Consider the following 132,500-nt stretch of genomic DNA (forward strand, 5'->3'; position numbering starts at 1 on the left):
TTTCAAAGGTTTCTAATGCTTTTTGTATTTTTTTTTTTATTCATACGGACAGTTTGACTATTCGACAAATCTTGCTTGCTATAACCTCAGCGATGACATCATTTTTTAACTCACGGGTCTTAATGACATATATTACGAAGGTCGTGCTTCATGTCTTGTCTAGAGCGATTTCCATAAAAAGAGATTTTTAAAAGTTTATTTTATACTAATGGATTACCACTTATCAAGGCCAAATGTCACTCGAGGATAAAGATTAATAAGATATTCTGTTTGATGTGAGAACATTACTATGAATGGGTTGAGAATTGATTAATTCACAGGACGATTCGACAGATATTTGTTGATATTGGACCTGGAAATGACTATGTTGTAGTCTGCAGAGAAACATTCCTGCTGTAGCGTGTTACATAGGTGGGAAGTTCTGGGAAAGACCGTGTTTATGAAGTTAGTTTAACATTGGAGAATTTTTTTTTTTACATAGGCATCACCACTTATCAATGCCCAGAGGCCACTCCAGTATAAGGGTTGAAGAGTGTACAGTAGTCAATTGGACAATATAGTAATCGTTAGTAATGGAAATTCGGTCAATTTGTTAATTTAAGTGGAACGGCTCATCAAGAACTTGTTTACGTTAGACTTGAAGACAGCCATATTGTTGAATTCATATCAATATAAAAGCGAAAATGTGTGTGTGTGTGTGTGTGTGCATTTTTTGTATGTCCGCCAAAGGCTTTTTTCGGTGGTGGGAGGCGCTGGGAGGTCACTAATTCTTTTTATATACTTTCTAGATTATAATATCTCCGATTTACGAAACGAAGTGACAACTATCTTTTATTTGAGCGACTTTTATGTTTCAAAATTCGCGCTGTGATTTCATTTTCCCTACTACTATTGCATGATGTTTGCCCTAGAAAACCACACGTTGACATTCGTTTAACCACCTGCGTTTTTAATTGTTTCATTTAAAGCCTTATCACTTATCTTCCCTCTTAGCGCTGTGGTAAGTTACCAGGCTTTCTTTTCCGACTTTGCCTCAAGGCTTCGGGTTCGAGCCTACCTCTTTACCAAAACTTTCTTATTTTACACCTACAAACACCCGGGCAACGCCTGGCACCCCCGCTAGTTAAAAAGAAAAAAAAGAAAACACTCTTACTCTCATCGCCCTAGGCATTCCCATATACCACCTGTAATGTTGCCAACCTGCTCTTACTGACCGCTGAGGAAGGGGTCGCTCTTGACACTTAGCACAGGGGTTGGGGTGAAGCACCGTTTGATAAATAACGCCGTAACAACACGTTCTGTCGAGACGGAGAAACGAACGCGAAATTCGTAAAGCGACCTCGACGACGCCGACCGGTGTGACCTTTTGCGTCCGTTCGCCGCGTCGTTTTTTTTTTTTTTTTTTTTTTTTTTTTTACTCTTTCGTCTCTCCCCGTGACATTCAACACGCACGTAGAGCGGAATGCTTTTCCCAGGTTTTTCGTACATGTGTCAATTCCTATCTAACCCACCCACCCTCTGTCTTTCTCTCCCCTGTCAAATTCATTCGCACGTGCCAACGAATCCAAAAGTCTGACATCTAACCAAAAAAGGTTTTACAAAAATTTAAAAGAAAAACAAAATAAAGACAGAAGCAAATAAAAAAAAAAAAAAAAAAAAAAAAAAAGAACAAAAAAACGTGGTTCAATTGTAGCATAGGGACCTTTAGAATATCTCACTTAGTTCGTTTGTTGTTTTTTTTTTGGGGGGGGGTTCTAAGAAGTTTTATCGTCGATCCCAACAGTAACATAGATTAATCCTGTATTGATCTGATCCCTATTGATTGCGGTGGGACGTTAGTTCTATGCAGTTCTAGGCGGTCCACCCTCTAAGGTTCTGTTTTCTCTCTTTGAGACGGGGGTTAGGTTATTGCTAAAGTTTTACAAAAATTTTAAAGAAAAAAAAAATAAATAAATAATAATAATAATAATAATAATAATAAAAACAGAAGCAAAAAACAAAATAAAAGAAAAATGTGGTTCAATTGCAGCATAGGGACCTTTAGAATATCTCACTTAGTTCGTTTTTTAAAGCTAATTATAATGCACTAGGATGCGTAATCACCATTCATGAATTGGCGTATTATAGGGTCTAAAAGACAATGAAAAAGAAGCCTGGGAGTAGCTGTTTATTTTTTTTTTTTTATTTTACCTAATTATGATATGGTAGAGGTATGCAAGTTATCTGCCCCTGACAATAGAAGGCAACTAGAGTGATCTCCCCGGGGCAAGAAGGGGACAGATTTCTATAAATACCGTAAACACAGGCGCAGACATTTGTATTTTGTATTGAGTTTACCACGACCCGGAAGGTACAATAAGCCAAGAACAAAAACAGTTAAATCTGCTAAAAAGTAGACATTTGTATTGAATTATGGAAAAAGTGGGGATGAATACTGTGGAATAATAATAATAATAATAATAATAATAATAATAATAATAATAATAATAATAATAATAATAATAATCGTTATTTTCATGGCAAGTGCTCATCTGAGCTCCAATCTCTTGTCTCCCCTCGCCAATCTTTCACGAAAAACACCCGACTAGCTGAAACCACTGTCAATAATTTTCCCCATTCTTTATCTGTGCCTAAATCAAAACGTAGATTCCATGAACAAAGCTTCTTTCTTAGAAGTGCACGCCTGTGGAACTCTCTTCCGTTTGCCTGTTTCCCACCTGACTACAACTTGGATGTCTTCAAGTCCAACATAAACAAATTCCTGATAACCCGCCCCCTTAAGTAAGACGCATTATCAAATCTCCTTTACTAACGATTATTACGATATTATCTCATTGATTACTGTACACGCAATAACCCTTATCCCCGAGTGGCTTCCGGACCTTGGTAAGTGGTGACTACCATGTAAAAAGAAAATAACAATAAACAATTGGAAAAATCCAAACAGCAAGATACGTATTTTTTTTTCAGAGTTCATCAATGATAATGAGAAGTACAAACCTGCTTTTATATAGTATGCTGCGTTCGCGTCAGACAAGAGGAATAAAGAAAAAAGTGTCCGTTGTGTTTACTTATAGACTGGCAATCTCATCAGATAACTGGAAAATGATAATTTAAACCCTCAAAAAGAATGATGAATAAAATTTTATCGGGGAAAATTAAGACAGTAAATTAAAAATTAGGTACAATAAGACAAAAGAAGAAAAATGGACAGAGAACCCCACTGCATCGACGATTCGTAAGAATGACAATAGATGAGATTCACAGCAAACACCTAAACATGGCTTAGCAAAAAAATCACCTAAACAGAAGGACTGAAGCACTACTAATAGCTGTACAAGATAACGCGATTATAACAAACTATATTAAGGCTAAGATCGACAAGACACAAGAAAACAGCTAATGCAGACTATGTGGACAAAGATACCAAACAATTAATCATATAAGAATTGAATACAACAAACTAGCCCCAAAATAATGTAAGAATAAACAACTCTTATCTTTTACATTTTACATTCAGCTTATGGTCAGCATTGCATGTGAATTTTCGTTTTACGTTTATATTTTAATCATTCCCAGAAACAAAGTATATATATATATATATATATATATATATATATATATATATATATATATATATATATATATATATATATATTATGTTTTCACCCCAAACAAGGCACATTGCCACTTTGATGTAGGGGGCTACTATCAGGGACCTAAGCTACAGGGTTACTATGTAGGGAGTTGGGCCGCAAGATGTCAGTTCATGTTACACGTGAACTTCTGCATGTCAGTACAGTTGGGAGAACCAGGGACTCGGAAGGGAATTCCAAAGTCTAGCAGTTCTGGGGAAGAAACTACTGGAGTAGAAAGCTCTTTTACATTTAGGGATCTCTACTGTGAAGGTTTGGGATTTAGCTGCTTGTCGGATTTGTTAGGGTATTTATATCGAGGTGCTTGCAGTTCGTCGGAGCATTCACCATTAAAATACTTGTAGAACAGGCAGAGAGATGCAATATTTTGTCAATGCGACAGAGGCTGAAGCTTAGATGACAGTTCAGGACCTATCAGGTTGGTGACACTGTTTTGAACCTTGTCCAGAGTGAAAAACTAGTAGCAGATGCACCAGCCCAAATACGACAACAATACTCCATACATGGACGAATGGTGGCCTTATAGAGGTACAGGATACTTTCAGGCGTTAGTAGCTTTCTAGTACGGTAGAGAGAGCCTTCTTTGCGAGGGTCCTAGTATTTATTTGGTGTTATTACAGTTTACACGGAAGATAAACTTAGAAAACAAATACTGATTAGCTCAGATTTAATATAATAATAGTATTGTGGTTAGCATCTGTAATGCATGGATGAGAATTCCAGCTAAATCCATATCGGTGAATATGCTTGAGACGAGAATCTCAGAAAGATAGTTCCTATTTACAATGCCTCCCCACGGGACAGAGAACCAAAGAAAGAAAGCGATATAAATATGAGAGAGAGAGAGAGAGAGAGAGAGAGAGGAGGAGGAGGAAAGAAAGGAAGACAAAGAAAGAGAGAGAAAGAGTATGAAACACAAAGACGGATAGAGAGAGAGAGGGAGGGAGGGAGGGAGGGAGGGGAGGGAATGAAACACCCCCCCCGTCCATTAACTCTTTATGACCTAAATTATGATGTACCTATTTACAATGCCTCCCTACGGGACAGAGTTAGACACCAGGGTCGTTTTTTAACGTGGAGAAAAGGAACAAAAATAAAAATTGTCTCAGTCGTGAAGAATTTCTCCCCCACTGACAGAGAACAAGAAATTGAAGTGCAGCATCCGAAGAACAGATACTACACTGTGATCTTGTCCTGTACTGACATGCAGAAGTTCAAGTGTAACATGAATCTCAGAAAGATAGTTAATGGTTGAATAGAAGACGATGCGTAAAAGGAAACGAGGGAAGCGTGAAGAGGTAGGCAAGAACTGCCATTCTTATTTCATTCGCAGATATATTTGCGGTAATTCCATTAACAGTTAAATAGCAAACATTTATTATAAATAAACCAGCTGACTTCGAAAATCCTAATGATATAAACTTCTGCTGTTCAAATGAGGCATAATTATCCAAAGATCGGCAACCATGATGCATCCTGCAATTTCTTAAACTTGTAGCAGTCACATGACTAAGATCTACTTCCTTTTGTATTTATGCATGGTGGAACGATAAAGTTGTCGCCCTAAAGAAAACAACACTACAGTTTTATTTTAAAACGTGGATTCCATGAACAAAGCTTCTTTCTTAGAACTGCACGCCTGTGGAACTCTGTTCCGTCTGCCTGCTTCCCACCTGACTACAACTTGCATGTCTTCAAGTCCAACGTTAACAAATTCCTAATGAATCGCCCCCCCCTTAAGTAAACACTTCATCAAATCTCAACACTAACGTACTGTACTTGCAATAACCCTTATCCCTGAGTGGCTTCCGGGCCTTGATATGTGGTGACCACCGTGTAAAAAAAAAAAAAAAAAAAAAAACTTTTATTGAAAAAATCAATTCAGGTGACTTGATTATGTAGTAAAGCTGACATCTATTCAATGTAGCCGCCTTCAGCCTCAATCACTGTCTCAATACATGTCCGGAACTGGGAGCATGCCTTTTCCACAAGCGCTGGTGCGAGCTCGGCGAATACTCGGCGGATGGCAGTGATCAGGCTGGTTTTGGTGTTATGGGAGGTCATGTTGGTGATGTTCTCGATGTACGACCAAATGAAGTAGTCCAGCGGGTTTAGGTCGGGGAGGAAGGGGGCTAGTGAGAGAAGGGTGCAAAGTCGTTGCACTCCTTCTGAAGCCAAGTCTGGGTCTCTTTGGACTTGTGGGCCAGTGCCGAGTCCTGCTGCCACCCCCAGATCTGTCAGCGGCCACTTGATTGCACCAGACGGGTGTTGACTTTCAAGCAGACTTTAAAGATGTGAAATTGCATGATGTGGCCCTCACTTGAAACCACACCAAAGACCATAACAGTTGCTGGGAACTTTTCTTTCGTCACTCTGTGCGGTACATCCCTGTTATTCGTGGCAGTCCAGTGATCATTTTAAGGGTGCTGGCAATGGTCCTGTAGTCATAACTTGGATCGGTAGAGAGCAACAGCGCATCTCCGATCTCGCTCGTTGAACATTGTGTCACTTTCGGACATGATGGAAGACTTCTATCGCTCTTGAGATTTGTACACAACTGGCCAACTAGTTGATGGTCTGTAATAAAAAATGAAAACCGGTTTTCATCAAACGGAAATGGAATCATGTTGTCTTTTCTAGGGCGACAGTTTTATCGTTCCAACCTGTACACAGTCTCTTGCATAGTGATTAGTATGTGGTTCAGTTAGCTAAAGAAGACATTTCCAAACTTTTTTTATTTTGTACAGGGTAGTCACCATTTATGTAGGCTTAAAGGCCACTCGAGGATAAGGATTAATGCATGTACGGTGATAGAAATTGGGTAGAAGTTCAAAAGTATAACTCTTCAAAATGCAGGGTTTTTTTTTATATAAATAAACTTTGTCAACTAAGCTCCAACCTCTGTCCCATCATCACAATCTTGCATCTCTGTGTTTTATTAATATTTTTATGGAATGTGCCCTGATGAGCTTATTGCACTTGTGCCCCCTTCACATACATATTCCCAACAACCCTGCTTAGCAACAAAATCTCACCCCTTCACTGTTGCGGTCCCTAAATGCCAGAAAGCTTTCTACTCTAATAGCTTCTTCCCTGGAACAGCTAGATTTGGGATTTCCTTCCTGCTGCCCGTTTCCCTGACTGTACTGATATGCAGAAGTTCAAATGTAACGTAAATTCACATCTTGTTAATCTTTCCTAGGCATGGTCCCAAATAGTAGCCCCTTACGTCCAAAAGCTTCGAAACGATACCGATCTCGTAAGGATCCGTTGCATGTGTTAAAAGTTTTTGGCAGACACACAAACACACACACGTTTTGCCTTGTATATTATTGAAGATGAGGACCCTTATTTACCCTCTCTCCACGCACACACACATGCGCACGCGCACACACACACGCGCGCGCACACACACGCGCGCGCACACACACTCACACACACACAAACACACACACACACACACACACACACACAGACATGGACACACACACACACACACACACACACACACATACTCTCCCTAATCTTTATTGGGTCATGTTCTTGGGATCCTAACTGGATCACAATAATGTGGAGAAAAAAAAAGGTGATTGAGATCAGTTTTGCATGACTTTTAATTTTGATGTTGAAAATGTAAAAAGAAACACCATACCACACAGGTACACATTATCCCATCTTTGACATAATCATGTTATATCACCAAAGCTAAGCCTAGTCAGTACTTTTTTTTTTTTTTTTACATTTTCACCCCAAACAAGGCAAATTGCCACTTTGGTGTAGGTGGCTACTATCAGGGGCAACAACTACTGGGTGAGCTTAACCTTCGGGATAAGATCAAAGTGTGGTATCTGTTCTTAAGATGCTGCACCTCAATTTCTTGTTCTCTGTTAGTGGAGGAGAAATCCTTCACGACTGAGACAATTTTTATTTTTGTTCCTTTTCTCCACGTTAAAAAACGACCCTGGTGTCTAACTCTGTCCCCGTAGGGAGGCATTGTAAATAGGAACAACTACTGGGGTACTATGTAGGGATTTGGGTAGCAAGATGTCGGTTCACGTTACACTTGAACTTCTGCATATCAGTATAGTTGGGGAAGCAGGGACCCGGAAGAGAATTCCAAAGTCTAGCGGTTCTGGGGAAGAAACTACTGAAGTAGAAAGCTGTTTTACATCTATGGATCTCAACTGTGAAGGGGTGGGACTTAACTGCCTGTCAGGTTTGTTGAGGGTGTTTACGTAGTGGGGGCACAAGTGCCTCCAGTTAGTCAGAGCATTCACCACTAAAATACTTGTAGAACAGGCAGAGGGATGCAACATTTCGTCGATGGGATAGAGGCTGAAGCTTAGATGCCAGTTCAGGGCCTATCAGGTTTGCGACTCTCTTTTGAACCTTGTCAAGGAGCGAGAGACTAGTAGCAGATGCACCAGCCCAAATGTGACAACAGTACTCCATACATGGGCGAATGGTGGCCTTATAGGGGTACAGGATACTTTCGGGTGTTAGTAGTTGTCTAGCATGGTAGAGAGAGCCCACCTTTCTTGCAGTGGCCCTGGCAATGCCTTCAATGTAATTGTTCCAACTTATGTTTCCTGTGAACGTTAGGCCATTTTTTTTTCTCTCTCTATCCTACTGTTTTTCCTACTCTCTCCTCTCTCTTTCTAATTGTTTCTCTTTGTTTCTTTGCCTCACTGTTACTCTCTTTCTATCTTTACATATATGGGAACCAATAACAATGTCCGAGATAAACATATTCACTCATCCCTTACATCTTCCGACAAAAACTAGCTCGATCATTTAAATGACCAAGCCAAGACACGTACACATATTGACGACTCACATGCTGAGTCAATGCTGCGTTAGTATTTAAGCTGTGAGCGTGACATGAAAAAATGAAATGCATATATAAGTATAAGGATGGAGGGAAAAAGAAAAAAGAGAAGGAAAAGAAAAAAGAAAAAAAATGTGTGGAACTTTTGAAGGTATGCTTGAACAGTACACGAGTCTCCTTCTATCCTTTTGAAAGTGAGCCAACCAAGCTGTGGCTTGCAATTTTGAATTTTGACTGCAACCCAACAAAAAGGTTGTAGCTAAAAACAAAGAACTACTATCTGACCAGGAAAGGGAAAGAAAGAGAGAACATATTGTGTCGTGTTGTAAATAGGTGTCGGCAACTTTTATGTGAACCTGAATGAAATAAATAAGTTTTTATTAAGAAAAGTTTGTCAACGTTTTTTTTTCTTCGCGAGTCTCTACATACAATGTTTGATCCATTTTAAAAGTAAAGCAATATTTCAAGGAGAATTTGGTTGCATCCAAAGACATAAGATTAGAGGTTGAAAGATGCCAAATTCCTAGCTCATCTCTTGTCTTGGTTTAGACAGGAGGCGATCAGTTCTAAGGAGATGCCAACCTGAAAGAGATGTCAAATTTCTGGCTCATCTCTTGTCTTGGTTTAGACAGGAGGCGATCAGTTCTAAGGAGATGCCAACCTGAAAGAGATGTCAAATTTCTGGCTCATCTCTTGTCTTGGTTTAGACAGGGGGCGATCAGTTCTAAGGAGATGCCAACCTGAAAGAGATGTCAAATTTCTGGCACATCTTTTGTCTTGGTTTAGACATGAGGCGATCAGTTCTAAGGAGATGCCAACCCGAAAGAGATGTCAAATTTCTGGCTCATCTCTTGTCTTGGTTTAGACAGGAGGCGATCAGTTCTAAGGAGATGCCAACCTGAAAGAGATGTCAAATTTCTGGCTCATCTCTTGTCTTGGTTTAGACAGGAGGCGATCAGTTCTAAGGAGATGCCAACTTGACAAGATGTAAAATTCCACGCTCATCTCTAGTCTTGGTTTATCTCCTTAACCCATACTAACAGATATACACTTAATTACAATTACATAATATGTGCTGGCCAAAGCAATCGAGTTTATTTTCTTGTGTTTCTAGTCTGTTAAACAAAGATGCTGGTATTCTCATGCAGAACCCTGCTGATCTTATCTTCTTCATCATCTCAATCAAGCCGGGTTAGAAAAATAGAGATGTACAACAAAATGACGATGGCCAATCACGACCTTCAATTCACACCAACTGTCATTCTACAAACTGTTTGGTCGTCTGCAGTTTGACATCTCTTTTTACTTATTGCACGTACATTTCAGTGTGACATGTGTGGAGTTATTACTATATGAGGGAATTATCTTGTTTTTAACTTATTTTTTGGTTGACCTTTGGCATATCTGTTGCTGACCTTGTCATCTGTAATTGGACTGCTGAAAAATTATACAGTTTTATTTTATTTATAAAAACAAGAAGAATATGACATCCTAATGATGCATTTTTTTAATACTAGCAGAAGTACCCGTTATTGACTGGGTTCAAAAACAGCTTACAGAAAATGGACTGTGATTGATGAAAGTATGATAGGTTATGAAAAGGAAGGGGTTGTAAAGAGATAGGTTTTGATACTCAAAGATTTTACCCTAAGCAAAATATGATGGAAGTAAAGATAATTTTTGTGAAAATATATTTTTTATATCAACTTTGTTTCCATTCGTAGCCAAGAGTGACCAACAAAATGATGTTTCCTTACAAAAAGAAAATGTTATATATATAATAATATACATATACAAGAAATAAATGTTACCATAGTCAATAAAAGTTACTTTTATGGTAGAAAAGTTCGTTGGTTTGTATTTTTAAGTAGTTTGTAAAAAGATTTTTTTTTTATTCACGAACCGGTTTAAAAAAATATCAAAATGGCAGCGACTTTGAAATGGAGAGCCCCGTTTTCAATTTGAAGGAGGGGCACCTGATCATTCTGTGTTAACACTTTAAGAGAGTTCTGTCAACGTAAGGAATATTTATAAACATATTTTAATGTTTTCCGTTATTTTGTGCTTGAGGAATATTCGATTATGGCATGTGTAGTTTATATAAAAATTCATTTAAGTAGTTATCGCCTTAAATTTCGTTTTAATTTCGGTTCGCTGAAATTATTTCAAGTAAAGAGCATTACAAACTATTTCCAAACAAAAAAAAACATGAACTAAACTTTTATTGACTATGGTAACATTTATTTCTTGTATATTTATTTTTTCGGGTAGTCATTTGTTGGCTTTTCTGCTAAACACTCTTACTAAATAATATCGATGAAATATCGAAAAACAAAGAAACAAAAACAGTTTTGAAAAATAATGAAGCTTTACTTACTTTAGTAAAATAATCCAAAACATCAAAATGGGATATTAAAAAAGTAAACACGTAATTACTTTAGTTTTTTAAAGCAAAGAATCGATATAAATATGAATAAGAAGAAAATGGCGCCCTTTTCAAGCAGAACAGCTTCGTTTCAGTTTTACAGTATTGAATGGTGTAGTATTGCGCCGTCGGATTCAGGGTTGTACTATTGTAATGTAAAGAACACGCAGAAAGGGTTGTAATCAACTGAATTCCTTCTCGTACACTGACAAAAAAAAGCTTACACAGATATATAAATAAAAATAAAAAGGTTATGTAAATGTTTTTAAAAAGACGCATAATCACGTGAGCAGGATTTTTCCTTCTTTTAACACGATAACAAGTAACATTCTTATTTTTTATTATTTATCTATTTATCTATTTTTGAAAGAGTGCCACATGCAAGTGGAGAAGGAAAAAAACCAGAGTTATGCAAAATTTGTGTCGGGAATTGTCTAAAGTTCTGCTTTTTTGTTTTGACTTTCACTTTAATAAGAATGTGAATTTATGACGTAAATTTATTCGATGCAATATGATTCAACTCAAAAAAATAAACAAAAGCTAACGTGAATTAAGATTAAAGTTAAGGTGTTATTGTGGACCCTCAACCCTTTTAAAAAACCTTGTTAAACTTTGTGACATATTTACATTCTATGGAGGTCAGACGCGAATGAACACCCCATAATTTTATTATACCATGTTTCTTCAAACTGAAACATAATTATCAAAGTATAATTACGCAAATAGATATGACAAGTCTTTGTTAAAGTTTGTGCCATATTTCCATGGAGTACAAGCGCGAACGAAGACCCCACAATTTTATTATACCATCTCTATTTAAGTTGAAACATACTTATCAAAGTATTCTTATATACATCTATATCAAAAACCCTTGTAAACGTTTTTTTTTTCATTTTTTTATTTCCATACTTTGGGGGCCAGGTGCGAACGCAGACCCCCAAATTTTTATGTACCCCCGTTCTGCCTGATCAACCATACCCATTCCTGATCCTCGATACATCTGTAGCAGAAACAAATAGAACTCTTTTTCTTGTGCGTCAGTGCTTCCCTTGATTGTGCGATATGGCACATACTGACCAATTAGAGGCATAGCGCAGGGACCTTCCTTACCCCCCTAAGGAACTCTAACTGCTTCCGTTCCGGACGAGAAAAACTCCTTCTTTTCCAGCCAGACGCCAAAGAGAGCGGACCTGTTTCCTCACTCTCCCTCTCTGCCTACACCGGTATCAACGATTCCCACTTGGGAATAACTACCAGGCAAAGGCAGACAAGTTTTATCCGAGTTATATCTTTTGGGCATCTTACCCTGACTCACTTCAATAAACCTTTTCCTTGTTAAGTTTTACGAAGTTGTTTGTTCGTTTATTCAGTAGTTTGTGTCGAATTATTTTATTAGGGAGTGCCCGAAAAGCACTAACTCAACTCCCTAAACATCTTCTATCATTATATGTAATCAGTTTTTTTAAAATAGTCAACCATATAGGAGCCTATTCGTGACCACACACACACACACACACACACACACACACACACACACACACACACACACACACAGACGTTCAACTTTATATTATAGATATCGTTTAAAGACAAATATTATCTGATTAATCACATTTCACAGTCTAAAGTTACAACAAATTACTATTTCTTCAGTTTAGCATTAGTATTTACTTTACTATTGAAATTTGGTCATTTTAGGTTTGAAAGAAGTTTGTTCTTTTTTGTTTTCATTTTTTAAGAATTCCAAGGGGAGACAATTCAAAGATTTGTTAACGTATTGGTAAATGCAAAACAAATTCTAAATTGACAATAACACAAAATAAAATATTGTCTGCATATTTATTGAATTAAAATAACTTTTTCTAAGCTTTATAAAATAATTAGAATTTTGAAATAAATCGCACTCAGGCTTTTTTGTATTTATATGAAAATGTACGACAACGAAAAAATCTTTTTGAAAATGTATGAATTTTTGGGTTTGTATTACTGTACACATAGATTCGAAAAAGTTGTCAAAAAAAAATATATAACAAATAAATGTTATCAAAGGCAAGATAAGTTACTTTTCTACCTAACTGGATAAAAAATATATAACAAATAAATGTTATAAGTTGCTTTTCTACCAAACTGAATATAATTTTCGTGTTTTTATTCAATGTAACATGTTTATTCAGCTCAAAAAGCATACAGTGTTTACCGATGTATTGGAAAATTCAAAATGGCGCTCGACTCTCTCTTTAACACAGTAAGTTCGGGAAAAGGTGTTATAAATAATAAACTAGACAAAATACTGTTAGAAATTTGCTCAATATATGTTATCGTGACATAAGTTGACATATATCCGGTGTTTTTTAAATAGTATTTTGTCTAGTTTATTATTTATAACACGTTTTCCCAAACTTACCGTGTTAAAGAGAGAGTTGGGCGCCATTTTGAATTTTCCAATACATCGGTAAACACTGCATGTTTTTCGAGCTAAATAAACGTGTTACATTAAATAAAAACACAAAAAAATATATCCAGTTTGGTAGAAAAGTAACTTATCTTGCCTTTGATAACATTTATTTGTTATATATTTGTTATTTTTGACAACTTTTTCGAATCTATATGTACAGTAATACAAACCCGAATTTTTTAAACAATCTTTTTAATGAATAGTCTAAAACAATTCTCAGATAAATGAAAATACTCATTATATGAAAATGAGTATTTGAAGAAAAAAAAAACACGAAATAAAAAAAAATTAAACTTCCATAATAAAATCAAAATAATCATTAAAAGTTATAAATTTTAAGACCTTCTTGAATTGTCTCACCTTAGAATTCTTCAAGAATGAAAACAAACAAGTGATGAAATTTATGTCAAATTTTTTTTTTTTTTACATAGGCATCACCACATTATCAAGGCCAAGAGGCCACTCAAGGATAAGGGTTAAAGAGTGTACAGTAGAAATTGGACAATATAGTAATCATTAGTAATGAAAATTTGGTAAATTTGATAACTTATATGGAACGGTTCATCAAGAACTTATTTACGTTAGACTTGAAGACAACCATATTGTAGTCAGCCGGAAAGCAGGAAAACGGAAGACAATTCCACAGGCGTGCAGTTCTAAGAAAGAAGCTTTGTTCGTGGAATCTACGTTTAGGTTTAATTAACAAAATCTACCTTTATAGGCTCTTTCATCAGAATAATGAACGGTAAAAATGCCACGGGTAAAATGGCATAAGTAAATAAATAGGAAAAAATGACACAAAGCAAGAACTATTCTGTAACTCAGAATGATGACGGTAAAAATGCCACATGTAAAAATAGCACAATAGGAAAAGATGGCACAAAACAAGGACTATTTAGTAACTCAGAACGATGCACGGTAAAAATGGCACAAGTGAATTGTTAAGAGAAACATTTTCACACCCTTCATATATATCAATTAAGCAGACACCCCTTCCCACACCCAATCCTTAGCAGACGGAGTCAAAATGAGGCTGGCCGAGCGACCTAGATTTCTACACCCACGCAATGACCTTCAACTGTCGCCAACAAGAAAAACGCGGGAGAATCAAGGCAGTTCGACGAAGGCAGGCGGTGGACACGGAAACATGTGTGGGGGCATTCTGCTCGAAAAATGGAAACACCGCGGTTGATTCGCATGGTGAAAAAAAAAAAAAGAAAAACATCTCGTCGACTCGTATCATGCCACAGAGGAACAATATATACCCACCTTGGCACTAATCGATTGGAATTCACGCCGTGCTGATAAGGAATAACATATATCCACCTTAGCATAAATGGAATGGAATTTACGAGAATCGATCCTTCAAACCAGCACCTCATAAAAGGGAAAGAAGCTTCGGATGAATTGAACGTCGACTCAACAAAAGAAGTTAAGTACTCTTTCTAAATTGTTTTTGCTCGATCAATTATGTGAACTGTTGAATGCCCCATGAAAAAAAAGGAAAAAGAAAAAGAAAAAAATGGGGAAAAGAAAAGCAACCCTCGAATAAGTTTTTTTTCCTAAATGCTGAATCCCCCCCCCTGTTGATCGGCCCATAAGTAACATATCATTGACTATAAAAAAAAAGAAAAAAAAAGGAAGAAGAAAAAAAAAGGAGGGAAAGAAAAGAAAATAAAAAAATAGAGGAAAGAGGGAAAAACTATTTCTATATCTTGAGACTTTCAGTGTGACCCCCCCTCTCTGAGTATCACTCATATCTCGTTGATTCTCATCGAAGAGAACAAAAAGAACCTTCCTAAGACAATCGAAATATCACTCACCCCCCCCCCTCTCCTTGTCCCAAATCATTGTCTGCATGTATATATTCTTTTATTCTTTTTTTTTCATGTTATTTCAGTTATGATTTCAGTTGCATGTTCTGTTTTCGTAGTTACATTTTACCCGGTTCAATTTGTTTAAATAAATTGTTGATTTAATAACTCTCATACCCGTGTCGACTTGTGTCTCTTTTGTTTGCCTTACATTGCCGCCCATGAATGCCTCGAGTATATTCCACGACGATTCTGGTCTGAACCTGGACACTGTACCATAGAGACCGCATAATTTGCAGTCGGTACCCGTCAAACTTTTCTTTTTCTTAAAACGCGTGCCCGGCCTTTGGATTTTCTCTGAGAACTCCAACCTTGGTACCGTACAGGGAGGTTCTTGTCAAGAAACAGGCTCGTGGTACCGTCACATGGGGGCTCGTCCGGGATCAGTTATACACCAAGCAAGTGTAATTTCCTTGCTTGAATAAAAAAAAAAAATCCTCGTGAACGTACTTGTGCATTATACACGGACGGTAAGGCAAAATGACGGACACCAACGAATTCCTTAAAAATCCATCCCCAGATAAATTATATAGATTAAAAAAAGATGATCTAATAGTAATAGGAAAGAAATTAGACCTAGAGGTTAGGGGAGCTATGAGGAAAAGCCAGTTAATGAGAATAATAGCTGAGCACATGGTAGACAATGACCGCTTCGATGAAGAAGTGCTGGAAGATTTACCGGCGGAGAAAACGACCATGACTCCTGATCAGGTCAAACTAGAGAAAGCCAGAATAATGGCGAAAGCCGAGGTAGAAAAAGCTCGAATCGAGCAAGAGATTAGGATGAGCGAATTAAGTATAGCTCACCAGCCACACAAGTCAGACAAAACAGATTCGACATAACTAAACAAGTGCGATTGGTCCCAAAATTTGTAGAAAAGGAGGCGGACGATTACTTTGCGCACTTCGAGAGAACCGCCCTAAATATGGGCTGGCCACAAGAGTGTTGGGCAATGCTGTTACAAACGGCATTAAGCGGTAAGGCCCAAAAGACATATGCGGCACTTCCAGCGGAAGACTGTGCCGATTACGAGGTAGTAAAAGAAGCAATTCTTAAAAGTTATGAACTCGTCCCACAAGCTTATCAACAGAAGTTCAGAAACTCAAAGAAAAGCGAGGGACAAACCTACGTAGAGTTCGTTAAACTCAAAGAGAATTATTTTGATCGGTGGTGCAATGCCAAAAACATAGAGGGTAACTTCAACAAATTGAAACAACTCATGTTAATTGAGGAATTTCAAAACTGCATACCCGATGACATGAGGATACACCTGACCGACAAAAAGGCTGAAACAGCAATCGATATAGCCACGGCAGCCGACGAATACATATTGACTCACAAGAGAAGCAGGGCAAAACTACAGGGACCCATGCAATCACAGGTCAGGGAACATTGTGCAGTAAAGACACTGTACGAAAATCCACGAGTACCCATCAAAAATCCCCTCAACACAACCAACCGACCAGTACTGGGACGGGAAGCGAGACCTATAGTATGCTTCAACTGTGGGAAGCCAGGTCATGTAGCTGCGAAGTGTCAGGCGAAACGATTCACGGAGATGAATCGGAATACCCCAGCCAAACCACAAGGGGCGATATCTCAGGGAATAGATGAAACGTACGAACCCTTCATATCGAAAGGATATATCGCGCGAGATAAGGAAGGTCAAGGGGAACCCATTAACATTCTCAGGGACACGGGAGCATCCCAATCCCTAGTGAAAAGAGGATGCATGCCTAAAGAAGCGACAAGAGCCGCAGGTAGAGCGACCACGATAAGGGGCATAGGAAACAGACCCATAACGATTCCACTATTTAAAGTCCACTTAGTGTCGGATTGGGGCTCAGGAGAAATAACTGTAGGCGTAATTGACGAATTACCAATGACAGGGGTAGCCATGATACTAGGAAATGACATCGCGAAATATCAAGATGGGAAACCCATAGGGGTGACCACAAGAAGTAGAGCGATAGAGAGGGGAAATGTAGAAGACAAGCCGTCAGGGGAAAAGCAACCGAGACCGGTGGTAACACCGCAACCTTGTTTACCCGTGCCACGACAAGTGCTGATCAAGAAGCAACAGAATGATGGCGACCTAAAACCCTTATTCTGTCGGGTTGGAGAAGAATATCCTAACAAATCAAAAAGTCAATATTTCCTCAATAGGGGCGTACTAATGAGGAAATGGAATGCCCCCAAGACAAAGGGAGAGTCGGGAGATACTGTGCGGGAACAAGTAATGGTACCCGACATGTATCGAGAGGATATCATGAAAGTGGCACATGAGATACCACTGGCGGGCCACCTAGGTGTCAACAAGACCCTAGAAAAGTTGACCAGACATTTCTACTGGCCAGGAATCGTGGGAGATGTCAAAACGTTCTGTAGAACTTGTGGGACGTGCCAAAAGACTGGAAAACCCAACCAGAATATTCCCCCGGCCCCACTCCAACCTATACCGGCAGTGGAAGAACCGTTTAGTAAGGTAATAGTGGACTGTGTAGGACCGCTACCCAAAACCAAAACAGGACACAAATTTATATTAACTATAATGTGCGCGTCCATAAGGTTTCCAGAGGCGATCCCACTGCGCAACATATCAACGAAAAAGGTGGTAGATGCCCTGATAAACTTTTTCATTAAAATGGGGCTACCCAGAACCATACAGACAGACCAATGATCTAATTTTACGTCGAGGCTATTCGAGCAGGCTACGGAGCAACTGGGAATCACCCACATAAAATCCAACGCTTATCACCCTCAATCGCAGGGGGCTCTGGAACGCTTCCACGCCACCCTGAAAACCATGCTCAGGGGCTATTGTATGGAACACGATGCCGAATGGGATCAGGGGATCCCATTTGTGCTTTTCGCAGCTCGAGAAGCCATCCAAGACTCGTTGGGGTTCAGTCCCTTCGATCTAGTCTTCGGTCATCAGGTACGAGGACCATTAAAAATGATAAAAGAGAAATGGGTCAGTGATGAACCCTTGCCAAATAACATGACGGATTACGTCACTAAAATGTGACAAACCTTAGCCGAAACACGGAAGTTAGCTAAGACCCACCTAGAAAGTAGTCAGAGGGTCATGAAGACCACATACGATAAAAAGGCAGTAGATAGAAAGTTCGAAGAAGAAGAGGAAGTGTTAGTACTCATACCCCTGAATGGTCAACCATTCAAGTCGAAATATCAGGGACCGTACACAATTACTGAAAAGATAAGCCCACTAAAGTATAAGATATCTACCCCCAAGCGTAGAAACAAAACTCAAGTATGTCATGTGAACATGATGAAAAAATATTTCAGGAGGGCGGGAGAAAAATCAATATTGACAGCACAGTGTCACCATGAAGCTGTAAGTGATGAGTACCCCGAAAGAGATCTTCCTGTAGAAAAGGACCCACCCATTAAGTTAAAGAATTCGGAGATAATGAGTAACCTAGGGTGCAAACTTGCACACTTACCGCCGAAAGAAGGGCAAAAGTTACAAGGAATGGTAACAGAATATAGCGACCTATTTGCTGACGCACCTACGCGCACAAGAGCAATAGTGCACGACGTTGAGCTAAAGGAGAGCGAACCAATTAAACAACATCCGTATCGCATAAGTCCGAAGAAATTAGAGATAATGAAAACGGAGATAGACTACATGCTCGAACACAAGATAATAGAGCCCAGTCAAAGTGAATGGGCATCACCGTGCGTGCTGGTCGATAAACCGGACGGAACAGTGAGATTCTGTACAGATTATCGCAGAGTGAGCGCGATAACCAAGGCAGACGCATACCCTATGCCACGAATAGACGACTGTATAGATAAGATAGGACATGCCAAATACATCACCAAATGCGACTTTCTTAAGGGATACTGGGCAGTGCCTCTAACCGAGAGAGCCAAGCAAATATCGGCGTTTGTAACCCCAGAAGGAGCATACCAATATCGCGTAATGCCATTTGGGATGAAGAATTCCCAAGCAACATTTGTAAGACTGATGAACACATGCCTTGCTGGGATTAAAAACGTAGATACATATGTCGATGACATAGTCATTTACAATGACACATGGGCAGAACATATCGAAACAATTGAAAAAGTATTTAAGAGGTTAAGAACGGCCAAATTAACCATAAACTTAGCTAAAACAGAGTTCTGCCAGGCCGAGGTCAAATATCTAGGGCATGTGGTTGGCCATGGGAAGATCACCCCAGCAAAGGCCAAAGTAGAAGAGATAAAGAATTATCCCATACCAAAAAATGTTAGGAGTTTAAGGAGATTCCTGGGCATGGCAGGGTATTACCGCCGGTTCTGCAGGAATTTTGCATGTCTCACTGCGCCACTGACAGAGCTGTTGAAAAAGCACAAGCGATTTCAATGGACACCCGAATGTCAAGAAGCAGCTGAGAAGATCAAGCTAATGTTAAGCAGCGAGCCAGTGTTAAAGGCTCCATCATTTGACAAACCCTTCAGTGTGGCGGTAGATGCCAGCAATAGCGGGATAGGAGCAGTACTGTTACAAATGGGGGAGGATGATCAACTACACCCAGTCAGTTACTACTCAAAGAAACTGAGCAAGTTTCAAAAATCCTACTCCACAATAGAGAAGGAAGCTTTGGCGTTAGTGATGAGTTTATCTCATTTTGAAGTCTATGTATCCTCGGTGCATGGCCCGACTATCATATACACAGACCACAACCCATTGATATACGTCAATAGAATGAAAAATAAAAACCGGCGAGTACTCTCCTGGAGTCTCATATTGCAGGAATTCGACCAAGACATCAGACACGTAAGGGGTCGGGATAACGTAATCGCGGACGCCTTATCACGTAGATTCGAAACAGAAAGGGAAGAAAAGAGGCGGGGGGAAAATTCATAAAATAGCTGTAGGAAAAAGTGATGGAAACTCCACGAACATCATTTCTTTAGAGTGACACAAGTTGGTGTCCTTAATCTCAAATATTATTTTCTTGTCTCATACGAGTAATTTTATTTTAAATACATATAAATATAAAAAAAAGAGGAACAATTCTCTTTTTTTTTTCTCTTATGGAGGAAGGTGTTAAGAGAAACATTTTCAACCCTTCATATATATCAATTAAGCAGACACCCCTTCCCACACCCAATCCTTAGCAGACGGAGTCAAAATGAGGCTGGCCGAGCGACCTAGATTTCTACACCCACGCAATGACCTTCAACTGTCGCCAACAAGAAAAACGCGGGAGAATCAAGGCAGTTCGACGAAGGCAGGCGGTGGACACGGAAACATGTGTGGGGGCATTCTGCTCGAAAAATGGAAACACCGCGGTTGATTCGCATGGTGAAAAAAAAAGAAAGAAAAACATCTCGTCGATTGACTCGTATCGTGCCACAGAGGAACAATATATACCCACCTTGGCACTAATCGATTGGAATTCACGCCGTGCTGATAAGGAATAACATATATCCACCTTAGCATAAATGGAATGGAATTTACGAGAATCGATCCTTCAAACCAGCACCTCATAAAAGGGAAAGAAGCTTCGGGTGAATTGAACGTCGACTCAACAAAAGAAGTTAAGTACTCTTTCTAAATTATTTTTGCTCGATCAATTATGTGAACTGTTGAATGCCCCATGAAAAAAAAGGAAAAAGAAAAAGAAAAAAAATGGGGAAAAGAAAAGCAACCCTCGAATAAGTTTTTTTTCCTAAATGCTGAATTCCCCCCCCCTGTTGATCGGCCCATAAGTAACATATCATTGACTATAAAAAAAAGAAAAAAAAAGGAAGAAGAAAAAAAAGGGGGGAAAGAAAAGAAAATAAAAAAATAGAGGAAAGAGGGAAAAACTATTTTTATATCTTGAGACTTTCAGTGTGACCCCCCCTCTCTGAGTATCACTCATATCTCGTTGATTCTCATCGAAGAGAACAAAAAGAACCTTCCTAAGACAATCGAAATATCACTCACCCCCCCTCTCCTTGTCCCAAATCATTGTCTGCATGTATATATTCTTTTATTCTTTTTTTTTTCATGTTATTTCAGTTACGATTTCAGTTGCATGTTCTGTTTTCGTAGTTACATTTTACCCGGTTCAATTTGTTTAAATAAATTGTTGATTTAATAACTCTCATACCCGTGTCGACTTGTGTCTCTTTTGTTTGCCTTACATTGCCGCCCGTGAATGCCTCGAGTATATTCCACAACGATTCTGGTCTGAACCTGGACACTGTACCATAGAGACCGCATAATTTGCAGTCGGTACCCGTCAAACTTTTCTTTTTCTTAAAACGCGTGCCCGGCCTTGGGATTTTCTCTGAGAACTCCAACCTTGGTACCGTACAGGGAGGTTCTCGTCAAGAAACAGGCTCGTGGTACCGTCACAGAATAAATAGAAAAAATGGCACAAAGCAAGAATTATTCTGTAACTCAGAATGATGCAGGGTAAAAATGCCACATGTAAAAATGGCACAATAGGAAAAGATGGCACAAAACAATAACTATTCAGAAACTCATAATGATGCACGGTAAAAATGCCACAGGTAGAAATGGCACAAAATAGGAAAATGGCACAAACAATAACTATTCAGTAACTCAGAATGATGCACAGTAAAAATGGCACAAGTGAATAAATAGGAAAAAATGACACAAAATAAGAACTATTCAGTAATTCAGAATGATGCATGATAAAAGTGGTACAAGTGAATGATATGAAAAAATGGCACAAACCAAGAAATATTCGGTAACAAAAAATTAGTTCAGTGGTGCCAGACTAAGTCTCCTATTCTCTAGTTTTTAATAGGAGCTAAGCGACCCCATCTTCATTTGAAAATCTATTTTTATATAAGTATTTACTCTGCTATTTTCAAGCTAATAAAATCAACTATTCTAAGTGTTTTTTTATGGTGTGTGTGTGTGGGAGGGAGGAGGAGTCTAGATGCTCGCACCTCGAGGATAAAAGTTAATGAATGTAAGATGGTAGTGTAGTAATCGTTAAGGACGTAGGTTGGGTAAAATTTGATTATTTATGGGGATGGCTCAAGAAGAACTTGTTTATATTGGATTTGAAGGCTACGATGTTGTATTCAATCGGGAAGTAGGCCAGCGGAACAGTGTGTAATACTCACCAGAGTAGCAAGCGTCCGCATATTTGTACATTTTGTGGATGTGCGTGTGAGCGGTGGCGTGACGGAGAAGGGGTGGACTTGCCGCAGGGAAGTGTTGGGTGGGAAAAGAGAAAAAAAGATGGCGCCTGGTGTTTTATAAACTGTGGTCTCGCGAGATCGCGAGATCACGAGAAAACAGAGGGCACACATGCAAATGAGATAGGGTAAAAAACTGCATAAAAAGCAAGCTTGGGTGAAAGGAGGGGACAGTGTCGTTTACAGTCACGAGGTTATTGTGTTACTACTGCAAGCTTTAGTGATAATTGAAGTTGAATTCGATACACAGTGCTCCACAGGTGGACAGTTCTGGCGAAGAAACTTTGTTCATGGAATCTGCATTAGATTTAGGCACAGCTAGAGAGTTGGGGAAATCTTATGTAGTGGTTGTAGCTAGTCGAGTCTTTTTTTGTGAAAGTTTGGCGAGGGGACACCATTGGCTGGAGTTCAGTAGAGCACTTTCCATGAAAATAATGATGTTGGACTTTCATTTCGGCTAATTTGGATTTTTGTTGCCTTCTCTTACCAATGTTAAATTTATTTTGAATCCCATCATTAACTTTTTCTGAACACTCATTTTTAGGTACTTGTACAGTTTAATCAAGGCATTAAAAAATGAAAATATCAAAAAAAGTTTAAATTGTACGTATCTGTTATGGAACGAAGTTCTCCGAAAAAAAATTTCACTTAATTTCATCAAGTAGTTTTTTTTTTACAGCGAAAAAACAATTTGTTATGATACCGAGCAAAAGGTTCGATTTTTAGGAAGAAAAGCTAGTATTAAAGATAGGGAGGGAGTGTCAGCGCTTTAACTGCAGTTATCTCCCTTTGATGTTTCTAAACTCCAAACAAAAATTAAGAAAAAAATCCAAGATGTCTACCTTCAACGTGCTGTCATAAAAACATGTTTTTCCGCTGTAAAAAAAAAACAAACAAAAAAAAACTACTTGATCAAATTAAGTGAAATTTTTTTTCAGAGACCTTCAGTTCAAAACGGATACGTACAATATAACCTTTTTTTTTTTTTTCGATATTTTCATTTTTTAATGCCTTGATTAAACTGTACAAGTACCCATTTTTACTAAATATTTTAAATTCTTTCATAGCCGATATTACTTTTTTTTTAATTCATTATTCCTATTTATTTAAGTTTTTATTTAAAAAAATATTTTTGATATAAATTTACGAAAACGGAACGGAAAATTATTCAAATTTAATTAAAATATTTTTGCTGTTTGTTGTTTTGTGAGATTTCTCTCTTTGCCCCCACATTTCAGTATGGTCACTGAAATGAGGGGAAAAAGAAATTTAACAAATAAATGTTCTGGAGAATGTTTTTTGTTATGTGTTTTAACTTGTTTGAAAACGTTTATTTACGTTGAAACACAAGAAGTGTCGAGAACAAGTAAAAATTGCTGACATAAAATAGTCATCTCTATAATCGCTCAAAAGTTAGAAATTAAACCGTACTAGTGCAGAGAGTGATCCGGACGTAAATAATAACGTTATTATTTAAAAAGCCATTCTTAACATGGGGAGGGTAGGGTGTTTTGTACCTATTCTATACTTGACCCTTACAAATGAATTAAAAAAACATATCGTAAAACTTTAATAAAACTTGGAAATACGATTTTAAAAATAGCGCAGATCAATCTCTGCACTAGCACGAATTAAAGAAAATACTGATAGATACTCACAAAATGAATATCACGAGAGGATTGTGCAGTCAAGCCAACAAACGGCGGTGTCTTACATAAGCAAATACGATCGTTTTCTTCAAATTCTATTTTCTTTAATAAATAATTTTCTACCTTATCTGGCAGAATGGAAGAAAACCAAACAGAAATTACAACAAGCTCACTTTAAAACTTCAATGTAAATTTTATTGAAATAAAAAAGGTCCATGGTTGCAAAAGATGTGCCATCTTCAGCTATCTGCCACTATGGGCTGGTAATGTTCCCGAAGGGAATAATAGTTCGTCTTCAATAAAGGCTGGGTTGAAATTCTTGCTGACGAAGAAATGCGCAGGTTAGAGATGTTGAGGTGTCTTCCTAGATGGATGCTGCTAGCTGGGCATACACGAGGAGTCCTTTGCTGTTTGTCCAATGGCGGACAAGGCAGGTCAAACTTTAGACCTTAATTTCGTCTTGACAAACATTAAATTGTAGCACAAGCGTGCAAATATAAATCCCCCCTACTTAAGGGCATTGGTAATTGCAATGATAATGTTCTGCTCCATGTTTATTTTTTTTATTTTTTTTTTACAAGGTGGTCACCACTTATCAAGGCCCGGAAGCCACTCATGGATAAGGGTTATTGTAAGTACAGTACATTAGTGTGGATATTTTAGAGTGTCTACTTAAGGGGGCTGTTCATCAGGAATTTGTTTATGTTGGACTTGAAGACATCCAAGTTGTAGTCAGGAGGGAAGCAGGCAGACGGAACAGAGTTCTACAGGCGTGCAGTTCTAAGAAAGAAGCCCTGTTCATGGAATCTACGTTTTGATTTAGGCATAGATAAAGAGTGGGGGAAGTTTTTGACAGTGGATTCAGCTAGACGGGTGTTTTTTGTAAAAGATTGGCGAGGGGGAGGGACCAGAGATTGGAGGTCAGAGGAGCACCTGCCATGGAAATAATGATAAAACAAAGATAAGCTTGCAACGTTTCTTCTGTGGGAGAGAGGTTGCAGGGAAGAGAAAAGGGCATCCCCCCACTAAGCCATGAAGTCTATTTTGTACTCTGTCAAGGCAGGATAGGTTGTTTTTAGCAGCTCCTGCCCAGATATGGCAACAGTATTCTATCCTTGGACGTACTTGGCTTTTATATAGATATTTAAAACGTCTCGAAGCAACAAAGAATTTTTGCTGCCTAAATTCGAGTGAGAAATCCACGTGTTTCCAACGCTACGTTTTCTCGGCTTCTGGTCTGAAAAGGGAATTTGGCACCGAGAACATTCTCAGGAGTTAGTTATAACATGCAATTTTATTGGTTAAAATAAATCCATAGGCGGAGAAACCGTCCAATAAAAAGCTTGTTTATTTCTGCAGAATTTCTTACAGTTTAACTAAATCGGTACGTATGCACTTATTGTACCGTGCTGAAATAATACCGTTACTATTTAGAAAACCATTCTTAACATGGGGAGGGGAGAGTGTTTTGTAACTATTCTGCACTTACAATAAAAAAAATATCGTGAGAAGTTGAGTTTAACTTAACAATACTATTCTAAAAATAGCCCGACACAATAAGTACCTAAGAATCACTAAATGAATATTTTAGGTAAATTTTTACTTGCTTTCGTTGATTTAAAATGATGACATTTAAAGGTTTTTAGGTATGCTAAAAAGTTTATCGCACTTTAATTTACCTCAAATAAGTAGTTTTTCGGATATTAAGCAATGTAATTCCTTATGTTATAAGTAGTGGCCATTTTGTACGCGCAAGCGCGCATATTTTTGACACGTATACGCGTTTTTTTTTTTTTTTTTTTTTTTAGTTATTTTTAGTTATAATTGTGGAAAATATTTTTAAGTTAAATCAAAGTTTCACGATTTATCTCCCTTGTTTGATCTGTCGCCTTTCTTTGTACAAGCATCAAAATTTGAAAAAAATAAATAAAAATGGAACCCATTACTATTTTTAAATAATTTTAAACATTTTTCGTTTCGTATTTTCCATTTTTTATTTTATTTGTGGTGCAATTTAAAAAAAAAAAAAAAAATTTAACTCCGAAACTAATTTCTCGATTAGTTGCGTCTTCTCCAAAACACCGCAACAAAAATGGCGTCGATGTCGGGTGTCGTACTGTAAGTAGCATATAAAAAAAATGATTTTATTCTATTTTTCATGTCGAGATCGCAAAAATTACTGACTTTATTTTAAAGGGAAATGAATATTCAATATTAATAAAGAGGATTTGTATTAATGTTAACTATTATTAATCGTGTTTAGCCTCGATTAAAAAAAAAACAAAAATACAAACCGTCTTCGGACACACGTGTCCTATACAACCTTTTTTTATTTATTTCATCTTTTCGTTTTGGTCTAAAAAAAAATAAAAATAAATAAAACAATTATTTTTGGAGAATTACAAGCGTTTATTTATTTGAAGTCTGAACATATTTATTCTGTGGCTTTAGTATTTGCAAGAATTAAGAGAACCATTTGCGAATCGTCCATAAATGTCAGACTTTTTCAAGGACAAAATACTGTTTACTATTTTATAATACAAGCAACGGTTAAATTTTACCCTTTGCCCCCACATTTCAGTATGAAATGAAGGAAAAAAGAAATTTAACAAATAAATGTTCTGGATAAAGTTTTTTGTTATGTGTTTTAACTTGTTTTAAAACGTTTATTTACGTTGAAACACAAGTGTCGAGAACCAGTAAAAATTGCTGACAGTAAATAATCATTTCTATAATCGCTCAAAAGTTAGAAATTAAACGGTACTAGTGCAGAGTCAGAGAGTGATCCGGACGTAAATAATAACGTTATTACTTAAAAAGCCATTCTTAACATGGGGAGGGTAGGGTGTTTTGTACCTATTCTATACTTGACCCTTACAAATGAATGAAAAAAAAAAAACATATCGTAAAACGGGTTTGTTTTACTGTACACATGGATTCGAAAAAGTTGTCAAAAAACAAATATATAACAAATAAATGTTATCAAAGGCAAGATAAGTTACTTTTCTACCAAACTGGATATATTTTTCGTGTTTTTATTCAATGTAACATGTTTATTCAGCTTGAAAAACATACAGTGTTTACCGATGTATTGGAAAATTCAAAATGGCGTCTGACTTCCTCTTTAACACGGTAAGTTTGGGAAAAGGTGTTATAAATAAAAAACTGGATAAAATACTGTTAAAAACTCGCTCAATATATGTTACCGTGACATAGGTTGACATATATTCGGCGGGTTTTTAATAGTATTTTGTCTAGTTTTTTATTTATAACACCTTTTCCCAAACTTACCGTGTTAAAGAGGGAGTGAGGCGCCATCTTGAATTTTCCAATACATCGGTAAACACTGTATGTTTTTCGAGCTGAATAAACATCTTACATTGAATAAAAACACAAAAAATATATCCAGTTACGTAGAAAAGTAACTTATCTTGCCTTTGATAACATTTATTTGTTATATATTTGTTTTTTGACAACTTTTTCGAATCTATGTGTACAGTAATACAAACCCGCAAATACGATCGTTTTCTTCAAATTCTATTTCTTTAATAAATAATTTTCTACCTTATCGATTTTCGTAAATAAGGACTGCCAAAATTCACCACAGAATTAGTAATTCTGTGATGAATTTTGGCAGTCCTTATATATATCCAAAAATTACGAAAATCTGAGAATTACCCCACCCTAATACGATGTAACTTTATTATAAATTAATATTATCAGTATAACGTTTGTACCATTTAAAAGAAGGGCAGAACAAACCAGTAATAATTAAAAAAAAACTTCATCGAACGAAAATAATGAAATTGTGAGACGAAAATCGTGTTTTTTGGTCAAGATCAAAGTGTAGTATCTGTTCTTCAGATGCTGCACTTCTATTTCTTGTTCTCTTTCGGTGGAGGAGAAATCCTTCACGACTGAGACAATTTTTATTTTTGTACCTTTTCTCCAGGTTAAAAAACGGCCCTGGTGTCTAACTCTGTCCCGTGGGGAGGCATAGTAAATAGGTACATAATTGGCGCTTTAAAATAACGTTCCCATGTAGTAGACATTCCGAACGTGAAAACATACCCGTGTTTAATAAATCTAGCAAAAATAAACTAATAGTCAGATTTTCATGAAATTTTCAATACTTATCCATTTTAAAAAGTAATCTTTACATATTAAATGCAGTTTCCGTAAAATATATGAGGGGAAATATTTTTGCTAGTGCTTGTCCCCCCCCCTTTATTTTTTCGAAATTCGAACAAAATATATTTAAATTTATGGAAATTTCTATTTATTATGAAACATAATTAAATAAGTAAAAAATATTTATTTTTAAAAAATTTAAATACACATATTGAAAAAAAAAATACCTTGAAGTTGCAATTAAAAAATTGATATAAACTTAATAGTTTTTTTTTAAATAGTTTTTTCGAATTAATATATACTATAATCAGTTGAATTGCCAAGAAAAAGAAACTTCGTAAACATTAATTAATTTTTAAAAGATCAAAACGATTAAAATTCCATTATTTCAAAATGTTCCGTTACAACATAGATTTTTAATTGTGTTTAATTTTTTTTTTAATTAAGTTTTGATATAAACATGACTCTTGTCAGCTATTTTATCGCCAGATTAAAACCAATTTGAAAATATTATTGCACAATAGGGACTACTAAACGATTGTGAAGATTGGACCGCATGTTTCCGTGACGTCAGATTTGTGTGTACTATACGAACTATGGAAAAGCAGAAGCGACTTAATGATTTTTTAAAACTTTTGTTTATTTTCTTCAAACTGCAATTAATAATTAATCTTTGTTATAATATGGTTAGGTTTTAAGATTTACAGTTTAATGATATTATAAACATTTGTATATTAAATATGAAATACGTTTTTACTGAATGTTCTTTTGGTTACCTACGGACTTCCATATTTTATTGGGTAAAAAGAGACAAACAAAATATGAGGGGGTCTATAAAATGCTTAATATTTGTGCAATAATATTTTCAAATTGGTTTTAATCTGGCGATGAAATAGCTGACAAGAGTCATGTTTATATTAAAACTTAATATTTAAAAAAACAATTAAAAATCTATGTTGTAACGGAACATTTTGAAATAATGGAATTTTAATCGTTTTAATCTTTTAAAAATTAATGTTTACGAAGTTTCTTTTTCTTGGCAATTCAACTGATTATAGTATATATTAATTCGAAAAAACACTATTTAAAAAAAAAACAACATAATATTAAGTTTATATCAATTTTTTAATTGCAACTGCAAGGTAATTTTTTGTCCAGTTTGTGTATTTAAATTTTTAAAAAATAAATATTTTTTACTTATTTGAACTCTTATGTTTCATAATAAATACAGTTACATATAGGGTGGGGTAATTCTCTGGTGACTTTAGGTAGTCCCTATTGCACAAATATTAAGCATTTTGTAGGACCCCCACCTCATATTCTGTTTCTTTCTTTTTACCCAACAAAATATGGAAGCCCGTAGGTAACCAAATGAACATTCTGTAAAACCGTATTTCATATTTAATATACAAATGTTTATAATATTATTAATCATTAAAACTGCGTAAATCTTAAAACCTAACAAAATTATAACAAAGATTAATTATTATTTGCAGTTTGAAGAAGATAAACAAAGGTTTTAAAAAAAATCATTAAGTCGCTTCTGCTTTTCCATAGTTTGTATAGTTAACACAAATCTGACGTCACGGAAACATGCGGTCCATTTTTCACAATCGTTTGGCAGACCCTATGGATATAATCATCTTAAAAATATGAGGAATACGTAGATACCATTGTTTTCATGTAAAATTCAGTTTTACGATTTCAGAAATTTTGTTCTGATAGTGTAGAAGCGTCCCAAAACCTAGGGTGAACCTGTGTAATTCACACTCCCTCCTTGTATTTTGTATCTTTTTGTCTTTTTTCAATTTTTTACAACGGGTTTTAGTGATGGGACACTAATTAACATAATAATAATAATAATAATAATAATAATAATAATTAAATATTTGTAAGGGGATACTCGGTTTCTAGTGTGAGAAATTTATTTCTCATATCTCAATTTCCTCCCTGCAGAAGTAAAAGAATCCACAAATACAAAAGCCATAACCTTTCAAACTCAAAATTTATTAAAATGTAGCAGCAAGGAAAGTTTATTGGTTCTGGTATTGGCCATTTGCAAAACGGTGGCTCGATTTTCCCCCCATACGCATGGAGCCTTTAGTTCGAATTCTATTGTCGGAATGTTAGTTCGTTGTTCCTCGAAAGGATCCATGAATGTTCATGGTAAACTCGGCAGGAGTGATGGCGCTTATAATTAAGCATAATGTGAGCCCCTTGGGACTCAAGATGAATTGAGATAAGATCCAATATTTGGTAAATAAACATGCAGAACAGTTCTTGAATGTCATCCTCAATTAGGATAAATTCAGCAGCATAAGTAGTCCTGATGTGGTTCTTCGTTCACCAACTGTTTGGTGTTCATGAAGGAATTGTCTTAGCTCCCTCTGCTGAGTTCTGTGTAGACTGAAAAAGAAAGCATGATACAAAAGCGCGCCAAGTCAATCACCTGACACATTCAAATTTAAACCAATGACAGCCGACCACTAATGCGTGGGCGAACAAACAAGAAAAGATGGCTGCCGTATATGGAATTTCTCACGCTAGTAAATCGATTTCCCCCATATTGAAATCACTCAACGAGAACACACACACCCTTAGGAATTTTCATTTATTAATCTAAGAGCAATGATATCATCCAGTTAATTCGGTATTGTTTTCACTGGTTGCCATGTTTGTTTTCGTGTGCGCATTCAGTTTTTACACACCTGCGCGAAAACAAACATGCAACCTCTTTCTCACAAATGAGACGTTGCCAGCCTGCCTCTGCTTTATGGGTATTTTAATGCCGACTGCTCGTCTAAGCTTCAATTTATGCCCCCAAACTTTCGAAAGGAGCATTTGTCTGTCTACAACCCCTATCAACAATTTCCCTCACTTTCTATATATACTCGTATAAATTTGTTTTTTGTTTTGTGTGTATTGATATTCCTATTAAAACCCTTTTTTTTGTATTTATTTTAAAAGAAAATACAACTTTTTTACATATGGGTCATGGAATTGCATCAAAAAATCTAGCTAATTTGCATATTCTTTTAAACATTCATTTTAATTGATTCTATTAGTTTTTTCGGTTTTTATATGGGATGATCATCTTTAGTTAACTATTACGTGTAATTATTTTCATGCAGATATTCTATATGATTTATACTTGCATTATATTTGCGTAAAAAGCTTACAGTAAACACAAACCTTTTTCTATATATATTTATGTATGTAATTATATTCATGCATATATTCAACATGATTTATGCTTGCGTAATATTTGCGTAAAAAGATTATAGTAAACACAAATCTCTTGCTATATATATACTTATGTATGCGTATATGTTTATTTAAAAAGTTCTGCCTACCAAACTCCTCTGTCAGTTTTTGGTCTACAGACATGAAACTTCATATACAGGGTGTTCAAACCGATGTGAAACTTTATATTTGGGTTTTGGCTGGGGAAAGTCGGTGCAAAAGTGTGAAAATTAGAGAAATGGAATTTGCCAGGTGAAGGTCGAACGACGGCATTACGAATATGCATGCGTAACGTAACAGGTATTGGTTCATGTTTTGATTTTTAGCTTTGCAGCAAACATGCCTTCGTAGTTCAGTCGTTGACATCAAAGGAAAAATAAATCGTAAGCTAAATGTTTTGGTTTCGATTCTCGGTGGTGGTGCACCAGTCATTTTATTTTCTTCTTTTTTTTAACTTTTTAAATCAATACTATATATTGGATCCAATGTAATCTCTATATACATAAAATGAACTCATTTTTTCCCGTTGGATTTTGACATTAATAGGATTAAAAATCAAGATATTTCATGCAAATATAATATGCACAAACGGCAGAACAATATCTGAGGTGTGTTATAGGCTTATTATTTCTCAAATTCCTCGATAATCTTAGATTTCTATACTTTTTCTGCTGAGAAGTCACGGCCAAAATCGGTTAAGATCAATGGAAGTGGTAAAATATTTTCTCTCTAATAAATTCCTCCTCCCCCTGCCACCACTTAATACCGTTTGGGGATCGTTCACAAGGAACAGTTGAGAAGAGAACACCGGTTTGGCTTCGTAGTTCTTTCATGTGAAGTTATTTAAAATCACTAAACTAAGCTGCAGTGCTCTGTGGCGTAGTGGTTAGCGTGCTGGACAATTCACATTATATTTTCACGTTCGCGCCGACCTACCGTAGTCGTTTTTTTTTTGTTTTTTTTCCTAAACAACTGGAATGGACTTTTCTTGGTGGCCGAACTGTTAACGTTGCAGATGTTTTTTTTTTTTTTTGTGTTTTTTCACACTTTATTTTCCTACTTTTACTCATGACTCCGGGTTTGATCCTTCCTACTTACCTACCATAACATTTTTTAAAACTCCCCCCCCCCTTCCTGGAAACAAACACTCGGGCAACGCCGGGTACCCCCGCTAGTATAATAATAAATATGAAATCTGCATTAATCAAAATATCATATTTAAGATTATTTTATGACCGGGCAATGTTGGGCGGCTTGCTAGTTTGTGTCTAAATCTAAATGCGATTTCCATGAACAAAGTTTCTTGCCTAGAACTGCCCGAATGTAGAACTATTCAGCTAGTCTGCTTTTTAGCTGACTACAACAGGGTCATCTTCAAGTCCAATGTAAACAAGTTTTTGTTGAGCCATCCTCTTAAAAATAGTCAATTGTTACTCAATTTCCGTCACTTTACACTCATTAACCCTTATCCTCAAGTGGCCTTTAGGCCTTGATCAATAATAGAGACAAATTTCTTTCAGTATATTATAAAAAGAGAATCTAAGATTTTCTTCTATAAGCAAAATGTTTGTAATTTATAAAGTGCAATTATGATTAAGATTTTGTACTAATAATTAATCGGAAGGGACTATATCTTGATTGTCACTGTGTAGTTAAAAAGAACAGACAGTCCTGACTATAAGTAGTAAGTTTTACATAACCAAGCCAGTCCACTTTCCAACATAACCAACAATTTTGGGAGGACTTGGTCGTGATTTCAGGCTTAAAAAAATACTATTTAAAAGTTGACGGTAATCTGATGGCAACCACCCTCAGACTTGGGCTTATGGTTCCATCAACTTCCCTTTTTTTATTTATTTTTCCAAGAACTTCCTATCCGTGGAACACATTACAACACTACTTCCCTGCAGGTTACAACATGGTCATCTTCAAATCTGATGTCAACAAATACTTGTCAAGGCGACTTCTTAGGTTATCAAAGTTTGTTATTTTTTAAACTAAAAACTTAAAGAAAAAAAACAAAACTTTTTCACCCCAAACGAGCCATAGTATAAGAGTTACTATTTGCGATCGTGTCTAAAAGGTGACTGTGGGGAGTTGAACAGCAAGATGTCTGTTTTCATTAGATTTTAACTTCTGCAGGGTAGTATAGTCAGGGAAGCAAGAAATCTGGAGGGAATTCCAAAGTCTATTAGTCTGCGGAGAGAAACTGTTAGACGGCTTTCTGGCATCTATGGAATTCAACAGTGAAGGGGTAGAATTTTGCTTTTTGTCAGGTCAAGAGGGCACATGTCCTATGGACCCTTATTTTCTAGTGGCTTTTTTGCTTTAATAAGTGATGATTCATTAGCATAAAAATAAATTAAATTTTGTTCACCAAGAATGACAACATTGATAATACATAAGATTTGGAAACAATTGATTTTAAAATCCTAATTTTTGCCACAGCAACACCATATCTGTATTTATCTTATCTTTAATTATTGGACGTTCTTATTTTTGAAAATAGGGTTGGAAGGTAGTAAAAATCTTATTATATAGGTTGTCTAGTATGTTTTAAAACTTTTTCCTTTTTTTCTTTTCTTTCTTTTTTTTCCTTTTTCTTCTTTTTTTCCCTTCCTTTTTTCTTTTTTCCTTTCTTTTTTTCCTTTTTCTTTTTCCTTTTTCTTTTTTCCTTTTTCTTTTTTCCTTTTTCTTTTTTCCTTTTTCTTTTTTCCTTTTTCCTTTTTTCCTTTTTTCTTGTTTCCTTTTTTATTTTTTTATTTTTTCTTGTTTCCTTTTTCCTTTTTTCTTGTTTCCTTTTTTCTTGTTTCCTTTTTTATTATTTTTTCCTTTTTCTTTTTTTCTTCCTTTTTCTTTTTTTCTTTTTCCTTTCTCTTTTTCCTTTTTCTTTTCTCTTTTTCCTTTTTCTTTTCTCTTTTTTCCTTTTCTCTTTTTTCTTTTTTCCTTTTCTCCTTTTTTTTTCTTTTTTCTTTTCTCCTTTGTTTTCTTTTTTCCTTTTCTCCTTTTTCTTTTCTCCTTTTTCTTTCTTTTTTTCCTTTTTCTTTTTTCCTTTTCTCCTTTTTCTTTTTTCCTTTTCTCCTTTTTCTTTTTTCCTTTTTCTTTTTTCCTTTTCTCCTTTTTCTTTTTTCCTTTTTCTTTTTTCCTTTTCTCCTTTTTCTTTTTTCCTTTTCTCCTTTTTTCTTTTTTCCTTTTCTCCTTTTCTTTTTTTTCCTTTTCTCCTTTTTCTTTTTTTCCTTTTCTCCTTTTTCTTTTTTCCTTTTCTCCTTTTCTTTTTTCCTTTTCTCCTTTTCTTTTTTCCTTTTCTCCTTTTCTTTTTTTTCCTTTTCTCCTTTTTCTTTTTTCCTTTTCTCCTTTTTTCTTTTTTCCTTTTCTCCTTTTCTTTTTTTTCCTTTTCTCCTTTTTCTTTTTTTCCTTTTCTCCTTTTTCTTTTTTTCCTTTTCTCCCTTTTCTTTTTTATTTCCTTTTCTCCTTTTTCTCTTTCTTTTTTTTCCTTTTTCTTTTTTTCCTTTTCTCCTTTTTCTTTTTTTTCCTTTTCTCCTTTTCTTTTTTTTCCTTTTCTCCTTTTTCTTTTTTTTCCTTTTCTCCTTTTTCTTTTTTTTCCTTTTCTCCTTTTTCTTTTTTTTCCTTTTCTCCTTTTTCTTTTTTTTCCTTTTCTCCTTTTTCTTTTTTTTCCTTTTCTCCTTTTTCTTTTTTTCCTTTTCTCCTTTTTCTTTTTTTTCCTTTTCTCCTTTTCTTTTTTTTCCTTTTCTCCTTTTTCTTTTTTTTCCTTTTCTCCTTTTTCTTTTTTTTCCTTTTCTCCTTTTTCTTTTTTTCCTTTTCTCCTTTTTCTTTTTTCCTTTTCTCCTTTTCTTTTTTCCTTTTCTCCTTTTCTTTTTTCCTTTTCTCCTTTTCTTTTTTTTCCTTTTCTCCTTTTTCTTTTTTCCTTTTCTCCTTTTTTCTTTTTTCCTTTTCTCCTTTTCTTTTTTTTCCTTTTCTCCTTTTTCTTTTTTTCCTTTTCTCCTTTTTCTTTTTTTCCTTTTCTCCCTTTTCTTTTTTATTTCCTTTTCTCCTTTTTCTCTTTCTTTTTTTTCCTTTTTCTTTTTTTCCTTTTCTCCTTTTTCTTTTTTTTCCTTTTCTCCTTTTCTTTTTTTTCCTTTTCTCCTTTTTCTTTTTTTTCCTTTTCTCCTTTTTCTTTTTTTTCCTTTTCTCCTTTTTCTTTTTTTTCCTTTTCTCCTTTTTCTTTTTTTTCCTTTTCTCCTTTTTCTTTTTTTCCTTTTCTCCTTTTTCTTTTTTTTCCTTTTCTCCTTTTTCTTTTTTTTCCTTTTCTCCTTTTTCCTTTTTTCCTTTCCTTTTTCTTTTTTTTTGTATAAAAGATGTTTGGTACTGATACAGTTTTTAAACCAGATTAAACCGACTTTTCGTTTGGCTTTTTCTGACTGTTTACATAAAAAAATCCCAGAAGATGTTGAAGCGCTTATCCAATCAGAAGGCAAGAAAAGCAGACAATAATGTAATTCATAAATTGATTAGTTGAAAGAAAAAAATGGCTTTTGATTATTTGGATTACTCTTATTTCGAATCTTATACATGACAACTATAAACAATAAAAAAACGCTTATCTTTTGCCAATTGTGTTTTTTTTTTTCACTGACAATTTTCCAAAGTTCATTACCGAGTGAAAAAACGTCTTTTCAACCTTGTTTTTAAGACGAGCAAAGTCAAGTTATTCAAACAACAAAAAAATGCTTTAAATGGAGGTCGTTTAAAAAAACATTTGAGAAATTTAAAGTTTTCAAATTTCAACATAAAATTTAGTGCATATTTAGGGATTAAACTTATTTAAAACAAAAATACAGAAAAATCTTTGTATGTACTGTTCACGAAACAAAGATGTCATATTCCAAAAATCACGTGTATTTGGCTAATAAACGAAGATATTTAGTTGTCAAAGGTCAACAAAAGATAAATTTGTCCATAGGACCCTAAAAATCTTAATTTTTGGCGCAGCAACACTATCATCTGTAGTTATCTTATCTTTGTTGGACAATCTTATTTTTGAAAATAGGGGTGAAAGATAGTGAACACATCATCATTATATAGATTTTCTTGCATGTTTTAAAACTTTTTTTTATTTTGTATAAAAATTGTTTGATACTGATACAGCTTTTGAACTAGACAAAACCGATTTTTCATCTGGCTGTTTGTTTGTGTAAACAACCTGAAGATGTTGAAGCGCTTATCCAATCGGAAGGCAAGAAAAGCTGACAAGTTAACTTATAACTTGATTAGTTGAAAGACAGAAAAGGTTTGGATTATTCTTTTTTGTCTCTTGTTTACTTGCCTTCCCACGAATGCAGAGTTAGACACAAGGTCGGCCCCCCCCCTTAAAAATTTTGATTACTCCTGAGTCTTATTCTTGTAATATTTTGGCTTAACCCCTAAGTCAACAATCAGTATAAAATCTCTGAACTTGCTTTCACCTGATCTTTTGTACAGATGAATGTAGTGATGTCTAAAAATTAAAGGTATACTCAAACCTTTACGTTGCAACTGAAACAGTCGCATTTGTGAGTGATTTTTTTCTCCAAATGACGACTAGAAATAATAAAACGCTTATCGTTTGCCAATTGTGTTTCCTTTACCGATAATCTTCCAAAGTTCATTACTGAGTGAAAAATATCTTTTCCAACTTTATTTTTTTTTTTTTTTAAAACAAAGTCAAATATAGAACAATATATTCTTTTTTATTTATTTATTTTTTTTTAATGAAGGCTGTTTTTAAAAACATCTGAAAAATTCCAATTTTTATACCGTCAAGTTTCAACATAAAATTTGGTCCATATTTAAAATTACACGTATTTAAAAAAAAAAAAAATACTGAAAAATTTTTGTGATGTATGTACTCATCATGTAACAAAGATATCATATTCCAAAAATCATGTGTGTTTGGCTACTAACTTTTCTATTTGGCTTATCTGGAGTGTTATCGCACAACATTTTGGCCAATGTCACCTCCAAACTATATCATGTGTATCCTGTTGAGCTTTGGAATCTTTACATCAAACCCATAAATCTGCACAATATATATATATATACTAGCAGGTTGCCCAGCATTGCCTAGTCGTAAAATACACTTAAATATGATATTTTGATTAATACAGATTTCGTATTTATTATTATATCATATTGGACCAAATGTATAGTAATGATTTAAAAGGTTAAAAAAAAAAAAATGACTTGTGCACCACCAACAAGAATCGAAATTGAAACATTTAGCTTACGATTTACTTTTTCGGTAATAGTGCACTTATTGATCCGTGCTGAAATAATGTTATTATTTGAAAAGCCATTCTTAACATGGGGAAGGGAGGGTGTTTTGTACCTATTCTATACTTTAACCTTACAGTTGAATAAAAAACATATAAAACTTTAATTAAACTTGGAAATACGATTTAAAAAATAGTGCGGATCAGTAAGTGCACTAGCACCCCTTTTTCCTTTGATATTAATGCCTGAGCTACGAAGACATGTTTGCTGCAAGGCTAAAAATTAAAACATGAACCAATTACGTTATGCATGCTTATTCATAATGCCGTCGTTCGACCTTCACCAAATAAATTTCATTTTTGTAATTTTCACACTTTTGCACTGATTTTCCCTGGTTTAAACCCAAATATAAAGTTTTGCATGGGTTCGAATACTCTATATCTGAAGTTTTATGTCTGTAATTGTCTGTATTTTTGAGATGAGGTGTTTTCATTTATTGAAATTGTTGGACTGACTTCCTCATCTTGGTTGTTATAGTCACAACGTTTCGGCCGTTTTGCCCTTCGGCCTTCATCAGGTGTTTTGTATCGCCCCCTATGGAATGAAATAGAAATAATAAACAGAGAGACCCACTGGAAAGTGAGAAAACTTAAAGAAACAGCTCACATGCTCGGACATAACAACCTACTGAGCAAACCAAGCGTAGAGCTGAATGCAATTTGGACACCTCTAATAAAGAGAGAGAGAAAACCTTGAATAACAACATAGGTTTAACATTAACAAAAACCAACTAAGAATTGTCCTAGTGACATATGGCCGAGTGGTCCTAGATGTATCAAAGTTTACAGTTACTCAAAGGTACTGAGTTCAATCCTGAACGAAGGCAATGAAAAGTAAAATTCAAAACGGAGAATCAGCAACTATGTCCCAGAGCCTAGCTGCAGTCCGAACACGGTACCCCCGTAATAATAAGGGTTGGGTTCGAGACTCCTAACAAACGGTTCCCCAGTTCGATACAAAACACCTGATGAAGGCTGGAGGGCAAAATGGCCGAAACGTTGTGACTATAACAACCAAGATGAGGAAGTCAGTCCGACAATCTCAATAAATTTTATGTCTGTAGATCAAAAACTGATAGAGGAGTTTGGTAGACAAAATTTTTTAAACAAAAATATATATGTATACATAAATATATATAGGAACAAATATACGTATACATAAATATATATAGAAAGAGGTTTATGTTTACTATAAGCTTTTTACGCAAATATTACGCAAGTATAAATCATGTAGAATATCTGCATGAATATAATTACACGTAATAGTTAACTAAAGATGATTATCCCATAAGAAAACTGAAAAAACTAACTTAAATCTCTCAAAATTCATACTAGAAGGACCGTGACATAATGGATAAAGTACTAAGTCAGATTCAGTTGTAAATGACACTTTTCTGGGGGTTGAAGGTTCAATCCTCAGTGCAGGTGATACTAAGAATACCATTACAAATTATTCAAAACTTCTACCTGGTCATGACTGACTGAGCGAGTGCATTGAATAAAATGTTCCATTCTAAATATTTGCAGATTCCCAAGTTTGGCCGAGATGAAAACAATAATCCAAATTATTTAAATTATTAATCCGCATCTGAAAAATTTAGAACCAGAGAAAAAAAAATATGAAAATAAAACAAAAATTTTAATTAACAAATAACTGTTGCCAAAGGCAATGGAAGTGGATTAGGGTAAAAACAAAAAAAATGGTAGCGTAAAAAAAAATAAATTTCTTAAACAGGGCTCTACATTGCGAGTGAAACAGTCGCATTTGCGAGTGATTTTTCAAAATGGCGACTAGAAATAATGAAATGTTTATCTTTTGGCGATTGTGTTTTTTTCACTAATAATCTTGCAAAGCTCATTACTGAGTGAAAAACATCTTTTCAACTTTTTTTTTTTTTTAATAAAACGAGCAAAGTCAAATTATTTAAACAAAAGGTTTAACAAAACAATATACATTTTTTTTTTTTAACAAAGGCTGTTGAAAAACTTCTGAACAAATGTTTATACGTTCAAGTATCAACATAAAATTTATTGTATATTTAGAATTACACTTGTTAAAAAGAAAATCCAAAAAAATCTTCATGATGTACATACTCGTCATAGACCGAACATGTCATATTCTAAAACCAGGGGCTTCCTTAAGGAAGGGCCATTCATTCCGACGGGGAGGCGGGAGGGGGGGGGGAAACAAGTATCTGAACATTAGTGGTGAAAGGACGGAAGTTTGATATTTAGATATATTAAAAGTAATGAGCCACCTTTCACCCCCATTAAACCAGATAAAAATGGCCGAATGAGCCGAGAAATGGTGGGAGGAGGGGAAGGACACACACCTGCTACCTTTTATAATTATGCATTTTTTGTTTGCCCTCTCTGCCATGTAGAAAAGAAAACAGCTGCAAGCTTTTAACGGCTTCCCCCTGTCGGCTAACCCCCTTTCACTTGTGGAAAGTATTGACATGTTTCTCATCCAAAATTCCACCTCTTCATACTTGCTTTATTAAATTTGATAAAACGATTTTCAGGTTTCGTTCTTTCTTTTCCTTAACTTTTCAGGGAGTTTTTTTTTTTTTTGTCTTTATATATATATATATATATATATATATATATATATATAAAAGTGAACGTGTCTGTCTGTCTGTGTACATTTCCCTACGCAATAACTCTGTCAATTTTTAGTCTATAGACTCGAAATTTGAAATACCGGGTACTGAGATTTGGGAAAATCGATGTGACGGGTGTCAGCCAGAAATTTGGCTGTTAAGGGGTCAAATTTCAACGATTTGACCTTTAAGAACTCTACCAAACTCCTCCGACAATTTTGGGTCTAGACACTTGAAATTTTAGATATAGGTTCCTTGAACCTGGATCTAACTTAATAAAGTGATTTGAGCCCGAAACTATAAATTTTAAGGGGTCATAATAGGGGTCAAATTTTAAAAAATTAACCATTTCTTTTGTTTTTTTGCTTTTTTTGGACAGCATACACCTCCAAACACCCGAGCAACGCCGGGCACCCCTGCTAGTATATATATATATTTCTCATAAAGGTTGCATGGAGGAGGGTGATGTACATCATATCCACCCACCTAGTGTTGTATTGTAAGTCTCTCAAATAACAGAAACATTTTTTTTTTTTTTTTTTTTTTTTTTTAATGTTTGGGCAAACTAAATGTATACAGCCACCCCAACACACTGACACACACATATGCACATACAAATCTATCTTTTATTTATTTTTATTTTATTTTTCTGGAAAGAAAAAAAGATATATCTTCTTTTTTTTTTAACAAGTTTGAAAAAAAAAATAAAATAAAGCATTATTTATTAGAAAAGCGTTTCCCAAACTTAATATACTTGTGGATCTCTGAGTTTGGGTGTTTTGTTTTACAAATTAAAATTTTTATACCTTCAAGTTTCAACATAAAATTTAGTGCATATTTAAAATTATACTTATTTAAAAAAAAAAAAAAAAAATACTGAAAAATTTTGTGATGTATATACTCATAACGGAATGAAGATATCATATTCCAAAAATCATGTGTGTTTGGCTAGTAACTTTTCTGGCTTATCTTGAGTGTTATCGCACAACATTCTGGCCAATGTAACCTCCGACCTTCTTCAGGTGTATCTTGTCAAACTTTGGAATCTCTGTCAAACCCATAAAGCTGCACAATATATATGTGTGTGGTGATAATATTAATCGGTTATAGTCAACTAATATACTTTCTAACTTCTGGTATGGCTGCTACCGGAAGTGGTGACAAGGAAAACCAGTTCCTTCACTTTTATTGTTCTTCAGTATTTCTATTGTGAAGTGATTTATTGAAATAAAAAAAAGGACATTATTGAAAAGTATGCAATAAAAATTAACAAAATTATGAAAAGACTAGCTGTACCCTACCACACGTTGCTGTGGCTCAATTTGGTGTAATGGAAAATTCTAATAAAAAGAGAAAATGCATGTTTCTTATATTCTTAGTACAGCAATCCACTCCAAAAAGTAAAAAAAAAAAAAAAAAGGGCGAAAATGAAAAAAAAAAATGGTACTCTTGCAGAATTGGATCCTGATCCTCAGGATTACCGTCAATCATGGCTTGGGCTCGACCAACAATCAGTGGATAAAGCTGAACGTAGCAAAAATGTTGAAACGCTAAATTTTTTTTTTTTTTTTTTTCTGTATACAAAAATGTGAGTTAGTAATTAATATTTAAGTGATGGGGGGGGGGGGTTTACTATACACAGATTCGAAAAAGTTGTCCAAAAACAAATAAATGAAAGCAAAGGTAAGGTAAGTTACGTTTCTACCTAACTGGATAATTGTTTAGTGTTTTTATGTAATGTAAAATGTTTAAGCAGATGGAAAAACAGAAATGGTTGCAGACTCTGTTGAATACGTTAAGTTTGGGAAAGTAAGTTGAAAACTAAAAACCATACAATACAGTGTCAAAAACCCACCGAATATGTTACCATGACATAGGCTGACATAATCGGTGGGTTTGTGACAGTATTTTGTATAGGTTTTTAGTTTTAACTCACTTTCTCAAACTTAACATAATCAACAGTGTCCTCCACCATTTGTATCTTTCAAATACACCGATAAACACTGTTTTTTGAGCCGACTAAACATTACATTAAATGAAAAGGGTTCATATTACTAAACACAGATACAAAGAAGTTGTCAAAAAATAAATATATAACGAATAAATGTTATCAAAGGCAAGAAAAGTAAATATTTTACCTAACTGGATAAGATTGTAGTGTTTTTATGTAATGTATAATGTTTAATCGGTTCAAAAACATGCAGTGTTTATCGGTATATTTGAAAAATACAAATGGCGGCAGACTGTATCGAACACGTTAAGTTTGGGGAAATTTTTGGAAAATGAGTTTAAACTAAAAAACTATACAAAATACTGTTAGGAACTCACTCAATATATGTTACTGTGACGTAGGCTGACATATAATCAGTGATTTTAAACTTTTGCTCGACACAGGTGACGGCTTTTAAGAGTCCCTTTTAGTGATTACCTGGTTTGAGGATATTAGACAACTAAACGGCAAATTTGCTCCAAAAATCCGGTATTATTTTGCTTTAAGGCCCGTCTCATGTTCGTATATAACGAAATATTTTATTGTAGATTTCAGTGTACTAAAAACGAATCTGCAAATCGTTTCCGTCGTAAAAAGAAAGTTTTCATGATATGAAGAAATTACTTTTTCGAAAAGTGGGTGATCACTTTTCAATGTAAATTTAGCTTAGAATGAACACCCACTTTCTGGCCACTTGAGAGAGGGGCATTTTTCTGTGTGTTTCTTGGCTAAAAAGTTTTTTGTTTGATTTCTTTTGCATGGTAATAATCCCTGAACTCTGGGACTATTTTCCATTTCACAGCCGTAGTCTTCGTTTATGCTACACGCATAAACGAAAGCTGTTTAGCCAATAAACATGGGAAAAAATCCCCCCCCCCCCTCTCTCAGGTGGCTAGAAAGTGGGTGGTTATTTTAAGTTAAATTTACATGGAAAAGTGATCGCCTACTTTTTGAAAAAGTAATGTCTTCATATCATAAAAACTACTTTTTCGCGACGAAAACGGTTTGCAGATTCGTTTTCAGCACACCGAAATCTACAAAAAAAATTTTTTTGTTATATATACGAACGTGAGACGCATGCCCCTTTATGGAAAATTTAAAAAAAAATCTGGGAGAAAATAGTTTTCAATAAAAACAGCAAATGAATTCGATAGAAAAAAATGGATGCTATTTTTTTTAAATTTTTGTGTGTTTCTTGGCTAAAAAGATAATAATAAAGATACATATACAGGGGGAGATACAGGTGTGAGACAAAAAGCGAAGGAACTGATTTGCTTTGTCACCATTTCCGGTAGTGCTACACCGGAAGTTAGGAAGTATGTTAGCTGACTATAACCCCAGTTTTTGTGCAAGAAATGTAAGACATTGGAGATGAGAATTTGGACGGTGAAGCTAGCGAGGTTGTGTGAGAAGTTGATGATACCATTGGAGCACTAGGTGGAGCAGGTGCTAATACGATGGCAAGAGTTATGAGTGGACAGAAATAAGTTCAAGGAACTTTTGCCATTACTAACTAGCATAGCGTTACCACTTTACATTCCCATCCTATCAGCAGTAATCCTGCAATATTGATGAATTTGTAGCTTAATTTGTTCAACTCTCAGCTTTTCACTTATTTCTGCGCCAGTTACACAGGGTGGTGTAGAGAAGCTTGCTTGTTTGGAATATCAATTAAATTTAAATAAGCAAGTTACTCTGCCCCACCCTGTACATGTATATATATATTTTATTTCCTTTTTATGGATTGATTGTTGCTATTTCTTCCGATGAGTTAAGGGCAAAATAGACTCACTGATTGATATAATAATTAAGTGAATGATTTTGTGCTACAAAACAGATGCTGTCAAGAAGTGTGTCAACTGAATTTTTATTACATTTTCACCCCAAACAAGGCACATTGCCACTTTGGTGTAGGGGGCTATTATCAGGGACAACAGCTACTGAGGTACTATGTAGGGAGTTGGGCAGCAAGATGTCGGTTCACATTACACTTGAACTTCTGCATGTCAGTACAGTTGGGGAAGCAGGGACCCGGAAGGGAATTCCAAAGTCTAGCGGTTCTGGGGAAGAAACTACTGGAGTAGAAAGCTCTTTTACATCTAGGGATCTCTACTGTGTGGGGATGGGATTTAGCTGCCTGTCGGGTTTGTCGAGGGTGTTTACATCGTGGGGGCACAAGTGCTTGCAGTTCGTCAGAGCATTCACCGTTAAAGTACTTGTAGAACAGGCAGAGGGATGCAACATTTCGTCGATAGTACTGAGGCTGGAGCTTAGATGACAGTTCAGGACCTATCAGATTGGCAACTCTCTTTTGAACCTGGTCTAAGGAATTCCTTGTTAAAGGAATAAATTGTAAGATGGTCAACATCATGAATTTGGAATAAAGACTTTTGTCATTTATTCATTATATATATATGATTGGAAAGAGAAGAAAATATTTCTGAATATTTGATTTCTATGGTCTTTTATCCATTGACTTCTCTAATGTTTTGTCTTGTCTTGTTCCCCCTCCCTTTCTTCCCCCCTCTCCTCTCCCCCCCTCTCTCTCTGAAAATGTTAATTTTGCCATATTTCAAACGATTCACACATAACTCTAGCCGTAATAGCAAACAATTCATGGATAGGATAGGTATGAGAGGCATTCCAAAAGTAATTCCTCCTATTTTTTATTCCACCCGAATGGTTAAGACGAGATTGCAAATTGCTTTGTTATGACTGAATTTATGCATTCATGACCTGAAAGTTTCATCTCTCTGTGGCAGATATTGACAGTGTGAGACCTTAAAAAAGCAATCCCTGTCATGGACATGTGTCAGAAGCAGAGATGCGTCATTGAATTCCTGTCAAATGTGCATTGAGAATGGTAGTGACTATGTAGACAAATAAAATTTGTTGCACAAAAGGTTGCTTGTTTTAATGGTACCACTCCCGTCTTCATAGCGCTTCAACTTTCTGAGTTAAAAACAAAAAAATAGGGGGTTTTACTTTTGAAATGACCCTCGTATGACAAGGCATGCTCGGGATGCCCATGCACAGCCATTATTCCTAAGCAAATAAAAATTTAATGACTCCCACGTACCAGTTTTTCAATTTTTATCCCTTAGCAGCCCTTTTTTCCGGATGAAAACGGATTAAAAAAGTTTTCCACACGTCTGAATATCTTATATACCAAATTTCAGATTTTAAAAATATGTTGAGTATATAGGTTGAGAAGTGTCTTCACACACACATTCTCACTTTGTTAGATGTATAGATTAGGTGATTAAAAATAATCAGACCCCCCCCCCCCCCATGTTGAGAAATTTGATTTTGTTTTTTCGTATGATCTGCCACTCACATTCCTGTGGTATGGAGAAAGGAGATCGAAATTCAGCTTGTCGAAGTCGACAGCCACTCTACACCTGGGTGTTGTAGGAGGGTGGGAGTCTTTTGATTAGATAGATTGACTGGTCTCTCCGCCTCCTAAGGCACGTTTCAACTTGTATGAAACAATGGTGTTGCCTAGTTAATATTCAGAGTTAATGACTTTTAAATTTGTTTCCTATAATCATTATATTCTGTTTGATGTCCATTTTACAGGCTGCCATTTGTTGGACGGCTTTAAGAGATTGACTACCAAAGTAACCTATTTCTGGCCAGGTCTTTATTTATCCCTCTTTCTCTCAAGTTTATTTTTATCACTTTCGCCAATGTTTTCCTTGGCTTTTTCCTGTGAACTGGACCTGCTACTTCAACTATTCTACACCTAACCCAAGAACTCTCATTCATCCTTTCAGTGTGACCATTAGTGTTGGGATGATTAATCGGAATTGGGAATCAGAAAAATCAGAGTTTTTTTAGGGTATCGGTATTGGAATCGGAAAAATTTGAGCCTATTTTCCGATGCCAAAACCGATACCATTTAATTATCTTTTTTTATTTGATTTTGGTTTAAAAACAAAAAAAACATCTTCCACTGGCTGTAGTAATAATAAAACAATAAATATCCGTTGATTTAAAACCTCGAGTAAGACTGAAATCTTTAGATCACCTCACCACACAAGTGTGTTTTTACATCTAAGAAAATATCGGCGCATTTATGATGCGTTTGTACAGTAATTGAGACAAAATAACATTTTTTCTCGTTAAATATTTAGGGAAAAATATTGGAATCGTCCCACCACTACTGATCATACCATCTAAGTCTACTCTTTTGCACGCGTCTCCCTATACTGTCCAGATTTAATCTTCCTCTGAGGTCATCAGAACCAATCATTCTCATATTTTACTTCATGCAACACATATCCTCAACCCTCACCGGCCAGGTTTCACTTCCTTACATTATCACACTGTGGACATGTGTAACAAAGCCACTGACATGTATGTAATAACCATGGCATCTTGACATATGCAAATAATTAAGTCGTGGTGCAAGATGACGTCATAGTGGAGGAAGAGGGGTAAAAAAAAAAAAGAATGTGTCAACATAGTAGTTTTTTTAACAATGTGCCGGCAACAGACTTTTAAGCATGTAGCGGTGTGACAGGAACTTTTAAACAAGATGCAGAAACTTGTTAGTTCTTCAAACTTTAAGTAAAAAATGGTATGGCTGGACGATCGTGTTCCAATGGGGTGAGCTGCAGACATAGCAGCTGGTTGTAGCCATGAACTGGGAAACTGTTAATTGAACCCCAAATGAAAACGAGGAATGCAACCATATTGTTGCTGGCTTGGAAAATACTATATATACTTATGTATAAGTTGAATTTCTAGGAGACAGTTTTAAGTTTATTTATTAGGGGTCGACTTATACATAGGTAATGTTTTTGGAAATGTTGTTAAAGAGCTACGCTGCGCTTAATCATAACATAGAAAACGTCATTTTGTTTGCGCACTCGGTATGTATCGGTAATCCTTCTAATTAATCGCACTCCTTCCAAACCCCACTGCAGTGTATTTGTCAGCATGTAAACACGTGGGTTTTTCAGTGGGAGGCTTAATAATAATTGGAATAGCTTTCACAATGTTCACTCTAGACGTGGCTATAGGCCTAAGTTTGATATGAAGAATTTTATTTTTTTTTTTTTCTTTACATTGTGGGGACCACTTATCAAGGCCCAGAAGCTACTCAGGGATAAGGGTTATTGCGTGTACAGTAATCAATGGGATAGTATCGTTGTAATTGTTAGTTATTGGAGATTTGATAAAGTGCCTTACTTAAGGAGGCGGTTCATCAGGAATTTGTTTATGTTGGACTTGAAGACATCCAAGTTGTAGTCAGGTGGGAAACAGGCAAACGGAAGAGTTCCATAGGCGTGCACTTCTAAGAAAGAAGCTTTGTTCATGGAATCTACGTTTTGATTTAGGCACAGATAACGAGTGGGGAAAATTATTGACAGTGATTTCAGCTAGACGGGTGTTTTTCGTGAAAGATTGGCGAGGGGAGGACCAGAGATTGAAGCTCAGACGAGCACTTGCCATGGAAATAACGATAAAGACAGGCTCGCAATGTCTCTTCTGTGGGAGAGAGGTTGCAGGAAAGAGAAAAGGGCATCCCCCACTAAGCCACAAAGTCTATTTTGTACTCTGTCAAGGCAGGATAGGCTGTTTTTAGCAGCTCCTGCCCAGATATGGCAGCAGTACTCCATCCTTAGACGTACTTGGCTTTTATATAGATAGTGAATTGCATCAGCAGTGAGATATCTTCTGGAGTGGTAGAAGGATCCTACCATTTTTCCAGCGACCTTAGCAACAGACTTGATGTACGTGTTCCATTTCGGTGATGATATAACGTTTTTTATAGTAGGTTAGGAAACGTAGTATTTATGATATGTCATTCTCCCCTAAGTTCAACAAGTTTTAACAATTTAATGACAACTATTTAATGAAACCGTTTAATGGCACTCAACACATGCGTTCACATTATTACGGTATATTACGGCTCGTGCAATGTATGCGTTTACGTTATTATGATACATGACATAAATTATGTCTAAAAAGCAGCAACTGCGCGTGGAATTTACAGCATGTCATTGATGAGAATGTCTGATTAGCAACGTGCGTTCGTCGCATGTAAGTGTGCAGCGGGTTGGTTCTATATATGAAAATCGAATAGACTACATTTGTGTAAATGCACATATTATCGCTCGTGGATGCTGAGAAACAATTTATAATATGTCTTACAAAAAAAAAAAAACACCAAAAAGGAAATTATCTGTGCAAGAAAGAACCATGAGACGGATCATATAACTTGTCTAGAATCTACAGTCGACTTATACGCAGGTAATACCTAAAATGACGCAATTTTTGGTCTTAAAATGAACATCGACAATTATACACAATTATATACCGTACATGTTTTTGGTTGTTACTTGGAAAAAAATCACTTGTAAATGCGACTGTTTCACTTGCATCGTTAAGCCTTCGTCCAGGACACGTGCAGCATGAGGACAGCTGCCGGGTTTGGATCTTCTCTAACTTGTTCCTACTCGTTATAATCATCACTTGACCTTTTTTATTTTTATTTTTTAAGCCTGATTCCATGACCCCACCAGAACTATCTACTCTACAGTTATTAGAATCTACTCATGGTATCTTAATTTCGTATTTGGGAGTCTAGAATTAATTTTCGTTCTTTCTTGATGTACATACCAGTTGAAGATCCATTCTTTGACAGTGTTTGTTTTGGTTTTTGTGGTTGTTGTTGTTGTTGTGGTGGTTGTGGACCGCGGCAACTGTCTGTCTCGGCACACACACACACACACATACACACACACACACACACAAGTGTACACAGTCTGGGCAGAGTGATATGGGAGGATAGCTGTTTCCCATCCAACAGTCCCCCTCCCTCCGTCTCCACAAAGCCAGAGGATCCAAAGGAACAACGGAGTCAATACAGCTTGGTTCTAACTACGCTGCAGGAGTTGCCGGTGATGACAATATGAAGTCAGGACACCTTAGGGACTCTGTTCACTGATTTTCTGTTGTGGTTTACTCCCTTATCCTTTCCTCTGATAGAGTAATCCCGCAAGGCAGCAGAGGTTTTGAATCCGTTTTCTCCTAAGTGAACTACCATCTAAAGTTGACGAGCCCCACCTGCCCAAAGTGACTGGTTTTAAGGCACCAGTGGACCACCTTTGGCCTTTCTTCCAGTTAGTATAAAGTTTTGCTGGGTTTAGTAGCTAATGAGAAAGTTAGGAGCTGGACTTTGTTGTCAGAGGCTATTTGAGATGCACACCATGAGGGTATTTTTTTTAAAGAGAAAGAGAGAGCTTATCCCCACTACCACCCTTGGTAAATAATCTGCTGGGTTGAGGCATTCATTCTGGATAGTCCTAGGAGGTCCACACTTCCAGGCCTTACCTCTTTTGGGGATGGAGTAAGTTTATTACTTATTACTTGAGGCACCCAAATCAGGGAATGTTGACTGGGCTGCCCAGGTAATTTTTAATATGCCAGAGTGCACTTTCTTTAGGGCTACTCTCCCCACCTTCCGACCTTGTGTCACATCTTTTTGTGGTGGGAAGTTATTAGAATTGAATGATCCAACTCTAACTTGAGAAGAAATCACCTGAAACCATCCCTAGCCAGGTCGTTTAATATAAACTTACCTTTAATTATTTTCCTTTGAGGGACAAGGTAAGGGTTTGAACTATTTATTCATTTTAGTTCCATTTCTGTCCCCCACCTCACCAAAGTTATGGGGAGGTGACCAGGCGGGGCCCCCACCTACATGGTTATCATATCTGATTATAAATGTCAACCAATTCATAAAATACACTGAATATTCATTTGAAGGGAATAAAGCACCTGAACCCTCCCACTTTTTGTAAAGATTACACCTCCCACCCATACCCACAAGTTAGTGATTCTTAAGAACTCACCCCCCCCCTCATGTAGTGAAAATAGTTACTTGTTAGGAGTGAAGTACATCTCTCTCTCTCTCTCTCTCTCTCTCTATCTCTATCTCTATCTCTATCTATATATATATATATATATATATATGTGTGTGTGTGTGTGTGCATATATATATTTTATTAATTTTCTTCCTTTCAAGATTGTAACGCTGGGTATGGATGGGGCAGCCAAACTAGCTTCGAACATTGCCCTGCTGTGTGTGTACTTGTGTATGCTTATATATATGTGTGTGTGCGCTTATGTATGTATACGTGTGTGTGTATAATATGAGGGGATGGCATGCTTAAGTGCTTTTAAACGATTTTAATCAACTTTTTCAATAAATACATTAAACACAATTTTTTTAATTCATCACTCACCTGAAGACAACTCATAAAAGTCAAAAACATTTGTGACTTTGGCATTTTTTTTTTTTTACACCTGAAAAAAATATTGGTCCAAAAAAACAAACTGCAAGAAAACAGGAATTATCCTTGCTGTTCAATGAAGCATATATATATTGTCATACAGTACTGTTTTGCAGCTCATCAGTGCGTCTAGACAAGCAACTACCTCAACCAGGATTGAAACCCAACCGCCCAACAGTCTGAGCTTCTAACCATTGCGCTATTCGGTTGCTGCTATGCGGGCAGTGAATTAACAATGTTTTGACATTGTCCAAATATCTAAGCTCAATTTGCTTACATCTGGCACCCATTTGTGTCTGAGGATCGGGTGCATCATCTGCCTCCTATCTTCTAGGCTGCCTATATTTTACATGGCTTGCAAGGCCCAACCAGTGGTAGAAAAGGTGCAGACAGCATTTGCAAGGGAGTGTAGGCGGGGAACGGGGCTATTCTTCTCGCTCTCCCCTTCTTATTCTCCTAGCCTTTTCATATTGTCTTTTCACCTCAAAGTTGATGGCACCTTTGCGTGCCAGGCTCCTCCATTTTGTCCAATCTCTGGCAGCCTGTTCCCATGAGGAAGGGTCGATGTTAGTCATTGCCAGGGTGCGCTTTAATTGGTCTTTATAGCGCCATTTAGGTGCTCCTCAGCCTGGAAGGACCCATCCTGCTGATTTGGCCTGCCCAACGGAGGCGATGGTGAGATATATATATATATATATATATATATATATATATACTAGCGAGGGGTACCCGGCATTGCCCGGGTGTTTTTCGGGGTATGTGAAAAAACCCCGAAAATGTGAAAAAAAAAAAAAAAACGAAGCCTTCATGACACGCAGTTGGAAAATAGTAAAGTGTTTAAAAAAAACAGGTGCGCATTTTTGATTGACATGACGGCGATAGGTATTCAGCAGTTACGATTTTGTGCGGGACAGTTTTGAATGAGGTGAATAAATCGGTTTGTTTGTTTTTAAAAACCCGCTCCCTGTTTATTAGGAGGAGCGAAATGAAAGCTACAGTCTGATATGACGAAGTCGACATTGAACGAAAAAACGTTAGTTAGCTCTCTTGAGACAACTGGCTTTCGGCCTGTTATTAGTCGAGTTTTGCTTTTTTTTATACCGAAAACCGAATGTAACGCGTGTCGATGCGGGAAATGTCGAATAATTAATGTTTAAAAGTCGATAAAATTAAATAGACAGGCGAGCTCCGTGGATAACTCTGAGATATTACAATTTATAGATGATATAAAAAGTTTTAAAAAGTTGTGAAGCGAGCGAGCGCTTCTCTGAAAGAAGCCTTTTGTGGACATTGAGGAAAAGCGTACATACATACACACATACATTTTCGCTTTTATATATATAGATGTCTTTCTCTCATCCTCTCTCTTGCTCTCTTTTTTTCTTTTTGTCTTTCTCTTTATTTCTTGCCATTTCTTTTTTTCTCACTTGCTTTCTCTTTTATCCTCTCTTTATTTCCGTTCCTTTCTTTTCTGTCTTCCTTTTCTTTCTTTTCTTTTTTTCTTTCTTTCTTTTTCTTCTCTTTCCTTTTTCTTCTCTTTCTTCTTCTTTTTCTCTTTCTTTCTTCCCTTTCTTTCTTCCCTTTCTTTCTTCTCTTTCTTTCTTTCTTTCTTCTCTTTCTTTCTTTCTTTCTTCTCTTTCTTTCTTTCTTCTCTTTTCGTCCTTTCTTCTCTTTTCTTCCTTTCTTCTCTTTTCTTTCTTCCTTTCTTCTCTTTTCTTTCTTCCTTTCTTCTCTTTTCTTTCTTCCTTTCTTTTTTCTTTCTTCCTTTCTTCTCTTTTCTTTCTTCCTTTCTTCTCTTTTCTTTCTTCCTTTCTTCTCTTTTCTTTCTTCCTTTCTTCTCTTTTCTTTCTTCCTTTCTTCTCTTTTCTTTCTTCCTTTCTTCTCTTTTCTTTCTTCCTTTCTTCTCTTTTCTTTCTTCCTTTCTTCTCTTTTCTTTCTTCCTTTCTTCTCTTTTCTTTCTTCCTTTCTTCTCTTTTCTTTCTTCCTTTCTTCTCTTTTCTTTCTTCCTTTCTTCTCTTTTCTTTCTTCCTTTCTTCTCTTTTCTTCCTTCCTTTCTTTTTCTCTCCATTTTCCTTTACCTTTTCCCTTTCATTCTCTTCCTCTTTTATTTCCTCTCCTTTTTTTTTTTTTTTTGTCACCCTGTATGGTCATTTTTAAGACCAATGTCAGGAAATACTTGTCAGGCGGTCATCATAATTAATCAAATTTTGTCCATTCATCCAATCCTCTTACAGTATTGTTCATCATTCAACTAAAAATCCGCTAAAAAAGGCGTACCCGGCATTTAAATTCCTTTAAAAAAAGAAGTTAAATAAAAAAAAAAAGAAAAAAAGGAAATAAACCGAGACATGTGCATGTGAGTATTGTTTTTCTAAACAGTTCATTTCGTTGTAAGAAAAAAAAATACTCTAGTTGAGATCGAAACCAAAACCTAAAGACAGTGAGTCAAGAATGATAACCACTAGAGCAGTTTGATGCGATCTTTAAAAAGTGTTTTCAAACTTACTTATTTTTAACATAATGAACCATTCACACATGCACATTCGTGAAACAGCAAACAGATAAAAATCCAATGAACCCACATTTCAATTTTGACTCCTTAGCAGCCCTTTTTTCCTGGATGAGAACCGATAAAAATTTGTTGAGTATACAGGTTGAGTAGTGTCCTCACACACACACACACACACATACACATTCTGAACTTTATAGATATATAGACTAGATGTGTTTTAGGACTTTCACTCCGTATTTAATTGCTTCTCATGATGGCAGAGTTAGACGCACAAAAGTTAGTTTTTAATTTTTTTTTTTTTTTTTTTTTTTTTACAAAGGCGTTGACAGAGGCCACTCGAGGATAATGGTTGATGAGTTCAATGAGAAAATGTAATCGTTAGTAGTGGAAATTTGGTAAAATGGATTACTTAATGACTCCTCAAGAACTTGTTTACATTGGACTTGAAGACAACCGTATCGTAGTCAGCTGGAAAGCAGGCAAACAGAATAGAGTTCCACGGGCATACAGTTCTAAGAAAGAAGTGTTATTCATGGAATCCACGTTTTAGATTTAGGCACAGATAAAGGAGTACAGGAAATTATTGATAGTGGTTGCAACTAAACGAGTGTTTTTGGAACTCAGATGAGCACTTGCCATGAAAACAGAGATAAAGCAGACTCTGGCTCGCAATGTCTCTTCTGTGAGGAAGAGAAACGGACATCCTCCACTAGGCTACAAAATTCATTTTGAACTTCGTCAAGACAGGATAAGATGTTTCTAGCAGTTCCTGCCCGGATGTGGTGAAAGTACTCCATCCTTGGACGTACTTGGCTCTTATACAGGTAGAGAATTGCATCACTAGTGAGATATCTACTTGAGTAGTAAAACAATCCCACCATTTTTCCAGCAGCCTTGGCAATGGATTTGATGTAATTGTTCTATCTCCGATCAGGAGTAAAGGTCAGACCTAGAAGCTTGTCAAAAGAGCCATTCATTTCAATTGATGTCAGACAGGGATCAGAGCATTGAAGATGGAAAGATAGAAGCTTGGTTTAATGTAGGGGAAAAAATGAAGTTCTCCAAAAAAAAGGTATTATTTTAGCCTAAAAATTTTGTTAGTTAAAATATGTTTTGGAATAATCAAAATATGTAGAATAAATATTTATTTACATTAATTTAAGAATGTAACTTAAAAATGTTATCATAAAAATTTAGTTGACGACTTAGAAATAATGATACGTAAAAATATCAGGTGATTATCTTAGTAACGTATACCAATGACGTCATTTAGAGGAGGAGATGGCCATTTTGAGATACGTGGAAATTAGTTAGAGAAACAGTCTGAGTCGGTAGAGAAAGAGAAACGGTTGACAGATCATGACGGCTCCAAGTATCGGGTCAAAAATGATGTAAATAGCCTGCAACTTTCCAAAAGGGGGAAAAACACCGAAATAAAAAATGTCTGAAAATAAAACCTGAAGCTCTGTCGTTCTTGGGGAGAATTTTCATTACAGCTTTCCGTCAAGACAAAATCCAAGACGGACCAAATATGTTTCCCACTTGGCCAGATGTTGAAACCCCAAATAAATGTTTCAATTCACTTGCCTCCCCATGAGGGCAGAGTTGGATATACGGTCGGTTTTTTTATGTGAGGGAAAACCCAGCTTCCCCAAAAAAGGGCATTCTGGATAGGAACAAAAATAAAAATTGTCTCAGTCATGAAGAATTTCTCCTCCACTGACTGCGGACAGAAAAGGTGAAATGTAGCATCAGAACAGATGCTACACTGTGATCTTGGCCTGAAGGCCTCGTCCTCATGTTGTAAGGGTATTTATGTATATTCTTGTCCTGTCATGAACTCTGTATTTAAATCTGCACACACACACAGCAAACTTTAGATAGACGTTCACACATATATAGACATGTATATACACTCACATACATCACAAGACGATAATAGAAACTGATTAATATATACAACCCCCACTACCGTACACTACACTTTGCTTCTAGCCAAAAGTCATTACATAACTCCCTGTGGGTCGGGTTACATAATCAGAACATGTCATTCACCTCAAACGAGGTATTGTTGCCACTGAGGTATACTTTAGAAGAGGCTAGATTTATAAGTCAGAGTGGGGAGTTGAGCAGCAAGATGTTTGTTTACATTACATTTAATTTTCTGTGTATTGGTACTATTGGGGAAACAAGCAGCCCAAAGAAAAAAGTTATCGGATTAGAAAATCTTTCGCTATCTAGAGACCTTTACGCTACGGCAGCAACCTGGGTGGGTCCGGGGGTGGGGATGATTTCTGTTAAGAGATACAAGTGCAGTATGTAATGGTGTTTTTTTTTTTTGTTTTTTGTTTTTTTTATTAAAGTATAAAACTATTTAATGGTTTTATGGTGAGCTGATTCATTTTTACTTGGACATAAAAAAAAAATAAATGTTTTCTCCCATCATGCACCTGTCGTTAAAGAGTTGCCCATTTTTTTTTTTTTTTTTCATTTTTATTAAAGTATAAACTATTTAATGGTTTTATGGTGAGCTGATTCATTTTTACTTGAACATAAAAAAAAATAAATGTTTTCTCCCATCATGCACCTGTCGTTAAAGAGTTGCCCATTTTTTTTTTTTTTTTTTTTCATTTTTATTAAAGTATAAAACTATTTAATGGTTTTATGGTGAGCTGATTCATTTTTACTTGGACATAAAAAAAAATAAATGTTTTCTCCCATCATGCACCTGTCGTTAAAGAGTTGCCCATTTTTTTTTCCCCCCATTTTTAAAGAAAAATGTCATCATTGTAAACCAGCTCTGAGAAAAGATTCGTAAAAATGTATGTTTCTATTTTTATGATCATATCTTTTGTACTTTTATTGCCATTTTTCTTTCTTGTTAAATATCAACTATTTCTTTAGATTCATTAAGGTGAAAGAAATTTTTTGGGCATCAACTTGCGTGTGACTCTTTACGATAAACTCGGTCGTAAAAGCAAAACCACGCCTTACTATTTTCATAAAAAAATAGTTTTGGATTGAATACTCGAATATTCGTGCATTTTTATAATTTTGTTTATTTGGACGACTGTTCTCGCCTTGCAGTTATTTATTTTTTTTACTTTTCACACCAAACAAAGCATATTTCCGCTTGGAATGTAAGGAGCTATTATTTAGGATCGTGTTTAACAGGGACTGTGGGGAGTTGAACTAACATGTTTGTTCACATTACATTTAAACTTCTGCAGGTTAGTATAACCAGGGAAGCATGAGGGACAAAACTATTAGAGTAGAAAACTTTCCAGCATCTATGGACTTCAAGAATAAAAAGGTGGGGCCTTGTGCTTGTTGGGTTTGTAAGAAGTATGTATGTTGAGGGGGCACAAGTGTTACGAGGTCATCAGAATGCATTCCGTTAAAGTATTTGTAAAACAGTCACAGGGATGCAACACTGTAGTGATGTGACAGAAGTTGGAGCTTTGTCGATAATGTGGGACCTATTAGATTTTAGTTTTTTATTTTTTTTTACCCTGTGCAAGAGGGAGAGACTAATGGTAGATGAACCAGCCCAGATGTGGTAACAATATTCCATGCATAGGTGAATGATGGCTTTGTAAAAGATATAGGATATTGTCAGATGTGAATAGTTTTTTAGCACGGTAGAGGGATCCCACCTTCTTAGCAACAAGATTTGGCAATGACTTCAGTGTATTTGTTCCAGTTCAGGTAGAGTGTTACTTGAGCAAAAAAAAAAGTAGTAGGAAGGCAGGCTCGAACCTGTACCGCAAAGGAGAAAAAGAATGGGGAAAATACCTTACATCTTTGCTGTTACAACCACCGCCAAACCGGAAGTGACGTAGGTTTTAATTAAGGCTAGACAATCGAAAAGAAGGGATGACTTTCCAAAATATCGGCAAAAAAGCGACCCCCCACCTGTAGAAAAGTGCCCAGTTTAAGGTGAAGATATTAATGTTTTTAGCCAATTTTTTGATATTTGTCATCTGAAAGGTCGAACTTCAAAACGATACTTATCTTGTAAAAATCCGTCGCCTCTGTCGAAAGTTTTAGGCAGACATACATACATACATACATACATTCATACATTTATATATTAGTAACTAAAAATTTTTGACCCAAACCGATTAAAAAGCTTGCCCTATCTCTGAATATCCTTTAGTTAAAATTTCAAATGTTTAAACCAGAAATTGTCTGAGTAATTTGGTAGAGATCGCAGAGGTTAAATTTTTTTAATTTTGACCCCATTATGACCCCTTAAAATTTATTGTTTTGGGCTCAAATCAAGTTATTAAGTTAGATCCATGTCCAAGGAACCTGTATCTAAAATTTCAAGTGTTTAGCCCCAAAATTGTCGGAGGAGTTTGGTAGAGTTCTCAAAGGTTGAACTTTGACCCCTTAACAGCCAAATTTCTGGCCGAAAACGGATTCCAAAGATTTTCCCAAATCTCAGTACCCTGTATATCAAATTTTGAGTCTGTAGACTTAAAATTGACAGTTATTGCATAGGGAAATGTACACAGACACTTCACTTTTGTAGATATACTAGCAGTTCTGCCCGGCTTTGTTTGGGCCCTATGTACTGTTCATAAGGTTATGTGCATATGTATATATTAAAAAGTGTGAATATGTAAAGTAATGCCTTTCTGTATCATAGTCTTCCTTAATTATCATAGAGAAAAGACAGACAGACAGACAGACATTTTCACTTTTATAGATAGATAGATAGATTGATTGGATGCAATATATAGTAATGATTTAAAAAGTATAAAAAAACTCATGCGCCACCACCGAGAATCGAAACCAAAGCGTTCAGCTCACGATTTATTTTGCCTCTGCCGTCAATCTCTGGGTTATGAGAACATGTTTACTGGGAGGCTAAAAATTAAAACCTGAACCAATAGCAAAAACATTAAGCATTTGTAGGAGGAGTTTGGTTGGCAAAATTTGTTAAGCAAAAATATACGTATACATAAATATATATGGAAACAATTTTGTGTTTACTATAAACTTTTTATGCAAATATTATGCAAGTATAAATCATGTAGAATATCTGCATGAATATAATTACACATAAAAGTTAACTAAAGATGATTATCCCATTAGAAAACCGAAAAAACTAATAGGGAATTAATTAAAATGAAGTTTAAAAGAATATGCAAATTAGCGAGATCTTTTGTTAGTGAATACAATTCCACAATCCATATATAAGAAACTGTATTTTATTTTTAAATAAATGGAAAAGCGGGTTTTTAATATGAATATCAATACACACAAAAGAAAAACGAATTTATGGCAGTATAGATATATGTGTGTGTGTGTGTATATGTGTTAAGATTTTGTTCCTTAGAAAGGCTGGTTGAATTTGGATTAAATAAGATACATACAATATACGTTTGAAGCCAAAACAACGCTTTATTACAAAATAAACATTTATTTATTTATTTTTATTTTTTTTTTTACAAAGGCATCACCACATTATCAAGGCCCAGAGGCCACTCAAAGATAAGGGTTAAAGAGTGTACAGTAGAAATTGGTCAATATAGTAATCATTAGTAATGAAAATTTGGTAAATTTGATAACTTATATGGAACGGCTCATCAAGAACTTATTTACGTTAGACTTGAACACAACCATATTGTAGTCAGCCGGAAAGCAGGAAAACGGAAGACAATTCCACAGGCGTGCAGTTCTAAGAAACAAGCTTTGTTCATGGAATCTACGTTTAGGTTTAGGCACAGATAAAGAGTGGGGGAAATTATTGATAGTGTTTACAGCTAGACGGTGTTTCTTGTGAAAGTTTGGCGAGGGGGGGGACCATAGATTGAAGCTCAGTTGAACACTTTCCATGAAAATAACGATACATCAGAGACAAACTCGCAACATCTCTTCTGTGAGATAGAGGTTGCAAGGAGGAGAAAAGGACATCTCCTACGAGGCTACGAAGTCTATTTTGAACTCTATCAAGGCAGGACAAGTCCTTTCTAGCAGCTCCTGCCCAGATGTGGCAACAGTATTCCATCCTTGGACGTACCTGGCTTTTATATAGATAGAGAATAGCATCAGCAGTGAGATATCTACCGGATCGATAGAAAGATCCCACCATTTTTCCAGCGGCCTTGGCAACAGATTTGATATATGTGTTCCATTTAAGATCAGGAGTAATGGTCAAGCCCAGAAGCTTGTCAAAACTTGAGGCCTCCTGAAGACGAGAGCCATTCATTTCAATTGATGACAAATGTGGATTAGAATGTTGATGATGTAAAGAGAGAAGCTTGGTTTTAGATGCATTAAAAGTAACCAGCCACCCCTTTCCCCATTGTACTACGTGCTCAAGATCAGAGGAGAGAGAATTGGAGAGAACTTGGTCGTTTACTGTCTTAGATGTGGTACCATAAATGGTAGTGTCGTCAGCATAAATGTCTACAAATGATGTAAGGATATGATTTGGAAGATCATTAATGTAGATCAGGAAAAGAGTTGGGCCCAGGATGGATCCCTGAGGGACACCGGCATTAATACTCTGAGCTTCTGATTTTTGCCCCTCAACTACTACTCTTATGAACCTATCAGAAAGAAATGATTTAATAATTGAGAAGACTTTTCCAGCTATACCATAGCTAGCGATCTTATGAAGTAAACCTTTATGCCATACCCTATCAAAGGCTTTAGATATGTCAAGAGCAATTGCCCTAGAAAGATTGCCACCGTCGAGAGATTTGCTAATCCTATGCGATATAACTGTAAGGACATCTGCTGTAGATCTAGCAGAACGGAAACCATATTGAGTGTCACTAAGAAGGTTATTTTTGTTGAGATGGTTGATTACTTCTGTATTTAACACAGATTCTAGCAACTTACTCATGACGCACAGGAGACTTATTGGCCTGTACTGAGAGGGGGATGAGCGATCACCTGAATTCTTAAATACAGGGCATACTGATGAGATTTTCCAGGGAGATGGGAAACTATTCTCCTTAAGACAACGTTTAAACAGTTTTGTAAGTATGAGCGCTAGTTCAGGTTGAAGTTTTTTGAGTACTATAATTGGAATACCATCAGGGCCAGTTGCTTTACTCGAATCAAGGTTTTTGATTAGCTTGGCAACATCACGTACAGATATACGTATATCACATAGCGTGTTTTCTGATACAGGAGGAAATATTGGGGGTTGGCGGTCTTGGTCGCAAAGGGTAGAATTAGCTGCAAAGTTCTTGACAAAGAGTTTGGCTTTGTCTGATGCTGACGAGATTACCTCAGGTCCATTGATAATAGTTGGGATGGAGCACACGCTTCTGTTCAGGATTCTGTTTGCTATTTGCCAAAACTGGTGGGAACCAAGCCGCTGCTCAGCTACTTTGGACTTAACAGATTGAGCATACAACTCTCTTGCGTTCCTTATTACTTTCTTACAATGGTTGCTGGCAGTCCTGAAAACGGCTTTAGTTTCCATACATCTATTACGTTTGAAGCAGTGGAAAAAGTGATTTCTGTGCGCAATGGCAGCAGCACATTCTGGAGAGAACCATGGCTGGCTGTTAGGTTTTTGCTGAAACTTTTTAGAGGGTATGAAATGGTCAATACCTACAATTAACCATTCAGTCAGGTCTAATACTATAGAGGACACATCCTTTTTAAACATGGAATGCAGAGGTAGATCAGATATAAATGTACGGAAGCTATCCCAGTCAGCCTTAGTGTATCGATATACTGTACGATGAAGAGGTACGTCTGGAGACTTATTACATTTCATTTTTATCTTAATTGATACAACAGAGTGGTCGGAAGATCCAAGAGGCGACAGAACAGAAACTGAACATAGTTCAGGGCAAGTTGTGAGAAAAAGGTCTAGTAAGCTCGCATACTGGCCGTCATTATCGGGCACACGGGTAGGTTCCTGAACAATCTGAGTGAGGTCATAGGCAATGGAGAAATCATGACAGAACCTCCCCTCATCATCGGTCTTGTTTGAGTGGGTCAACCATTCGACGTTGTGAACATTGAAGTCTCCACACACGTGAATGTTAGCTGAAGGATAAGTAGAAAGGACTTGGTCAATTTTCTCAGATATGCTTTGAAAGATAGTAACTCTGCTGTTGTGGGGGCGATAGAGAGTAAATATAAATGCAGTAGTGTGAGCTAAAGCAACCCGGAAGCACATATAGGGTAAGTTAGGATCTTCCCTGGAGATGTCCCTCCCACATGGAAAGCTATCTTTAATATAGGCACATATTCCATGCCCATGGCGATCTTGGGGGTCAGATTTAGAAGTTAAGTTAGAGTATTCTGTAATTGCAAACTCATCTAGGGAAATAGCCTGTCCAATGCCAGTTTCACTTAAAAATAAAAGGTCTGGTTTAGTCTCCTGTAATTAGGTTTCAACCTCTGGAAGGTTAGAACGAAGACCCCTGATGTTGGAGAAGGAGACATGGTAGTAGGGGTCTACGTTGGAAGTTGGAGAACCGGGTTTAATCGTGTATTTTTTCTTGAAACTTGTCATGATGAAATTTTGGAATTTGTGGACTAGGTCGTCAGATTTACTTTTGTTTGAAATTTATGTAAAAGTTCATAAATATATTTCGAAGGAAACCTTCATCTTCGGTATGTCTTTCTTTCTTTTTTTTTTGCTATGTTGTTGTTGGAGCAGAGAATTAGCTGTTTATTTTGTAACAATGCATTGTTTGGGCTTCAAACGTATATAATACGTATCTTATTTAATTCAAATTCAACCAGCGCTTCTGTGACCAAACGCACCGTTTCAAGACTTAAAAAACTACCGTAGAAATAACAAACGGCTAATTCTTTGCTCCAACAACAACATGGTCAAAAAAAAAAAAGAAAGGCATACTGAAGATGGTTTCCTTTGAAATATATTTATGGACTTTAACATAAATTTCAAACAAAATAAACATCTGTTTATTTTGTAACAATGCGTTGATCTGGCTTCAAACGTATATAATATGTATCTTATTTAATATATATGTATATATATATATATTCCTATGATTTGTTTTTTGTTTATTGATATTCATATTAAAAACCTTTTCTATTTATTTAAAAAGAAAATACAACTTTGTTATATATGGGTCGTAGAATTGTATTCATCTGAAAAAGATCTAGCTAATTTGCATCTTCTTTTAAACATTCATTTTAATTAATTCCCTATTAATCCCTATAAATACAAAATCCCTATTAATACAAAATCCCTATAAATACAAAATCTGCATTTGATCAAAATATCATATTTAAGCATATTTTACAACTGGGCAATGCTGGGCGGCTTGCTAGTATATATAAGTCTGATAAGCAACTTTCGCACTGATAACAAATTGGATGATAACCCTTTCCTTGCTGCAGGTTTAGCTCTACCATTATCGTAAAATCTGTATGGGGTAAGTTCTGCGGTCTGCTGCAAGCTATTCTTCACACCCCCAGTATATAGCAATATGATGCGGCATGGTTGACAGAACAAGAACAATATACCTTAAAAGTTGTTTTTTTTTAATGTGGGGGGAAAAAATCAAGTTTTCTAAAAAAAAAAAAAAAAAAAAAAAAAAAAAAGGGTGAGGGCATTTTGGATTGGGACACAATTTAAAATTTCCTCAGCCTAGAAAGATTTATCCCCCACTCACCGAGAACAGAAAAGATAAAAAGTGTAGTATGGGAACAGATACTATTGTTGGATATTGACCGGGCAATGCCAGGAGATTTGCTGGTCCATGAATATTATGATTATTCACGCCAAAATGTTTCATCAGCTAAAACAAAGAATTCAGTTTGAAATTCTGCAAAGATTCTCGAGTTTAACCAAATGCACCGGAAGGTGAAAGGTTAATTTTTTGTTTTTTTAGTTTAAACTAGTGGGGGTACTCGGCATTGCCTGGGTGTAGAGAGGTGGTGTAGTAAGGATATTGAGCAAGAGTAAAGCAAACGGGGAAAAAATCACATAATAACCTTGTTTATATGTTACAACTTTCAACAAAAAAAAAAGACATCCATTACGTGGACGTGAACGTGAAATCCGGAGCTTACGACGTGGCCTCAATATCCACTGCTCCACGACGACGTCATCGAAATAACTTTGTTTTAGATTCTCTAAACTAATTCAAGAAAGAAAGCTAGACGCATGTGCGTGGTTGCCGAAGTTTGTTAAAAAGGAGCGTTTTTTTTTTTTTTTTTTTTTTGTAACCCTCCCTTGTTTTAAAAGATCATATCCATACGAAATAATTGACCGTCTTTTTTCTGATTTTCACATATTATTCAACTGAAACATTGCTCTTTGAGATGGTACCAGTTTCGACCTGGTTTGATGGCGCTGAGAAAAGTTTTTGGCAGACATGCAAACATTTTGCCTTTTATATATTAGACTAACGGGGGGTTACCTGACGTTGCCCGGGTGCTTGTAGGTGTGTACATTTGGGGGGTGGGGTAAAGAAGAACGAAAAGGAAACTTAACCCTGTTTAAATATAGAAAAAAAAAAGATAAAAAACAGCGATTTTAAAAATGGGGAAAAAAATAAGCCGGTGGGGGGGGGGGCTTGGTGACAGGTCGGCTTGAGGCCCATAAGCTGAGCCTGAACAACTGTGCTACAGCGACAGTCAATGTAAGAGCGATTAAAAAGTTAATATCAAACATTACACTATTCCTCAGTTTTTAATGAGGTCAAATTGTTTTACTGCGGGATAGTTGACGGTGACGTTTACATCCGGTTCGAATCCGGTTTTGCTGTTTTTTATACTGAAAAGTGAAAGCAACATGCGGCAATCCGAATATGTGGAATATTTATCTTTTCAAAATCGGGCAAATTAAATAGACAGGTGACCCCCGTTGTTAATTCGTACGTATTGTGATTTAGATGTGATATAAAAAGTTTTAAGAAGAAGCGACACCCATGAGAAGGCGTTGAAAAAAAGCCTTTCTCGGACATACACGAAAACACACGCACGCACACACACACACACATTTTTGCTTTTATAAATATATATATATATATAAATGACAATAATTGTTTTCTAATCCTTTTTGCAGGAACACGGCCAAAGTTGCAATTGCTGGTGGCGCCGTGTATTATACCGTGCAACAAGGCGTGTGGAGTACAACAAGTGAGGGATCCGAGGCTCTTGACAATGTAAGGAATACACTCTTGCCTGCGACTGCAACGGAATATATTAGCAAGGTAATGTCAGAAAAAAGATTCTGTTTTTTTGTTTTTAAATAATTTTCTTGTTTTCTCATGAGAAAGATAATTTTACGTCAATAATCCAAATAAAATAATCTTTCCTTCAAATTTCCTTTTTAACATTCAAATCTATTCCAGGTTTGTAAAAATACAGGCTGTCCCCAAAAAGCTAAGTCATTACAACACCAAGGAGTGGATAGAATCGTAGAGTGGTACTTTCAGTTAAATTCACATTTCTAATCTGTCAGCTTCTTTTGGGATATCCTATATGCTATATCCTCCCTATATATATAAAACAAACTCATTTTTTCCCCTCTGATTTTGACCTTGATAGGATTAAAAATGAAGACATTTCATGTAAATGTAATATGCACAAACTGTAGCACAATATCTGAGGTGTGTTATAGGCTTATTACCTATCCACTTCCTCGATAATCGTAGATTCCTATATTCTGTCTGCTGAGAGTTCACGGCCAAAATCAGTTAAGATTAATGGAAGTGGTAAAATCTTTTCTCTCTAATAAATTCCTCATTCGCCCGCCACCACTAACACCGTTGCGGGATCGTCCACAAGACAGTTACGAAAGAACACCAGTTTGGGTTTTCTTTACTTTATAGGTGCTTCAAAAAAGCGGAATGGAATTTTAATTCTACTGGGTAAAACGCACCAGGGAGTTAACCAAATCGAAGGGTTATTTATGTCATTTTTTTTCGCTACATTTCGTTTTGTGGTTGATTTAAAAAAAAAAAAAAAAAAAAAAAAAAATGGAATGGACTGGGTGAAACGCACCATGAAGTTAACCGAATCGAGGGGTTATTTATGCCATTTTTTTTATTTTTTTTTCTTTTGGCTGTGTTTTTTTGTTTTTGTTTATCTGAACACGTCCATCATTTCTGTTTTTCTGATTTCTTTTTTAAAAAAGTTTTACGCTTGTTCGCTGTTTTCTTCTCTTTTTTTTTTGCTTTGGTTTTGCCAACTTCTTAAAAGAATTTTAACATTGTTTTTATTTATATTTTTATTTTTAAACAGGTTTATTCTTCACTTTACACCCCCCCCCTTACAAACACACCTCCAAAATAAAAAACGGGCAACGCCGGGTACCCACCGCTAGTGTGTATGTGTATATATATATATATATATATATATATATATATATATATATATAATGTATATATATGTATGCATATGTAAGTGAGAATGTGTGTGAGGACACTTCTCAACATATATACTCAACATATTTTGGATCTATAAACTTGAAATTCCGTATATAAGATATTCAAGCACGTGGAAAATTTTTTAATTAGTTTTCATTCAGAAAAACGTGCTGCTAAAGGGTCAAAATTGGTGGCGATCAAATTTTTATGTTTGCTGTTTCATGAATGCGTATGCGTGAATGGTTTACATGATCGGATCAAGCCGGCTTAATGGTTATCGTATTTGACTCCGTCTTTAGGTTTTGGTTTCGATCTCAGCTCCAGTATTTTCTCTTTTTTTAAACTTACAAGAAGTGAATTGTTTAGAAAAAAACATAATATTCATATGTATGCATCTCAGTTTCTGTATGAATTAAAATATAATACATTTATGTGTATTTTATGACCGGGCAATACCAGGCCTGCTTATATATATATATATATATATATATATATATATATATATACTAGCAAAAGTACCCGTCGTTGACTGGGTTAAAAAACAGCCTACAGAAAATGGACTCTGATTTATGAAAGTACTAGCGGGGGTACCCGGTGTTGCCCGGGTGTTTGAAGGTGTGTGTGGTGCTAAATAAAAAAGAACTCGGTGGGGGGGGGGTGTTAGGATCGAACCCGAAGCCCTGAGTTGAAGTTTGAAAACAAAATCGGCCAGCCAGAATGAGTTAGTGAAAGATGTTTGAATTCATTCAAGAACAAAATTGACAGTTGCGCGTCCGGAAGTCGTCGAGCGTTACGACGACGATGATGTAGGTTTGTTTGTTATAAGCGAAGTAAAAAAAGAAAACAACGCTAACACTTAAGCGGGGGAAAAAAAACACAAAAAAAATTAACGTAAGGCAAACGAACGATGAAAACAGAAAAACGAACACGTGAAAAATGGCTTCAATAAGCCTGTTTCGATATTAAAATTTAAAAAATCGGTGGGTACCCGGGGGTTTTTGGGTGTCACTAATAATAAGTGAAGTAAAAAAAAAAAAAAAGCAGAAAAGCAAAACACTGGTTCAATATTTAAATTTAAAAAGTCGAAAAAAAAACCAAAAAAAAAAAACCATCTCACACCACGATTCGAACCCAAAACGTTTAGATAATGAACCAAGGCCTTAAGCAACTGAGCTAACGCGACGTACATGAAATTTATTCGGTTTTTCAACTATGTAAAGTAAATCAGGTCACGGCGTCATCTGACACATGCATAGAATCGGTCATTGTCACGAGAGGACCATTTTTGTTGACCCCCCCCCCCCCCGTCGAAAATTGTCGATTTCAGGGTGAAAAAGTTAACGTTTTTGGCCAATTTTTCGATATTTTTCGAGCAAAGGATGGCACTTCGATGTGATACCGAGTTTGTGAATTTTTGTCGCGTCTGTCAAAAGTTTTTAGCAGACATCCAAACATACACACAAACATACATACATACATACATTTTCGCTTTTATATATATAGACTAGCAGGGCTACCCGGCGTTGCTCGGGACCGTATAAACAATGAAAAAACAAAAGCAGATATTGAACATATGTTTTATTCTTAGGGGAGAGGAATCTTTCATCTCAAGTTTTAGCGTTACAAACAAACATTTGTCTTTTATATATATAGATAATGACAGGTTTTTGGAGGGGCCCCTCTCGAAGGTAACTGATCAGTTGACCAACTTCTAGTGGTCCGTTTGACGTGAAATTTCGATATTTGTCATCCGGGTGATGGGGCTTCGATATGATACCAAATTTGTCAAGTTTAGTTCCGTCTTTCAAAAGTTTTAGCGTTACAAACAAACATACATACATACACACAGACGTTTGGCTTTTATATATATAGAAGACTAGCAGGGCTACCCGGCGTTGCTCGGGACCGTATAAACAATGAAAAAACAAAAGCAGATATTGAACATATGTTTTATTCTTAGGGGAGAGGAATCTTTCATCTCAAGTTTTAGCGTTAATGACAGGTTTTTTGGGGGCCCCCCTCGAAGATAACTGATCAGTTGACCAACTTCTAGTAGTCCGTTTGACGTGAAATTTCGATATTTGTCATCCGGGTGATGGGGCTTCGATATGATACCAAATTTGTCAAGTTTGGTTCCGTCTTTCAAAAGTTTTAGCGTTACAAACAAACATACATACATACATACATACACACCGATTTTTGCCTTTTATATATATAGATGATAGGTTATGAAAAGGAAGGGTTGTAAAGAGATAGCTTCGAATTTGGGGGTATCAAAACCAAAGCAAAATATGATGAAAGTAAAAATAAAATAGATAAACCCCATCATTTATTATACCATACCTGTTCACACTGAAACACTTATCACAATATTCTGTGGATCTATATTAAAAAACCTTGTTAAACTTTGTGACATATTTCAATTCTATTGAGTTCAGGCGCAAACGAACACCCCCATAATTTTATCATACCATATTTTTTCAAACTGAAACATAATTATCAAAGTATACTTACGCAGATAGATATGAAAAGTCATTATTAAAGTTTGTGCCTATTTCCATTCTATGGAGGCCAGGCGCAAACGCAGACCCCACAATTTTATTATACCATGCCTAATTAAGTTAAAACATATTTATCAAAGTATCCTTATGTACATCTATATCAAAAACACTTGTAAACGTTTTTTTTTTTTTTTTTTCATTTTTTAATTTTTTATTTCCATACTTTGTGGACCAGGCGCGTACGCAGACCCCACAATTTTAATGAATTATCATTATGCCAGATCAAACATACTCATTCCTGTGTCTCGATACATCTTCTAGCATTATATGTGATCAGTTTTCTATAATAGTCAACCCATATAAGAGCCTTTTCGTGACTACACACACACAGACGTTCAGCTTTATATATAGATATATGTGTGTGTGTGTGTGTGTGTGTTATTTGTTTTTCACAATATATTTTGAATGAATTCAATTATTTATATGAAAGTGCATTTTTACCTAAATGCGAGTTGGGAATAATTTCCCCTTGTACCAATTTGGTGCCCCCAAATGGGGAGCGGCATATGTATTGTTTTTAAAATATAATTATCCACTGACACGTGTTTCGTCGATATATATATATATACTAGATAAGCAATATAAACTTGGACTAGTGTATTACAACTATGGATCTTATGTCGTTTGCAAAATGAGATGATGTAATCTACTAAAACCTGTGGAAGACTTAAGGAAAATCCTTTATGACATCATATTCCGAAGTACCAAAAAAATCATGTCGTCCGATAAAATAGAGCATAGATTTCTGCCGCTTGTTGGGCATCACCAGGTAACCTTGCTGGTCATTGTTTAAATCGGTCAATAAAACTGTGTGCGTCTGTTTTAAGCCTTCTTTGACCAAAGGTCGAGTCATTCTGTGGGTTTCTTTCGTTACAAAACTTTTTCTGTTTTGGTTTGTAAAAACCTTTTCTCTTTTTGCTTTTTTGTTTTCATGCGAACACAGTGTTTTCTTGTTTCTCGCTTCTCGCGACCAATCTCCCGTAAATGATTTTTTTTGTCCATTCAGTGAGAGGAAGCGGAGGAACGGGAGTTACACGGAGCATGTCTTCATAATAGTCTGGTTGTAAAAATCTTGTTGGATCTAGAGAGAAAGAAAAAAAATATATATCCCTTGTTTATTTAACCAGGCTTAATCAGTTTAAAGTATTGGGTTGGCAACTAAGTTCTTGCCATTTTATATACTGTTTTGAAAATTTTTTTATACTAGCAATTCAACCCGGCTTTGCTCGGGCCCTATGTACTGTTCATAACTTTATGTGTGTATATATATATATATATATATATATTAAAAAGTTTGACTCCTGTTCAGGTAACCTACATCTAAAATTTCACATGTTTAGACCCAAAATTGGCGGAGTAGTTTGGTAGCATCTGCAAAGGTCAACTCTTTCAACTTTGACCTTTTGGCAGCCAAATTTTCACCCAAAAACTGATTAAAAAGCTTGCTGCGTGTCTGAATACCCTTTATGTAAAATTTCAAATGTTTAGACCCAAAATTGGCTGAATAGTTTGCTAGAGACCGTAAATCTTTTGAACTCTGACCCTTTGGTAGGCAAATTTTCAGCCAAAAACCAATTAAAAAGCTTGCCCTATGTCTGAATACACTTTATGTAAAATTTCAAATTTTTACACCAAAAATTGGCAGAGTAATTGTGTAGAAACTGCAGAGATCAAATTTTTTTAAATTATAACCTCAATTTCGACCCCTTGGGCTGAAATCAAATTAAAAAGTTTGATCCATGTCCAAGTAACCTACATCGAAAATTTCAAGTGTTTCAACTCAAAATTGGCGGAGGAGTTTGGTAGAGTTTTCAAAGGTGAAATCGTTGAACTTTGACCTCTTGACAGACAAATTTCTGGCGGAAAACCGATTAAAAAGATTTTCCCAAATCTCAATACCCCTTATGTAAAATCTCGAGTCTGGAGACTGAAAATTGACTGAGTAGTTTGGTAGGGAAATATACACACACACACACACAATTTCACTTTTATAGATATATAGGATTTATTTTTTTGAATCAAAGCTAAATGATTTATACCGAAAAATTATTGAAAAAGTTGTGAACGCAATTGGACAATACATCATTTGTTGAATAGTTCATTTTTATTTTACTTTTAAAAAATGTATATTTAAAAAAACAGCAAGAACTTAGTTGCCAACCTAAGGGGAATTCTTGTGCCTACTTTATTAATATAGAGATAAACCGTGGCCACCGATGTATAGAAGGCCTGTTAACTGAAAAATGCCTACAGGCAATGCAGGTAAGATTTGTCAAACTGTTACTGTCGATACTATGTGAGGTCATTTTTAAAAAGAGCATTAAAACATGTTAAAAAAGTAAAGAAAGGAACCCTATTCGATTAATAATGAAACTGAATTTTATTCAATATCTATAATATAAAGCTGAATGTGTGTGTGTCTGGTTACAAATAGGCTCCTATATGGTTGACTATTTTAAAAAACTGATTACATATAATGATAGAAGATGTATTGAGACACAGGAATGGGTATGTTTGATCTGGCAGAACAGTGGTTCATTAAAATTGTGGGGTCTGCGTTCGTGCCTGGTCCGTAAAGTATGGAAATAAAAAAAAATTAAAAAATTAAAAAAAAAACGTTTACAAGTGTTTTTGATATAGATGTACATAAGAATACTTTGATAAGTATGTTTTAACTTAAATAGGGATGGTATAATAAAATTGTGGGGTCTGCGTTTGGGCCTAACCTCCATAGAATGGAAATAGGCACAAACTTTAATAAAGACTTTTCATATCTATCTGCGTAAGTATACTTTGATAAATATGTTTCAGTTTGAAGAAATATTGTATAATAAAATTATGGGGTGTTCGTTCGCGCCTGACCTCCATAGAATGGGAATATGTCACAAAGTTTAACAAGGTTTTTTAATATAGATCCACAGAATATTGTGATAAGTGTTTCAGTGTGAACAGATATGGTATAATAAATGATGGGGTTTATCTATTTTATTTTTACTTTCATCATATTTTGCTTTGGTTTTGATACCCCCAAATTCAACCCAAATTTACAACCCTTCCTTTTCATAACCTATCATACTTTCATAAATCAGAGTCCATTTTCTGTAGGCTGTTTTTGAACCCAATCAACGACAGGTACTTTTGCTAGTAAAATATAAATATTATCTATGTAAAATTATGTAATTTTAAAGCAATATACAATCTAATACTGATAAAACTGAATGATGAATTTAGGGAACAAACAATTAAAGAAACATAAAACACAAACAATTCTTGGCCTTCGGGACAAGATCACAGTAGTGTAGTATCTGTTCTGATGCTACAATTCACCTTTTCTGTCCTCAGTCGATGGAAGAGAAATCTTTCATGGCTGAGACAATTTTTATTTTTATTCCTATCCAAAGTGTCCCTTATTGGGGAGCTGAATTTTCCCCACAAAATTATATGTTGAAATATTTAAAAAAAAACTATTACTTTTAATACATTTAAAGTTTTAGTTTTCTGTTCTTCTATGTTCATTTTGTGTAGCGTATTTTCATCAGTTACATGGTTCGGAATCCTATACTCCACTGTAATCTTCATCTTCATATCAGTGCAGAATACATGAATACGGAAATGAAGTTCACATAACTACTAAAAGACAATCATACCATAATGTGAACATTGGTTAAAAACTAAGAAAATATAGTAAACATCTACGATATTAAATCAGGATGGTGGTGAATTTGGGAAGGGACATTATTATTATTATTTCAATCACTAGGAGTTGTCTCACAGGCCATCATCAGTGATTGCTCACTGGTCGTAATCTGTGATATTTGCTGGAGACCGAGTGACAACAAGTCTCCCCAAATTTCCAATGTTCTCCACCTCTTGACCACTTGTGCAGATAATTGCACATTATTGTAACAGCCGTTTGCCATTGGTGTTTCCTGGGGGTTTGGGTGACAAAATGCCTCCCCAAGGTACCAAATTTAAACTGCACACTTCCAGTGGAGATCTGGTTAATACTCTCCTACCTTGGACTTTCCATTCTCCCTGACCCTTCATAACTAGTTGGTGTGGCGCCAGTCGATGTCATCTAGTTTTTTATTGGTACCTCACGGGAATGTGGACCCTGTGTAAACAAGTTTTAATTTAATGGCTGCTCCCTGAGGTTTTTTTTTTCACTTTCTTTGTATATATCTCATACACTTTTTTTGTAATTGAGCGTGTATTTTATTTTTTTATTTTTTTTTATTTCTTTAATTAAATTTAATTTATACTTTTATTTTGTGCCTGTTTTTATTTTATTTTCATTTTATTTAATTATATTTTCGACACTAAATATTTTTTATTTTTTGTTACATTTATTTTTTTCATATTCAAATAATGATTTTGGCTTTTTTTTTTTTTTTTTTTTTTTTTGCCTCAAATAGTACCTTCAAAAAAATTTCCGTGATTAAATAAACCAATGAAAATCTTTTGCGTATGCGCTTTTTAGGGAGCAATCATTAAATTAAAACCTGTTTACGCAGGGTCCACGTTCCTTGTGAAGTACCTTTTTTTATTACTGTTGTTATAATAATAATAATGATGATGATGCTTGTGCAGTGTACGCACTGTGCTATATCTTAGATAGGATTTTCAAGTTGAATTAAATTTTTATGGTATCTTTTTTTTTTTTTCATTAAATTGTTAGGTGAAAGTGCAGATTAGTTAGAAAGCCCACCTCCTGTTAAGAATGGCTTTCTAAATAATGTTATTACTTCAGCACAGCACAGTACATACATGGCACTAATACCAAACAATATTTATTTATGAGATAAACACAAGAAAATATGTTAACTAAAATTTAATGTACTCTTCATTTTTAGTTCATATCAAAACTTTAATTAAAACTGATTAGTTAATGAATTTTTAGGGTGAATTTGTGTTTGTATGTCTCTGGAGAGAATAGAAAAATGTTCTATTTTCTTTCTCATTATTTACAGATAAAATGTTATTAAACAAACAAACAAAAACTTTGAAGTTTTAAATATATTTTAAAGAAATAAATTACACCCGGTGCTAAAATATTGAATTCATTAATCGTTTTTGTTAAAAAAAAAAAAAAAAAAAAAAAACAACAAAAAAAAGTTGTGAAAAATGCTTCTAAAATATTTGGAAATACTCAATGAAAAGTCTTATTCATTTATTAAAAGAATGGACTAAAAATATAAAAATTGTTTGTTTTGCAGTTTAAAAAAAATAAAATAAAATGAAATATTCGACTTCGTTCGATAGAAATAAAAGTTCCGAAACAAGTTAGCTTCCTGTTATATTTTGTTAAATTAAAATTATCTCAACGTGCAATCATAATAATTGCAATTATATAATTATCCAAATGGAGAATTGTTTTTTCTCTTTAGGAGGAGAAAAAACATGCACGTTTGGACTACCTTCATAAAATTACTACAGCCACAATCTAAGGCAACAAAAAATATTTTTTATGACCACGTGGTTAGACACTGGAAACTTTAGGCAGCCTTTACCTACATGTTGATCTGATGACATCACGCTGTCATGTTCACCAGCCTCCTCTCTCCGTAGCCATGAATAAACACTGTTGGTACTAATATTACAAGAAATGTAATGGTGTAAGGGAGTAACTCTTCTTAACTTAAAGTCAACTATTCAAACAGTATATCAGATGAATTTAAAGCAAATACAATCCTTGATCAATAAAAAAATTAAGAGAAATTTTTATTTACCCGAAACTTAAATCTTTAACTAAATTCTGGAAATGCCTTTTGGGGAGTTTCTTTCGGCTGGAGCAAGAGCCGTGATAGCACAGTGTCTTTATACAAAATTTTTTGGATTGTTTTAGAATGTTCTTTTTGAGTTGAAAAAAAAAGGATACCTTTTTGTTCTCTTGAAGATGTTCTTTAATTAAAAGAACATTTATGTATTTTCTTTATTCAATTTTATTAAATATTAGTAATCATTTTAATTACTAGCATTTGTTTTTTTTTTTTTGATTTACTATTAAAATTAAAATCTAGCTTCATCTCTAATGTCCTAAGAATCATATTAAGAAGATTCAGTGTGTTAGCTGTTGAAATGAATCTTGTATAAAAAACTTCTGTATCATTTTTGTACTTTTTTTTTTTTTTTTTTTTTTTTTTTTTTAAGAGGAATGAAATTTTTGCCACAAGTTTATGATTTAATAATTATTATTTCCCTTTTGATTGATTTTCATTTACCATAAGATGGCGTGACACGTTTGGAAGGATTTTTCACTTGTTCAAATTTGGAAGGATTTCTCACTTGCATTAAAACAACGAGATGGCAAATTTTTTGTAATTTCCAACAGTCATAATTCAATGACGAATTGAGCTACTAAAATAAATTTCATATTTGTTTTGCCATGAAAAAAAAAAATGTGACCATAAAAGGTATTAGATATAATGAAAATAAAATGTTGATTTGAGATATACCTGTTAAAAATTTTGTACTTTTCGTCCAACTGTAGATAAAAAATAACTTGTGTTGAATTAATCTTGTACAAGGAAATATTTACAATATGAATTGTATATCATGCATTGGGTTATTACTGGACAGACAACCAACCAGAAATACTATTGATTGAGATTGTCGGACTGACTTCCTCATCTTGGTTGTTATCGTCACAACGTTTCGGACGTTTTGTCCTCCGGCCTTCATCAGGTGTTTTGTATCGAACTGGGGAACCGTTTGTTAGAAGTCAAAACACCTGATGAAGGCCAGAGGACAAAACGGCCAAAACGTTGTGACGATAACAACCAAGATGAGGAAGGATAACAACCAAGATGAGGAAGTCAGTCCGACAATCTCAATCAATGAAAACACCTCATCTCAAAAATACAGACAATTACTAAGAAATACTATGTTGAGGTTTTAATGGAGTTCAAGAGGAGATTCCGTCAGAAGAGGCCAGCACGCTTCAACTCAGGCCAGTGGCATTTCCACCTGGACAATACACCAGTTCACAACTCCATCCTTATCACAAACTATTTGAACAAGATGAGCATCAAGACAGTTCCTCACCCTCCCTATTGTCCAGACCTTGGTCCCTGTGACTTTTGATTATTCTCTAAGCTCAAAGAAAACCTTAGAGGCTGTTGTTATGAGACAATTGAGATGAAAGAAGCTATGACGAGGGTCATTGACACCTTCACACAAGAGAACTTCTATGGAGCCTTCCAAAAGTTGTTGAAAGGGCAAAACAAGTGTATTGCAGCCAGAAGAGATTATTTGAAGGGGACTAGAGTGTGTACCATCAATAAAAGTAACCATACGAAAAAAAACAGCCTGGAAACTGATTGAAGGAACTTCGTATTGCATATATGCATTAGATAACCGAAAAAGTTTTGAAATGTTATTCAATTACAAAACTAAAGTTTACGGTTGCATTTAAAATGTTATAATCTCCAAAGAAAATAAACTTTTTTTTTTTGTTAAATTTTTATAGATTCCTTCTCTGCGAGGCTTTTACACGTCAACCCTCGGAATATGGAATCAAGGTAAGTGTGCTACACCTGCCAGCCAATCAGTTTTATTCTTGTTGTCATGTGACATTGTATAAAGTATACTCACCTAATCATATCGGTATAACATGGCACGAAGAAACAAAAATCCAACTTGGCACCTCTTTAAAGTGCAAACGAAATGCATTTATTCATGGTTTTTCCAAAACAACGCAATTTCGTTATATTTCAAAATCCTTTCACACACCCATGTGGCTTTTAAAAGTCTCTGTCACTGCCATCTCACGCCAGTGCCAGCCAGTGCCTTCTCAGCCTCATATTCACACGTCTATCTTGCCCTGAACGCAACTTGCTTCTCTCTTTGACCGTGTGGTGTATTTTTTTTCTCTCCTTTTCTTGTGACGCAAGCTCACACATACTTGCTAATTTGCATATGGGCTTTAACGGTTGCTGCTGCTAATATTTTTGCTAGCCAGCTATATGTGCCTCTGTCATATCAAAGAACCTATTCTTGATTTCATATGCTGGGCCCTTCTGATTGTGCAGTGATAATAAAACTTTCTCAAATACACTTGTGATGTTAGACTGTATAAGGGCGTTAACTTTAGTCAAAATCTGACTTTCCTTCTTTAATTGGATTTTTTTCAATTATCAATTTTCAATATTTATCAGAGGCATTTCAATACAAAACCTATCCAAGAACACTCCCAAGCACATAAAGTACATTTGTGTGAAATTTTAAAAATATCGGTCCTGCGATTTTATAGTGCATAGGAAACAAACTCACACACAAAGTGCCTTTTATAAATAAGTAGAAATAATAATGTTGGTGGTCATTATTCAGCCACCCAGAGGAGACATTCACTGAAGATAACATCCAACTAATCTCCGGATATTGTTTCATTTTTTTTTTGATAATCTGGTAGCTTAGTGTCCATTTGATAGTAGTTTTCTGAAAAAAGACGAAAATAAAAAAAATATAAGAAGGATAAAGCTCATACATGTGAACCAAAGTCCCTTATTGAAAACCTCAACAAGCCTAACGAGCCAGAGAAGGGATACACTATCCCTAAACTCCCTAGAACCAACTCCTCTATCTCCAATGTTTAACCTCATCTCCTATTCTTGCGGGTCCTGTCGGTGGGGCATTAGAATATGCCGACTGCCCCCCCTGCAGTGGGTAAAAGTCCCTCAATGGGGGTCCTGGATATGACCTTATCCAGTGGTGAGGCCCCAGCTTGTGGGCTTTGGGGAGTGTGGAGCCACCCTTTAATTACCATTGCTCCCGGGTCCACTCTGACCCGGAGGGGTAGTACCTGTTAGGGTTCCAACTATGGGTTAAATAGAAACCGACTTGACAGCAACAAATATATTCTATTTAAAAAATTTTATTCAAAATCTTTGGATTCGGCATTAAATAACCCGAAAAGGGTTGATATGCCGTAAAACAAAAACAACCAACCAACCTATTCTTGCGCCTCCTCCAGGGTTTCTTCATGCCTGCTTGACCGGCCTTTTGTTAGCGGTCATTGTTCAGCCACCCAGCAAAGACATCCACTGAAGATAAAATCCAGCTAGTCTCCAGATATTGTTTCTCTCACAAAGCCGATTCCAGTGATCCTCTTCTTTCAAATGAGGCACTTACTTTTTTTTTTAATAAAGAGAATACCTCTTGGGTGATCTGACTCTGGTCAAAGATATTTTCAGCTCCTTGTGCCTCCCTCTTCCTTCTTCCTCTGGCCAAACATCCAACAACCGCACCATCATGTATAATTCCGTTGTCTTCTGTGTAGGACAAAGAACCACAAAATGTTGTCTGTTGAGGCATTTTTGTTGGTCAGTTCATCTCCTCATCTGCTAATGCTCTATCTGCTCTTGCCTGATTTTGACTCCAATCTCGAGAAGGGGGGGGGGTGTCTGATCTGCCACTGCCCCATATTGAAGACTGTCCATAACTAACTCTGACTACTAAATGTATTGACTCAAAAACCAGAAATCTTATGTCCGGTGTTTTGTCTAAAAGTGACTGAAGTAAAAAATGACTCGCCTTCTCGGTCACTCCTAGCATGGCCACTCATTTGATTTCCTAATTTCCTTGATGTGCCTTGGTGAATCATTTCTTCCTATTTTATGACTTTTTTTTTTTTTTTTTGTTAATTTTCTGCTTGTTTATACAGGGCTCTACAGACAAATTTATCTTTAGTTGATCAGTGACAACTAAATATTTTCGTTTACTAGCCAAATAGAAAAGTCACTAGCCAAAACCCACATGATTTTAAGAATATGACATCTTCGTTCTGTGATGAGTATGTACATCATAAAGATTTTTCTGTGTTTTTTTTTTTTTAATAAGTGTAATTTTTTTTTTTTTTAAGGAATTACCACTTATCAAGGCCCAGAGGCCACTTGAGGATAAGGGTTAAAGACTCTACAGTGATTCAAATGACAATATCATAGTAATCGTTAGAAATGTAACTTTGGTAAATTGGATTAGTTAACGGGAACGGCTCATCAAGAACTTGGTTACATATTTTATGTTGATACTTGAAGCTATAAACATTCTAATTTCTTCAGATATTTTTTTAAAACCGCCTTCGTTAAAAAAAAAAAAGAGTATATTGTTCTATTAAACTTTTATTGTTTAAATAATTTAACTTTGTTCGTTTTATTAAAGAAAAAAAAAAACTTTGAAAAGATATTTTTCACTCAGTAGTGACCTTTGGAATATTGTCGGTGAAAGAAATACAATCGCTAAAAGATAAGCGTTTCATTTTTTCTAGTCGCCACTTTGAAAAATCACTCGCAAATGCGACTGTTTCAATCGCAATGTAAAGCCCTGTTATATAATAATATACTGAGGCATTTTATGTTTGTCTGCATGTTATCAATTTTTATATAGATTTAAAACAAAATTGATCATTCTATAAGCAAAGATTGATTGGTAATAAATCTGATGTCACTATGGTAATTAATTCAAACTTTATTCATTTTAAAATGAAATGTTCCAAAATCAACTGTTGGATAGCAGAAGGGGGGTATATATTATCTGTATGTTCATGTACATATATAAGCGTGCATATATATCTCGGTTATATTATGAGTGTATATATATGTGTATATATATATATATATATATATATATATAGTGGAGATGGTAATTAATAAAAACTGAAGAAAGTGCTCAATACTGTTGTAGAGCAAATATGCGTTTTATTTTTTATTACCGTATCTTTCTGTTAAGTTACATTATTGTTTTGGCTACTCAGCCGTTTTTTTGGCCGTCTGTAGCATCCTCAGACTTTTACAGGACATTTCTGTAAAAGTCTGAGGACGCTACAGATGGCCAAAAAAACGGCCGAGTAGCCGAAACAATAATGTAACTTAACAGAAAGATACGGTAATAAAAAATAAAACGTGTATATATATATATATTTCTTTCCGGTAGGGAGATATCCAAAAATTGAAAATAATTTAATTTCAACAACGGTCGTTGATAGTGCTCAATTATAAGAGAGTAAATTATATTTTTTCAAAAATTTTTTTTTTTTTTATGTAAATACAGTCATATCTTGCTACGACGTGCAGACCGTTTCAATCATATTAGATATCATCAGGCAAGAACCTTAATTTTTGCCTATTGCCAGTCATGGCAAATTCTCTCTCTTCAAAATTTGAAAAGGTCTGGAACCTTTTTAATTTTTTGTGCCTTAATTTTTCTGGCCTGATGATATCTAATATGATTGAAACGGTCTGCACATCGTAGCAAGATATTACTGTATTTACATAAAAAAAATTTTTTTTTTTAAATCATCTAGCAGATCATCTAGTGTGCAATTCATATTTATGCAATAGTCCATTTTTTTTTTTCTTTTTCTTTTTTTACAAGGAAATCACAAATTATCAAGGCCCAGAGGCCACTCGAGGATAAGCGTTAAAGTGTGTACAGTGGTCAAAAGAACAATATAGTATTCGTTAGAAGTGTAAATTTAGTAAATTGGATTATTTAAGGGGAACGGCTTATGAAACAATTGACGTGTACGTATCGAAACAGTTGTAGACAAAATAGTTCGTTTCAGCAGTTGTAGACGAACAAAACACGTACCTGGTTTATATATGAAAACATTTATTCTCTCGATTTTGGCCAGCATCCTCAGAGATTGCAGCGTCTTCACATCTTGGCTGTGTCAGTAGACGTTGCTCCCCGCATCATGAGGAGAGATCACCTCCCCCTTGAGTCATCCGTTTTCCCCGTGTTTCTCCTTTTTTTTTTTTTTTTTTTAATCACTTCCTAACACTCTGGGGATGTGGACGTCCATGGTATCACAAAGTAAAAATCAGATATAATGACTGATTAAAATCTACTCAAATCTACGAATCATCATGTGTCCCAAACCCCAACGCTGATGTAAGCCTAAATCTAGTTATTTCATTTACGTAAACTAAAATTCCTCCAGAACTTTGTTTTCTAAGTTAACGTTCCTTTGCAGCCTTTTATTATTTCAGCTGTCACTAATGTTTTCACCCTTGGCACTGTCTGCCACAGTTAAGATACTATGCCGGGATCACAGCTAAAGGGTTACAACATTACACAACCACCTTTGTGTGCCTTGAGGAATCATTTCCTCCTGTTGTTCCTATTTACTTTGCCTCCCCACGAGGGCAGAGTTAGACACCAAGGTCAGTTTTTAATGTGGGGGAAGGAACGAAAATAAAAATTTTCTCCATCGTGAAGGATTTCTCCCTCACTAACTGAGAAAAAAAAAAATTGCGGTGTGGTATCAGAACCGATGCTACACTTTGACCATCTGTGCCAGTTTGAAAAAAAAAAAAAAAATATCACTGTTATGAATAATCCAGCCGCGACCAAATATGAGTTGTCTCCCTTGCAACTGAAATGCTTTTTTCTTTTCTGCATAAATTTAACAAAAAAAAATGTGCAAAAATATAAATATTAAACTAAAATGTCTTCTATTGCACGCAGAGCGACGCCGGGTAGATAGAACTGATAATAAAATCAAAATCATTCTCTGCTTTCTGTAGTTCCGCTGAGAAACTCAAGGAGGGTGGGGGAGAAGGGGTCAGATATTGTGATTGGCTGTTATTTTATGTTATTTTGATAGAAATAGCTATTAAGCGTTAAATATTTGTGAGGCATTCCCTGTTTTTAATATTGGCCATTAAATCCTCTTTTTGTACATTTTATGCGCGACAAGACATCTCAATGAGAATAAAACTTGTTTTGTGAGAAACAAACAAAACAAAGAAAATGTCATTGAATAGCACTTAAGATATCAATCTTTTGGACTACTATCTACTATTAAAGACATGATCATCATATTCATCAGCAGCAGCTTAATATCATTTTTTTTTAATGGAAATTACTCCAGACAAGACATAAAGCCACTTAATGTAAAGAGCTAAACATAAAAAAAGTACTTCAAGATCAAAAAACTTTCCAACGATAAGTGTGAGATGGAATAGATTCTGACCCAGAAAACAGCAATTCTTCCCTCTTTGCCAGAAATATTGTGTATGGAATGTGAGGACTAAAGGAATAAAATAAGGGGAGCAAGAGTTATGTGGCTGCTGAAAATGAACCCAAAATCTATTTTCTATCCTAATATATTTTATATACTAGTATGGCTTTTAGGGATTCCAAACTAACCTATCTTGGGTCAGGTTTTTATTTATCCCTCTTTCTCTCAAGTTCATTGTTATCGCTTCATCCCATGTTTTCCTTGGCCTTCCTTTCTTTGTGAACTGGACCTGCTATCTCAACTGTTCTACATCTAATAACCCAAGGCTTCACAGCCATTCTTTCAACATATATATATACCATCAAAGTCTCTTGTTCTGCACACATCTCTCTATATTGTCCAGATTTAATTTTCCTTCCCTTGTGAACTGGACCTGCTATTAGGTTAGTGCAAAAATAATGTAGCTTTTTGACATTCAACTTCAAAAGATCATAACTCCTTTCATAATAAACTTTCTTAATCGAAATACGAAACATTAGAATCAACACATTTTTGCCAACGATAAACAAGTTTATTTATCCCATTACGATAGAAATCTGGAGTTCTGAAAGCGATAAAGTCATTGAAGGCCAATTCGGCATCGTCTCGGTTTTTTTAAGCATTTTTTGTCCAGGAAGTTGTCGAGATGCTTAAAAAAGTGATAATCGGTGGGCGAGAAGTCTGGTGAATATGGCGGATGAGGCAGACTCTCGTAGCCCAATTCATTCAGATTCTGCAGGGTCAATTGAGCAACATACGCACAAGCGTTGTCATGAAGGAGGATTGGTCCATTTATATATTTCGCCCAGATTCAAGAGGCTGTGATGGATGAGACTGGCCACAGACCACCAAACAATCACCATAACCTTTTTTTTTGTGTATAATTTCAAGTGTTGTAGAGCTTCTCCAGTATCCAACCACTGTGCTAAATGTCACCGGTTGTCGTAGAGTATCCACTTCTCATCACACGTCACAATCCGCTTGAGAAATGGATTATTTTTGTTGCACAGAAGGAGCATAGAAGACACCTCGAAACGACGATTTTTTTGATTATCATTCAATTCATGCAGCACCCATTTATCCAACTGTTTTGATTTTTCTATTTGTTTAAAAATGGTGAACGACTGTTGAGTGGTTGAACTCGAGTTCAACAGCAACTTCTTGTGTATTTTTGCGAGGATCGGATTCAATTAAAGCTTTCAAATGTTATCAACCGCAGTCGGCCAGCCGCGACTGTCTTCATTTTCGAGACTCTTGTCACCATTGTGAAATTTCTTGAAACACCGTTATGCCACACATTTAGTGGCTTCTGGGCCAAACACATCATTGATATCACGAGCTGTCTCGGCAGCTTTTCAGCTTAGTTTGAACTGGAGCAAGAATATCGTGTGGATTTGAATTTTGTCTATACTGTCGATAAGCCTACAAAAAATGAATGAAGAGATTGAGAACGGTAACGAATAACACAATCCGATAGAGCGAAAAATGCACTTCAAAATTATATATAACATGGCCATATATATATATATATATATATATATATATATATATATATATATATATATATATATCAATGAATTCAGAAATCATATATAAAAGTAACATGTGAAAAAATGATATTGTTTTTGCGCTGACCTTATACCTCAACTGTTCTACCCCATAACCCAAGAACCCTCATCCATACTTTCAACGTGTCCATACCATCAAAGTCTAGTCTCCTGCACAGATCTCCCTATACTGTTCACATTCAATCTTCCTCTGATGTCATCAGATCTAACTCTGTCTTTAACACTTACGTTACACATCCATCATATCATTCTTATCATGCAACACATGTCCTCAACCCTCACCGGCCAGGTTTTACTTGCACTATCACTATCTGAAACGGGTAAATTAATTTTCAATTTCTGCAAACCTGCTCCATCCATCTACAATAAAACCTGCTATGCATGTTTGAAAGTCGAACATGCCTGACGAAGGGAAGACATCCCGAAATATAGCATCACAGACACACTACCTGACCGTCTGATGCAAGTAAGAACATCCTACATGCAAGATATTAAAAAAAAAGCATACATATATATGAATTAGTGATGGGATGATTCCAATATTTTTCCTGATTCCGATACAATTACCGATTCCGATACGATTACCGATTCCAGTTCTTTATAAATCTCTAAATATTTAACGATAAAAGTGTTATTTTGTCACGATTACCATAAAAACACATCTTAAATGTGCTTATATTTTCCCTAACGTAAAACACAATTGTGATCAGGTGATCTAGAGATTTTAGTCTTCCTGGAAGTTAATTATTTTATTATTACTACAAGCAGTGGAACATGGTTCTTATACCAAAACCAAATAAAAAAGATAATTTAAGAGATCCGTTTTGACATCGGAAAATAGGCTAAAATTTTTCTGATTCCGATATCCCAAAAAGCTCAGATTTTTCCAGATTCCAATTCCGATTAATCGTCCCAACACTAATATGGATACATATACACATAAATTGGATCAATAAAAGTGAAACTGCGTAGCAGGTTCTATCATTATATCTTAAGTTGCGTTAGTTTGAGTCCATCCGTCACACGGTCACATTTTTCTGCTTTCTATAAACTTAAATTTCTTCAATACAAAACAATACACTATTCTTATCTCCAAAAATACTTTCCAGTAAAAAGATGGGCTTATTTGTTTCTACGACTCATTGTTTTCGTACATTTAAGACTGTCCTCAACTAAAGATATCCACTCTATTCTTACCTTTGTTGAAAATGCTTTTGATCTGTTTATAAAGCTGTCCTCAAATACATTACGCACCTTGTATATCTATACCTAAAGCTGTGGATCTTGTTTGTCTGTCTGTCTGGGAGTTTGTTTTGTTTTTTTACTTTTAAGTGGACAAACCCACAACTGCCCTTTATAAAGCAAGAAAGAAACAAAGAAAGCAAGAAAGAAAAAGAGAAAAAATAAAAAAAGGAGAAAAATAAAAAAAGAGAGAAAAAGGGAAAAGAAGAAAAAAGAAAGAAAAGGGAAAAGAAATGGGTAATATGAGAAAAAATAAAAAAGAGGGAAAAGAAGAAAAAAAGGGAAAAGAAATGGTTAATAGGAGAAAAAATAAAAAAGAGAGAGAAAGGGAAAAGAAAGAAAAAGGGAAAAGAAATGGTTAATAGGAGAAAAAATAAAAAAGAGAGAAAGGGAAAAGAAAGAAAAAAGGAAAAGAAATGGTTAATAGGAGAAAAAATAAAAAAGAGAGAAAGGGAAAAGAAGAAAAAAGGGAAAAGAAATGGTTAATAGGAGAAAAAATAAAAAAGAGAGAGAAAGGGAAAAGAAAGAAAAAGGGAAAAGAAATGGTTAATAGGAGAAAAAATAAAAAAGAGAGAAAGGGAAAAGAAAGAAAAAAGGAAAAGAAATGGTTAATAGGAGAAAAAATAAAAAAGAGGGAAAAGAAGAAAAAAGAAAGGGAAAAGAAATGGTTAATATGAAAAAAAATAAAAAAGAGGGAAAAGAAGAAAAAAGAAAGGGAAAAGAAATGGTTAATATGAGAAAAAATAAAAAAGAGAGAGAAAGGGAAAAGAAAGAAAAAAGGAAAAGAAATAGTTAATAGGAGAAAAAATAAAAAAGAGGGAAAAGAAGAAAAAAGAAAGGGAAAAGAAATGGTTAATATGAAAAAAAATAAAAAAGAGGGAAAAGAAGAAAAAAGAAAGGGAAAAGAAATGGTTAATATGAGAAAAAATAAAAAAGGGAGAAAAAAAGAAAGGAAAAAAAAGGAAAAAGAAGAAAAAAGGAAAAAGAAGAAAAAAGGAAAAAGAAGAAAAGAAATGGTTAATGCGCACCATCATAACACTAAATAACCCCCCAAAATATTTCTAATTCGAATAATGTCCAAGACAAATACCATCCGATGTGAACAGTTCAACAATTCATATTTTGCATATCGAAGTTGAAAGGAACTATAATAAAATTACGAAACAATATTTTATCTTTTTTTACCTTCGAAAACGCTTTTTTACTAAAAACACATAATTATCTGTTTATAAAGCTGTTCTCAATTCCACTACGCACCTTCTATATCTAAAGCTGTGAATTTTGCTTGTCTGTCTGTCTTTGTGAGAGTTTGTTTTGCAGGTTTTTTTTTTTTTACTTTTAACTGGACAAATACACAACTGTCCTTTATATAATAAATTGTTTTGTACGACATGATTATCTGTTTCTAAGAGTTATTTTTACATATGTTCTCAACTAAGATACACACTGCGATGATTCCCAACCTCAGGCCATATGGCACAAAAAAGAGCCATGTCCAATTACAAGGATGCTACAGTAAAAGATGGGATTATATAAGATGAGAATATAAGGATTATCCATTTCTTTTTTTCTACCAACACACAAACAAAAAGAGAAACTTCCATAAAAAATATAACAGGATTTCTATGTGCTTGCAAATAATACGTCAGAATAAAATTACAAAATATTTTAGCTATACTTATTTTCGAAAACGCTTTTTAGTAAAATGACATGATTATCCGATTCGAAATCATTTTTGTGTGTACGCGTAAATCTGTCAAGTACATTACACATCTCGTATATCTATATCTGTGAATGTTGCTTGTTTGTCTTTGTGGGTGTTTGTTTTATAGTTTTTTACTTTTAACTGGACACATGCACAACTACTCTTTATATAATAGATTGTTTCGTAAAACATTTTTTTTTGTGCACGCATAAATCTGTCTTCAAATAGGCAGTAGTAGTAGTTTTTTTTTACAATATGAAACTTTGAAAACGCTTTTGGAAATGCATCCATGCTTCTCTTTAAGTGGCTATGTTCGTCAGGCTTAAGTTTAAAATAAAATGCAATCTAATATATAAATAGCTGTATGTCTGTCTGTCTCCATATTTTCCAACTCTATCTCCTCCGAAACTAAGAGTTGTAGAGCGGCGCTAGGGACCTCAAATGATTGGATTTTTTACAGGCCATTCTTTTATGGGTCTTTAGTCGGTTAAAATAGTTTTTAAGGGGTCAAAAAATGGGTCAAAATTGGAAAAATCTTTAAAAATTTTGTCCATTCATCTTAGTTTATTTTTAATTTTCGATCAGTTTATATGCGTGTCACGTTGGTACAATGGTAACGTCACCAGCTTTGAATGCTACAGTTTAGGTTTCAATTCTAGCTGATGGCATCCAAATACTTGTTTTTTACTTTTGAAATCATGACTCTATATAGCATTACAAGCGTATGCTGTATTTTCATGGACATCGGCAATATTACATACCTAATCTGCTTCAACAAGTCATCTTTTTTATTTGTGAGTCAATTTTTAAAAGAATTATATTGATGAAAAGAGAATAAAATAAGCATTCCAACGATGTTAATTTATTTTTCTTTTATGCGTTCAATATTTTTATGCTTCAAGTTAAAAATGAAAACACGATAAAAAATGATGACAGCAAAAAGGGAAACAGTTTTTTCAATGTTTACATTTCATACGTTACGTTTGAATACATACACATAGGGTTAAATTTGATTGGATATGGTTGAAATTTTACAGGCTATATAAACAAAGAAGTCCGTCTCTACTGGTGTTTGATTTTTATTTTTACGACCACAAGAAGCAAAGTTACGACCGAGCAAAGTTGACGAAGATTATTTCAAAATTGATAAGATAAATCTGCATATATCATCCATTTTCATATAGATAAGAGTTTCGGAATTATTTTCATGTATAATATGTAAATATTTGATAATTATTAATTGTGCGGAAAATTCTTTAAAATGTCATCTTCAATTCAAATCCGCTTAAAGAAAAAACGGCACTGACCATCGTTGAGTTGTCTACAGTCAGCGTATTAACGAGTTTGTATTCTCTTAAAAATAGAAAACTGTTTTTTTCTGCTTTCAAAACGAAAGCAGAAAAAAAAGTTTCATTTTTTTATTCTGGGTTTGTCAATTTAAAAAAGTTATTTTCAAGTTTTTCAAATTTGATTTCCAAACAATATTTTGTTGTTTTTAACGCTTGTAGTACACATGTACTAAAAGCGTTAAAAAAAATGTACTAAGTACATGCGTTTGTTTTTTAGTGGTAAAATAAACCAAACAAACAAACAAACAAATATAAAAGGTAATTGTGCACTTATGCTGAAATAATGTTATTTAGAAACCCATTCTTAACATGGGGAAGAAAGGGTGTTTTGTTAACTATTCTGTACTTTCACCTAACAAATAAAATATATCGTGAAACTTGAATTTATTTTTAACTCATTGTCAAGACCATTTTTTCGAATCTGTAAAACAAACCCGTTTTTTTGTTTGTTTGTTTTTTTTATTACTGTAGATATCTAAATAATAATAATTATTATTAGGCGGTTCGGTTCGATAAAGAATTTAATTGTGATGCATTTTGTAAATTTTTACCTTGTTTCCACCTTAACATTTTTCATTAAAATGACTGTCTTTTAAGGTATGCTGAAAACGAATATCGCATTTAAATAAATAGCTTTCCAGATATTAAGCAATGTCATTTCTTATGTTATTGCTGATGGCCATCTTGGTATGTGTATTTACGCATAGTTTCTCGGGGTTAGGTTTGCGCGCTCGTGCGTACCAAGATGGCCACCAGCGATAACATAAGAAATGACATTGCTTAATATCCGGAAAACTACTTATTTGCAGAAAATTTAAATGCGATATTTGTTTTCAGCATACCCAAAAACCTAGAAAAGTAATCATTTTAAATGTTAAGGTGGAAACAAGGTAAAAAAATTACCATTTTATTTCTTTGTTTACATAGTTGAATTTTCAGTAAAACAACAGAATAGAAATGACAAAAATTACCATCAACTGATGAATATATAGTTGTTGCTTATCAGGATTCCTGGTATCCTTGTACTGTGAAAGTTACATCAAGGATTCATGTAGAGTATGACTTATGGTTGCATCTCAGAAAATAGGGGTATATTTTAGGCCAGAAAGAGAGGATTTACAAAATTGAAAATTGGACTGATCCTAAAATGTATAAGTTCTGGTCGACTATGGGAATTTCCATCTTTTACAGAAATCCAAAATCTATATGAAAAATTTTCTTTGATTTATTTCTGAGATTAATTCATATCTACTCAATTTTTTTTTTCTTTGAGAAGAGTAGTAAATACCAGCCATGAATGCTCTTTAGGCATTCAATGGCTACACGCCAGATTAAGCTCTCCTTTGGTGAGGATGCAGGAAAATGCCTATTCTCAATAAAACTATATCTAAATACCACTATAATACTTATAATATCATGTGCCAATTTAAAAAAAAAATTGAAATTTGTACATTTGAATTTATAATTCATGGCTTATGGTAAAGAGATACATCAAATTTGACTGCATAATCAGAAAGAGCACACAATTATACATAAGAGTGCCAAGTTTCATGAGATTAGCTTGAAAAATAAATGGTGGCGAAATTATTGAATTTCTTGAAATGATGAGGTTCGTAATTTAGCCTACTTTTTCTAAAGAAAAATGTCCACAGAAAAGCCTAAATTTTGGCACTTATGATTCTCATAACTTTTGAAATTCTCATGGTATTTGCATATTTCAAACGGTTTTAAGCATCTTTTACATAGCTCTTTTCACGCAAATTTATAAAATAACAATTATCTTAAAAGAAAAAAAACAACTTGTAATGCTAATATATAATAACATATACGAAATCTTGACAAATTAAAATATCATATTTAAGCGTATTTCTTGAGTCGTAAGCCATGTTTAGTTTCAGAACAGTTTCCGATGGTTAGTTGTTCTCCACAAGTTCTGGAAGTGACTGGTTCTCAGTAGACAGAACAGTTTCCGATGGTTCGTTGTTCTACACAAGTCCTGGAGTTGACTGGTTCTCAGTAGACAGTTCTTGAGTTGGAAGCCACAGAGCAAAAGATTCTTCCCGTGTTGACACGAAGAAAACATATGTGAAGTTGTTACAGAAAGGTTTAATTTTTATGGAGCAATTCTGGTTTCTGATTGGTTGGTAGCAGAACGTGAATGAATTTGATTCGTCAGTTCCTGGCAGCATCGTTTATAAATAGAATCTCCCAACTGTGAAGGAGCATACCCCTCATTATAACTCAAAAATATTGCAACAGTATTGTACACCCGGGCAAATCCACTAGTACGCAGTAATAATAAAGATTCCCAAATTTGACAAGACGCACCTGTCATTTTTGAGATAAGGAATGATGATTTCTATTATTTGGAGTATTGTTCTCATCTCCGTTATTTTTGCATTTTCATCCGATATAACCCCAGATCTTCAAGTTTATCTTGTTCAACTCAGGGGGCGGGGGATCTGTATAGAATTTAAAGTCAAACCCTTTATTTAATTTACAGTAGTAGCTTACACTCATTCTGTCAGCCATGACCACGTAGAAGTCTTAAGTCATTGTATTCTTAATATCGCCGGTACTGAGAATTGAACCTACAACCTCCAAAAGACTGTCAATTAGAACTGATTCTTACTTAGCACTTTTATCCAATGCACTATGGATCTATATGGATTCCCAAGTTCGACATAGAAGTTCCAGAGTTAAACAAAATGCACCTGAAGAAGGACGAAGGTTACATCGTCTGAAACATAAAATAACAAACGAGATGAGAGCAGTAGTCCGAATAATCCAAATTAACAATCCTCATCTCAAAAATTCAGAAACGTAAAATGTTTTTTTTGTATTCGTTAAAATTTATTGCTTCGTGTCAAACTTGTCTTTCGGTTTTTAATGCTTCTTGATTCTGTTTTAATGGAAATTAATGACTTTTGTTCGCTTCCTGTAAAATAATGAATGTTTAAAACTCGAGTGCACCTGGTTTTTAATTATTTGAAAATGCCATTTTAAAGTCTCGTTTTTATTGTAGTTTTCATTATTAACGATGACGTCAGTTTTTGGATTAGATGAATCTTCATGATTTCCTCATGAACACATTTTGTAGATGTTATAGTTTTTTTTTTATTTTATTATAGACATTCACGTTTGTTTCTGGACTTTTGAGATGAAGATTAATTATTCATATTGTTTGGATTCTTCGAACTATTGCTCTCATCTTGATTGTTTTGTGGTCCCCCCGCCCCCAGAAAAGGAGGGTGGACCTATAAATTCACCCTTGTCTGTTCGTCTGTCTGCACTTTTCTCAATAACTACACCTTGGAAGTTTTTGAAATTTTGCACAAACATTAAACGTGATATGAGTAAAAAAGTAACCAAGCGGATTTTCCGGGGAAACTCTGGTTGACCCCCTAGGGTTGGGTTAAAGTGGCTAAAATTGACACTTTTGTGCTTATTAAAAAAATTGATGCCTTGGATTTTTATAAAACTTCCTGAAAAGTTGTAACTAACTGATTTCTATATAATTTTGTTTGTCTATACTTCACGATAACTCTTGGGTGTGCCCCAGGGGATCTTTTAGGGCTAATAAAAACACTCCATTTTTTTGGGACTATTTTACCATATTTGTCCAAAATTTTCCGTGTATGTCTATTTAGCAGTTTTGCATGGTGTTGAACTCAAATTTACATATACTAAGACCTAAAACTGTGCCGTTTATTCATTTTCACCAGAATTTGACGTTGTGTTATGTTTTTGATTTGATATGATGTTATGTGACCATGCATGCTTCACTTGTTTTTCATAATGTTTCGATGTAACCTCTGACCTTCTTCAGGTTTATCTTGTTGAACTCAGGAATCTGCACGGGATTTCAAACAAAACTCTTTATTTAATCCAAAGGTAGCATGTTCTCGTTCCATCAGCTTGGGGCGTCCACTAAGTCATGGCTGACAAAATGAGAGCATGCTACCCCCTTGTGGGTTAAATAAAGGTGTATTGTTCAAAATTCTGTGTCATTTTCAACTTGCTTTAATATGTTCTTCTTGATACTTTCAATACAAGAATCCACGAACGTTCTATTATTTAAAAAAAAGCTGCTAAGGGGTCAAAATTTAAAAATTGGTACTTTGGGCGGGGGGCGGGGGGGTCATTGGATTTTTATGTTTGTCAACTGTTTTGCATTGATTAAAATATCATATTTAAGTGTATTTGATTAAATAGTTTTTTGATTTTTTTAAATAAGAAAATCAAATTTTATTAGTAACTGAAAAGCAACTGCCTTGTCGGCCATTTTGAAAAAAATCTAACAATAGAATATGGGAGATCAAGCAACGCCAGGTGGCCTACTAGCCATTGATAATATTCCAAATCTTTTCTGCAATCCAACCACATTTGATACAAATAAACATCCGTGCCTGGCTTATCCACCAAAGGTCAGCCACAAATATCCAACAGTCTTGTTTAATGATAAACACACATAAAAAAAAAACAATGGGAGATCCAGCAATGCCGGGTGACCTGCTGGCCATTAATGAAATTCAAAAACTTCAGTCTATGCTTGGTCTATCCACCAAGTTTCATTTAAGAATCTCCAACAGTCTTTGCCATGTCGACATTCAATGAAAAACATGGATGTGATGTGCAGAATTGTCAATAACTCTAACATACTCCTCACTTAGCCACATGATGGTCATCTTCTGTTTTGGAATGGTTTGACGATTGCTTTGATAGATATTATCTTTGAGATAATTGCACAGATAAACATCTGAGAGGAGAGGAGGGGGATTATGGTCCAGTAGGTGTGAAGCTCTTTCAGGATCACACCACATACTGATGAGATGATCACTAAAGTGCCCCACTTCCATATGTGATAGCATCCAAGCTTCTTCAAGTATATTTGACATCCTCTCTCTTTTGGAACTGCTCTGATTGAATTGTGATCACCCTCTTCAGTTTAGGAATAGTTTGAGGATTGTTTTTTTTTTTACATAGGGGTCCACTCATTAAGGCCTGGAGGCCACTCGAGGTTAAGGGTTACTGAGTGTACAGTAGTCAATGGGATAATATAGTAATCATTAGTAGTGGAAATTTGGTAAATTAGATTACTTAAGGGGGGGGGCGGTTCATCAAGAATTTGTTTATGTTGGACTTGAAGACAAATTGTAGTCAGAAGGAAAACAAACGGAAGAGAGTTCCACAGGTGTGCAGTTCTAAGAAGCTTTGTTCATGGAATCTACGTTTTGGTTGAAGCACAAATAAAGAGTGGGGAAAATTATTGACAGTGGTTTCAGCTAGACAAATATTTTTCATGACAGTTTGGCAAGGGGGGACCATAGATTGGAGCTCAGACGAGTTTGATAGAAATTATCTTTTGAGATAATCCCACAAATAAGTCTAGTTGGGTTAATGTTCTGGTGGGCATAAAAACCATTCAGGATCACATGTATTATTAATGCAGTGATTATCAAAGTGTCCTGCATATGGTTGAGCAAAGACTGTTGGACATTCACGACAGAAACCTGGTGGACAATTCAAACAATTCAAGCATGCATAAACTGGTGTTGATTTGTACCTTATATGCTTGGATTGCAGAAGTATTGCGAAATTTTATTAACGATTCTTTTAAAAGGGATTTTTATCTTCAGGCCTCTAAAATCAACAGAAATTTGACCATTCTTGCAATGATCCGTTTCCTGTTGATTTTGCGATGGGAGTTTAGTTCTGTGCAGTTCTAGGAGGTCCGCCTTCCCAGGCTTTGCCTTCTCTCTTTAAGAAGGGGTTAGTTTATTGTTAACCACTTGAGACATCCTCACCGGGGGAATGTCAACGGGGCTGCCCAGGCACTTTTTGTTGGTCAGAGTGCCTCTTCTCGGAGGCGCTGACTTCTCAATCTCACTTTCCAACCCTGGTTTCTAAGTTCTTCCAGTGGGAGAGAACTAAAAACCTTCCTTGGATGATTCCATTTTTGTGGGAATGGGGTAGTACTACACTATAGGTGTGATTAATAATCCCTATCCATACTTATATCAAAAAGGCTATGTGTCTGAGTTTTCCTTATGGACTCTGAAATGGCTGGGTCGATATTTTTTGATTTCACATGAATGTATTCTTAGATAGGTTTTGTATCGGAATGACTCTGTTAATTATTGAAAATTTATAATAAAAAAAATCTGATTAAAGAAGCAACAGTCTGATGTTGACTAAAGTTAACACCCTTATACAGCCTAACATCACAAATGCATATGGAAAAGTTTTATCATTGCACAAACAAAAGTGCCCAGCATGTAGAATCAATAGTACATTATGTGATAAAACAGGGGTGTGTTCAAAATGAATGTTTCTGTTTGAAGCACAGTCGAACTATGATACTTGACTTTTGCGTTTTAAACTTCAATTTTAGCAATTATAGAAAAATAATTTCATAAAATCAACAGTAGGTTCTCTATAGTGCAATGTAGACTCCAATCTCTTGTGGACTAAGTCACTGCAGGGAGACATGTAAAGTTTCTTCTCAGTGTACTGCAGTGGGTTCCCGACTAGAACAGGCAACCTCTTTCTCACAGAAGAGATGTTGTGAGTTTGTCTCTGCTTTATTGTTATTTTCATGACAAGTGCTCGACTGAGCCCCAATCTATGCCCCCCCTCGCCAAACTTTAACAAGAAACACCCGTCTAGCAGAAAATAATTTTCTCTACTCTTTACCTGTGCCTAAACCTAAACGTAGATTCTATGAACAAAGCTTCTTTCTTAGAACTGCACGCCTATGGAATTGTCTTCCGTTTTCATGCTTTCCAACTGACTACAATATGGTTGTCTTCAAGTCCAATGTAAAACAGTTTTTGATGAGCCGTTCCATATAAGTTAACAAATTTACCGAATTTCCATTACTAACAATTACTTTATTGTCCAATTGTCTACTGTACACTCTTTAACCCTTATCCTCGAGTGGCCTTTTGGTCTTGATAAATAGTGAGCCAATTAATCGATTTGATGGGAAAATGGACGATTTCACTGATTTTGATGAAATCTATTGGAAGTGACGAACATTCATTGATCTTTATTCGATCCCCAGCAACATTGGGTTTCCCTGCTAGTTGATTTTTCTCTTAGCACTGCTCTGATTTGAGCTGTGATGGCCCAATTTCAGTACAGGCATACTCTATGAGATTGTTTTGATGGAGATAACTCTACATGTATAAATATTGGCCGGGTGGGAGTTGAGGTCCAGTGAGTATAAGACCCGTTCGGGATCACACCTCCTACTGCTGAGACAATCACGAAAGTGTGCACGGCATATTATTTAGAGGCGATAAAACGAAGACTGTTGGGCACTCATGATTTAATCTTGGTGGACAAGGCATAGATTGAAGTTTATTTGCACCAAATATCATTAGATTGTGAATTTTATTAATGATTTCATAGGTGGGAGCCTTTCTCTTTTTTTTTTTTTTTTTTTTTTTTTTTGTTTGAAATAGGGGGCACCCTTTATAAAATACTAGCAAGCCAGCTAGCCGTAATTCATGCAACTTACATATTTATTATTATCGAGACAATTTTCTATCTATTATTATATTAAGCTTAATATATAGTCGTGAGATCCAAACTAAAAAAGTATATATGCAAGATTTGGGTGCCATCAGCTAGAATCGAAATCAAAACATACAACTTTCCACCTTCATTCCTTCACATCTGAGCCATGCCCATATATATATATATATATATATATATATATATATATATATATATATATATATAAAATAAAATTATATTTTATATTTTTGGATTTTACCGTCATTGGATTATTTATCTTCCACCAGACTATCCATTCACGTGTAATCCCCTTTTTCTTCACCATATTCCCTCTGCTTCACTTTTTTGTTATCAAGTAAGATCTTTGACTTACTTGTTGTTTCATCAAATATTTCTGCATGCAAAATCCAATCCCGCATTTTGCTAATTCCTACCCTCTGATGAGAAGGAAAGTATTTCTTCGAAACTCCGTGGATTAGGGACTATCCACTTATCAACTTATCAAGTGTTTCCTTTTCAGATTAAATATGTTTTTAACTCTTTTTCAAAATGTTTTTTAACATGTTTTATTAACTGTTTGCTTATATATATATATATATATATATATATATATATATATATATATATATATATATATATATATATATATATATATATAGGCAGCAAGCTTTCATTCAAACATATTGTTGAAAATCACGGAGTTTCTGTTTAACGACTTTCTTTTTTATTTTTTCCAATTTACGTATTAATCTTTTAGTTTTCTTATCAAATGTTTGTATGTAGGGTCCATATGTTATGTTGGATTGTTTCTGCTAGAGCTTTCTATATATATATATATATCACCTGTCATCTCTTTTTTTAAAAGATGGAATCGCTCGTTCCTGAAAGGCAAGATTCAAGCAAGCCCACAAAGTTTTATCGTTGGAACACTACCGTGTTTGAATATATGGTTAAGTGTTAGTTTTACTCATTTATAACTGCTTCACTGCTCATTCATTTTGCGACCAAATGTCAAACAATTTTCACAGTTCATAGGTCACCTCCTCAGCTAGCTTTTGAAAAAAAAAAATTTTCGTTCAGTAAAACAAAAGTTATAATAAAATTACTGTGTTCAAAAATTCTCAGAATCTGTAAGGAATGGAGAGACGATTTTTTACGCTACCACAAATCAGCCGAGAACAGCGGAGATGATGATATAACAAGATCTAAAATAATTGTTGCTAATAATTCACCGCTGTCTCGATTTGTCTTTCAGCTGTATAATTGCTAATAGTTCACAGGTAACAAGTGAAACAGAGAGAGAAAATTTTATTTCAAAGCAAAGCCTGGAAAAATCATGGATTACATAGAAAAATGCGAGCATGAAAAGTAATATGGTTAAGATTTTAATATGGAAAAGTAATAGGACAAGTTGTTAAAACTGGAAAATAAAAGGACCAGATATTCTAGTAAAAAATATAATAAATTTATAAAAAAATTCTTAATGCTGCAATATTTTAAGTTATAAATTTATTATATTTTTTTATAGAATATCTTGTTTTTTTCTTTTCCAGTTTTAACAACTAATCCTTTTACTTTTCTAAGTTTAATCTTAACCATATTACTTTTCATGCTTGCATTTTTCTATGTAATATATGAATTTGTTTTTGTTTTCTTTTTTCAATTCTTGTTGACTTTTTCTTTCTTTTTCTTTCACAGGTGTTGAAGGCCTTTTCAGCTTTGTGGCCAATTCCCCTCAAAATGTGAAATATTATAGTCAAAAAGCCATCGATGAGGCGAAAAGTGCAGTGAGGAGCAGCTAGCTGTGAACAGACATCTGCTTATGGACACCGTCGGGCAGAGGGTAGGCCACCGGTACCCCTTGCCCCCCTCCTCAAACTCTGCAAATCATTTCTTGCGATCATCATTGATGCCGATCCAATCAGACTGCCGTTATTTGCTGCCAAATGTTCTTTTTCGGTTTTGTAGCATAAAAAAAAAAAAATTACGCTTCCTGGGATGACACTTTTTTAGTGTAACCGCAGCAAATACGATTTGAATTTCATGTTTTGCAGACGTCTCGATTTTCTGTCTGTGATTTGGCCGGTGAAGGAGAAATCCTACTGTACTGAGACAATTTTAATTTTTGTCCAAATCTAGATTGCGCCTCTTATGGAAACTGGATTTTCCCCACATTACAAACTGACCTCGTTTCTAAGTCTGCCCTTGTGGGGAGGCAAGTAAATAAGAATTTATTTTGTAGAAAAGATTTGTGTTTAAAAAAATTTTTTGAAAGCAAAGAAGTGCTTTGTTTTTTTTTGTTTTTTTTTTTTTTTGTTGTTTTTTTTTATTAAAGATTGGCTCCTGTCCAAATCCCTCCCATATTAAAAAAAAAAACAAAAATAACAAAAAAAAATCTGTATAATATATGTATCTGTGACAAAACGACCAAAAATCACATAAATTAATAAAGTAGTTTTATTTTTTAAATAAAGAAAATTAAATTTTATGAGTAATAGAAGTGACTGCCTTGTTCGCCATTTTGAAAACAATCTAAAATAAAAAAAAAAGAAAACAATGAGAGATAACTTAATAATTCAAACTTGGGATTTATGTTGTGATTAATCACCTAAATAATTGAATTAAATTTGATAAAAAATTGAATTAGATGTAAATTTTATTAAATATAAAAATTTATTTATTAAATATGTATGTATTTATATATATATATATATATTCAAATATTTTCAATGAATATTTTTTTATTTTTAATGAATATTTTTTTTATTCAATGAATTTAAAAATTTATGACGTGAAATGTTTGTATTTCAAATCAAAAGATTTTTATTATTCTATGTTAGAAGATTTAAGTAGATTGTTGATTGTTAAATAATTTTATTCTGAAGTGTGTATATATATATATATATATATATATATATATATGTAATAAATATAATATAAATTTATTTAATAAAATTTAAATTTATTAAATATAAATCTGCTGTAATTACTCACTTACATAATTAAATTAGATATAAATTTATTGAATATTTGTATATATTTATTAAATATAAAATTAAATCTAAATTTTATTATAATTAAATATAAATTTATGTTGTAATTGAAAATTATTTTCTTTATAAAAATAAAACTACTTGATCAATTTATGTGATTTTTGGAATATGATATTTTCGTTTTGTCATAGGTATATACATCATATAGATTTTTCTTTATTTTTGGTTTTCAATGTGGGTGAATTCTGGACAAGAACCTTATTTTGTTTTGAGTAGAATTTTGAATATTTTTGTATGCAACATAAAATTAGAATTTTATTTATTGCAGTTAATTTCGGGCCAAGATCAAAGTTTAGTATCTGTTCTTTAGATGCTACATTTCAATTTCTCGTTCTCTCTCAGTGGAGGAGAAATCCTTCACGACTGAGACAATTTTAAATTTTTGTTTCTTTTCTCCACATTAAAAAAAACGACCCTGGTGTCTAAATCTGTCTTGTGGGGAGGCATTGTAAATAGAAATTTTAATTTATGAAGCACCCCCCACCCCCACCCCCCATAAAAAATGGAAATTTAAAAATTTTAAATAAAAAAGAATAACTGTTTTGTTTTAGTTGAAACCAAATAAGAAAAACAAACCAAGGCATCGTTAAAGAAAGTTTTACTTATTTTTTATTTTATTTTTCCAAACAAAATGAAACGTGAGTTATCTCCCTTTTCATATTTCTCAGTGCTTCTATATTATAATAACAAAAAAATATTGAATTTTAAGTGAAACAAATGGTACTTACGTAATTCGCTATGTCGCAAATAGTAACATATCCAAAAATTACCGAAAACGATAAGGTAGAAAATGAATTATTTATGAAAAACAGCTCCACTAAGAGTGAAAAAGTTCGATAAAATTACAGCTAACATTCTGAATCAGACATATCAGGTCACGTGACGCGAGCAAAAGGGAAGTAACTCAATTGAAAGCAGACAATTTATTCAGAAAACAAAAATAAACATAATTGTGAATTTTTTAAAATAACTTTTTTTTAAACTGTTTGAATTTTTAACATTAAAATTTTTTTTTTTTATATATATATATATATATAAAAAAAAAAATCATGGATTGAATTTGTAAGAAATTGGGAAGTTAATCACTTTCCCCTCTTAACTCCAATTCAAGTTGGCAGATTCTGAAACCAGATCGCTAGATTTTACAAATGTCATATTTCGTGAATAATTATTTTTCTACCTCATCGTTTTCCATAATTTTTGGATATGTTATTATTTGCATCATGATAACTACATCGATACTATTTGTTTTGCTTGAAATTCAATATATTTTTGTTATAAGATAGAAACACAATATGATTTGACGACATAACAACAACAAAAAAAAAAAAAACTTGAGTGTGACGAGTTCAAATCCAGTTTGTTTCACTAAAACACTTTCATGAAATGCACACCTGACCTCGTATTGAACTTCTTAGAAAAAAAAACATAAATAAAATAACCAAACTCAGCAAGATATAAAATTAGACCAACATGAGAATAATAGTCCGACGAATACAAAAAGATTCCCAAGTCTGGCTAGTTCGAAAAGATGCACCTTCCTTCAGCGATAACAGAGTAGAAATATCGCCCACGCTGAGAGTTGAGCCTTCAACCTCTAGAAGAGTGTAACTTATGACTGAATTTTACCAAGTATTTTATTCATTATATCATAGGTTCTTATGGATAGACCTGAAGAAGGTCGGAGGTTACATCGGCCGAAACGTTGTGCAAATTAACACTCAAGGTGAGAATAGTAATCCGAATAACCGAATAATCAATCTTCATCTAAAAAAAAAAAAAAAATCAGAAACACAAGATTCACGTGTGGTAAGATTGAATTTGAAAAGATGAACCTGATTGAAGGTCAGAGGTTAGATCGTCCGAAACGTGCGAATTAATACTGAAGATGAGAAAAATAGTCCAAATTATCCAAAAAATATGAATAATTAATCTTCATCTCAAAAACTCAGAAACATAAGATTCACAAATAGATTTCTGAATTAGAAAAGATGAACTTGATTGAAGGTCGGAGGTTACATCGGCCGAAACGTTGTGCAAATAATACTCAAGATGATAACAATAGTTAAAATAACAGCAAATGTGCATGACGTAAACTTTGGATCGTATTTAATGTTACGACAAAGATTTTTATCTCAAGAAGTGTCCAAAAAATTAAAACGCAGTCAACCTAATAATAATAATAATTTTGCTATTCATTCCAGCCTATAAAAAGTCACATCCTCGCCATTTTTTTTTTCTTCTAAAGTGTTATTTCTGTCTTAAATTTCCGATTACAAAGTGAAAGAAATAGAAAGAAAAAAATTTTTTCATGAAAAATGGCCAAGATCTCCCACTAACGTTATCAAGAGTGGACGACGATAAGGAGACTCGTTAACAATGTTCGAGATTTGTCCTTTTGTCTTCTGACGTCATCGGAGGCACAAGACAGGACTCGCAATCCACCCAAATACTTTGGCCATTCTTATTACAAGGAGAGATGCGTAAGTGGCTTCCGGGCCTTGATAAGTGGTGATCACTGTGTGAAAAAAAAAAAATTTTTTTTAAAAAGTGTAATGGAACTGTAAAGGAAAGAAAATATGTCATGTGATGAAACAGCGTTTGTATTTTCACGTTTCTTTTTTTTGGAGGCTGGAAACGGCAGCAATTGCAGCATCAGCCAGATGGAAACAGCCGTCAATTTACCGTCTTTAACTCTTCTCGTCCTCTTCTTTTGCCTCTTCTTATCGGCTTCGCTCTCTTCTTGTCATCATTTGCTTCTATTGAAAGTAATCACGTGTGTTGTCATTTTCTGTTAAACTTTTGCGGAAAAAAATCGGTGTTATGAAAAGATATTGTGGCAGACATTTGGGTGTTTTTGTTTTGTCTTTTTGAAAAGAATAAAAAAAAAATTTGAAGATTTTCTTTGTTTTGCTTTTTTTAATTTTTTAGGTTTTTTTTTTTTTTTTTTTTTTTTTTTATCTTCATGAATTTTTGAGAGAATTTTTTTTTTTCATAGAAGTCACTCCATACAAGGTATGAAGCCATTTGATGTAAGGAGCTAACAAGAAAAAAAAATGATTATCACAAAGGCAGGTGATGCCTATTGACCTTAGTTTTGACAAGACTCTGTCTATAGTTAGAAGGAAAACAATCAGCAGATAGAGTTCCTGAAAAAAGCTATTGGATTAGGAAGTTGTATTATAATGAGCTACCAAAGCAGTGAATTGATGCAAGACCGAGTCAAACAAGCTGAAATGAAGGAAGTAGGGAATTTTTCAGACAATTTTGACATCTGCCATGATATATGGTGTCCCAACATTGCAAACAGAACGCAGACATTTCTTGTGGAAGGAATCAAGCTGATTTATCTGCTTGCGGTGTAAGGTCCACGTTTCGGCACCATCTATATATATAAAAGGCAAAAATCGGTGTGTATGTATGTATGTATGTATGTATGTATGTTTGTTTGTAACGCTAAAACTTTTGAAAGACGGAACCAGAGTTGACAAATTTGGTATCATATTGCACCTTGATCACCCGGATGACAAATATCGAAATTTCACGTCAAACGGACCAGTAGAAAGGGGTCAACTGATCGTTTTTCTCCTAGGGGGGCCCCCCAAAAAACCTGTCATTTTAACGTTATTCAATACGTGTCACGTGACGTGACGTCAGCTCAAACTTTTGACAGACACAACCAAAGTTGACAAATTATGTATCATATTGAACCTTGATCACCCGCATGACAAATATCGAAATTCCACACCAAACGGACCATTAAAAGGGGGTGAACTGATCATTTCTCTCCTAGGGGGGCCCCCCAAAAAACCTGTCATTTTAATGTTAATATTACATAATCCAAAAACGCTTAGTCATGTCACGTGACGTGACGTCAACATCCAGTAATGGCGAACAAATGTAAACAAACACTTTGTTTTACCGATACTTTTGTAATTTCTCTTCTGCTTTGTTCTAGAGATTATTAAACTCCATGACAATGTCTCCAACGTATTTAACTGGTTAAAAATAGTATTTATACAAGAGTTTTAACGAAAAATATCAGGAAAAAATGTACAGGAATAAAAAAAAATTCAGCTTTCAAAATATTCGTCGATAAAAAAACCGATCTTTATATTTACGCTAGCCATTTTGTATATTACCACGTGACCTGCTATCTCTTAAACTGGAGGGGGGGGGATCCACTTGAATCCAACAAAACCAGTAATTTTTTTTTTCTATTATATATACAGCATTTTCTATAAAATTAAGTGTAGACTTTATAATTAAAACAAAAAATGTTATTCATACTAAAAAAAAAAAACGCTTAGTCATGTCACGTGACGTGACGTCAACATCCACTAATGGCGAACAATTGTACCTATTTACTATGCCTCCCCACGGGACAGAGTTAGACACCAGGGTCGTTTTTTAACGTGGAGAAAAGGTACAAAAATAAAAATTGTCTCAGTCGTGGAGGATTTCTCCTCCACCGAAAGAGAACAAGAAATAGAAGTGCAGCATCTGAAGAACAGATACTACACTTTGATCTTGACCAAAAGGCCAAGAATGCGAACAATTGTAAATAACAACTTTTTTCACAAAACCAACACCGTCTTTCTTTTTTTTCTCTCTCTTTCTCTCTCTCACCCACTTACTCTTCCCTCTCTCTCACCCTCTTTCTCTTGACGTCACACCACTGTTAAACTGTGGGGGGGGGGGAACACATTCCCAGGCATTATCTCCTATAGATGCACATTTTATTAGAAATTCAGCTTTCAAAATATTAGACGATAATAAAAATATAAAACCAACACCCTCTTTCTCTTTTCTCTCTCTCTCACCAACTTACTCTTCTCTCTCTCTCACCCTCTTTCTCTTGACCTCCTACTACTGTTAAACTGTGTGTGTGGGGGGGGGAAGAGGCAGCTTGAAAACCAACAAAAACAGTGCACAGTTTCCCAAGCATTTGGGGTGGGAAGGGGGGGAAGAAGCCGAGCGCACAGTTTCGTGTGAGAGAGAGAGAACAATTCTCAACCTATATACTCAACAAATTTTTTATCTACAGATTTGAAAGTTTGTATATAGGGTATTCAGACATATGGAAATATATCTAGCATAATCTATCTATTATATCTATAAAAGTGAAAATGTGTGTGTGTGTGAGGTAGCCAGAGAGAGAGAGAGAGAGAGAGAGAGAGAGAGACAACAATTCTCAACCTATATATTCAATACATTTTTTATCTACAGATTTGAAAATTTGTATATAGGGTATTCAGACATATGGAAATATATCTAGCATAATCTATCTATTATATCTATAAAAGTGAAAATGTGTGTGTGTGTGTGTGTGTGCGTAAGAGAGAGAGAGAACAATTCTCAACCTATATACTCAACGTATTTTTATCTACGGATTTTAAACTTTGTATATAGGGTATTCAGACATATAGAAATATATCTAGCATAATCTATACATTATATCTATAAAAGTGAGAATGTGAGTGTGTGAGAGAGAGAGAACAATTCTCAACCTATATATTCAACAAATTTTTTACCTACAGATTTGAAAATTTGTATATTGGGTATTCAGACATATGGAAATATATCTAGCATAATCGATCTATTATATCTATAAAAGTCAGAATGTTTGCGTGTGGTTGTGTGTGTAAGGTTGCGAGAGAGAGAGAGAGAACAATTCTCAACCTATCTATTCAATAAATTCGTTATCTACAGATTTGACCATTTGTATATAGGGTATTCAGACATATGGAAATATATCCAGCATAATCTATCTATTATATCCATAAAAGTGAGAATGTGTGCGTGAGAGAGAGAGAGAGAGAGAGAGAGAGAGAGTAAGTACAATTCTCACCCTATATATTCAACAAATTTTTTATCTACCGATTATAAAATTTGTATATAGGGTATTCAGACATATGGAAATATATCTAGCATAATCTATCTATTATATCTAGAAAAGTGAGAATGTGTGTGAAAGAGAGAGAGAGAAGAGAGAGAGAGAGAACAATTCTCAACCTATATATTCAACTAATTTTTATGTACAGATCTGAAAATTTGTATACAGGGTATTCAGACATATGGAAATATATCTAGCATAATCTATTATATCTATAAAAGGTAGAATATGTGTGTGTGTTTGTGAGTGAGTGAGTGAGTGAGTGAGTGAGAGAGAGAGAGAGAGAGAACAATTCTCAACCTATATACTCAACAAATTTTGTATCTACAGATTTGATAATTTGTATATAGGGTATTCAGACATAAGGAAATATATCTAGCATAATCTATCTATTATATCTATAAAAGTGAGAATGTGTGTGAAAGAGAGAGAGAGAGAACAATTCTCAACCTATATATTCAACAAATTCTATCTTTACAGATTTGAAAATTTGTATATAGGGTATTCAGACATTTGGAAATATATCTAGCATAATCTATTATATCTATAAAAGTGAGAATGTGTGTGTGAGAGAGAGAGAAAGAACAATTCTCAACCTATATACTCAACAAATTTTTTATCTACAGATTTAAAAATTTGTATATAGGGTATTCAGACATATAGAAATATATCTAGCATAACCTATCTATTATATCTATAAAATGACCATGTGTGTGTGTGTGTGAGAGAGAGAGAGAGTCAGAGAGAGAGAGAGAGAACAATTTTCAGCTTGTGTGTGTGTGAGAAAGAGAGAGAGAGAAAGAGAGGAAGGAAAATTCTCACCCTATATATTCAACAAATTTTTTATCTACATATTAGAAAATTTGGATATAGGGTATTCAGACGTATGGAAATATATCTAGCATAATCTATCTATTATATCTATAAAAGTGAGAATGTGTGTGTGAGAGAGAGAGAAAGAGAGAGAGAGAGAGAACAATTCTCAACCTATATATTCAACTAATTTTTTATCTACAGATTTGAAAATGTGTATATTGGGTATTCAGACATATGTAAATATATCTGGCATAATCTATGTATTATATCTATAAAAGTGTGAATGTGAGTGATGGAAAGAGCAAAAAATTCTCAACCTATATAACCTGTGAGAATATGTGTGAGAGAGAGAGAGAGAGAGAACAATTCTCAACCTATATATTCCACACATTTTTGGGCACAGATTTGGAAATTTGTATATAGGGTAGGCAGACATATAGAAATATATCTAGCATAATCTATCTATTATATCTATAAAAGTGAGAACTTGTGTGTGTGTGTGTGTGTGAGAGAGAGAGAGAACAATTCTTAACCTACATACTCAACAAATTTTTTACCTACAGTTTAGAAAATTTGTATATAGGGTATTCAGACATATGGAAATATATCTAGCATAATCTATCTATTATAACTACAAAAGTTAGAATGTGTGTGTGAGAGAGAGAGAGAGAGAGAACAATTCTAAACCTATATATTCAACAAATTTTTTATCTACAGATTTGAAACTTTGTATATAGGGTATTCAGACATATGGAAATATATCTAGCATAATCTATCTATTTTATCTATAAAAGTGAGAATGCGTGTGTGTGAGATAGCGAGAGAGAGAGAGAGAAAAAGAGAGAGATAAAAACATAATCTATCTATTTTATCTATAAAAGTGAGAATGCGTGTGTGTGAGATAGCGAGAGAGAGAGAGAGAGAAAAAGAGAGAGATAAAAATTCTCAACCTATACATTCAACAAATTTTTTATCCACAGATTTGAACATTTGTATATAGGGTGTTCAGACATATAGAAATATATCTAGCATAATCTATCTATTATATGTATAAAAGTGAGAATGTGTGTGTGTGTGAGAGAGAGGACAATTGTCAACCTATGTATACAACAAATTTTTTATCTACAGATTTCAAAATTTGTATATTGGGCATTCAGACATATTTCAATATATCTGGCATAATTTGTCTATTATATCTATAAAAGTGAGAATGTGTGTGATAGAGAGAGAGAACAATTCTCAACCTATATACTCAACAAATTTTTTATCTACAGATTTGAAAATTTGTATATAGGGTATTCAGACATATGGAAATATATCTAGCATAATCTATTATATCTATAAAAGTGAGAATGTGTGTGTGTGTGTGAGAGAGAGAGAGAGAGAGAGAGAACAATTCTCAACCCATATACTCAACAAATTCTTTATCTACAGATTTTAAAATTTGTATATAGAGTATTCATACAAATAGAAATATATCTAGGATAATCTTTCTATTATATCTATAAAAGTGAGAATGTGTGTGTGTGTGAGCGAGAGAGAGAGAGAGAGAACAGTTCTCAACCTATACATTCAACAAATTTTTATATATAGGGTATTCAGAAATATCGAAATATATCTAGCATAATCTATTATATCATTAAAAGTTAGAATGTGTGTGTGTGAGAGATAGAGAGAACAATTCTCAACCTATGCACTCTACAAATTTTTTATCTACAAATTAGAAAATTTGTATATAGGGTATTCACACATATGGAAATATATCTAGCATAATCTATCTATTATATCTATAAAAGTTAGAATGTGTGTGTGAGGTAGCCAGAGAGAGAGAGAGAGAGAGAGAGTAAGAACAATTTTCAACCTATATATTCAACAAATATTGGATCTACAGATTAGAAAATTTGTATATAGGGTATTCAGACATATGGAAATATATCTAGCATAATCTATCTATTATATCTCTAAAATTGAGAATGTGTGTGTGAGAGAGAGAGAGAGAACAATTTTCAACCTATATACTCAACAAATTTTTTTATCTACAGATTTGAAAATTTGTATATAGGGTATTCAGACATATGGAAATATATCTAGAGTAATCTATCTATTATATCTATAAAAGTGAGAATGCGTGTGTGTGTGAGAGAGAGCGACACAGAACAATTCTCAACCTATATATTCAACAAATTTTTTATGTACAGATCTGAAATATCACATTTGTATAGAAGTAGAAATCTTGATACCTACTCTGATACCTAATAAAAGAAAGGACACTCTTTAGGGCGGATTTTGATTATAACAAGTCACTAATTAGAAATTATAATAAACATTCTAATAATTTAAGAATTTTACCAAAATAAAATTGCATGGTAATCACCCAATTTCTGCCACAAAATTTTGATTGGCAGAACTCATAAACATAAAATATATATTTTCTAATTTCATCTTTTTTTTTTCTTTTTACATAATCTGGTTTGATGTTTTCCCAAATATTCAAATCACTATATTTTGCTGCTTAATATCAAATACAGCAACTGAGTTATTTTTATGCATCAAACAATTACATTTTCTCATTCATCCAAACTAATCACTGAACATCAATTTCATATTTTCTTCACTAAAATATTACTGTGCTTGATGTCATCAAGTGGAGCGGATCATTTTTTTTTCATTTGTTCACACATTTTTCCAATTTATATATATTTTAAAGATTCTTAGCCTATGTCATTGCATACCAATCTGTTTATTAAAAGTTAAGGTTCACTGTAAACACATATGTTACACCAAAATAAAAACGCTTCAGATAATGTCTTGATATTCAATTCAGTTTCTCACATGACATCTTATGAAGTTAGTAGAAATGTTACAGACTTTTGAATCTCAAACACTTTCAATACTGTGCACTGATATTTTCTTTTTTGCAATATAAGCACATTCATGATTTTTTTTACAAACGTTAAAAACTTTCACATTGTGTAGCAATATACTGAAACAATTATAAAAATATTTGTTTTTATTTTGAATGATGCAGGGCATCTGAAGAGAGATTTTTCTAACAAAATGAAAGTATAATTTTTAGCAATAGGTATCTAGGAAAAGGCCACTACATATGTTATAAGTTCCAAATTTCCACAACCTGGCAAATACTGGTACATGCTAGCAAATTTAGATTTGCAATTACAAAATATGATTCTAATTTTTTCCTTTGCTCTTTATTCTAACACTACACTAAGTTTACTGTGTTATTTCGCTACAGTTGATATTGTGTAGAACAATAAGAAAATCATAGTGAACAATGCATTCAACAAAATTTCACACACATTTCTAGATACCTATATCTAATAAGTTCAAAAGAAAGGACACACTTAGGGAGGTATTTTGGTGGTCAAGTCACTAAAAAGAGATTAGCTGGTTTCCCGGCATAGCCCAGGATATAATAAAGATTGACTGAAATACATGTTCTAGCTGGTTTCTAGGCGTTGCCAGGGATGTAATATAGACACATTATGTTGTATATTACCTGTTCTCTTCTCCCTAAGGTAAAACAATTTCATATACATGCTGTAAATTACCTATGCTAGGGATAAAACATGAACAATATCAGTCCTAGGGTAGATAAAACAAATAATACATAGAGATGAAAGATTCCTCTCCCCTAAGAATCAAACATATGTTCAATATCTGCTTTTGTTTTTTCATTGTTTATACGGTCCCGAGCAACGCCGGGTAGCCCTGCTAGTCTATATATATAAAAGCCAAACGTCTGTGTGTATGTATGTATGTTTGTTTGTAACGCTAAAACTTTTGAAAGACGGAACCAAACTTGACAAATTTGGTATCATATCGAAGCCCCATCACCCGGATGACAAATATCGAAATTTCACGTCAAACGGACCACTAGAAGTTGGTCAACTGATCAGTTATCTTCGAGGGGGGCCCCCAAAAACCCTGTCATTATCTATATATATAAAAGACAAATGTTTGTTTGTAACGCTAAAACTTGAGATGAAAGATTCCTCTCCCCTAAGAATAAAACATATGTTCAATATCTGCTTTTGTTTTTTCATTGTTTATACAGTCCCGAGCAACGCCGGGTAGCCCTGCTAGTACAGAATAGTAGGCAAACAACTGATTTGTAGACTGCCACCTTTACTTTTAGAGACACGTCGTGGCTGTTCCAGAGTCTGTGTCGCAACCTACCAAATGCCTCACTAACTTTATTAATTCTACATTGGATGTCCTTTTCAAATTTAGCATCATCAGACACAATAGAGCCGAGGTATGTAAAAGAAGATACTGTTTTCAAAACTTCACCATCAACATATACCACTGGTTGTGAAGAGGGCGTAGCATTTGGTTTTGGTTGGTGAATAATTTCAGTTTTTTTTATGCGACTTGTAAGACTGAAGGCCTTACATGCACCAGAAAAGCTATTGAGGATGTTCTGCATGTCATCAAGACTATGGATGACAAGAGAACAGTCATCAGCATCCAGGAGATCAAGAACAGTCCACACAGCCTTGAGCCGTTGCTGGTTAAATAATCGTCCACTTGATCAATACTCAACACCTACACGTCCCCAGGTCTTCTTGAAAGCTGTCACAAGCATCACCGAAAAGAAAAGCGCAAATAGGATCGGGGCAATAGAAGCATCAAACTAGCGAAAAAAGATTTCAGAGTATCTATATTAACTTTACTAAAGTCATCATGAATCGTTACACCATCAAGGAGTTGATATCTATCATAGAGTGGTATCCTCAGTTGAATTTAAGTTTTGAATCTGTCAGCTTCTTTTGGGACACCCTGTAGTATTCATAGAAAAGACTGAGACTAACAACATCACGTCTGTGACATGAAGAATAAAAACTGGAGCCAATCAAATTGCACGTACGTTTTTATACCTTTTCAAGAACCCTCAAATGGGACGGAGATTCACCAGCCAAAATGACAACAATCAACTCCATACATTGTCTGATAACAGATTTGCGGAGATAGAGAATAGACTCGGGTGTGAGAAAGTGTCGGAAGCGACAGAGAGAACCGATTTTACGAGAATCGGAAGGACCAACGGATTTAATAAATAAACTCCAATAAAGACTTGATGAGAAAGAAAGACCAAGAAGTTTTAAAGCCGATTTCTCCTCAAGTATAATGCCAAGCATGAGAATATCAAGAAGAGAAGGAAAGGGACACACCTACGATTGAAAGACACGATTAAAGGGTTAACAGGATTCAGCGACACAAGCTATTTTGTACGTTAATCCACAACCGAATTCACATCAGTTTTAGATCAACGGCATATTTAAACTACGAGTACCTTGCTCTTTTTTCTATCAACCACAACCAAGTGGAAATAATTCGTTATTGCATTCTTTTCAGTTCTCCTGTGTTCATCCATCCATAGCCTTGAACCCCTGGAGGAGGCATAGGTAATCCACAACTTTGTAGATACTTTTGTAGCAAAGAGTTCTTTTTTCTGGGTGAGGATGGTGACCTCACGCCCAACCTTCCCAGAAGGTACATACAGCCAGGCTCAACGTTGCTTAACTTTGGTGATTTAGCAAGGACCGGTGTGTCTACGTGATTTTTTCCGTACTAGTTCTCCTGTATATTTGTTGCATGTTTTGGTCATCATCATTGGCTATGTTAACCTCGTTCCGACCAGAAAGATGTGACACAAGGCCCAAAAATGAGGAAAGAAAGCCAACTTACCATATGCTCCCTTAAGCAGCACAGTTAGCATTTTTTTTTTTTTTTACACAGGAGTTACCACTTATCAAGGCCCGGAGGCCACTCGAAGATAAGGGTAAATGGGTATACATTAGTCAATGTGATTATAGCGTAATAAACATAAGTAGTGGGAATTTTGTACATTGGATTACTTGAGGGGGAGGCGGTTCATCAAGAACTTGTTTACATTGGACTTGAATACAATCAAATTGTAGTCAGTTGGAAAACAGCCAATCGGAAGAGCGTTCCACAGGCGTGCAGTTCTAAGAAAGAAACTTTGTTCATGGAATCTACGTTTAGACTTAGGCAGAGTGTGGGAAATTATTGATAGTGTTTTTCGTGAAAGTTTGATGAGGGGGGGGACAAAGATTGAACCTCAGACGAGAACTTGCCATGAAAATAACGATAAATCAGAGACAGGCTTGCAACGTCTCTTCTGTGTGAAAGAGGTTGCAGGGAAGAGAAAAGGGCATCCTCCACTAGGTTATGAAGTTGATTTTGAACTCTGTCGAGGCAGAATAAGATCTTCTAGCATCTCTTACCCAGATGTGGTATTAGTACTTCATCGTTGGCCGTACTTGGCTTTTAGAGGCACTTCAATAATGGTGACAATAAACCAACCTTTAAAGAAATGGTAATGCCTGGGATGGCACACCTAAACAGAAGCATATTGCATTCAGAGGTGATACTCTTTTCTCTTTCCTGCAGCCGCTTTTCCACAGAAGAGATGATGTGAGCCTGTCTCTGCTCTATCGTTATTTTCATGGCAAGTGCTCGTCTGAACTCCAATTTAACACCCCCTCCTTGCCAAACTTTCGCAAAAAACACTCGACTAGTTACAACCACTATATACGATCCTCCCCCCGACTCTATCTGTGCCTAAATCTAAACACAGATTCCATGAACAAAGATTCTTTACTAAAACTGCTCGCGTGGGGAATATTGTTCCATTGGCCTGCTTCCTGACCAATTACAACATGGTAGCCTTCAAGTCCAATGTAAACAACTTCTTGTTGAGCTGTTCCCTTAAAAAACCCAAAGTCTACACAATTTACACCATTAGTAATTACTGCACTTTCAACTAACATTTATTAACCCTTATCCTCGATTTGCTTTCAGACCTTGATAAGTGGTGATTCTCTTGTAAAAAAAAAAGCTCAGAAATCTGAAAATATCTTAAAGAGAATAAAACATTCACATCCAACTTAAGACAAAAAAGGTTCAAATGCAACCAAGAGAATCTTGTTTTGCAGCTAATATGAATACAATCGGTGAACAAGAGATTGTGTTTGGGGTTCCCAAGATTCGTGTTGGAGTTGTCGATATTGAGCCGTGGTGCAGTAGATAATTGGGTTGATTAACAACCTATTCTTGGTGAGAATCTTCTAAGTATTGAAGGTTTCAATCAGATGATTATACCTATTTACTATGCCTCCCCACGGGACAGAGTTAGACACCAGGATCGTTTTTTAACACGGAGAAAAGGTACAAAAATAAAAATTGTCTCAGTCGTGAAGGACTTCTCCTCCATCGAAAGAGAACAAGAAATGGAAGTGCAACATCTGAAGAACAGATACTACAGTTGACCAAAAGGCCAAGAAAACGTACAGATGATTATAACTGAGACTAACCGTATAATTAACTAGTCAGGTTTCATATGTAAATGTGTTTCGTTTAAAAATAAATAAATAAAAGTCCTTAAAAACAAAAAAGGCCTGAACTTCTTTTGGTAAATTAATTGCAAATTTCTGTAATTTTTCATACAGAAATTCATATATCGAAAATTCATTTTTATTAACTTTGGTCATTTTTTTTAAATTTTTTTTTTTTTTTAGGAATAAATTTCCTTGAATAATCTATGCCATCGTATTTTCGTTTAACAAATAAATTTTGTCCAATAATTATATTCAATCAATTTATTCTATCGATATCCGTTATTGCGAAATGTTGAACGCATTCTCTTATATTTTGTGGAAATGACAAAAACAGATCCCTACCCTGTTTCTCGTTAGGCAAGTCTCTAAATATAGAATACTAGCTGGCGTTGCCCGGTCGTAAAATATGCATAAATGTTATATTTTGATTAATGCAGAATTCTTATCTTCTCTATATAAATAAAATTAACTCATTTTTTCCCGTCGAATTTTGACCTTAATAGGATTAAAAATCAAGATATTTCATGCAAATATAATATGCACAAACGGCAGAACAATATCTGAGGTGTGTTATAGGCTTATTATTTCTCAAATTCCTCGATAATCTTAGATTTCTATACTTTTTCTGCTGAGAAGTCACGGCCAAAATCGGTTAAGATCAATGGAAGTGGTAAAATATTTTCTCTCTTATAAATTCCTCTTCCCCCTGCCACCACTTAACACCGTTTGGGGATCGTTCACAAGGAACAGTTGAGAAGAGAACACCGGTTTGGCTTCGTAGTTCTTTCATGTGAAGTTATTTAAAATCACTAAACTAAGCTGCAGTGCTCTGTGGCGTAGTGGTTAGCGTGCTGGACAATTCACATTATATTTTCACGTTCGCGCCGACCTACCGTAGTCGTTTTTTTTTTTTTTTCCTAAACAACTGGAATGGACTTTTCTTGGTGGCCGAACTGTTAACGTTACAGATGTTTTTTTTTGTTTTTTTTCACACTTTATTTTCCTACTTTTACTCATGACTCCGGGTTTGATCCTTCCTACTTACCTACCATAACATTTTTTAAAACTCCCCTCCCCCCGTCCCGGAAACAAACACTTGGGCAACGCCGGGTACCCCCGCTAGTTTATTATAAAACAGAAATACCGCAGGTATTAGACGTAACGTTAAATTCATTAAAAAAAAAAAAAAAATGAAAGAAAAAAAAAGAAGAAAACGGAAATAAACTGAGACGTGCATGTGAATATTATGTTTTTTCTAAACAATTCATTTGTAAGTAAAAAAAAAAAAAAAAAACTCAAGCCGAGACCGAAACCAAAACCTAGAGACAGTGAGTCAAATACAATAACCATTAGACCAGCTTGCCACGAACTTAAAAATTTTTTCCAAACCTACTTATTCTTAATATAAGTCAGTTGTCATTTTTTACGACTGTGCAAACAGATAAAAATCCGATACCCACCCCCCACATATCAATTTTGACCCTTTAGCAGCCCCTTTTCTCCTAATGAAAACCGATTAAAAAGTTTTCCATATGTCTGAATACTCTATACCCTAAATTTCATGTCTGTAGACCAAAAATTCGTTGAGTATATAGGTTGAGAAGTGTCCCCACACTCACACATTCGGACTTAATTAGATATATAGACCTGTCTATATCTCACTTCCACTCATCGTCCACCTCTTGTTGCAATATTTTTTTTTTTTTGAACTCTAATGGGCTGCCCACATCACCAATATTTGACACAAGGTTGAGAAAGTGGGGATCAAAAGCAAGCTCCCCTAAAGGGGAGAGGCACTCTTGCAATTACAAAAATTGCCCGAGTATCCCCGTCGGCATTCCCCGGTCGGGGCGCCTCAGGCGACAAGCAATTAACTTGCCCCAACCGAAAGACGGGTGGCAAGGTCTGGGAGAGAGGACCTCCTGAGTAATACCCAGACACCTCCTGATCGTGCGGAGAACAACTAACCATCGGAAACAGTTCTGAAACTAAACATGACTTACAGCTCTAGACCTGTTCACTTACCGAAACAAGTGTTTTGTAAATGAAGCCATTCTTCTTTGAAATTTGTCTCGGCGTTTGCTGAATAAGACAATTTCTTATCACACACACACAAAAAAAAAAAAGATAACTTCTGCTACAACTCCTTCCACAAACAACCAGTCTTAACGAAACTGCCATTTTATCAAACGGAACTACAACAACCAAAGGGAGACCACTCCGCAAAATTCCTTTTATCCAGTGACAAGAGGAGACAACGCAACAGTCTTACATCAGCTTAACAGACGAAGTTTTATTGTGAATGTTTTCCAGGAATAACCATAGATCGGAGCCCAGTCGAGCGCATGCGATGAAAATAATGATAGAGTAGAGAAAGACTGGCGACCTCTATTTTATTGTGAACCCAAATTGGTGACAAAACGCATGCAGGCTGGTATTTTGCTGTTCCCGCTGTGAAACTCAACTGTTATAGTTTTCGAGGACAATTTGGCCCAAGTTTCAGAAAATAATTACCTCCCTTGTTACGAGTCGAACTCTCCGATTGTGTGTGTGTGTGTGTGTGTGTGTGTGTGTGTGTGTGTTTTAATTTATTTTTTAGCGAACCTCAGTTTTCGCTAACTGTTTTCAAAAACTATTTTCATTAATAATTAATTTTTTTACCTCATCGTTTTTCGTAATTTTTGGATATGTTCAATATTGTGATATGAAAATTAAGTAGATAGTATTGGTTTTACTTGAAATTCAACATTTTCGAATTTAGAATTTCGCTCTAATGAAGCAGAAGCATCCATTCTAGGCACCGCCAAAAATGGCCGCAAAATCAAGTTGTTGTTGTTTTTTAAAACGAAATTACATTTATTAAAATCCATTATTTCTGAGTAACTTTTTTTTTTCCAGAAAGATAAAACCCTGAATTTTATCATATAGAAAACAGAATAATGTAAAACTTTTTCTACTATTTTTAATTCAATTTTAAATGTTAAATTTTCCCCAAAAGTTAACAATTGACATTTTTTGTCTTGCACAAAAAACGTACTTAAATATTAAAAAAAAAGTGTTTTTGAAATAATTAATTAATTTATTTATTGTCTAACTAAGATTTAGGATGATTTTCTAAGAGAATATGCAAAAATATTATAATATAAGTACCTGAATTTCAAATAATTCCACTTATTCATATAGGTAACCAGATATTTCGCGTTAACGTAGAGTTCAGATCGACTCTGTGTTTACGTTTTCGTTTGATAAACAGCAAACTATGGAAGACCAAACAGGCCAAAAAAACTTATTTTTCAGTGACGAAAAATTTCAATGTATTATTAAGCTGAGGCTGGCCAGTACCAGATGGGTGACCATTTGTATGCGTTTGGTTTTTAATGTGTATGTGTGTGGGGGCCAGGCTCCCCAAAATGGGGGGGGGGGCAATTTAAAGCAGAATAAAAAAAAATTATTTCAGCGCGTTTGGTCCACCGTAGTCGAAAGGCGGCAAACGTTTTCAAACGGGATCGAAAAAAATGATGCTATTTTTAACACAAAGGGCACAATATTTATCGAATTTTTTTTTTTGGTATCGATTATTCAAAGCATGCCCTGTTTAATAATGGCCATGCATTATTCGGCTCGCTAAAAAAAAATTGTTAATTTATTTATCAAAAATTTTAAAATAGCTTTTTTCGTATAAATAAAAAAAAAATTTTTTTTTGTTTTGCTTAACTTAAATTAATTATTTTACTTAACATATTCACCAAATTTCACACTTCAAAACTCAAAAGCGGGATAATTAAACACAATCGAAGTTCTGATATTCAGACGTCAAAATAAGGTATGCCAACAATTTTTTTTTTTTTTTTTTTTTGAATCTATAATTCTGTCCCTTACAACAACACAATATGTTGATTTCAGTTTCAGATGATTATTTTAAGCATATTTGTTCCCACTTCAAAACAAGGGGGGGTTTTGTAAGCAAAAAAATATATATATATAAATATCGTTTATGAAAAATAAGTACACTGTTATAAAGTTCATTCTTCTCTTAATAATCGCTGAAAATTTCGTATTGATCGGATAATTACCTGATTTTTGGTAGATTTTTAAAAAGACGGTCCGTCAAAAAGTACTTACCTGCCCCCCCAGTTTTGGCGGTGCCTAATCCATTCTGTAGAATCCAAATCATATAATGGATTTTGATCACAATTCGAATAGCATTTTATCTTCATTTAAATATTTGTAAGATTATATAAAACATGAAAGAAAAAAAAAAAGCCTGGTCTGGTTGTGGAATTTATTTTACCTGTCCTGGGACGGGGATTTTTCTAGTTTAGTTTTTAATAGATTAAAAACAGACGATTACGAAAATATTTGCCTAAACAGCGAGATTAAAGAGGTCTCTCCCTTCAGGTTAAAAAAAAAAACAAAAACGGTACTAATGCAGAGAGTGGATGCATGCATGCGCGCTATTTTTTTTTTAATCGTATTTTCAGGTTTAATTAAAGTTTTATGATACGTTTTTTATTCAATTGTAAGGTTAAAGTACAGAATAGGTACAAAACACCCTCCCCTTCCCATTTTAAGAATGGCTTTTTAAATAATAACGTTATTATTTCACTCTCTGCATGAGTACCAAATAAATAAAAAAATAAATAATCAAATGTCAAAATTGGTAACAAGGAAAAAAATCAAGGATTGCCTCCCTTGCATGAAACTTTCACAAGAAACACTCGTCTAGTTGAAAACACTATCAATAATCCCCCCTCACACACACACACACACACACACACACACACACACACACACATACTTTATATGCCTAAACCTAAACGTAGATTCTATGAACAAAGCTTCTTTCTTAGAACTGCACGCCTGTGGAATTGTCTTCCGTTTTCCTGCTTTCCAGCTGACTACAATATGGTTGCCTTCAAGTCTAACGTAAACAAGTTTTTGATGAACCGTTCCAGTTCCATATAAGTTAAGAAATTTACCGAATTTCCATTACTAACGAGTACTATATTGTCCAATTGTCTACTGTACCCTCTTTAACCCCTTATCCTCAAGTGGCTTCTTAGCCTTGATAAGTGGGGGTGCTTTTGTAAAAAAAAAAAAAATATGACGAGAAGAATTAAGAATTACTTCCCTTGGAATACAAAAAATTAGCGTTATTCTTTATTCATCTAATCATTTTTCATGATCCAAAATTTTAAAGTATAGAGTGAATCTCCGCCTCTTAAAATATATTAAAATAATCCGATGATTCCCATGTACTATGAAATCGTGGTATTTGTTCGGGGTTGGGTTTTAATCTAAGGGAGATAACTAGTACTTACTAAGGAAATAGTGTTAATTTGTTGTAGATAATTTAGGACGCTGAAGATCAGTAGAACAAGGAAACAAATATCTTTTTTTTTATGCTTCCGGTCAGTCTCGAAAGACAAAGGATACCCCCTGTATGGGTAGTTGCACATGTAATCGTGTGGCAAAGGTTGCATAATCCTTAACTTGAGTCCAGTGGTAAGGAGATGTCCGGGACAACTGGAAACAATGTTGAAATAAACAGCGAGCACATACAGTAACCTGGAAGTCCTAAATGGTCGCCCATCTGGTACTGGCCAGGTTCGCGTTGCTTAACTTCCATGATTTGGTGGGAACTGGTGTATCAAACGTCATTATGCAGTATAACAAATGTCTGTTTTATATATGAAGAAACTTCATTATTTTATAAAAATCTTTTTTTTTTTTTTTTTTTTTTTAACAAAGGAGGATTATCAAGGCCCGGAGGCCACTCGAGGATAAGGTTTAATGAGTGTACGATAGTCAATGGGAAAATGTCATAGTAATCGTTAGTAGTTGGAATTTGGTAAATTGGATTACTTAAGAACTTGTTTACGTTGGACTTGAAGATGACCATATTGTATTCAGCTGGAAAGCAGGAAAATGGAATATATATTGACAAATTCATTTTTGTCAGGACGCTAAAAAGGAAGATATTTTAAAAATTAAAGTTCATCTTTCGGACAGCCAAGGATGAAGACGTTATTTTTCGATTACCCAATGAAACATGTTTACCTACTTCAAAAAGAAAACAAAAACGAACAACTTTTTTGTGATGAACGTGTTTTTCTGTATTTAATAAAAAAAATTTTTTTGTTAAATTAAAAATAAAGAAAATTCTTAAATTTCATTTTTTTCATTATGAAAAATACTTAATTCATCCGTGGTAAATTGATTTCATCAGAATGGTTATAAATAGCTAAGCACCAAAAAATTGACGACAACTCGAACCCTCCCCATAAAAGAAAGTGAAATATTTTGCAACTAAAAAACAAACAAGCAGTTTATTACTTGTCTCTTTCGCAAAAAGAAAAGTGTTGCATTTGTTCGATTTACACTTAGTGACAGAAAAAAATTTAAAGACATGAGTAAGTTGCTGGAATCTGTGTTAAATAGAGAAGTAGTCAACCACCTCAGCAAAAATAACCTTCTTGGAAACATGCAATATGGTTTACGTTCTGCTAGATCTACAGCAGATGTGCTAACGATTATATTTAATAAAATTAATGAATCTCTCAATGGAGGCTTCCTTTCTAGGGCAATTGACAGAGTATGGCATAAAGGTCTACTTCACAAGATCTCTAGCTACGGTATAGCTGGAAATGTCTTCTCAATGTCTTATTAAATCATTTCTCTCTGATAGCTTCACAAGAGTAGTGGCTGATGGGCAGAAATCAGAAGCTCACCGTATTACTGTTGGAGTCTCTCAGGGGTCCATCCTGGGCCCAACTCTCTTCCTGTTCTACATCAATGATCTCCCTAAACACATACTTAAATAAGTCGTTGACATCTATGCTGATGACACGACCATCCACGGCAACACATCAAAGGCCGTAAAAGACAAAGTTCTCTCTGATGCTCTTTCCTCTGATCTTGAGAACGTGGTACAATGAGGAAAGGAGTGGCTGGTTACCTTTAATGCATCTAAAATCAAGCTTCTATCTTTACATCATCAATGCTCTGATCCTCATCTGACATCAATTGAAATGAATGGCTCTCGTCTTAGGGAGGCTCCATTTTTTAAACTTCTGAGCTTGACCTTTATTCCTGATCTGGAATGGAACACGTATATCAAATCCGTTGTCAAGGTTACTGGAAAAATGGTGGGATCCTTCTACAGCTCCAGCAGATATCTCATTGCTGATGCAATTCTCTACCTATATAAAAGCCAGGTACGTCCAAGGATAGAGTAGTGTTGCCATATCTGGGCAGGAGCTGCTAGTAGCTGCGTATCCTGCCTTGACAGAGTCCAAAATAGACAATAACCTAATGGGGAATGCCCTTTCCTCTTCCCTGCAACCGCTTTTCAACAGAAAAGACATTTCAGGGCTTTTATTTATTTAAATTTTTTACATAGGCATCACCATTTATCAAGGCACAGAGGCCACTCGAGGATAAGGATTAAAGAGTGTACAGTTGTCAATTGGACAATATAGTAATCATTAGTAATGGAAATTCGGTAAATTTTTTAATTTATATGGCACGGCTCATCTTGCTTACGTTAGACTTGAATACAACCATATTGTAGTCAGCTGGAAAGCAAGCAAATGGAAGACACCCTCTACCTGAATTTCCTATGCGGACAGACGCCACGCTAGACGATCTACAAATCACCCCTGCTCAAGTACATGCTATCATAAAAATCTTGACACTTCAAAAGCATGTGGACCCGACCTCATCCCAGCTGTGCTATTAAAAAAGTGCTCAGCTGAAGTAGCTCCAGTTCTCTCCAAACTCTACAACAAATGCCTTAATGAATCTTGCTTTCCAGGTTGTTGGAAAACTGCTTATGTGGTACCAGTATTGAAGAATTCTGGCGAAAGAACTGACTCATTAAATTATCGCCCCATTAGCCTCCTCCCACTTTTTGCCAAAATATTTGAGACCTTAATTTACCATGCTCTAGTCCGTCACCTTACAGATGCTAAGGTTCTGACTGACAAACAATATGGATTTAGACAAGCCCGTTCCACAGCAGACATCCTAACTGTAATCTCTGAACGGATATACCATTCACTGGAAAAAGCGGGGGAGGGCAGAGCGGTAGCTCTAGATATATCTAAGGCTTTTGACAGGGTATGGCATGAGGGTCTCCTCAGGAAAATTAGATCATACGGTATCACTGGTAGAATACTTAACATAATTAAATCCTTCTTAGATTAAAGAAAAAAATCCAGGTTGTTCTCGACGGTCGTACATCTAAACAATATAATATAAATATGGGAGTGCCCCAGGGGTCTATCCTTGGACCTCTGCTGTTCCTGATATTCATAAATGACCTCTCCGACAAAATTTCCTCTGAGATGGGTATATATGCTGATGACACCACACTCTATAACAGACACGGCAGGAAAACAAATGAACACATATCTATAGAAATGGCAGAAACTCTAGAAGATGACCTCCAATCTGTAGTGGAATGGGGACAAAAATGGATGGTCACGTTCAATGCCGCCAAGACTAAACTAGTTTCATTCAATAATTACAAGAAACCTTTTCTACCACCTATAGCCAACGACTCTTTATCTGAGAGTACGTCTTTCAAGCTCCTTGGCCTAACGTTCACAGGAAACATGAGTTGGAACAATTACATCGAGGGCATTGCCAGGGCGGCTGCAAGGAAGGTGAGCTCTCTCTACCGTGCTAGAAAACTACTAACACCCGAAAGTATCCTGTACCTCTATAAGGCAACCATTCGCCCATGTATGGAGTATTGCTGTCACATTTGGGCTGGTGCATCGGCTACTAGTCTCTCGCTCCTTGACAGGGTTCAAAAAAATCTAAGCTTCAGCCTCTGTCCCATCGACGAAACGTTGCGTCCCTCTGCCTGTTCTACAAGTATTTTAATAGTGAATGCTCTGACGAACTGCAAGCACTTGTGCCCCCACGACGTGAACACTCTCGACAGACCCGACAGGCTGCAAAATCCCACTCCCACATTGTAGAAGTCCCTAGATGTAAAAGATCTTTCTACTCCGGTAGTTTCTTCCCCAGAACCGCTAGACTTTGGAATTTTATTCCAGGTCCCTGCTTCCCCAACTGTACTGACGTTCAGAAGTTCAAGTGCAACGTGAACCAACATCTTGCTGCCCAAATCCCTACATAGTATCCCAGTAGTTGTTGCCCCTGTTAGTAGCCCCCTACACCAAAGTGACAATGTGCCTTCTTTGGGGTGAAAATGTAATAAAAAAAAAGTTAAAAAAAAAGTTGTGTAGTTCTAAGAAAGGAACTTTGTTCATGGAATCTATGTTTAGATTTAGGACAGATAAAGTGTTTCTTGTGACATGGGGGGGGGCATAGATTGGAGCTCAGACAAGTATTTGCCATGAAAATAACGATAAATCAGAGACAGACTCGCAACATCTCTTCTGTGAGAAAAAGGTTGCAGAGAAGAAAAAAAAAGGACATCTCCTACTTCTACGAAGTCTATTTTAAACTCTATCAAGACAGGATAAGTCCTTTCTAGCAGCTCCAGCCCAGATGTGACAACAGTACTCCATCCTTGGCTATTATATAGATAGAGAATTGCATTTTCAGCTGTCTCTGCTTTATCGTTCATGGCAAAGTACTCGTCTAAGCTCCAATCTATGATCCCCTCTGGCCAAACTTTCGCTTTAAATAAAATATATGTCAATAAACTATCTTTAGATAAAGTATCTTTAGATAAAGTATATTTAAATAAATTATATTTAAATAAATTATATTTAATTAAAGTATATGTAAATAAAGTACATTTAAAAAAAAAACGTAAATATGTTAGAAAAAATATATTCCCCAAAAATAACCTTAACATTTTGCCCAAATATACAAGTAAGTAAGAATAGCGGAAATATTGTATCCATTTTGTATTTCCATATCTCAATTGACAGACCTGCCGCCATTTTTTAGATTTAGGGTCTCGTTTTATGCACCGTTAGTCTGTATTTTTTTTTTTTTATGTGAAAAAATTATTTTCCAAATCCTAAAAAAATATTTTTACTTTTGCATTCAAAGTTTAAAATAAATGGTCATCTGCCCTTAAAGTAAATAAAGTGAATTGTTACCTGTCTTAACAAATAACCTAAAAGAATGCTATGATAAATTTAACTTAAAATATTTTTTCTATGTTTGGTAAACTAACATTTTCATATCCGCATGTGTAAAAACGCGGCTTCGATTCAATGAATTTCAAATAAGCAACTCAAAATTCAAGGGAGATAATTAAAATCTGTTAATGAGAGTTACTTCCCTTTGCTATAAAAGCACCACGACACTGCTCAAGTCTTCATAAAGTTGCCTCCAAGCCTGTTATCCATAAAAAAAAAAAAAAAAAAAAAAAAAAAAAAGGAACACGTTGGGTCGTCACCGGTGGTACATATCCAGAAATATGTTTACATACAATTTAATTTAGATTGTTTAAAAAATAAAAGGATTAAATGTATTTTTATTGTATAATTAAAAATTTAAAACATTAAACAATACAAATAATACGTTGCTTAACAAATAAAAAAGAAATGAAAAAAAAAGTTTTAAAATGGTTAAATTTGTTTTATTTTATAATGTAAAATTTTTATTTTATAATTTAAAATTTAAAACATTGAACAATACAAATAAGATTTTGGTTTGATTATACGTTTTATATTGTTCTCGGGTGCATGCGTGTGTCTCCACAATAATTCAATATTTCACTTCATCTTTCATTATTTCTTTTCGAGAACAAAACCAACATTTTATTTATATTTTTCAATGTTTTTATTTTTAAATTATAAAAATAAAACACATTTAATCATTTTAAAACTTCATCTTTCATTATTTCTCTTTTTTTATTTGCTAAACAACGTGGTTTATTTTAATTAAATTTTAATCAAATGATTACATTTTCAATAATCACGTAAATATAAACAAACATCTATTTACACCGGTGTCGACCCAACGTGTCCCTTTTTTTTTTTTTTTTTTTTTTTTTTTTGATAACAGGATTTGAGGCTATTTGTACAACTAAATGGCAAATCTGCCGAGTTTTTCCCCGTCTGGCTCCAATTTAGGTCATTTTTGAAAGTAGGATTATATGGCTTGTTATACCATTTTTCTGGTTCAAAATTTAATGGGGAATTAAAAAAAAAAACTGTCTAAAATACAGATATGATAGCTTTTTCAAAGTCTGGTAATATCCCTGGTTTCCTAAACATTATAATAATTTATTTTGGGTGCCTTGAAATTTTTTTCACAATTTTTAGGCCATTTTCGGCTAATTTTTCCTGCAAATGCTGCCGCAGCTCCAAAATTATAGGCTAGAACTAGGTAAACCCTCTATGATTTTGAAAGCTTGACTTATTGGCTACAGATATGACCACATGTCGAGGTCTGAACTTGTGAGGACTGGCTGAAAATAATTTTGGCTTAACGTGAGGAGAAAAAAACTCTTCATGGAGGCTTGAATAGTGTCCTACGTTTTAACCTTTACTTAATAACTACCAAACCTAATTGATAAAATAAACATTTTTCATCAAAATTCAACATTTCATCAACATTTTCCCTCTAGCGAAATACACTGATTCTAATGCCATTTGGATGCCATTTTTTTTTTTAACGATTCATCTTTTTTATTATTGCATTTTCACCCCAAACAAGGCTCGGTGCCATTTTGATGTAAGGGGCTACAATCTGGGACTTGCAATAATTGCAAGGATACTGTGTAGGGAGTTTAGCAGCAAGATGTCTGTTTGCATTACACTTGAACTTCTGGATGTTAGTACAGTCAGAGAAGTAGGAATCCGGAAGGGAGTTCCAAAGTCTAGCAGTTTTGGGGAAGAAACTATTAGAGTTGACGGCTTTCTGTCATCTGGAGATTTCTACTGTGTAGGGGTGGAATTTTGCTGCTTGTCGGGGGTATTTATGTCGAGCGGATATGAGAGCTTGTAACTCGTCAGAGCATCTACCATTAAAATACTTGTAAAACAGGCAGTGGGTATCAACATTTTGTTGATAGGACAGATGTTGAAGCTCAGCTGACAGTTTGGGACCTATTAGGTTGGCGAACCTTCTCCAGGAGTGAGAGACTAGTAGCAGATGCACCAGCTCAAATGTGACACCAATACTCCGTACATGGACGAATGATGGCCTTGTAGAGATACAGGATACTTTCAGATGTAAGTAACTTTCTAGCAGGGTAGAGAGAGCCCACCTTCTTTGCAGCAGCCTTGGCAATGCCCTCAATGTATCTGTTCTAACTCATGTTCCCTATGAACGTCGGTCCTGGATATGACCTAAAACTATATCTGATGGTGAGGCCCCAACTTGCGGGCTTTGGGGAGTGTGGAGCCACCCTTTAATTGCCATTGCTCCCAGGTCCACTCTGACCCGGAGTGGTAGTACCTGTTAGGATCCCAACTATGGGTTAAATAGAATCTGACGTAAAAAAAAAAAAATATATATTCCATTAAAAATCGTTCCTCAAAATAACTAGATTCGGCATTAAATAACCTGAAAAAGGTTGATATGCCATAAACAAAAACAACCAACCTATGAACGTCAAGTCAAGGAGTTTGAAAAAAGTACTTTCAGGTAGTGTCTCATTAGCCATGGCTATTGTTGGTTGAGAAGGTTTCTTGTAATTATTATGGAAACAAGCTTAGTCTCGGCAGCATTAAATTTTACCATCCATTTTTGTCGCCCCATTTCACTACAGACTGGAGATCTTCCTCAAGGGTTTCCACCATTGCCTTGGATATGTGTTCATTCATTTTCCCCTCATGTCTGTTATAGAGCGTGGTGTCATCAGCAAATATGCTTATCTCAAAGACAATTTTGTCAGGGAGGTCATTTATGAATATCAGGAATAATAAAGGTTCATGGATTGACCCTTGAGGTACACCCGCATTTATATCATATTGTTTAGATGCAAGACTATCAAAGACAACCTCGATTCTTCCCTTGTTTAAGAAGGATTTAATTATGTTAAGTATTCGTCCTGTAATACCATATGATCTGATTTTCCTGAGAAGACCATCATGCCATACCTTGTCAAAATCCTTAAATATATCAAGGGCTAATTCCCTAGCCTCCTCTGCTTTGTCTAGTGCATGGTATATACGTTCAGAGATTACAGTTAGGATATCCGTAGTAGAATGGGCTTGCCTAAATCCATGTTATAGGTTGGACAGAAGTTTAGCAACTGTAAGGTGGTGGACTAGAACTTGATTAATTATGGACTTAAATATTTTAGTGAAAAGCGGGAGAAGGCGAATGGGGCAATAATTTAATGGGTTAGTTCTTTCGCCAGAATTCTTGTTAACTGGTACTATAGAAGCAGTTTTCCAGCAGTCAGAGAATCAAGATTAAGGCATTTGTTGAAGAGTTTGGAGAGAACTGGAGCAATCTTAGTTGAGCATTTTTTTAATAGTACAGCAGAGAGGAGATCAAGTGCACATGCTTTTCAGGTGTCAAGGTTTTTTATGATACCCTGCACTTGAGAAGAGGTGATTTTTAGATCATCTAGTGTGGTTTCTGCCCACAAAGGAAAATCAGGGAGGGAGTGGTTTTCTGGGTCCAAAGTAGAGTTAGAGGAGCATGTTAGCTTTCTGGCAAGCATGTTAGCTTTCTCGGTTGCCATGCAAACGACTTCATGATTGTTGGAGTGTGAAGGAATTGTTGGTTGACCATTATTTACTGTTGTAGATTTTTTCCAGAAATCACGAGTTCCTAATTTTTGTGCTTCAATGCGTTTTCTGATAGTTTCAGTGTATTCTCTGTTAGGTGTAGCTTTTATAAACTTTTGTCTCTTTGTACAAGTATGATAGTATATAGTCAGTGATATTTTGATGTTAAGTTTGTAAAATATTTTATAAGATTGTCATAAGTGTAGGGTGCTGGAAAACCTGGAAAACAAATAGACACCAATCGGACCTTTGTTTAACGTTATGTTTTTGTATGTATTTTATTATGAACGTTTGTCTGTTTGTACTAGAATAATAGTATATACAGTATAAAATCAGTTTTCAGATTACGCATGATGTTGTGTCGCGGACACTTTCCTTGTATAATTTTGCCATAAAACAGACGCTTGAGTAATCTCTCATCATCCATCCTTGTTAGATGTCCAACCTACCTCATCTGGTAATGTATAATGTATAATCAATTTTTTAATGCATGGTATGCAAGCTCGCGTGAGGAAATCCGTATCAGGTGTAAAAGAATTCCACTTGATGCCCAGAATGTGTCTCAGAAATTTCTGGTTCACTCTCTCCATAACTTTTATGTGTCTTCCATAAGTTGTCCAGGCTTCAGAAGCATAAAGTAAAGATGGTAAAATACAAGATTGATAGACATTAATCTTTGTACGAAGGGTTATATCTCTGTCAGACCATACTCGCCTCTCTAAGCTACCAGAAGCCTTAGTGGCACGCTGTATCCTGTAGTTGACCTCAGCATCCAGAGGTTCCGTCTCTGGCAAGAGTGCTACCCAAATACACGAAGGTGTCAATCGCAGCAAGCCTCCGGTTGTTGACAAAAATATTTGGTTCCACATACAAATTAGCGGTCGGAGGTATGAACATGACCTTAGTCTTTTTAAGGTTAATAGTGAGCCCAAAAGATGTACAGGTCTGTGAAAACAAATCCATGATACCCTGCATATCTTCCTCACTATGAGCCATAATATCAGCATCCTCTGCATAGAGCAATTTACGAATCAGGTGTTGAAAGACCCCTGTAGAAGCATGAAAACTACGAAGATCAATGACCTTACCTGTGGTTCTGAAACGCAAATAAACACCGAGAAAACAGTCATTAAAGGCCTAGAAAAGCATAGTCGCAAAATAAATAGAAAAAAAGTGTAGGTGCTGGTATATCACCCTGCTTTACATCGATTGAGGTGAGCATCCTAACTTTCTTAGAATTGTCCATAGGGTATTTCTGTTCACCGTATCAAATGTCTTGGTTAGATCAACAAAAACGCGATAAAGCTGAGCACAGTGTCCAGTAGATTTCTCCTGCAACTGTCGGACATAGAAGATCATGTCCATGGTTCCTCTGCTTCGACAAAAGCCACTTTGACTTTCTGGAATGACAGACGGACAGATATACTTTAACAATCTATTGTAATTAATAGATGGAAAATTATTTTCTTTATAAAAATAAAACTACTTATTTAATTTACGTGATTTTTGGAATATGATATTTTCGTTTTGTCATGGGTATATACATCATACAGATTTTTCTTTATTTTTGGTTTTCAATGTGGGTGAATTCTGGACAAGAACCTTATTTTGTTTTGAGTAGAATTTTTAATAATATTTTTGTATACAACATAAAATTTGAATTGTATTTATTGCAGTTAATTTCGAGCCAAGATCAAAGTGTTGTATCTGTTCTTCAGAGGCTACACTCTAATTTCTTGCTCTCTGTCAGCGGAGAAGAAATCCTTCACGACTGAGACAATTTTAAATTTTTGTTTCTTTTCTCAACGTTAAAAACGACCCTGGCGTCTAAGAAAAACTTTGGAAAATTATTTGCCTACGGCTTCCAACAACCTTATCCCACGATAACTCCCACAATCTGTCTTTGGCCCCCTTTTCCCTTGTACAGTGATATAAGAATTGCATCGACCCAGTCCTGGTAGATGGGACACTCCTCCAGGCATCAGTAATAAGATAAAGAATTTCACGAACAAGCTTATCACCCCATGCAAGAGGACTTCCATGAATACTATCAAGTCCTGGGGCTTTCCCAATATTTACTTCCTTGATTGCATCTTGGCCCTGTCTAAAAAAGTTACTCAGAAATAATGGATTTTAATAAATGTAATTTCGTTTTAAAAAACAACAACAACTTGATTTTTCGGCCATTTTTGGCGATGTCTGTTTAAGTATTGAAAACAAAATCTGATAGATTAGTGACCATTCGATAATAATGCGATGAAAATATGAAAATAAAAAATACGCATACATACGCCATGTAGTAATACTTACGTTTTTGTTTTATAATTTGCTTTCGATTAACTTTACATGTTTTTTCCTTTAGGAAACGATTTTTCGAATGTAATTGACTTTACAAGCTCAAGTTAACATTCAAGATGACGAACGGAAGAGCAAGTTCGCAGAAAACAAAATTGAAGAGGAAAAATAAAAAAATAAATTATTTCGAAATAGAGCCGATCTATTTGGTGAATATCACGGATAAAATTAGTATTATTTTATTTAACATTTTAATATTTACATGAGAGATTACAAGTTTCATCTTTATTAATTCTATAATTCGTTGCATGTGCAATTTAATAGCGGAAACTGATAGTTTTGAAAGTCCCTCAATGGGGGTCCTGGATATGACCTTAAACTATATCCAGTGGTGAGGCCCCAGCTTGTGGGCTTTGGGGAGTGTGGAGCCACCCTTTAATTACCATTGCTCCCAGGTCCACTCTGACCCGGAGTGGTAGTACCTGTTAGGGTTTCAATTATGGGTTAAATAGAAATCGACATGAAAACAACAAATATATTCTATTAAAAAAAAATTTTCTTCAAAATCTTTGGATTCAGCATTAAATAACCCGAAAAGGGTTGATATGCTGTAAAACAAAAACAACCAATCATTGATTGCATCTCTAATTTCGTTCTCAGATGGGAACTGAGACATTTCATGGATAAGCTTCTGTTGTGGTAAAAAAAACACAAAAAAACTATTGATGACGTCATCATCAACATCTGAGAGGTTGTCAAAGAAATCAGAATAATGCTCGGTTCAATGAAAGAGAATCTTGTTGGGATCCTTTATAAGAGTAATTCCATCATTCGAGAGTATCGGAGATACAGACAATGTTTGAGGACCAAAGAGTTTTTTAAGCAAAAGATACACAAGCTTGAATCTTTACGGTCAAAAGACATCTGAATTTGATTGGAGAGTTTAGCCCGCCGCTGATTTTTAATTTAGCGGAGTCACCTTTGATGAAAACCTTTATTTGCTTTAAGTGATTTCCATGAGAGGCAGAAAACATTTTATGACGCAACTCATTTTTAGCACTTAAGAATTGAGTAATTTCAGAATCATTATCATCAAACCAATCCTGATGTTGAGATTTGCGGAAGCCAAGAACATCTACACCTATTTCATAGAGAGTGTTTTTAAAATGTACCCACGATCCATCGAAAGCAGAAGAATTAACTATGGATCAAAGTTTTTCACGTACACTTGGATCACATCAATCTGCATGGGAATCTTAACACCACCTGACCGCCACTTCCTTCTTATATAGATTTTCAGCTTCCTGCGTACCCAAAATTGATCTGTGTTGCATTCAGCGCTATACAGGACATGCACACTGCAGACATCTTGCAAATCTTCCCTTCAAGTAACCTTGTTTTTAACGAAGGAGTCCCAGGTATGGCAATCTTTGCTCGCTCTTGCTTTTAAATCATCCATGAGTAAGATTTTTTCAGATAAGGAAATAGAAGAAACAGTACGGCTGAGATCTTGGTAAAACGCTGTGATGGTGTCTTTGTCATGACCCATGGTTGGGGTATATACAGATAAAATGATATTTCAATGCAAACCGTGTGCAAGAACGATACACCTTTTCATGATTCTGTCATTTACACAGCTTGGCTGTTCAATCCTCGTCACCAAATCAGATCGTACTGCAATGTCAATTTCCCCTTCTCGTTTTAGCCCCGATGGCTTTCCTTTCCAGAAAAAAAAGTTGTATCCCGAATCCACTTCCACCAATTGATCTCCGTCACTCAGACGTGTTTCAGACAAAGCCGCAATGTCTATGCTGTACCTAGCGAGCTCTCTTGAAACAATAGCTGTTCTACGTTCAGGTCTTTTACTATCTAGGGACATCTAACAAAGTTCTTGCATTCACCGTTGCAACAGTTAGGTTATTCCTCTCCTAATGAAATTTTGTTTTTCTTTGTTTCATATTTTTCAATTTTTTTTTTTGTTTTTCCTGCAAATATGGAGCAACCACTGACCGCAGGAAGCCGACCAGTTAATAAAAGGGTAGACAATGCTTAGGTCACCTTTTCTGGATCCTTCCCAAGTTCATGGGTGAACAGTGTATCCCTAGAAAAGGCTACTCAGACACCAGATCATCTACCGAAGTCATTTCCACCGCAAAGCAATTTAGTTGACAATGTTAGATAAATCACTGGTCACCTGTGTACAGATTTGCTGTCAACCCTGCACACGTCGCCACTTATCTATCGCCATTGGACTTTTGGAAAGATATCTGCATATGATGATCGCGACACAACATGCTTGTGCTACACATATTGTACCCTCTTGAAACCTACCACTGATTGTGCAGTGACAGACCAATGTAATAAGATGATTGAGCAGTGACAGACTGTGTGTGTTTTATTGTCACAGAGTTTAACCTTTCTGGTGGCTGGACATATACGCACACAAATACTCAAGCAAACATGCATATATATATATATATATATATATATATATATATATATACAACATACACCTCCAAACACCTGGCAACGCCAGGCTGAAATGCTGGTATATATATATATATATATATATATATATATATATATATATATATACCAGCATTTCAGGCTGAAATGCTGGTATATATATATATATATATATATATATATATATATATATATATATATATATACCAGCATTTCAGCCTGGCGTTGCCAGGTGTTTGGAGGTGTATGTTGAGCAAAAAAAATAAAATTAAAAAAAAGCAGTCAATGTTTTTAACTTTGACCCCTATTATGACCCCCTTAACATTTATTGTTTTGGGCTCAAATCAAGTTATTAAGTTAGATCCATATACAAGGAACCTATATCTAAAATTTCAAGTGTTTAGACCCAAAATTGTCGGAGGAGTTTGGTAGAGTTCTCAAAGGTCAAATCGTTGAACTTTGACCTCTTAACAGTCAAATTTCTGGTCGAAAACCGATCACATAGATTTTCCCAAATCTCAGTACCCTGTATATCAAATTTCGAGACTGAAAATTTACAGAGTTATTGTGAAGGACAATGTACACAGACACACAGACACGTTCACTTTTATATATACTCTAGCAAAAGTGCCCGTCGTTGACTGGGTTAAAAAACAGCCTACAGAAAATGGACTCTGATTTATTAAAGTATGATAGGTTATGAAAAGGAAGGGTTGTAAAGAGATAGCTTCGAATTTGGGGGTATCAAAACCAAAGCAAAATATGATGAAAGTAAAAATAAAATAGATAAACCCCATCATTTATTATACCATACCTGTTCACACTGAAACACTTATCACAATATTCTGTCGATCTATATTAAAAAACCTTGTTAAACTTTGTGACATATTTCCATTCTATGGAGGTTAGGCGCGAACGAACATGCCATAATTTTATTATACCATATTTCTTCAAACTGAAACATAATTATCAAAGTATACTTACGCAGATAGATATGAAAAGTCTTTATTAAAGTTTGTGCCTATTTCCATTCTATGGAGGCCAGGCGCAAACGTAGACCCCACAATTTTATTATACCATCCCTATTTAAGTTAAAACATACTTATCAAAGTATTCTTATGTACATCTGTATTAAAAACACTTGTAAACGTTTTTTTTTTTAATTTTTAAAATTTTTTTATTTCATTACTTTATGGACCAGGCACGAACGCAGACCCCACAATTTTAATGAACCACTGTTCTGCCAGATCAAACATACCCATTCCTGTGTCTCAATACATCTTCTATCATTATATGTAATCAGTTTTTTTTAAATAGTCAACCATATAGGAGCCTATTCGCGCCCACACACACACACACACACACACACAGACGTCCAGCTTTATATAAGAGATATATACATCGAAAGAAGCTGATGATCCCCGTTTTCTATTTACAAAATTTTAGTTAAGGTTTTCTCTTTTCATGTAGTTAAATTTTGTTTTAAAATTGAAGACTTTTGTGAAATTGGCTTATGCAAATGCCAAGTCTATTTTTTCTATTTAACAATTTTAGTAAAGACTTTTTTTTTTTAATCCTTATATAAATGAATTCTCTTTTGTCATTATAAACTTTTTAGAAGTCGGATTATGTAGGTGCTAAGTCTGCGATAGGTTAAAGTTAATATATATTTTTTTTTCCTGAATTTTATTTTTATTTTTGCATTTTTTTATTCAACGCTTCTTTAGACTAACTATATATATATATATATATATATATATATATATATATATATATATAGGGTTCTCACAGTATAGTAACCCTCCAGAACTTGAGAGGGAGGCTAACAGGTACTACACCTTATCCAAGGGTGACCTGGAACTATGCAAGGCAGAGGCGTCCATCTCCTTGAGATATTATGTATAACCGCAGACCATATATTTATCGTTTATTGTGTGTGTGTATATATATATATATATATATATTTATATATATATATATATATATATATATATATATATATATTTATAAAGTAATAGGGTTCGTGTGTTTCTGTCTGTGTGTACAGCTCTCCACCATCAACGAAATATAAAGGAGGTAAGAGGGTAGATCTCTCCTGGTAGAGAAACATTAGAACCCATTTTAGGATGTTTCTGTTATAAGAGACATAAGAATCTTTGCCTAATTTCTTTATATACTATTCTACAAACAACCCCCATATCGAATGACTTATGCTCATTTGCATATCACATTATATTAAATCTCTTTAACTAATTACCTCGACCTTATTACATATTGGAAATATTCTAATCATTTCAACTGTACTATTTACAAAATCTATTTAACATTTAATCTATCTTCTATCTTCTATCTATCTATATCTATATCTATCTTCTATATATATCTATAAAAACAGAGATGTGTGTGTGCCACAGACGATTTCTGATTGGTTAATCCAATAATCACATCTCCTAAAAAACAATCGTTTCT

At 34.9% G+C, this 132,500-nt stretch overlaps 2 protein-coding genes and 1 pseudogene across 3 annotated transcripts; 1 reads left to right on the forward strand and 2 right to left on the reverse strand.

The window, feature by feature from the left end:
• Positions 1 to 26,039: 26,039 nt before the first annotated feature.
• LOC145261068 (MICOS complex subunit MIC13-like) lies at positions 26,040 to 96,723 on the forward strand. Of its 2 annotated transcripts, none has more exons than XM_080119237.1 (4): positions 26,040 to 26,185; positions 64,187 to 64,334; positions 75,522 to 75,573; positions 96,140 to 96,723. In XM_080119237.1, the coding sequence occupies exons 1-4, from the start codon at positions 26,160 to 26,162 to the stop codon at positions 96,241 to 96,243; spliced, it is 330 nt and encodes a 109-aa protein (XP_079975363.1). In that variant the 5' UTR covers positions 26,040 to 26,159; the 3' UTR covers positions 96,244 to 96,723. The 2 variants fall into 2 exon arrangements, with proteins under 2 accessions (XP_079975363.1, XP_079975364.1); XM_080119238.1 differs by lacking the exon at positions 26,040 to 26,185 and adding an exon at positions 55,884 to 55,982.
• A 5,192-nt stretch (positions 96,724 to 101,915) lies between these two features.
• LOC145261385 (U2 spliceosomal RNA) lies at positions 101,916 to 102,049 on the reverse strand (annotated as a pseudogene).
• A 23,986-nt stretch (positions 102,050 to 126,035) lies between these two features.
• LOC145261001 (uncharacterized) lies at positions 126,036 to 129,444 on the reverse strand. The gene is made up of 3 exons (XM_080119129.1): positions 129,156 to 129,444; positions 126,475 to 126,670; positions 126,036 to 126,366 (listed from the first exon to the last, which is right to left on the reverse strand). The coding sequence occupies exons 1-3, from the start codon at positions 129,442 to 129,444 to the stop codon at positions 126,036 to 126,038; spliced, it is 816 nt and encodes a 271-aa protein (XP_079975255.1).
• Between the last annotated feature and the right edge of the window lie 3,056 nt (positions 129,445 to 132,500).

The sequence above is a fragment of the Euprymna scolopes genome, chromosome 37 (genome assembly GCF_053919585.1).
Source record: "Euprymna scolopes isolate OS-2025 chromosome 37, ASM5391958v1, whole genome shotgun sequence".
Lineage (NCBI taxonomy): Eukaryota > Metazoa > Mollusca > Cephalopoda > Sepiida > Sepiolidae > Euprymna > Euprymna scolopes.

Excerpts from the sequence above, each read along its gene's own strand:
- LOC145261068 (XM_080119237.1), top strand. The coding sequence starts at position 26,160 with ATGGCGTCGATGTCGGGTGTCGTACT. Across the intron at positions 26,186-64,186 it reads TCGATGTCGGGTGTCGTACT|GAACACGGCCAAAGTTGCAA; the intron begins GTAAGTAGCATA and ends TCCTTTTTGCAG. Across the intron at positions 75,574-96,139 it reads CCTCGGAATATGGAATCAAG|GTGTTGAAGGCCTTTTCAGC; the intron begins GTAAGTGTGCTA and ends TTTCTTTCACAG.
- LOC145261001 (XM_080119129.1), bottom strand. The coding sequence starts at position 129,444 with ATGTCCCTAGATAGTAAAAGACCTGAACGTAGAACAGCTATTGTTTCA. Across the intron at positions 126,671-129,155 it reads GTGTATCGTTCTTGCACACG|AAAGTCAAAGTGGCTTTTGT; the intron begins GTTTGCATTGAA and ends CTGTCATTCCAG. Across the intron at positions 126,367-126,474 it reads GGATGCTCACCTCAATCGAT|AACCACAGGTAAGGTCATTG; the intron begins GTAAAGCAGGGT and ends TTTGCGTTTCAG.